We start from the raw sequence: 144,179 nt of genomic DNA on the forward strand, positions 1-144,179 counted from the left end.
AAACAAAAAGACTTTCCAGTACTCACTTCTTTAGTTTGATGCCACATTCCAAATTTTGTACAACGTAAATGTAACAAAAACATAGGATTTTAAAAGTAACCAAACACAAATTCAAACTTAAACTAAAATGCCAGCAAACTTTAATATTCTTATTAAAAAAAAAGCATGAACACAAAGATTACAATCATTCATTAGATGAATCAATGAAGTTCACCTCAATCTAGATTACCAGTGGCCCCTACTTTCCCTTCATGGACTGCATGGAGTGCATAATAATAATAATAATAATAATGGGTGGCTCCTCCACAGCTTTCCTGCATGTTCAGCACTGTGGCAAAGTGAAGGACTCTCGCAAAGTTAGTTTATTTGTTTCTACCTAAAAAAATGACCTTAGACTACATTAATAACATATGACTATGGTAGGAACATTAGATTGTGAGCTCCTTTGAGGGACAGTTAGTGACATGACTATGGAATTTCTACAGCGCTGTGTAATATGATGGTGCTATATAAATACTGTGTAATAATAATAATAATAATAATAATTGCTATTGGAGTTTCAGATATCAAATGAATACCTGAGGAAGCAGACATTGAGTCTGCGAAACGTGTCAAAAATGATTGGAGTTTGCTGGCATTTAGTATAAGCCTGAGATTTTGTTGAGTTATTTGATGCCTTTAATGTCCCATGTTTGGTATTTGCTACATTAGTGTTTATTGTGGTATAAATCATTACAAAGTTTTTTTATCAGTTGCATTTATCACATTTTATACAACACAAATGTAACAAATACCAAACACAGGACTGTAAAGCATTATGTAACCAAACACAATCTCAGGCTAAAACTAAAATGCCAGCAAACTTTAATATTCCTTTTTATAAAAAAAAAAAACAGAAACACAAAAATACAAACCATTCACATGAATCAGTTAGGTTTGTCTCAAACAGATGTCATCGATTCACCACTGGATTACCAATGGATTACCACTGATCACTACTTTCCCTTCCTGGAATCAGTACATATTGGGCGGCTCCTCCACAGCCTTCTCCCTCTTGCAGAGCTGAGCTCCCATTATCCAGATAAGTTATACTTTGAAAAAAAATTTTTAAACTGAAAGATATTTGAATATGGATTGCTTCTATTGTTTCTATTGCTATCAAAGTTTCAGATCTCAATTGGATTCCTGAGGAAGCAGACCTCAAGTCTGCGAAATGCGTCAAAAACAATTTGAGTTTACAAAAAACAATTGAAAAAATAATAAATTGAGACAAACTTCATTGATTCATCTAATGAATTATTTAAATCTTTGTCATTGTGGTTTCTAGAAAATAGGAATAATACAGTTTGCTGGCATTTAAGTATTTGTCTGAGATTTTTGTTTGGTTACTTGATGCCTTTAATCTCCAACGTTTGGTATGTGTTACATTGGTGGTAATTGTGGTATAAATCATTACAAAGGTATTTACAATTGAACTAAATCAATTGAATAAATCAATTTATCAGATTTTTAAATGTGGCACCAAAAAAGAGGGAAAATGTGAAAAAAATAAAAACAGTTTAAATATTAATGGCTAGGAAAATAGAAATAGGGGAAAATATTAGGGGGAGAAGGGATGGAGTTAATTAGTCCTGCGGTTCCACCTGATTGAATAAATCCCATCTCCTAATCTGAATGGTGTTTATATATACTTATGATTGTTACGTTATTACTTTTTTTTTTTTTTTTTTTAATTGAAGCAGCTTCCTTTTTGTTTTGTTTTTTTTTTGTTCTAGAAATTACACCTAAGTGGGAGGAGGAGTGTGCCTAATAGTTTAAAGTACAGAAAAAGAAAAGACTGGAAAGGATGAATGGGCTCGGGGGATTCGGTAAAGGAAAGCACAGGAAGGGAACACTGGTGACAGCCAGACAGAACTGAGGGGCGACACTGGGCACTGAGGGCATTGGGTGCAGATATGTGAAATTTATCGACAGCTACTGGATTTGTATTCACCCATTGCAAACTACGGGCTGATATTCACATCACTGAGGATTAAATGAATTTTCAAGGAGTGTGAAAAAAGAAACTGTTAAAGAACCTGCCCACGTTGCCCATGTGGGCCAATTTGACCATAGCCCTGGCCTAAACACAAACGTCATATACCCGATTAACCTACATAGCTCCTAACTCCTCTGCAAATGGAAAGATTATTCGACTTTTTTAACTATGAACGATTATTCACCCTGTGATGGTGCCTGGACCAGCAGCCAATCTACCAAAGAACCAAGAAGCAGCAAGGAACCACAGGTAGGGTGCGTATTAGTGGAGATAAGTAGAAGGTCCAACTCTAGGGTCTGTTTGATTGATTTGATTAAAGCTCTCCAAGACTAGAGAAGATAGATGAGAGAACTTGGGTAATCCAGCAAACCTGGAATACATCTGGTCTGGTATTGAAAAAACTTGCCAAATAGTTGCAAATGATTTTTAAAAAATAAATGTATCTATTTTGATCAATTTTCGGGCAACATTATTTTTTTGGCGATCAGTTATCCATCCAATGGATGCGTCCTGATCAAAAAATGTAATCACATATAATGCTGGAAACAATTGAATTGACCCTTTTGAATCACATGGATGCTACATTGATTACTTGTTGATCGGAATTATTGATTTGAATCAATTGTAATATCAATTAAATATATAACATTGGAAGAAAATCATGTGCCAAGCAATAGCCAATAGTGGTGCAAACTTTAGGTCTGATTTATTAAAGCTCCCCAAGACTGAGAATAGACATTAAAGGGGGTACCTGGGTGACCCAGCAAGCCTGGAATTTATTTCTTTAAAATAATTTGCTATTAGCTGGCAAAGGTTTTTAATCCTGGAGCAGATCCTTTCCAAGTTTGCTGGATCACTCAGGTTCTCCTATGATAATCTATCTTCTCCAGTCTTTGTGAGCTTTAATAAATCGGGCCTATTGTGTCTCTGGAACTGACAAAGGTGGGGGGGGGTACTTGGCATTCTAGGCATATGACCTTTGAGTTGACCTTTGATTTTGCCCCTTCTCCAACTCTGACAGCTCCACGCTTTTTTCAATTCTCGTATTTATTTTGGCAACTTAGTATCAACTTTAAATTCACCTAAAGGAAAAAACCCAACCGCTGACCTAACTAAGCATAAAATGTATATTTATTGGTGCCAAACTCATCGTGCACCAAGTCTTTACCGTGGTGCCGCCGAGATCTCGCAGAAAGCAGATTTTGGCACCGATCCGCCATGATTCACCAATACATACATCTCCATTCACAGAACCTCCAAAGCCTTTGTAAATCCCAAGTAGCCGCAGCGGGGTGGGTCCATAAAGCCGCAGTTAAATTATGAGGAACGTAATGTCAGTATTATTTGAAATTTCTATTACCGTCCTTACGATCCAAAATATTACAGATTATGTCATTCACATAATTGTAGAATCGTGCGCGGCCTAATTGTATCATTAAGCTGTTATATTAAGTCGACTGCGCTTGAATGAAGCGTCCTTGGCTCGGAGACACCCCGGGCTTTCCAGCGCAGCGACTAAAATAAGATTTTTCCGACCACAAAGCAATTTTGACTTACTCTGGCAGGCGAGATATAACTCCTGCAGAAAGGGACGTCAGTCCGTCATTAATTCGGAGGGGTCGACCTTTCCAAAAGGAGCTGATGAGCATCTCCAGTATAAGCATCACGATGAAATATGCTGTGGCCTGCAGGAAAATAAATGGAATGTGAGCACCATAAAATATGCGATTCCTCTGCCATAGAAGATGTGAACTTGTCTGGTTTGCTAAAGCAATGTGTAGCAGTAACGATTGCCATGTTATTTTTCTTTTATTACATATCGGGGCTGATGATGTTCTGCAGACTCTTTGCAGCCATTTGCTATCTACAGGGATGTCAGTGATGGCTGCATGGGGGTCAAATCAGTGATCCATGCCTGCATTTTGTATATCCCCATAGCATGTAGTCTCCAAAAAAATATATACTTTCATCAGTCAAGCTGGGCGATCCAGCAAATCTGGAATGGATTGCTATTTGTTAGCAATTTTTTTCAATCCTGGCCCAGAACCATTTCAGGTTTGCTGGATCACCCAGCTTCACCGGTGAAAGCATGTCCTCTCCAGCCTTGGAGAGCTTTAATAAATCAGGCCCAAAGTGTCAACGCAAGTGCACAGATAAGAGGTATACACGTTGTCACCCTATACCAGTAAAATATTTTAAAGCCCTGCAAGAATGGAGAAGATTATTATCATGGGAGAACCTGGGTGATCCAATTTCTATTGACTTAATTTTATCGGTGCACATTTCAGAGGCTGAATTTGCTTTGCATTGCATTTCTTCAGATGCAGCGGATCCTATTGAGGTGCATGTGAACTGATCCAGTAAACCTGGAATGGATTTCTTAAAAATAATTTGCTCCTATTTGGCAAATGTTTTTAATCCTGAACTAGATCCATTACAAGTTTGCTGGATCTCCCAGTGTTACCCAGTCTATCATCTCAAGTCTTGCAGAGCTTGAATAAATCCAACCATAAGTGTCTGAAGATAAACCGTCATGGGAAGATCATGAAGGATTATTTTCAAGAAAGCTGCAGATTCCTTAAAACATACAAAAAAGGACTTTTTAAATGACATTAAAATGATAAAGAATATGCAAGGCTTTAGTGATTGGGTTTACATGTCCTTATTTGTTAGATTGTAAGCTCTGTTGGCCTCTCCTCCTTCTGTGTCTATAATCCAGGTTTGTTATCTGCAGCCCCTACCTTTTGTACAGCGCTATGTAATATGTTGGTGCTTTATAAATAAAGGTTAATAGTAGTAATAATAATGTCATTCATGCTGGTCACCTTTAGGGTTCAGATCGATAGGCGTTCTTATCAAACACAAGCATTTCCATTTAAATTCTCTTTGATTCACTTTACCTGCAGTTCCCAGGCACCTTTGTAGGATTTTCACTAAAATGCCATGGCAATGCTGAACTGCCTTGTGAATGAATACATTGAAGCCAATAACGATTGGTTGACCTGTAGAGGGGGATTTGGCAATTGCTTTGGATGCTTTAGATAACTTGGGCAGAGGTGGATATTCTAGTGACAGGTGAGTCAAAAAGCACCTGTCCTTAAATAGATCTAAAAGGTGGAATTCTGCACAACCAGTCACTTTTTTTCCTGGCCAAGGCAGTATATGGGAGACCCAGGGCACTGTCCTGCAATGCTCCAGAGGTGAGCAGGCTATCCCCTACATACTTCCTGCTGCTCCTACATTATATCTGATGACAGCATAGAGCTGCAACTGACGGTGAGCTAAAAAGAAGCTTTGGGGTATCAGAAAGAGGAGGCTGCAAGGGCAAGGGGTAATTCCTATTTATTGTACAGCCCTGCATAATATGTTGGCGATATATAAATCCTGTTTATTAATAATAATAATAAAAATAATAATAATAAAAATATTATTAATAATAATGTACAGCGCTGCCTAATATGTTGGCGCTATATAAATACTGTTTATTATTATTATTAATAAAAAATAATAATAATAAAAATAATAAAACAAATAATAATAATGTATAGTGCTGCCTAATATGTTGGCGCTATATAAATCCTGTTTATTAATAATAATAATAATAATAAAAATAATAATAATAATAATGTATAGCGCTGCCTAATATGTTGGTGCTATATAAATCCTATTTATTAATAATAATAATAATAATAAAAATAATAATAATAATAATGTATAGTGCTGTCTAATATGTTGGTGTTATATAAATCCTGTTTATTAATAATAATAATAATAATAATACAAATAATAATAATGTATAGTGCTGCCTAATATGTTGAGGCTATATAAATCCTGTTTATTAATAATAATAATAATAATAATATTATTAATAATAAAAATAATAATATTAATAATGTATAGCGCTGCCTAATATGTTGGCGTTATATAAATACTGTTTAATAATAATATTAATAATAATAATAATAATAATAAAAAATGCTTTCCAATGATACCTTAGAGGAAAATCACTATACCCCTGCATTGCGGGGTACTCCCTAGTATCTGGGTAGTTTTGACAAGTTCAGCTATCAAGAACATATACAGATCTTGTCCCTTACCAGCCTATGACTGGACAGAGAAAGTAGAAGCAGCACACTGCTATACTAATCTCGCCGTCACTCTTCTCCATCCTCCTACCAGCATTGTAACACAGCTGGCTCCTTGCACAACTTTTCTCTTTGCCAGAAGAATCTGATATTGTATTCGGTCATTACATTGCTTGCAATAAAATATATAGGGACATTTGAATGCTTACTTTTAATATTTACAAAGTTATAATATCCACATGCTTCTCTGACGCATCATGTCACGTCATGTGTTACAATGACCATTGAATATAATAATGTAAATCCCAATTAGCCGCATATGATAACTGCGCCCAATTCCCTGCGGTGTGTCCCATTAGAACCATTTCAGGTATCTCACCTTGTCCACGTAATCTGGCACTTCATCTACAGTTTTAAAGGAGGTCTCATTGGGATACAAAACATAGAACATCATCCGGACTCCTTGGGAGAGGGTCAAGTTGGCCTGTCCTGTATACCCTCCCATGGCTGCTGGGGGTCACAGGGCACCAAAAATGCAATGCAGGCCCTGCAATGCCCCTGACTGCTGTGTGCAGAGTGTTTGCTGCAGATTGTAAATACCATACAAGCTCTGGGCGTCCTTGCTCACAGATCTTCCTGTAACATGCAGGCATGGAACAGATCATGTGATCAGCCTGGGAGGGAAAAGTTCACCGCAGATCACACAAAGTGAATACAAACACTGACAAGGGATCCAGATACTGACATTCACCCTGTGATCCCGATAAGATATTAGAGACATTTAGAGAGAACATTCACAATGTGTCACATTTGTACTTTATACTCTTGTGATAGCTGCAAGTTTTTATTTTCTGCTTCTTTATGTATTGGAGGTTACAATGTAATAACTTTCTTTTGTTTTTAAAGGGACCCAAACTCAAAATTTTTACTTTACATAAAAAGGTAGACAACGGTTTTAATCAAAGTAAAAATGTATTTATTTTTTTTAAGTATAACACCCTTTTAAAAAAAAAATGAAAATAAAAAAATTTGCAGCACCTCCCCTTTCTGTCCGGGGAAACCTACGTCACGCATGTGCAGAAGGAGCCCATTCATCAATGGGGTAAAAAAAATGGCTGATCTCACACATGCGCACTGATCGGCAATCTGTTTTCCTAATCTACGTCACCCGATCCCGCGCCTGCGAGGTGTAAGATCGGTGACGCAGAAAGAAGAACCTGGAAGAAGAGAGAAGAAGATATCGGCGACCGGCACTTCCACTGTGCAGGGTCAAAAACAGAAACTGGGACCATAGGGGACCCAAACAAAGAAACCTCCCAACAAATAGACGGATCTATAGGATTAAAGGTAAGTGTGATTTTTTTATTTTGGGTTTAATTAAAAAAGTCCATGGAGGAGGGGAGATCATATACACCATTTATAAAGCAGTGAATCTGACATTCATCAAACATTTTCTGCAATAGAAGCTTCCATATGCATGTGTTGAAAGTAATGGTGACCCCTTACTTCCTAGATTGTAAGCTCATTGGGGCAGGGTCCTCCTGTGTCATTGTCTGTATCTGTTATTTGCAACCCCTATTTAATGTACAGCATAATATGTTGGTACTATACAAATACTGATTATTATTATTATTATTATTATTATTAATAATAATAGTGACTGTTTCACCACAGGGGAATGTTAAGTGAAAGTCTTATTTAAGGTGGTAATGCATTGTTAGATGTTTGCACAATCAGATAAATGATCAATACCTTTTTCATATCAATCGCATATGTTTATCACAACTTTGATTGACTGGAACAGTGCCATTGTCATCACCACCCGGCACTCCCACTGGTCCTCCATCGACAACAGAATGGGCTGATTACTGATCAATAGTTAATTGATATTTCAGTTATATATTGATGAAGTGTATCCTAGTAATAGATTAGATCCAGATCCAATCAGTAGCGAATCAGACATCCAATCTATTCAAATTTCCTCTAATCTATATCCAACTTTACTGATTTATAAATGTGCACTTTTCACTACAATCCAATATAATATAAAGTTGTTTTCAATATTTTAAATCTGCAATGTAAATATTACCTGGTGATCCTTCTTTCAGGTTACTTTGGACAGGTCCTGTTATAGGGTGACAACGTTCCGCCCCCATCTCCCAACTGTGCTCCTGTGTTGTCACCCTATCACAAGGGCTCAACATGCAATAAACGAGTAGCCATACATGGAGCATTGTGAGCTCTGAGAAATGCCATTCAGCCATTGTTGCATGTGGAATGAAAGTGGCCACCAAGAAGCTGCAGAAAATCAGCGGCTCTAATATATATATATATTTTTTATGGCAATTATTATAATAATTATATAAATCCTTAGCAATTTAAACATTACTAATTCATTTTTATTTATCTGTTTTAGGCTGATTTTCTAGTATTAGATGGAGCTTGGAAGGTATTTTATTCCCTTATATTTATTAAAGCAATTTTATCTATTTTATTCCCTTCTCCCTTTCTGAGCTTCTTAGCCACAACGAAGAGGGATTTTCAGAAATAGACACTGCTGTGTCACAATTACATAAAGTGCCATGGAATCTTCTTAATGGAAACAGGGGAACCAATGGAAGCCTAACCGGAGCATTAAATCCTCATCCACTCAATGGATAGAGCTCCAGTGTCCTAGCTGACCTCCATATTATTATAATTATTATTATTAAACAGAATTTATATAGCGCCAACATATTACGCAGCGCTGTACATTAAATAAGGGCTGACAATGACAGACAGATACAGACAGTGACACAGGAGGAGGCGAGGACCCTGCCCCAAAGAGCTTACAATCAAAGAGCAATCTTCTTTTGAAAATGCTAATTTTCATGACTTTTTATTTTTCTTAGCTCTGCAGAGCACATGGCATGTGAGTTGTGCTGCACTGCTGGGTGCTGAGTTTCTCATTACTGGAATAATGCATAAGGATGTCGTTTAAAATGAAAAGCACTGCAATGAATTACCAAGAAGTTCATGGATTTGCTGCATGCCAGTGTAACATATGAGTGTGAATGGGGCCTCAGTGGGTGCCGGGGATGCACAGAACCACACTGGCAGAATGGGAATTGATCCCTTTAGATCTAATAGGCAAGATACTTTAAAGAACAAAGATAAATAGAGACCTGGACATGTACCTATAGAAAACAATATTGTTCAGCAACTAAAGGGTTTGCTTTTTCAGCTTCAGCATTGATGGGGACACATATCCTTATAGTTTATTTTTATTGTTAATAAGAATTTTAAAGAAATTATAACCTTAACATAAAACTAAACTCAGGCGATGACAGGCGATGTCCCTTCTGCAATACCTATTCTTACCTGCCTGATCACCTCCCAGCTGTTGAATTTGCATGGACAGCTCATCATTTGTTACCTATTTCTTCCCCTGCACATGCCAGGGACTGAATGAACCCCCGTGTGTCTGCACGGGAGTTATGTGACCCTGGCCTGGCCAATCAAGTTGTCCTAAGTAGGGATATGGAAGGAAAGAAGGAAGATGGTGGATCCCAAGTCAGAACAGGGACTGGTGAGTATCGATGGGTTATTTTCCGCTTAAAGTTTCAACCACCTCCTTATGTAAACATATTATTAATATTGTTATTATTATTATTATTATTAATAATAATAATAATAATAATAATAAACACGATTTTTTTATAGTGCCAACATATTAGGCAGCATTGTACATTAAATAGGGGTTAAATCACAGACAGATACAGACAGTGACACAGGAGGAGGAGAGGACGCTGCCCCAAAGAGCTTACAATCTAGGAGGTGAGGGAAGTTGGCCAAGAAATGGAAGGCAGTGAATTTGTGGCCCTACTTTCATTATCATACCGAGCAACATGCCTTCCCTTAACATTGGGGGTCCTAACTTTAAAAAATAGAGCTACTTCCCAAATCCAATCTTCTAAAAATGTAAGGGTTTGTTGGGGAAGGGGTCTTTCTGGTCAAATTCAGAAGTCCTGTTTTAAAAGGACCGGATGTCTGACCCCTCCGAGAAAAATGAGTAAAGGACTAGATTACTGGGGCTTATTGATTCCCACAACATACCAGAATAATTAAAGCTCTCCCAAGCTGTAGAAGATACACTTTCATCAGTGAAGCTGGGTGATCCAGCAAACCTAAAATGGATCTGGTCTACGATTCATAACATTTGCTAGCAAATGACTTTGAAGAAATCCATTCCAGGTTTGCTGGATCACTCAGTTTCACTGATGAAAGTGTATCTTCTCCAGCTTTGGAGAGCTTTAATAAATCAGGCCTATTGATTTACATGTAAATAACAAAGTATGCACAATATATAAAAGTCTACTATTGAATAAAAATATAAACCAGACCTACTAACTCACAATATGCATTTGTGTACCTAGAACCATACCCAGCATCAGTCACGTCAGTCAAAACATTTTAGCAGAATCATCATTTTTTATACAATGTTGCTAATTAATCCCTTGTATGCTCCATTTGTTCTATGTACTCTATCCTCGCCTTATCCTTTGCCAATCAAAATAGGAAAAAAGTTTCCAAAATTGCCAATTTATGGAAAATAATGAACATCTTGATTTCTTCCTCTTGCATCTCAATAAAATTTATATGACAATATATCATTAAATCGGACAGCAATGCGGAGGGCGTTTTGTTTTTGACGAGTCCAGTAGAAGATTTAGAATCCAAGTGTGGCTTATTATTTAATAAAATTTACAGTTTCTTCCCCAAAGGCTCGTTAGATTCTGTGCAAATCATCCAACAACAGTAGGGAACGGCAGTAAACACAGAGATCCGCTTAATTTAAACGTTCTACGAGCCATATATCAGCTCTCCTTGATTTCTCCAGGAATGATGCTTGATTAATCGTTACAAAAAATGTACACAGGTCGTTTTGCCTCCTTCCATGGTTATTGGAGGAAGCCAAAAGACCGGACCACACAGCAGCGGTAAATTAGGTAAAGACAGGAAATTCTGTTTACCTTGGACTCCATAAAACTTCACCCCGCCAGGCAATTTTTGGCTCGTATTTATTTGGTAATTTTCTACATAAGGGGCTTCTCCACCAAGGAGACTGAGCATTTAACAGTTCACGGATTTCAGTAAAACTTGTTAAAGTTTAACTCCAGCAAAAGCTTTTCTTGTTTTTAGCAGATAAAAGTCTTGTTAGAAGGTAAAGTCAAACTCAGAAGACAAAAATAATTGATTTTTTCGGTGAAAACGCCACTTTGTATGTAGTTTGGCAAACCCAAGATGTGACCATATAAAAGTATTGGTGATATCCTCATGTGGAAGGGGGCCACCCATTGCAGGCTGCCTGCAAAAAACTCAGGAGGGGGGTGGATACAAGACCAGTCACCCTGCACAAAGAGAGAGAACAGCAGTGACTGGTCTGTACTGCAGGAAGCTCAAACTGGAATATTGAACAGATCTAAAAACAACACACAAAGCACAAGTATTACTGTCTATGCAAGGGAATGGTCCAGCACAGCACTGGCACATGTATATACGGGTTCCGGGTCAACTGGTTCCTTCAACGTGAATTGCTCAGGTGTACAAAAGTACGGCTTTATCCAATACTTCCCCTCTGAAGCCACCACCTACAATGTAGTCACTGGTCAATGTTTTTCTTCCCCCTACTATGTGTTGGGTAGTTGGGGAGCAAAAGTAAGATCTATAGGAGGGGTCCACCCATTACAGTCTGCCTGCAGAATACTATAGGAGGGGCGGATACAAGACCAGACCATGCACATAAAGAGAAAACAGCAGTGCCTGGTCTGTACTGCAGGAAGATCACATTGGAATATTGCACAGATTTACCTTACAGCGAGGTTATATCTCCAAAATACTCACATTACCCTATGTATACAATATCTTTTTAATGAGTATAGGCTCATCCAGAAAACCATTAGCTAATAATCCTGAAAGGCTTGCAATTCTTCCCCAGTCATCACTTTACCATTCAGGCAGCAAACCCCCCAGAATGCTATGCTCAACCATCGGAGCTCTTGCTTTGTCGCCATAATAAAGAAGGGCCGTCAGGTATGGAGGAGTCCATCACACATGGAATGCAGTATCATGCACTTTGTGTTTTTATAAATGCAGCTTGCTTTAATGAATTTGTTTGCCAGGTGCTGGGTTTTGAACCCCCTATAATTAAAGCTGAGGATGAATCTGCGTATATTTTGCTCTCCTCGTTTGTTTTCTCATAAAAATGATAATAAAATCTTTCCTTTTTATTTATGGATATACCTTAATTTAGAAGCTCCAGGGATGTCATCAATGGGTCTCTGCGCTTCCATGATGGAAAAAGACAATAGGGTGCAATACATATCTTTCTATTATCACCGCACCCTGCAAACAGTGGCTTGGCCCTTGAGAGTTGGTATGTAAATGTGTTATTGGTTGGATATCGGTTTTAAGGAGAGGACATTTCTAAGCTGGCAGTTAATGGAGATCACGCTATGCAATGCCGACAGTTATTGGAGATCTTTTTTGATTTGCAAAGCTGAAATTCAAGAAATAAAAGGGACAGGGCCATGAAAAGTCAGGCTGGGGTGAGAGAAACTAGATGATTTTATTATTATTACACAGTATTTATATAGCACCATCATATATGCAGTGCTGTAAAGTCCATAGTCATGTCACTAACTGGGCCTCAAAGGAGCTCACAATCTAATGTCCCTACCATAGGCATATGTCATTACCACAGTCTAAGGTCAATTTTGGGAGGAAGCCAATTATCCTAACTGCATGTTTTTTGAATGTGGGAGAAAAGGAGTACCCAGAGGAAACCCACAGACACAAGGAGAACCTGCAAACTCCATGCAGATAGTGTCCTGGCTGAGATCCGAACCTGGGACCCAGCACTGCGAACGCTAGAGTGCTAACCACTGAGCCACCGTGCTGCCCATGATGCTAGATTTTATCCAGCCGGGAAATGAGCTGACCTATTAGGAGTCAGGCTGCACAGCTAACGGTAAGTAGGAAATGCATCTTTTTCTTTGTTCTCCTTGCTATTGCAAATGAGATCACTATACAGAATAAACAGAGTGATACTGTGGTGGCTGCCCAGTCAGATAAGCATCTCCTAACATGGACCGACATTGCAGCTTCCAATGCACAGTGTTAGGAGCTCACAGTGTGCAGAGTAAGCAATCAGTCGAAGACAGGCGCCTGTGCAAGTGTGGAAGAATAAAAGGAAGGCTGGAGGGTAAGACTTTCTACTAACCTCCCCGACAGGTCATTTAGTATTTCCCAATTGGCATCTTACAGCATACAAGAAAACCCAATGATCTTTCACAAGGAAATGCAAGAGCCTGTGCCAGTACATCAAACCTTCCATATTTTCCCTCCATACCTATATATCGGTCCCTTTCTACCCTTATTCTTCATAACTTATAAAAACTCAAACTTCAGATCATTTGCAATTTTTGACCATGACCACGTCAGAAACCCAGCATGGTACAAAAATATCCTGAAATTATCCAGCACCTTTTTTTTTTTTAGCATGTCATAAAATATTTCCAGTGCACACTGGAGGTTTTCCAAATTGTGGAATTTTATTTTTAGGATACCCCATTTTGAATGAAAAATGTTCCTCGGTTAGATAAATGTTCCTATAGATATCGTTCATTATTGCTGATTTTCACCCAAAAGTTCAGAATTTATCCCAACCTCACCAATGTTACCCTACCCTATTCTTGTCTCTAATCTACAAATTATTCTCGTGGTCAGGTCCCATAACCTTCTCTACAAACCCCTATTTCTTTCATTTCCAGACTTCCGCGGGCTTTCCTGGGATCAAGCTATTTTTCATTCTTGTTTTTATAATGTTCCGTTACAGTTTGCCTGAGCACTCGCATAAAATGAAACACTTCACTGGCACCCGTAACCACATTTCGAATGTGAACCACCGTTTTTTATTCTCTGTACAGGCAATAACCACATAATTCCCCCTCCATTAAACTGCTGCTGATGTGTACAAACTTTAATTTTCGGCAATTACTCTCGAATCCGATCCACAAATTTCCTATCTGTAAAAACCTTTCCATTATTTCCCAAGGTGTGAACAGGATGCAGAGACAGCCGTAAGACTGCACCTAACAAGCGGCCTGTCAGCAAGTTGTTTGGAGGAACTTTGAAACGTGGAGATTTTTACGCGACCCGATCGGTCCCGTCGCTGTGGAGTTTTATTTGACTCCGTTTTCAGAATGCATTTCCTTAGGAATTCTTCTTAATGTATACAGAGGAAAATTTATGCAGCTGCGCAGAAGGTTTTTTTTTTCTCCTGCTTTAACAATATGTTACCGTTTCAATTTTGCGGCGTTAAAAATTATTTCTGCAATAATAGAGGAATGTTATTACTGGACGCGCGCTTGAATGAAAATACCAAGGGAAATAGGCTGTCTGCAAATATTAAAAATGACCCAATCGTAATGGAATTTGTTCAAAGTATTCCTCGAACAGACTTCGCAATCGGAATTGTGAATTTGTTAAAATGTCTCGTGCTATTATATTAATTTGATTCTTTTCAAGAGCAGAAGCATAAAAAAAGGGATTCTATTTTTAAACAGTATTATATTTCATGAAACAATAAAGGTAAGGTTTCCCCCTATGAACCAATCAAATTTCAGCTTGCATTTTGTAATTAGAATTAGAGAATGAGAAATAAATATCTGATAGTTTGCTTTGGAGCTGTATTTTTTGATTGATAAACATAAAACCATCGAAGAGTGATGGAAGAAAATAAACAAGTGAGCCTTCTAATCTGACTTTCACAATGATAGGAAATGTCATAAACCAAGATAACCCTCACTGAAAATCATATACATATATACTCAAGTACAAGCCAAGATAATCTGAAAATTACAGTAAAAAGAAAAATGTGGTTTATACTTGGGTCACACCAATAGATGGTGCTGTGTCCTCATTTAAAGTGTGTAACAAACTACATTAAATGTAGTTTAATATTAAAGAGTTTGTTGCATGTGATATCACCTTTTACTGATGGCCAACGAAAATGCATAAAACATTTTTTAGCAGCAAGAAATCATCAAAACCAACAAAGTAGAATGTACTTTAAAAAAAGGAAGAAAAAAGATATACAGGCTGAGCCTATGTGATTTTAATGTTTCCCTTTAGATATATTTTTGAAAATAACACACCATAGATATATTTATTTTATAGGCATTATTGAATAATGTTTTAAATGACTGTTTTTGAATTGTAGCAGTGACAGCTGCATCTTGTGTCCCGGGTTCAGGTAGTTTGTGATGGGGTTTATATTCAAGCATATACATAATAAAACTATCAGTATATAGTACCATATCAGTATATTTTTGTGATAGTGGTTATATTTGATAAGATGCATAGTAAAATGCAAGTTTTTTACATTCCATTAAAAAGAATAATGAATTAACTTTTACCTAATGGAATACGATGTAAAACGTGTATGAATGCAGGAAAACATGCTTAAAATATTTTAAATGTGCTTTACCTATATAGATTTTGTAAAAACAAATGGGCTTGTGACATGGTATCTTTAACTGTAGTAGAGAACAAAAATGTGGCAGAGCTGTATAAATATCGGACCTGAATAGACATAAATACAATTTTTTTAGGCTGGTAGCACAGCTCCTTATATTACAGTTGTGTATTTGGACATTTGCTTAACATTTAGCTTCAAGAAAATTTGGATGACGGAATCTGCAGAGGATATTGCTTTGCATTGTAATTGTAAACCCATGAAATCTCATTATCACTTTTTTATTATTATAAATAAACATTGACAAAAAATAATAAACCCTTGTAGGAAAGACAGAATTTTTAAATTATTGGCACATGGAAAACCGTCGGAATTTGGAAGCCCTGAGACCCAAGATGTAGCTATTAATAGAGGGAAGATTTAAAATCCATTAATATAAACCTCCATTGATGGTGCCAAGATTATCCAATAGTCATAGTTAGGAGTAGCCGCAATATTCAGCTTTCTGCAGCTTCTCTTGCAGCTTCCCTCATCTGAATTTACTTAAAGCATCATGTCAGGCAAATAGCTCCATATGTAGGAGCTGTCAACCTGCCAAAGGATGTCCTTCCAGTTCCGATAAATACACAGCCCTGACATATAGCACAGACTTTTCTGTAATTAAAGAGAACCTGTCACCAGACCATTTAACTTAATAAATTCTCCCAATGTGATTTTATGTCTAATATGGTCCCAGGTAGAGCTTTGTAAGTTTCAGATGGATAGAAATGCAAATCTTGCTATTTGAGTTATGTATTAGGGATACGGTTTGGGTTTACTGTGTCCATGGGTTGCAGTGGATTCAGTAGGCTTGGCATTTGTAGTACCAACAAATATGGCGGCAACGTGATGTTTTGGCATTGCTTGGCCTTTGGACGGGAGTCAATTTGGGGGCCTAAAGATACCCATTACACTCAATCTAAAAGGATAAAGCTACAACAGAAATGTAGATAAGTCCATGATAAATTATGAAGCAGAGACAGATAAGAAAGGGTTAAATAAAAATGTTTAGGGTTATGGTCATTGATTTGATTTGTGGGGGGCAGGGAAAAAGGAATTCTGTTCAGGATAAGAGTAAGAAAAAGAAAACATTAAAAGATTTGCTGAAAAAGGGAAATCTTCCCAGCCTTCTGCCCTTTGAAGGGGTATTGGTGGTATGTAGGTTGATGTGCAAGTTGGTGGGTGGTTGAGGTATCCGAAGGTCTGGGAAATAATATTGGTGTTGCTGGAGAACAGTTTGGGGAGCCATCCTGGGTGCAGTGTCCCCTAAATGACAAGGAAAATGGTAATGTGTAGTTTGTGTGGCCAAGAGGAGCTGCCGGTAAGTGATATGGGCCTCCAAGGTGGTGCATAACCCATACTGTGCAGGCAGAAACAGGGCAAGTTTGTTTTGTGCTATAAAAATTACAATGTAGCATGCATACGATACACTTGTTAAAAAAAATTAAGCTGAAGCAGGGCAGTATGAGAGTCACTGGGTCAAGTCGTTCCCGACGGAGCCACTCTGCAGTAAAGTTCATCACTCTTTGTTGGGTGTGTAATGAATTTATAAGTAACCGCCATAAATAGCTCTTGGTAGTCCTTGGTGGGATCTGATTCATTTTAATAAAGGTCAGGTTCTTAGTCACAAATTCTCTTGCTGCATTGAGGGCCCCCTGACATGACACATGCAGGAGTGAAGGTCATCACCATTGGTTCTTCTGTCTCCAGTGGAACATCTTCTACACCCTGTGGTCCTTTTTCTTTTTGCCATTCCTTTTATCAGTGTTTCCCAACCTTTTTAACACGGGGGAACCCTTGAAATAACTTCCATGTCTTCCTCTTACATTGCTGGCCATTGGGAAGAATGTCACCCTTACAGATAGCTGAAAAGATCATTGGCGTCACTTATACTGACCTGAGAGGTGCAAACTGCTCATTGCTCAAGGAACCCCCAGCAACCTCTGGAGGAACCCTGATTGAGAAACACTGCCTTCTGCACTTATCTGTTCATTTTTCCGAGACAATCGCTTTTTGGTAAATAGTGGACCCCCTATGGCTGTGAAGTTTGTGATTAATTTTTGCTGCTTTTAGCTCTTTTCAATTGGCTATAGAACTCCCCCTAACCATACATTTGCTGCTGCCCTCTTTCCTGCATTTTAGATAGGCAGGGAGGTTATGGTAGTAGTTGTTAATAGATCAATGCAAAAAAAAAATGGTTGCTGAGCACCTAAGAGAAGAGAAATTATGCTGGCAAACCAGTAAATAGTTTTTTTTATATTCTTAGTATTCATGCAGTGGTTAGCAGAGTGGAGATACATCTGCAACTCTATCATTACCAAAAACATAAAAAAGAAATTATGCATACAAATTAAAGATAAAAAAGATTATTACATAAAAATGCATCTGGGAATTCTGGTATATAGGAGGGATGCAGCCCATGGATGAAGCGGGGCCAGATTTAGGGGTGGCTTTGTTTGGTTGCAGCTTTAGATGGCAGCTGATGGCCTCTGTATGCTGTGACTTCCTCCAGATCTCTCTTCCATTACTTCATTGCTCTCCCATTTCTGCCTCTTCTTTTGGGATGCCTCTTTCTCTTTACTGTGCCACCCAAATGCTGTCTGATTTATCATCTATATATTGCCCACTGGGGTCCAGTTGATGGCCCTTTGTAGGACAATGGTGCTGAATGGCTTCTATCCTTCACATGGAATGCTTCTTCCTTAAGAGCAATCCTAAGGATCACCCAGATTCACTGGAAATTGTATCCTCTCCATCCTTGGACAGCTTTATTAAATTAGGCCCCATTAATCTATTTCTGTGAGCCCAGGCTGTCATGGACCTACCCCCTTTCTGAGAATTATCACACCTGATCTGATAGTACAATGCTGCACATTGGAGCTTAGCCTAATATATAAGGTATACATAATATATAATATATAATACATAATATATAAGGTCAAGCTGCATTCACTGAAATCATCCAATACGTGCAAGAAAAATTCCATTCTCCTGTTTTATAACCACAAGAATGGTTGTTAAAACTTAGTACACTGTATTCACAAAGCTAAATAAATATTCACATTGCAATTTTGAAATAGTAAATCAATCCCACTCACTCAGCTTAAGCCGCTTTGGTTTGCAATCAGCAGCAAACTAGTAGAAAATTAAAATCCATGAAAACTCCACCCGTTGGCTCTATTACAATACAAAATAATTGTATGCAATATTTCATTTAGACCTCGAAAAAAATATAATTATTTCCAGATTTACAATAAATATATATACTGACAATAAAATCGCGCAGTCACTGTGTAGTTAAAAAGGATGAATTTTATTGAACATTTTTACAAAGTACAAACAATTTTTTTTGCTATGTCTTGTTTTGCTTTTGTTAAATGAGAAGGAATTTTTAATGCATACAAACTATTTACACAGCCAAAGTACACACTCGGCTAGTCCAAACTCATTTTAAAGCTGTCTGCTTTGTGTAAACCATTATTTCATTGCCTGAAATTAAGAGCGGTAAGTAAACTCTAAATGGAATCCCCAATTCAGCATAACCATAGTGGCCATTTCTCCATTCGTGTTATAATGTCATCTATAGAAAATGTTACATTGTTGCTATCATTGTAAATAAAAACAATACAGGAAACCCTAATAAATTGGAGCAGAAATTACTTTTCTTTGTAATTTAAAGCTAAAAACTTATCTTAAAGTGATTAAGGGTTTAAGGGTTTTCTTGTTATCCTTTATTTTCTAATTTTTAGAATATATTGACCAAAAAATGTAAAAGTTTAAACAATTAAAAAATTTAAGTACAATGGTTTTAATTTAAACTCTGCTGCTGTGGTATAGATTTGTTTCAGCAGAAAATTAAACTTTTTCTGCAAAAAATGATGTTTTTTTCATGTAAAAGTTGAATAATAATTTCAACAACTTGTAATTTTTTGTACTCTCAGATCATTGAATTTGCTTAAAATGTAATATATTTATTTTAACAATCAAATATATTCCATTTTATTATTCAATATGCTAATTAAATAATTTAATGTTGGTAGAAGGTCAGGTGATTATTTTAAATATTATTTAAATAATTAAAAATCATTTTCTGTAAAGCTCAGGTTTTTTTTTTAATGATAATTATTCTCCTCCAATTACTTAATCCTGGAGGAAACTGATTTTCACTGGAAAGTCGTGCAAATAGTTAAACATGAGAACTCCATTTTTGAAATAATAATACAAAAAATACTCAACATGCAACTTTGTCCTAAAATTTATAACCACAAGTTCGATCATCGTCCTTATCCACCTGGTTGAATGCAAAAGTGCAAGGGGAACATAAATGAGTGAAACCATTTTCCCGTCTAAAGAACACAAAACTAAGTGTAGTTAAAAAAAGTAAAGAATCTGTACAAAAGTATACTGCTGCAATGGGAACTGAAGTCACTAAGTGATGAGATATGTATTTACAATAAAAAATGTCATCTTTTTCATTCCTTCTTTTTACTTCATTTTATATTTGAATTTAAGACTGTTTTGGAATAACTCTTGAACAGCTTTAAAAGCTTTTACTTAGAAGCTTACATTTTATTTTGCTAGCATTTATAACAAAATTTCTTGGCACATTTTTCAGCGTTAATCACTGAAGTTATTGAAACTGTTTTAAAACCAGAAAAAATATCAAAAAATACAACTAAGACTTATTTATTATTTGGCTTTTATAGGTTGCTGTAGTCAGTTCTGTTTGCCATTTGGAAACAAACAGTCCAACCATTGAATGACCAAGTAAAATTATGTCGTTGAAATGGATCATCTTGTATGTCGAGATTTTTTATTGATCTAAATTATTGAAATAAATTGGCAAGAAATTACATTTCCATGAATGACTTGTATCCATTATTTTTTTTAATTTAGACTTATTTTTTACCTTTAAACATCATGGCCGGACTAAGTATTAGGTAAGTTAAATGTTACATTACAGGAAATACTGCTGCTGTGTAGGGAATCCACCAAGATAATGGCGGCTGTGCAATATTACATTGTATCCAAGCATTGGGACTGTGGTATCTGCTCAACATGGCAAGAGAAGAGGAGGGCACTGACTGGTCAAATGGGCAAGTAAAGTGCAGGAGGTGGAATAAAATGACTGGGAAATTACTGAGAGGGAAGAGATTCATTTGCCTTATAAGTTTCAGGGAGAGGGATTGGTATAGGGATCATAGATAGTTGTCCTGAAATAAGCGAGGGGAGTTTTAAAGGATCAATAAAAGACTGAATTTGGGTGAGGGATGGTTGGGGAGTTTTGGGGCTGTTTTGTTGTTCATATAAGGACCAGTGGACTAAAATGTGTTGATAAAGTTGAGAAGAATGTAACAAGGTCAATGAAATTTGGAGTGTATTGGAAAATGGAAAAGGCAAGGAATAGGGGGAAGAAGAGCTGAGATGAGATAGTATATGGGAGATTGTCTGGAGGATTATACCAATCCAATGAGGATGCATTTCCTGCAGTTTAAAGTGTTTGTAAAGACAATTATTTCTGAATAGAGTAGAAATGGCATTAAAGCACTATGTAAGAAGAAGTCATCCTATGGAGAACACCAATGACATCTCTCCAAGTTTGTAATTCTGTTCATTTTGAAAAGATTTCCTATGCATTCCCTAGTTGGGTACACACATAATTTGGTGAATGTTTTAATCCCTCCCTACTCTATTGGAATAAAAATGTTTGAGTTTATATAATCACAGTCATGGATCAGATAGTTTCAGAAATATCAGTAATCCGAAAGCAGGGCTTGGGTTAATAATAAAAGTTGTAAATAAAAAAATAAAAGTTAGTAGTTGGGCAAGTAGACTATGGGTTTGCCTTTGCATGTCATAGCTATATTATTATGTGTTTTAAATGACCAGAAATACCTAGGTAGTACTGGAGCTGCCCATTATAATGCATAGTTGGTACAGAGATGATCTTCTATCAGCATACCAAACAGTAGCAAACACCCTATATCCAATATTTCCTGGTTGAAACAGTTGCAGATCTAAAATATTCTTTTCTACATATAAAAGAATTGGTATAGATTTCTGTGTTTTACACCAATAAACTGCATATTTTGTGCCATTTCCTATAACTAGCACCATATCAGAAAATAAGACTTGTTGGAGGAGAACAGAATGTAATTGCATATTTTTCACAATTCAAAACTTTGAAAAACTTAGCTTTAACAATGTGATTTTTGTTTTCTTGTAAACGTCAGTGCAAGGTAAAAGCAAGGTCACCTGACCATATCATAGTCAGCATTTTTATAATGTATTGGAATGTTCCAAACCAATTCTATTCTTCGTCAGTGGCCCGGTCAAGGCTTTGGCTGTCAAAGCAAAAGATGTCCTGCTGTCCCCTGGACATACATACATTTTTCTACATTTTGAGATCAATTATAAATTATCACCAATTTAATTGTAAGATTGTTGACCTGGTACAATATTATGCTTTTTTTCTTAGGTACAGTGGCCATATCAACCGGAATTTACTGTACTGAAGCCAAACCAATAAAGATGGCTGTTATGGCCTACTGCACTAAAAAGTGCTCTTCAGGGATTGTCCACCACAAATGAATTTTAACTATTGGCTTTTGCAAGCTTTTACTAAACGAAGTGAAAATTTTTATAGCTTTGTTCTTAGTGATTTTTCTCTTTTCTAAAATTTTACATTCATCATTAAATGGTGTTTAATTTTTTTGCAGATGGTTGAAAATTAAACTAGCATTTCCTTTATCTCCTGAGGCTTCATTGATGAGTTTCTAGATCTACAAGAACCCATTGCAAGGGGCCTCCACTATCCCAGTTGGAATTATTTTTAGTTTGATATTATGGAAAATGTAAGTGGAGGAGCTAGAACACGGAGAGATGGACAGAAACCAGCATGGATAGTTCGCTGATGGAGTATATACATATAAGAAGATGAGCCCACCAACACCTCCGAGTTCACCCAACTAGAACATCACTTTTGGTGGAACTCACCCCTAGAAGCAGAAGTATTTCTTTCTTTGTTGATATTTTATAGTCACTTGATAATTATATGCCATTGAAATAGTTATTTTCCAGCAATGAGAGATGAGAAAAAATTGTCATACCTTAAGCCGTCCAAACCTTACATTATAAGATATGGCAGATGGAAACAGTTAAAGAAATAGAATATAAGAAGGAGGAGTGTGGGGGAATATGAAAGGTTAGTGGATGCTGTGGGGAAAGAATGTGCAAGCTAGCTCATGCATGGCATACCAGTGCAAAGGTGTGAACATACATGCACACACTGGTCAATCACACTGGCACCAAGTGGGCTATTTGAACTATTTAAAACATTTCTTACATGCTGAGTGGTTCAGCTGTTATTGCCTAACCCAACCTTGAACCCCTGGCCTATGCTTGTAGCCTGCCCTGTGGATTTTCTATTGGATTGCCATTTAGACATTCAATTTCTGCTTTGGATCTTGGCGTGTTCAGCTAATCTGCCTCTGCTCAACACTTTATGCCTGCAAGTTATCAACCCTGGCTACCCATATAACCACCCTGCACATGTGCTCCCTTGCTGACCACATGCTTCTGTCGCCACCATCCAGATCAATTGGGTGAACAAACATGAGAAGCTACCCTGGCCTCCACCAGCTATGCGATACATATGTAACAGTTACAGGATGAAAGCCAATAGAAAAACATTTGCTGGAGGTAGACAATCCCTTTAAGACACACATGAAATGTGCAGATAAGTGCAGCTAATGTTTCTTCTGCCTTAGGCATTTCCTGCCTTTTCTTGTCCTTGTCCCGGCCCTGTTCTTCATCATAGCATTTATAATTCAAGAGTAAGACCATAGTGAATCTTCTATGCAGAAAGAGTTCAGGTTAGATCCTGAAAATCTCGGAGCCAGTCTTTGCCTTTCATTACTTGTCTTTCCTGAGAACAAATCTGGTTTGAAAGTCATTTTGTATTAGAAAAAGAAAAATCACAAGTGAGCGTGTTCAGAGCTCTGATCGCTATCACGGCTATCGTCGTTGGCTAGTGAGTCAGCTGTGTGTTGTAGGCCCGCTGCTCCAATCCCGGAGAGCTCTGAAGGTAGTAGAGTTCCCTTTTTCACATTAACTAGTTCCTTCTCTCTGGCTGCAGCTCCCTGCTGTCCACCTTTCACTCTCTTCCATTTCATTCTGCGATTCTGAAACCAAACTTTTACCTGCAGAAAAAAAGTAACATGTTAGGACTAATACACAGGGGGGAAGGAGGATCTCAATTTTGTAAACATAAATTTGTTTCCAGTTCTAGGTTCTTGTTCTAGAATTTATAAATATATAATATACTTTTTTTTATGGCCAGACTAAAATGAATAGGTGAAATGTTCCCCATGTGAATCATGTGAGTGCAGAATGGTCACTAAGGGGCATACTGGTAACAGAGACAAGAGATCACTACCTCTTCTCCATTGCAGTGCATTTCCTTGGGTATATCACTGTCCAACCTTTATAAATGTGGTATTCATCCAATCAAAGATCAATGAAGTATTCTGTGCTTGATCGAGCACTACCGTGATGCCGCCATGATTGGAGGAGATCTGTTCATGTAAGCAGATCATTCACATGGCTCTCAGTGCTTAATGAAGCTGTTCTCCCCCAATCAGAAAGCTTTGTTTGCTCCTATGAGTCTGTAACTAGTTATTACTAGTTATATTAGTCATTACATTTTGTTTGAGTGTATATATAAAGCTAAAAATGTAGGTAGGCAATGGTTGAAACTCCTGTCCCATGTTCCATTTGCTTCCTTTATCTTCCTGTCCTAGTAATTCCTGCTCTCGAAATTCTTTAGAAATGCCTTCAGAATAACATTATGAAAACGATTTCCCCTATATTCCTTTTCTAGTGGCAATAGACTTTCTTAGCTGAGCACTAGGGATGAGTGAGTGAGTTTTTCAAACTCGATCTCGCTGTGAATTCAGACATTCTCGCTTCCCGAAATTCGCCAATCGAGCTTGAGTTTAAAAAAAAAAAAGATTGCGAGCTGCTTTCATTGATTAGCTTAGTGCCAGCACTAGAGGTTAAATGGGTTACAAGTTTTCCCATTCAAAACCTCTAGTTCTCTCTGATTGTCTGGGGAAAGCTTTCCCTTCTTTTTTCACTCATCCCTATCTTTTTATAATTGCAGGTTAAGTGTTTTTTGGGCTGCAATAGTACCAGGGTGCAAATAGCAAATCAGCCATGCCACAAAGAGGCGCATTTTTATGGCCAGTGCTTGTGTGAATCTTATATTAGAAGATCTGCCACAGGCCCCATAACCATGTATTTGTATTTTTTAATGGTTTTTTATTGAATATTTTAACATAAATACAATAATAACAGCAACAGAACAAAATTAGACTCAAACATTTTACTAAATACAACCAAAACCAACAAAATCAACACAGTTAAAATTACATGTAACATTTTAGTAAAAATTGCCACATTAACATAGTCATATTGTATACACTTCATATAGTGGAAAGTACTTTCAATGAAATAGTAAGTGTATCAATTTGGAATATTGGAGTAAAATTAGAAGATGCTTTGATTACTGTTTATTGAAATATATATTTACTGCATTAATCGTTCTCAACATCATTTTCTGAAGAAGCGGATGCATCCGCGAAACGAGTCGAAATTATATGAGCCTATGTTATTGTGGCAAATTTTTACTAATATGTTACATGTAATTTTAACTGGGTTGATTTTAAAATTACTGAATTAAAAGGTATGTTTTTTCATTTTATTTAAATGCCTTAAACTTCCCTTTATGAGTTTTGCTCTGGTTTTGATTATAAAAGTTTGGGATGTGGCACATGCTAAATTAGTTATCAAGGTTATCAATCATTTGCCTGACCAATATAAGAGAATTTGTGGCATTACTAGATAAAAAAACATATACATTGACACATCTAATACAGAAAGCCATTGTTGTCACAGAATATAATGATGATAAAAGTACAACCGTAAATGCTAAACCAATATTAAACATATATGAATACTTAAATCAGATTGCCTTTGATTTGGCAAAACACTTGGACTTGGGTGATGCCCACCAACTATTGGCTAGGACCTTAAACACTCTAGGACATGGCGTATTTATGGATCCATGGGTGCCAATGTGCGTAAAATGTATCAGTCTATCTATGTATTTGTATTTTAATATTTATTTAAAAGAGTGTATCAAGTCCTATCGATCTCCCTAGAGTCCTGTCTATCTAGGATTATTTTCCTAGTCCCCATGACAGCACAACAAATAACATTGTGCAAAATAAGACTATTAAGTTTAATGCAGTTGTGCGTATGTAACAACTGTTGTAACACAAGTCTACATGGTGCCTTGCCATGGGTTAAAGGCCACTCAGCTCTGACCTCCTCTAGGATGCCCTGTGTGTCATCTGGTTACATTATGTTCCCACTACAAGGGGACTGTAGCAATAGCAAAGGCGAAGTCACACACAACAAGCTACGTTGGCTGCTTCTGATACACGAGGCGCTGTTAATGCACGGTGCCTGTTACACTAACTTGTCTCCAGAGCCGCAGGATGGCTCCATGGACGTCACAGAGGAAAGAGATTCTGTTACAAGGTTTTACTTTAACTCTACAACTAATCGGAGAACTCCACTATCCCTCCAAGACGACATGCACTTGGAAATGTGCACTGGGTGCCAGGAACTTGCATCTATCCATCTATCTATCCCTCTATCTATCTATCTATCTCTCTATCTATCTATCATCTATCTATCTATCTATCTATCTATCTATCCCATATCTATCTATCTATCTATCTAAATGTTTGTAAAACAAAGATTAAAACTGGAATGAGACCTTCATGGTCGTCACATATACCAGGAGGCTTCAGGATGCTCCTTCTGCACCCGCCAGATTGCCGAAGAGACTTTTTCTGGTCAGTGAAAAAAAGTGCTGATCTTACGCATGAATGGTGATCGGCATTCTTTTTTTCATTTACAAAAGTATACATCACCCAGCCTCCTGCCTGCGCAGTGCATGATTGGGTGATGTAGGCAGAAGAAGGAAAAAGACCGAAGAAGATGGCGGCACCCGGTGATCCTCCAGCATGGATGGTTCGGGGGCTCTGATAGGTGTGATTTTGTTTTTTTTTTTATTTTAATTACAGATACACCTTAAATATTGTATTCCAAATAGCATAAAATGAGAATCAGTGAAAGTTAATTCCTCAGCACAGCTCCCTCACGGACTTCACTCTTTTGGGGAGTATCTAATTACTAACTGTGCTGGTGCAGATACTCCAACTCCTCCACCTCTCCCATCACCTCCCTAGATAACCTTTTATGTAGCTGCTGGAGAGGAGTGAAGAGGAATTCTATGGGGCTGATTCATGCTGTTTGCTTATAAAGGTGACTTATCACCAAAGACGGATTCACTTAGCTTTGTAAATGCGGTGCAAATTAACTTTGCAAAGAATACCATGTATAAGGAAATCTAAAAAAAAAAGCAGTTTTACTTTGGATTCGATAGTTGAAGTCAGCAGTTACATCTTAATTAGTAAACTAATTAAAATATCCCTTGCAAGTTCGCATTTACTTTGCTATGTGAACCGCCAATTAGTAAATTAGTAAATTAGTAAATGAAATTAGTAAATTAGTAAATTAAATGAAATTAGTAAATTAGTAAATGAAACAAATGTCAATAATTTATCAAAGCTTTCCAAGATTGGAGAAGATACACTATCATGGGTGAACTTGGGTGATCCAGCAAACCTAGATCTTGCCTAGGATTGAAAATATTTGCCAAATAATTTAACAAAGCCTTTCAAAGTTTGCTGGATCACCCAGGATTTTCCATGATGATTTGTCTTCTCCAGTCTTGGAGGCTTTCATAAATCAGACCCATTGCATCCAAGATGGCGGCACCCATCGACAGAATGAGGGATTTGGGATTTCTATACATGCCAGTGCTTACTTGTGAGCGCCTGCAGAATGCGTGGGCTCCACCATAGTTGGAAACTCTATCAGTTGAGACCTTTTTTAGCATGCTGCTGTATGCCGCTGTGGTTGTGACTGATCACGCTGCAGTTTGCAAACACGCCATGCCAAGTTAAATTGCACAATTACTACTTGAAGATCTGCAGCCTAGCCACAGCCATGAGTAAATCAGTGTGGTTTGCTTCTCCCGGTCACACAGCAGCAATTTGTTGTATGAAGCTGTCAGCCGTACAATTTCACGCCGTGGGTCTGAAAGGGCCCTTATGAAGCAATGTGCTCACTGTAGTTGATTTTTCCTGGTACAAGTGTTTAATTTACAGTGAAAAATTAACCACCTGTGAATGTTTTCTGTGTGTCACATTCACTGCTCCATGTGCCCCTTTTTATGCATCATGTATAGAAGCCCTAGAAAACAACTGCTTTCTTTTCACTTTTTTTTTTTCAAGCCTTTCACCCGCAAAGAGAAATAATTTTACAGTCTGGAGTGATGCTGACATTCCCGCTCTATTTGTATAATTTACAGTAGTGAGCTACTACATCTGTGGCATGATCATTTATACATGATATGCAAAAGCCTAATTGCACTAGAGATGGTATTAAAAACCTCCTCCGGATCAGCAATTGTAGCGTGATCTATTAGCTACATCTGTTCCTGGAATAGCGCTCTCTCTCAATCTCTCTTTCACTCTCGCTCTCCCTTACTCAGCATGTTGCCAGCCCCACTCGCTTACAGAATGATGAATACGCTGTCGCTGGAACAGGTTGCAGAATATCACTGTATTGCCCAGCAGGCATTAGTGTTTTTATTTATGGAACTCTATTTTTGTTCTTTCAATCACAAATCAGATTTCAGCCTTGCCTGAAAAGTCCTGGGGGCCGCAGAGGTAAATGAGAAGTCTTATTTTCAGTTTTAGTGTTCATTTCTCCTATATCAATAAAAATAATAAAAAAGACACACCGTGTGGGCCAATAAAAAAGAAAAATGAACTTATATCGGATCCAGGATTTAGACTAGATTGAACAAAATATGGGCAATTGGTGTATATGTAGCTGGTGTATAAAAGGGAATATTTGAAAAATGAAGTTAGCATTTAAGAGACCTTGTCAGGTTCATAAAAATATCCTAAAAGTGGAGAGAGGGAACAAGAAAGGACTCAATAAAAAGACTTTTTCAGTGGCCCCTGTCTACCCCCATCTCTCTATTCTGTTGGCCTTTATGGAGTGCTGTGATTTTATTCTCCAACCCTCACATTTTCAGAGATTGTTGCGGGTTTGTAGGGTTCTAAGGATGGAACCCCATCACGCACTGGGGCAAAGACATGTGACACTTGTGGCAGATATTTTGAATGGAGACAAAGTCTACAGATAGGGAAAGTGTTAGGCACGGGCCCCTAGACAGGTGAATATAGTACCTCTTCCCTTCTTTTAGGATTCGTTGCTGCCCTGACTTGGCTGCTTTCAAGTTGACCAATTTATTCTGATTTTAAAAATCTTATTCAAATCTTCTTTACCTTTATAACTAACTACACAGTGTAGGAACCTACCTATATTTGACCAGGTAGGTCCTTGCTCTAAATGAAAGTAGGTGAGTCTAAAGAAAATGGCACAATCAGATTGTAGTCTGTAAGGCCATCTGTAGGCCAAGGCTACATGACAGCTCTAGAACCACACTGTGATGTCTGCCAGGGGTACCTGGGTCACTAGACTTGATAAAGTAAAACAACCCATTGCAAAATCAAATAGTGCACATGTATGTCTTTCATAGCTTTCAACTGCCCCTCGTTTGGAAGAACTCTCCATCTTTTAGATCACTTAGCTTTCCTTAGTGACCCATTAGGGTTCTTCGATACTTTTGTAGCAGTGGTTGTGTCATCTGCCAATGTCACCATCCTTTACACCATACTCTTAAGCATCAAATGGAAATGTTTCATGATAGAGAGGTTTTGGAAATAAACAGGAGCTCATAGTAGATCCTAAAGGGGTTTTCATTGGACCCTCAAGCTGCTTCTTGCGGTATAGGGCGGTTGGCTATTGGCACCAACAATGAATGAAATCCTGGCTATCACTATGGACAAACACCAACGTGGTCGGAGTAGAGTTTCTTGCTGCAAGAGGATACTCTTTGCCTACACACTCCGTTCTAAAAAATCCTCTTTCCTATCAAAAATGTGGGAAGTAAGTAGTTTTGTAATACCAACCAAGTTCCTCTTATACCCCTTAATATAAACACATGGCACCTTTTAAGCAAAGGGGTATAAAAAGAAAGACAGAGATCAACCAATAAGCTTGGTCTCACTAAACTCTTTACCCCATAGTCAACCATACAGCTCATGGAGGTGTAATAGACTTGATTTACATAGCAAAGTGAATTATCCTATTGCAAGAGATATTTCACTTAGCTTAGTGAATGACATGATAATGACATGAAGCTCTGCTGACTGCAACATTCCAATCAAGTGCAAGATTGGACTATTTTTAGATGTTCATGCATATGATTGTGTGTTCTTTGCAAATTGCAATTTTACTTTGCATTCACTAAGCTAGGAGAATTATCCCTTGCAAGGTGATAATTAACCCTAATAAGTGAGCAGCCTAAATTCTTTTTGTAAATCAGCCCCTTTAAATCTTCGTCAAGCCTCCATACTGGTTAGTCAATAGAGTTCACCAAGAATCAGCAGGACTAAGAGAAAGATCTAGGAGAAACAAGACAGTGGGGCCAAGTTCAGCTTTTACACGACAAGTCAAAATTTGCATATTCTGCTACTGATATCCCTAGATCCTTGAGTTTTCAAGAGTTAGGAGTTATATTGCTCAAGTAGCCACACAATTTAGAATACAAGAACGTTAAATGTAATATTTTTAAAAATAATCCTCTGGATCTGCAAAAAATTAGGTTCTTTGTATATAATAGTGTAAACGTGCAGAGCTGTATGTATGCAGAGACAGATATGATGACATCCCTGTATGTATAAATTATATGTAGGAACATGCTCTAGATATAAATTAAAGGGAGGATTGAAAACACTCGCCTTCTTTACTTTTGATGGTTTGAGGAAACTCCCCATTTCCTTGGCACCTGGCGTGTACTTTTACTAATATATTGCTGTACATATGTTTAAAGGCCCCCGGTCATCTGCTATGTATTTGTTGGTAATAATTTGCACATTTTTTTCGTGTCTGTGTGCATGGTGCATTTGTGGTCATGCTGAGCAGTCTCGCCTTAAAGTGTCCATGTTACTTAAAGGGAAGCTGTGGAATATTTAATATCATTACTTGTTTAAAGTTTTGAAAATGATTTATTAATATTGTTTTTTGTTTTAGAGCCGGGCAATTTGTAAAGGCTATCTATTGATACATTTGATAAATTATATTCTTTTTTGTTTTGTTTTGCAGCATGATTATGAATGACACAATATCCACGGCCATGTTACGGTATTAAAATTGTGATGCATGTTGCCTTTCTCAATCTTTTTAACATGGGGGAACCCTTAAAATAATGTTCAGGTCTGCTGTAATTACTATATCCCCATCTCACAGTATATTAGTGTGGTGGTCAGTGGGAGGAATTCCTCTTAGATTGCCATTGGAAAGAATGTCACCATTACAGATAGCCAAAAAGATCATTGTGTCACTGTGTAGACAACCCTTTTATGTAACGTAAAAATTCTGTTTTTTTTTGTTTTTTTTTTAGTTGCAACACTCTTTTTTTTTTTTTTTTTAATAAAGGATTCTGCATCGCCCTCTAATTCTCGATCGCCCGGGCAATCGAGAATGAATAGGAGTGCAAAGCCTCCCAGGATACCTACATCAGGCATGCCCTAAGATGCCTTTTTGCACAAAGAGAAAAGTTTGCCGATCTCACACATGCCCAGTCAGATTGGCAATTTTTTTCCATACTATGTCACCCGATGTCGCGCCTGAGTCGGGTGACGTAGGATGAAGAACCAGGAAGAAGAAGAGAAGATGGTGGCGACCGGAGCGCCGGGTCGGGGAATGATGCGGGGACGACGCGGGACCCGATGCAAAACACCCCTAGGATGGATCGGACTCCTCTGCAGGATTAAAAGTAAATTTTTTTGGGGGTCAGTTTTTAGTGTAGTTCCTCTTTGAGAGGCACAAACTGCTCATTGCTCAATGAACCCCTATCATACTCTGGAGGAACCCTGGTTGAGAAAAATCATAGGTAGTGGTTCAGTGTAAGTCCTGTTTTAAACCTCTTGTTGCTTGCTTTTAGGAATCAGAGCAAATTTTTAATTACCTTGATTATTTATAAACATTTCTGTCCCTTCTGCACACAATTCAGGAATCCAGTAATTATTAATAATGAATTACAGCATATGGCCAGAAGTGGAATGTGGACACAGAACTATTAAAACACCCCATATGGCTAAATGTATTTGGAAACCCCAACACATGAGTCAGTTTCAACTGAAGGGTAGCATCAATTCAACAAAGACATTTTGGAAAATTGTAAATCTTGTGGCCACAGTTTGGGAAAGTTCCTTTTCTATTCCAGCATGATAGTACCCCTGTAAACAAAGCCAGCTCCCTAAAGACATGGTTGCATGAGCTTGGTGTGGAGGAACTTGAGTTTTCCGCACAGAGCCCTGACCTCAACCCTACCGAGAAATTGTGAAATGAATTGGAATGCTGAATCCTAGCCATTTCGTCTAATCCAAGATTAATACCTAGCCTAACACAACATTCCATTCTCATGGAAGATAGGAGTGGAAGCTGTTATAGATGCCATCTGAGGACCAACACCATAAAAATGCCAATGGTTTCAGAATGGGTTTCAGAATGGGTTGCATTGGCCAGGCTTCTACAAATGTTTAAAACCTTCTGTTGTCTATTGCCTTTTGCCCACCTTCATACCAAGAGAGTAAGCATACCGGTGAATTCAACAACTTGGTATGTACAGAATAGTTTAGTTGTATTGAAGAATTGATGTATATGATAGAGTTGTACTTGTTATATAATAGAGCTGTACTTATTGTGTTTTTTTGTACATGTTGTAGTGCTGATACACCTACTAGCTGTACCAATTACATCCCTGAGGAAGCGGACACAGTCTGCCAAACGCGTCGGATAATCTCATCATATGTAATGCGTACAATGTATCTAGCCCATGTATGCTAACAGTGTTGAATAACTCTTTCTGAAACTTTGTATAAGGGAAGAGGCATGTATATTTTAACTGTTGTTTCTAAATATAGGAAATAAAAAGTATATGATAACTTTTTATAAATCCACTGCCGTTAAAGTCCCGTATTTTTGTTGTTCTTGTATTCTTTATTGTCCCTATTTACTATTACATTGGTTCTTCTTGAGTTAATAGATTACATCTACACATTTCTTCAAACCGTAAACTAGTTATCTCCAATGCATACAAATGGCAGATTATCTCTAAAGAAGGTCTATGATATTTAGTGCTGTGTCCGAAAACCCCCAAAACACAATCCAATAATGAACCTCTTTGGTAGTACCTGTCTTTCTGTGAGATCCAAGTTCACTGCTATTTCATATCGTCTCAACCTCGTCAGGTAGTTGTGATGGGCAAACTCGGCCTCCAGTTCCCTTATCTGCTCCTTGGTAAAAGCCGTCCGCTCCTTCCGGGGTTTACTGTTGACATCAGATTTGTAGCTTCCTTCCTGGGAATCTGTCAAACAAGACAAATAAATTCATTTGTATGTGTGTATTTTCCTGCAAAAGATGTTTTCAAATCAAATACAGATGGCGGATGACTGGATGCTAGCAATTTTTTCCCAAGTTGGCGTTTGTATGGAATACCAGAATTTTTTTCTTTTTTTATTGAAAACACATGACTGTTGTCCAAAGTAAATAATAAAAACAAATGTAATAATAATCCTAGATTTTATGAGCTCTTAGATTGACGGTACCCATATATAAGCCTGGAAAATGATTCAGTATTGAGGATTTTTCTGTGGTTTCCAAGGTTTGGGTGTGTTTGTATTACATGCTTATTAGATCAGTTCTTCTCAACCAAAATTCCTCCTGATATTGCTGGGGGTTCTATAAGAAAAGAGCAGTTTGGACCTTTCAAGTGAGTTTATGTGACTCCAATGATCTTTTTGGTTATCTGTAGCGGTGACATTCATTAGCCACCAATGTAAGAGGAATTATTCCCACTGACCACCACACTCATGCACTGTGAGCTGTAAATATAATAATTATAGAATGGGGCAATAGTAATGAAAAGTGTGTGCCTCTTAAAGAAGAACTAAACTAAAAACACACTTACCTTCAATCCTGCAGGGTAGTCCGATCTGTCCGAGGGTGTTTTGCATCGGGTCCCGCGTCGTCCCGGCATTCATTCCCGAGCCAGCGCTCCGGTCGCCACCATCTTCTCTTCTTCTTCCTGGTTCTTCATCCTAAGTCACCCAACCCAGGCGCGAGATTGGGTGACGTAGGATGGAAAAAAAAATTGCCGATCTCACTGCACGTGTGAGATCGGCAAATTTTTTTCTTTGTGCAAAAAGGCAATTCGGGGCATGTGCAGAAGGAGCACTCAAGAGCGTCCCGGGATGCCTGATGTAGGTATCCTGGGAGACTTTGCACCTCCATTCATTCTCGATTGCCTGGGCGATCAAGAATTAGGGGGCGATGCTACACCCTTTTTTTTTTTAAGAAAAGGGTGTTGCAATAAAAAAAAAACAACAGAATTTTTACCTTACATAAAAGGGTTGTCTACACAGTGACACAATGATCTTTTTGGCTATCTGTAGGAGTGACATTCTTCCCAATGGCCAGCAATGTAAGAGGAATTCTTCCCACTGACCACCACACTAATATACTGTGAGCTGTAAACATAAAAATTATGGAAGGGGTTCTCTGAAGACATGGAAGTTATTTCAAGGGTTCCTCCATGGTAAAAGGTCAAGAAACACTGGGTTAGAGTATAATCAATGTACAATTAAATGAAACGCTGAAAGATTCTATTTATTTACCAAACCTACCTTGGTAAATATGGGGAGTCTCATTGTTGACCTACTTATCAAAATATGAGTTAAAGTCCAGATCCAATTTTATTGTTTTTATTAAAAGAAACCCTTATACATATTTTAAACCTTGTATATCACTGGTACTTTCTTGTAATGATGGTGGTGGATAGGTAATACTAATAGGCAATGTGGAGTAATTTGTAAATACAACTCTGTCCAAGGGAGCTCAGCCTTACATGGTGACAATAGATTAAAAGTTTAAAATTCCCAAACAACGTTAAAAAATAATTACAAAAATTGGACAATTTGGACAAACTGCAATGGAATCTATTGAAAAGCAACATAAAGGTATTTTAGGGGTGGATTGGCTTCAGTTAGCTCCTAAGGGTAATTAAAGCTTTGTCTATTCTGGACCTTTTTCTGTGCGAAGAAACGTCCTTCTGGATATCTGCCTTATACCCTTGAAATAACTTTCAGGTCGTCAGGGAACCCCTTCTATAATTATTATATCCACAGCTCACAGTATATTAGTGTGGTGGTCAGTGGGAAGAATTCCTCTTACATTGCTGGCCATCGGGGAGACTGTCACCCTTACAGATAGCCAAAAAGATCATTGGTGTCACTTATACTGACCTGAGAGGTGCAAACTGCTCATTGCTCAAAGAACCCCCAGCAACCTCTAGAGGAACCCTGGTTGGGAAACAGTGCAATATGAAAAAGAAGTGGAGTTCCCCATAAAGAATTAAAAAAAAAACAATCAGATCAAAAAACTTTTAACATTTTTAATCCAGGGAAGTGACAATTGTAATCTGATTTTGTTGGTTTTGTTGGCATTTTTAGCCCTGGTTTGTATAGAGCCGCTCTCATGTGAACTGTGGAGTGCAACAGCTGCTTCACAGATTTATTGAGTTGCAAGTTTTAAAGGTTTTATGTGATTTACTTTTTTAAACATTTCACAGCTTTGTGTCTCATAGAATGGAATATCGTGGTGCACACATGTGTCAGTTCATTATGCTGTAGCACATAGAACAATGAAACAATTATTTGTAGTTTCTGTATTGTAGCACAAACACAAAATGTAGCTAAAAATGTAGGAAATAGAAATAGTAAATGCGCCATGAATAGGTTAGAAGTATTTTTTTGCCTGCTGGAGGAATTAGGATCAAGGCTATAAGGCCATTTATATGATAAACTTTAGGAACCATGCAAGATCCACTTACATGGAATCACCATACTCAGTTCAATTAAAACAAATATCTTTAAAAAGGCAAATAAATTAATTATTAAAAGTAAAAATACGAGTACATATGCTTAGCTTGGCTCCAGACATCTGGTTGATTTCTCAATATAAAGGTGACATTGATGTACCTCAGTGCTGCCTCCTGTGAGTTCCTAAATGCCTAATTCTTTTTAATGCTTTATTTTTAATATCTTGGCCAAATTTAGCAGTGTCAATATGCTGAAGTAAACTTTAAAATACTTTTATGACTAATTTGTATATGCATATATATATATTAGGGGTTATAGCAGGGTTTCATGTTGTATATTGTTATATATTTTTTGTAATATGGCAAAAAGAATTTTAAAATAATGTATTATTATTTATTTATTTATTTTAATAATGTAACTGAATTTGACAATTACACAATTAAACAAATTGCACTGCAGATCTCACTACAGCCTGAAGGTGGCAGCTCTAATTTGTCGCCTTTATTTTATCAATGAGGCCTCCAGACCTAAAGGTGTAGTCTACTCAAAAGTTTAGCAGGTATCAAACACATATGAGTGAAAGGTAGAAGCATATCTAGGGTAAATCTAGAGATCATTGCCAACACTGTCAAGTCTCAAAAACAGAGTGAGGAGATAATGCTTTTTAATTAAGCAAGGTCAGCAGCAAAGGTCAGTCCTTTAAAACAGCCATAACATTCACCCACAGCCTACAACAAGGCAGACTACTACCATCGGCTGTTAGAAAGTCCCTAAACTGTCCATGTGCTGGCAACATCGTGCATGATGCACCCCTTAAAAATAGTTTTGTAACAGCATTAATTTTCTCACCATACACCAAAGTCATGCTTTAACCCTCACAATGTATATTCTTGCTCATATTCTCCTGCTGCTGCCCCCTAGAGCATTGTTAGAACAAAATGACAGCCAGGAATTGCTTGTAGAGCAGGAACAGCTGCCAAATTAAAGCCCCCCCCCCCACACACACACACACACATACCCCCACTGTATATAATGCCTACAAATGTAAAAGTCCTTTAGAAAATAAAATTAAACAATGTTTTGTAATATCGCGTTTACTATGCTATTTATATGATAATGAATGGTGTGACTTTTATTCTGCGGAATATGCAGAATAAATTTTCCTATTCAGCACCTTATTTATTTTTTATGAATTTTAATTTATAGAATACATGCCAAATAAAATACATTATTGCGGAAACCATAATAAAGAACAACTCCCAGATGAGGCAGGGAAGCTGCAGATGGACCACTGGAGATGGCCTGACCATGTTGGTCTATATGACAAAAAGGTTTGGTCAACAATAATGAAGAACAAGCCCCAAATGAGGCAGGATAGCTGCAGATTAACATGGCAGGTCACTGGAGATGGCTTGACCATGATGGTTTTCCATATAACAAATTTGTTTGGGCAACCATAATGAAGAACAACTCCGAAATGAGGCAGAGAGGTTGCAGATGGACATGGCAGGTCACTTGAGATGGTCTAGTCATGTTAGTCTTCTATATGAAATAAAGGCTTGGGCAACCATAGTGAGGAACAACCCTCAGATGAGGTGGGGAAGTTGCAGATAGTCTCTCCAAGGCTGGGGAGAATACACTTTTATCAGTGAAGCTGGGTGATCCAGCAAATCTGGAATGGATCCGGTCCAGGATTGAAAACATGGCTGGATCACCAAGCTTCACTGATGAAAATGTATCCTCTCCAGCCTTGGAGAGCTTTAACCTCCCTAGCGGTAACCCCGAGTGTGACTCGGGGTAGAAAAAAGTTGCTACAAGTGGTAACCCCGAGTCACTCTCGGGGTTGGAACACCTAGGGAAGGTTAGTAAATAGAGCGATTACCCGATCCGCCGGGGTCCCGCGCCGTCCAGTGCCGCGATCTTTGTCTTCTTTCTTCTTCCCGCTTCTGCATCCGATGAGTTCCCGGTGACGTTGGTGCGTGTGTACGTCGCGGCTGGGTGGGGCGGGAAATTCAAAATTCATTTGTATTGCATTCAATACAAAATAACTGTATTGAATGCAATACATTGGATTTTTATGTGTAAAAGCGGTACATTGTTTTCAAGAACATTTTTTTTACAGTATATATAATAGTATGAGTATAATGTGTATTTTTTTTTAATTATTTTTTTTTTTAATATATAGATTTTTTAATTTATTCAATTTATTGTTTTTAAATGATTTTGTGTTTCAAACTTTATCATACTCATACTATTATATTATTCTGTAAAATAAATTTTCATGAAAAACAATGTACCGCTTTTAGACATATAAAACTGGAAAGAAATGAACCGCTAGGAAGGTTAATAAATCAGGGCAAGTATCTCATTGTAAATGACCTGACCATGTCGGTCTCCTATATGACAAAATGGCTTGGGCAACCATAGTGAAGAAAATGGGAAAGTTGCAGATAGACATAGTCTCCCACTGTACATGACCTGACCATGTTGGTCTTATATATGAGAAATCTTCCGATTTATTTGCTTATGTTCAGTTGCTCAAAATTTGGGAAGTTTTTAAATAGTTATCACGACTCATCTGCCTTTTAGTTTTGTATTTATTGTGTGTTACATTTTATTATTGTTTTGCTACTTTTTTCACCTTTCTACCTAATCATAAAATACTGTTTTCCTTTCAACTGCAACTTGCTGTAAATCTCTTGTTTTTTGAAACTTATTTCTGGAAATATTCTGATTTTACAGCCCTCCTGGGACTGTGGGATGGGAGATACCAACCCACTCTGACCTTACGGTCTCTTTTCATATCCTACGAGGCTGGGCCCTTGTGCTTACTTGTCGGTGGAAAAAAGGGTTGGAGACCCAAAAAAAAATGTTGGCCGGTTTTCCAACAAGCTTCCATCTGTTGTGCAGATGTTGTTCCGTGCTTAACAATTGCGTCCTGCTTTATAAGGACTGCTTATTCCTGAATACCCTATGATAGATGTGGAAGTCAAAATTGTTTGGCCCTTGGGAATTCAAGGAGATGACCCGCTGTCCTCCCTTCATCTATACATCTGGTGTACAATATGCTAATACAAGACGTATATTAAATTCTGTGATCCACTGAACTCCAAAGCGGCACAGAAGAGAATTGACAGGATTTTATTACTTAAAGGAGAATTCCAGTCGAAACCCCAATTGCACAGTGACTTGTACATACGTCATGCCATCCTTTAGTATAACACATTGGGACGATTTATTAAAGCTCTCCAAGGCTGGAGAAGATACACTTTCATCAGTGGAGCTGGGTGATCAAGAAAACCTGGAATGGATTTCTTAAAGGTCATTTGCTATTTGTTAGCAAATCTTTTCAATCCTGAACCAGATCCATTTCATGTTTGCTGGATCACCCAGCTTCACTGATGAAAGTGTATCCTCTTTAGCCTTGGAGAGCTATAATAAATCAGGTCAATTATTTCCTGCTTAGTACATAAAGCTGTAAATACCTTTTGATAGCTTTTGATCCTGTCCAGGTTTGGGGCTGACAACTCGGTTTTGTTATTCAATTTTACTTGTAAACATTAGTGGCCCTCCACTCTTTTTTTAATACATCTCATATTGAATGTTCTTCTTTAATAGTGACTCAGGCTTCTTCCATCCCCCCTAGCTGTACTCTCATTATTTGTGCCAGCTTCTGCTTGGTTACATGTTAACTTATCGTTCCAATGGGCATAAGGAATGCTTTACTTAGCTTAGTGAATGTATGATAGTTCACTTTGCAAACTCATTTAATCTCAATCATGTCATCTAAGAAAAAAGAAGTAAAATATACTTTCAAGTTGACTTTCAAGACATAATTCACATTGCTATGTGAACAGCCTCTATTCCTTAAAATAAATAAAGTAAATCAACCCCAATGGGATGGCATATTCACATCCTCAGCATTACCAACCCAACCATCTGTCCAGCAGTACAGAAATAGAATTTGTGGTTATGACCCCTCCCAAAATAAGCAAAAAATAAAAAAACAGATATAAGTGTTTGTGAGTTGCATGGGAAGGTAGGGGTTGCTGAGCCTTTTTTAACTGTTTATACAATTACAACTATATATATACATACATACATACATATATACCTGTATATACATATACAACATATAGATGAGAGAGAGATTCTGTATGTGTGTGTGTGTATATATATATATCTTGATATATCATGAATTTTAAACAGGCAGCAAAGTAGACATAACACCATGCAACATACAATATTTCCAATTTTGTTTAGCTAGGGTGGCCATTTACCCATCTGCCAAATAATATGCTATGTTTCACTCCTAAACAATAACCATCTTTAATAGTTGCCCCTTATTCAGTGAGCAGGCAGGTGGCAAAGAAAGTTACAGAGCTGTAGAGTCTGCACAACTCTCCTGGCTCGTGTAGATGTAACAGATAACATTTAGGCATTTATGCTCAGCATTTGCTTGCTTTAAAGAAAAGCCAGACTTCAGCAAGCTAAGCCATTAAATTATAATGCTTGTGCAGGTTTAGGGAAAAGTGCACACTCATTTTTTGGCTTGAGGCCATCCAACATAATCTAGACCTTTCCTTCTCAGCCTGCCTGTCCTGCACACCCCCATTTTCCTCTTTCAATCATGGAGACTCAGCATCACATATGGATATTACCTAGAGTGGTCTGCATGGGAAATGCCATTCCTCCTGACTGGCATCCACCCACCAAGGCATTTTGATATTTGTATACCATTCCTAAGATATAGTACACTGCTTGCATTGGGGCTGAGGGTTCTTAAAGCAAGTACTGGGGCAATGTGCTGTAATGTTTTAGAAATAGACTCATCCTCGGGAGGCATGTGCACAGAGACCCAGTGATGATGATGGGGAGGTTACCAGAAAAGACATAATGTAAGATTCAACACAACTGGTTATACATGCTGTTGATTTTGTCATTGGATCCATTCTCTTTCCTCTTCCTATAACAGACCAAGCTGTCTAAATTGACACTTTTAGAAGGTGCCAGTTTATGCTGCCAAATGGTCAGAGCAGCTGCAAGAAAGAAAGAAAGAAAGAAAGAAAGAAAGAAAGAAAGAAAGAAAGAAAGAAAGAAAGAAAGAAAGAAAGAAAGAAAGAAAGAAAGAAAGAAAGGTCAGAGACTGCAGACATTGTACAGGAGATGGTCAGAAACTGCAGACATTGTACAGGAGACGGTCAGAGACTGCAATGTTACATAATAGTGCTAGAGATCACTGCTTTGACAATCCTTTTAAAAAATCAAGATTTCCAAATCTGTGTTACCTGTTGGCCCTGTTAAAAATCCTATAATGAACTCCTCAACATGCTACATTTGTTTCCTAAAGTCTAATGACAGAAAGCCCAACATTTGACCTTTTTGGCTAAATATAACAAAGAAAAAATTCCTCAGGAAAATTATTTTTCTTCCTATATGTACACAAGAACAACTCTTGAGAGCAGTTCCTCCTGGATCGCTCGTTACCACTTTCCTATGGGTAGGGTGGGTAACTGCATTAAAAGATTTCACATCATCTCATATTCCAATGATAACTGGTAAAATTGCCATTTTCAGGATTTGTCACCATCTAATTTCCAGGTGACAACTCTGTGCAATGCAATAATTAGAGAAAACACCATTAGGCATGAATAACTGGCTCCTTGTGCTGCTTCCACATCTCCCAGTTTGGAATCTGTTGGACTACAAAACGCTGATACCAACCCAAATTCATTCCTCTATCTGCCTGCAGCCTGGCTTTAGTCATACACCTGACAAGCTGTACCCCAGTGAATTTTGAACGCCTTATGCAGTCCTGAACGACCCCGACTGTAATTTGCTTATTCTCAGGAAATGGAAGCCAGTCTGTGGCGACAGATTTATTAGCTAAATAGTCATCTATTGCCTTTTTAACTTTTTTTTTTGTCTTTTCCTGCTTGGCTGTGTGAGTTATAACCACACCAAAAGTGTTCCTGTATGGATATGAGGAGGGCAAATGACACGAGATCGGCATAGGAATAACATCGCACATGAGCAATCAAAGACTTCCTCAATGTCGTATTACTACCAGCGCTATGAAAGCTTTACGACTCTGTCCAGCACTTTGGCGGTAATGCGATGCTAGGGTGTAATTCAGATGTCCATCAAATCCTAATGTGTTCAAATAACACGGGATTTGGGTAAAAAAAAGATACTTGGGAATATGGAACGATATTAGGCAATGATGGAGGAAAATTTAGGTGGAAATGCAAAAATAAAAAAATAATATAAAATAACTATTTTATAGATATATCATTTTATCTAAGTACATATGATCTGCCAGCAAAGCATTCAGTGAGAAGGATTTTTGTGGATTAAATCTACCTACACACGTCAGATAATAATCGCCCAAAGCAAATGGTTGTGCTGGTCTAATGTAAAAATTTGACATGTGCACAGTTGTCCCCCAATGTTGTTCTTTAATAGATAAGCAACCAATCAGGAATGAGAGAGAAGGGGGGAGAGCACAGCATGGTGCCCCTTACTCATCATCTGCCCTCTCCATAGAACAGAACAGTATAGGACCTGATTTATTAAAGCTCTCCAAGGCTGGAGACGATACACTTTCATCAGTAAAGCTGGGAGATCCAGCAAACCTACAATGTATTTCTTAAAAGTAATTTGCAATTTGATAGCAAATGTTTTCATTCATGGACCATTCCAGGTTTTCTGGACCTCCCAGGTTCACTAATTACAGTGTATATCCCCAAGCCTTGGAGAGCTTTAATAAATCTTGCCCAATGTGTGTACAACACTCATTGACCACTAAAGATTGTTTCAAGCAACAATCTTTCTCAGACATCTATACAAGGCGTTAGTGGTGTCAGGCCTGACTTTTCCTACCTATACACCACTCATCATTCCCACTCTAACATCATAAAATATAATCATTGTGTAGCCCTGAAAGGGCCAATTAGGATAAGATTTCAGTGCAGAGAAGGGACGGGGTAGTTCGGAATGTTTTCATCAGTTGATAAAAACATCAATATCATCAAATGTGTACTATGTGTATCAAAGAAATATAACCAGATGCTGAACATTGATTCCTAAAATATCACAGCACCCTGCCCCATGCAGAACAATATTGGTAACAGCCATGAATGATGCAGAAACTCCACACTTGAAAGAACTTGGATCTAATGAATAAAAGTGGTCGGTCGGAGGCAGTCAGGCAGCAGAGAAAGGCATTAGATGATGGTGGACATCCTCCATCCAAGAAATGAGATGGGCCCTATCTAATGTGCTCCAGTTTCTAATGGACAATGGGCCTAATTTATTAAAGCTCTTTAAAACTGGAGATAATGGACTAATATGAGAAAACCTGGGTGATCTAGCAATTCAAAAATGGATTTGGTCCAGGATTTAAAGCATTTACCAACCAAGGACAAATTATTTTTTAGGAAATCTATTCCAGGTTTTCTGGATCTCCAATGTTCACCACTCATATTTTGTCTTCTGGAGTCTTGGAGAGCTTTATTAATTCAGGTTTATTGGGAGAAGGTTGTGGTGTGCAATGAAATCAGAGCAAAGTAATAGGAGAGAAGCCAAAGCATTGCTTTGAACAAAGCGGACCCAGAAGACTTTGTGACCTTAGCATGACTGCCACACTTAATGTATAACAATCTCTTAGATTGTAAGCTCCATTGGTCAGGGTCCTATTCTCTTTATATGTCAATGTTATTAATGTATCAAGGTTTGCCATCTCTCGTTCCTATTAGTTGTACAGCACTACATAATATGTGCTCTTCATGAATAAAAGATATTACTTTTTTCTCAAGGATCTTTGACTCACTTTCACATTTTCAGTTTTCTCATAGTCGGAGCTGACCCAGCAAACAATAGAATTGATTCCTTACACAACCCAGAAGCTCATATAATGTAAGTCATATATTTCGCCTCTCCGAAGGTTTGACTTTACGTTTGCACCGCCGTCCCATATATGAAAGATAAACATCCTTGCGGAGTGCGGCAAGGGGCGCCGCCAGGGATTTGTGAGGTGTTACTACAGAAGTCGTGGCAAAAATTACCTGATCTGAACAATAAAAGGGAGTCTATCCCTCTCTGTCCATCTTTTTTTTTTTCCCTAGCAGTTTGGGGTTTTGCGGCGGCTGCCAAGGAGTTTATTTACGTTGCTCTGACTAATGGTCTGTTTTATGCATAAGACACTTTATTAACACATGTGTTAGGCTTGCACAGATGCATGCGCCGGTTTTAATGCTCCTCTGTACATACTGTTACTGGCACGGCGCACAGTAGCTATCCAGAGGTCTGCTCTAAAAATAACGTACAGATGTTTGTGTTTGTAAGTGCAAATCTGATTCATTTATTCGGTCGTTTTTCCTTTTAAACTGTTGTGGTCACATGCAAAAATAGTTCCATCTATTAAAAGTGAAAATCAGTAGAAATAGTTTTCAATTTTGGCACTGGGGCTACTTTTTTACGGGTCCTTGATGCAGCATTCCAAAGCCACAGCTCTCCATAATGGACCTGTTTAAATCTAACTTTTTCTTTAAATTATTTAGGCCAGCAATCCAGTTAAAAAAAAAGAAGGGCATTAAAAGAATTTAAAAGAAAATTAGTATTTGCTGCAATACAAACTTTCAATCTGGAACTGCCATCTACAGTACCTGTTTCTGCCACTAGATGCCCTCGGTCTTTGGAGGTAATTGACAGTCAGCGTTGTTCAACTTATTTCCTTTGAGCCTCGGCTGTCATGGACCCGTCTCCAGTTTGTACTTAAGCAACAAAGGAGATGCAGGTCTGTGTACTGTTTCCCCTTCAATCAGCAAGCTGTTTGTGTTGCTTCTCCTTATCTGAGCTCTGATGCACAGAGGGCTAATACCAAGTTTAGTTCAGGGATTTACCCTGCCCAAATTTTTTGATGCTTCAGTAGTGTTTTCTTTTGCTGCAACAACTTTTTTTAATGGATGTGTTACTTTTATAAAATGCTATTTGCTACTGTTTGTAATTTTTTTTCTGGTTGACCCAAATAAAAAATGTGAAAAAAAATAGTTTAATGATGTAATAATAATTGCATTGATCTGAGGTTCAATTTTAATACCCCCCACCCCCACTCCCTAGTGATAGTAGTATACTTGTCACCCTCCGTCCCACTGCAACAATTCCTGGTTTGTAAAAATCCTGGAACCCAATGTATAACCCAAAGTACTCCATGTGACATAACCAACCCCCCCCCCCCCTCAGATTGAGAAGCCAATCTATAGGCTCCATGACAGTCATATGGGTATTGACCCTCATTGGGTATTGGTGGTGGGTTATCGGGATGATGGCTGACATTTTTGTAGGACTGTTGTAGAATGGTGCCACTTAAAAGAGTAAATTAATGTCAGATACCCCCAAAAAAAACGTTGGTGTCTTCATTTGCGGCCCAAAACATTTGTAACGATGTTATATTGGTTTTATGAACAAACTTTTGAAGATAGATAAAAATAAACAATTATAAATATATTATAGTACCGGTAATTGTATATAAAATAAAGTTGTAAATTGAAATGTTGTTATATTTGTCCTTTTAGCTACCCATGGATTACAAGACAGAGATCTAGCCATAGAATGTGTGAGAATCCTACTTCTATAATTATATTTTCCTTATTTTTTTTTCCCGGAGACACTTATTGTGTGAACAGGAAGTGGAAATGAATTTTCCTCCCTTGAGAACCCAAATATCAAATAAAAACTCAACAGAATTTCAATATGGAAGCACGGATTTGGTACATTCTTGGCTATGGAACAATAACATCATTGCCTTTACTTTCCCAATTCTACCCACCGTCTTTAACTACTGCCTTGGATGACTTTATAAAGAATGAGGGAGGCTCAGCCTTTAGAGCAGTACTTTTCAACCAGGATTCAGTGGATCAATGGGCAATAACCAATTTGTGTTTCTCGGGTCAGTTTAGGTGACCCCAATGATCTTTTTGGCTATCTGTAAGGGTGACATTCTTCCCAATGGCCATCAATGTAAGAGGAATTCTTCCCACTGACTCCCACAGTAATATACTGTGAGCTGTGGATATAGGAATTATAGAAGGGGTTCCCTGAAGACCTGAGAGGTATTTTAAGGGGTTACCCTGTGTTAAAAAGGTTGAGAAACTCTGCTTTAGAGTGTTCAAGAGCTAAAGGTAACCAGTGATTGACAAACCCCACTTTCATTCATCCATAGCCAAATACCAACTTGGAGGAAGGGGGATTGGTCCTCTAAATGCTGAAAAACTATGAATTCAGCTTTAAAATCACAGTTTTGATTTGCTAAAGTATGAAATTTGCTTGAACACATGGATTTTAAGGATTCTTTAGGGCCATTCTCTTGTTACGCACATCGCCTTGAACTTTCCATAATGGGCGATGGGTTTTACTTTTCTCTATTACAAGAGCAATGGGAGCCAAAATGAAAACCGCCAGCTCCTCGTAAACAAACATCATTTGAGAGCTGACAGCTACCCATCAGCCTTCGCCTGAACGTAATAACAAGATAATGAAGTTGGGAACCAGGAAACTAATTTCTGTTATCCGCACTTTGTAGTCGGGTCATTAACACATTCTTGTCACTGCGGCTTCTGCCAAGTGGAAGGGATACAAGCCAAGGGGAGATGCACAATCAATTGTAAACACAAATCGGAAGGCTGAAGTAGGCTAAGACAAGCTCTTTATATTGAATAAAACCCATGGACACCATATAAACTTGTGATACAAAGCCAGCACTCATCTACTGCAGGAGCACAGCATGCATGATGGACACTCAACTTTTAACTCAACTAATGATAAGATAGACAGATTGCAGGAAAAGTGGATGGATCTATAAATGAATGGATGGATATAAATAGATACAAAATAGATAGAAAAAGGTAAAAGAGAGAGAGAGATAGACAGATAAAAAGGAAAAAATGAAAAATAGATGGATCAATGAATAGATAAAGAGAGAGGGATGGGTGAATGGATAGATCATGGAAAATGGGTTGATAGAGAAATTGATGGATGGATCTAGACCAGTTTTTCTCACCCAAGGTTCCATGAAACCCTTGGGTTTCTCCAAAGAATGCTTTGAGCAATGAGCAGTTTGTGCCTTCCTGGTCAGTTGATCTTTTTGTTATCTGTAAGGGTGATGTTCTTCCCAAAGGCCAGCAATTCAAGATACATTCTTTCTACTGACCACTATGCTAATATACTGTGATCTATGGATATAGTAATTATAGCAGGGGTTCCCCGAAGACCTTAAAGTTATCTTACACGTTCATTATGTTAAAAAGGTAGAGCTAGATAGATGGATTTGTGGATAGATAGATAGATAGATAGATAGATAGATAGATAGATAGACCTACCATGGCTTGCTGTATCCCTGAGTAGTGAACTTCTGAGTGAGGTGCTGGTTTTACTTCCAGCTCCAAGTCCCATAGACAACAATAGGAGCTGGGTCTATTTTCAAGCCAAATGTAGACCTGGCACATCACCAACTAGTGTTCTGTTCAGAGGATCAGAGCCAGGAACCCAACTGGCAATGGTAAGTACATCTATCTGATGGCACATCCCAGTTAGAAATCACAATTTACATGCACAACTACAGGTGTGGGGCAATAGATTGCAGTATTTTATGATTACAGTTCTCCTTTAGGAGTCAGACATTTGTGCACAATTTCACCTGAGCTATTTTCTTATAGCCTTCCAGCCAGTTGCTGCCATAGGCTGTAAAATAACATGGCAGGATAACGAATTGCATTGGCATCAGCAGTGATTTCAATTGTGGAATGCAATAATGTGTCATGCCTGGCAGCCATAAAAAGTAGGGCAGTGCCCACTCAGGTATTCATATAGGGGAGATGATTACACTGTTATTACATTGCTCTATCATAGCCAAATACCTTCAGATTGCGCCAAAGCCATAAAAACTGCATTGAATATATCAGCACCTAGGATTACAGGCGGGAAAGTAAACAGCCTGACCCTATCTGACTTTTGTATATGAATGCCCCTTCCTGAACTTGTGGTGGTAATTAGAGGGAGAGATGGGCTACAGATGTTTTGTATTATACAAATATTTGTAATATTACAGAACCAGATTTTCTGCAACATTCACCTGCAATCTAGATATTTCCACTGCAGTAATTGTTTCTGCCACTAGATGTTCTCAATCGTCAAGGCCTCAAGTCCATAAATCAACAGTTTAAGGAGACACAGCAGCATCTCTTCTTCTTCTAATAACATTTGTCTAAGCACCTGTACATTGTCATTATTTTTCTGCTCACTGTTCTCCTTGATGGAGAGGAGGCAGTCTCTGAGGATCTGCAGTGCAAGGATCTCCCTGCTCCTGCTTCATAATTTCAATGGATCTGTGGTTTCAATAAATCACCTGCTGACTCTTTAATACCACCCCACCAGTCATCTGATCATTACAGGGGGAACTCTAAAACTCAAAGCCATGTTCCTCTACTAGAATGGTTGCCCCTACACACTGCAGAACAAGGCATGATAAGTAAGCAATGGAAAGGGAAGGGAGGGAAGGGAGACCACAATCAGTAATAGTGCTTGTAGAATAACCGTTATAGTATAGTCACCGTGTCTGTGGGGACAGTGATATGGTCTAGGCTGCTGGTGGGGGTATTTTCTATGATCTGGGGTGGCTGTAGGTGCAGTCTTATATTCTGGGGTGCCGGTGGGGTCAGTGTTATGATCTGAGGAACCTGTGGGGTCATTGTTATGATTTGAGGGGCCTGTGGGGGCAGTTTTACGGTCTGGGGTGCCTGTGGGGGCAGTATTAAGATCTGAGGGGCCTTTGGGGCAGTAATATGATCTGCGTTGCCTATGGGGGCACTGTTATGATCTGGGGTGCCTGTGGAGGGCAGAGTTATTATATGAGGTGTCTGTGGGGGCAGTGCTTTAATCTGGGGTGTCTGTGGGTGCAATTTTATGGTCTGGGGTGCCAGTGGGGGGCAGTGTTATGGTCTAGGATTGCTCCAGTTGGTCAGGTCTAGGTTCAGTTATGTTCCCAAACATGAGGTCAGCTGACTCCCTGAATGACCAGGTATTTCCATCAATAGATTTTTTCTTCTCTGATGGCACGGAAATATTCCAAGATGTTGTGGGAGACATATTCAGGGAGACATATTTTTCACACATGGATTGGCCACCACACAGTCCAGACCTGAAGATGCTGGAGAAGACTTTACACAGGGCTCTTACTCTCCCATTATCAATACAAGATGTTGGGGGAAAATTAATGCATTTCTGGGTGTATATAAATGTTGTGATATTGCATAAGCATATGGAAACCATACCAGGGCAAATGTGTTTCCTAATGAAAGCTAAAGGTGTGCAGGTGTTTTGTACAGGCAGTAATTCTTTTAAAAATCAGAGCTAATCTAATTTCCTAGTTAACATTTCAGGATGAAACTTCTGAGCAAAATAAAATTCCGTACACACCTTTCATCTATTTTTAGAGAATACATTTGGGGCAGAAGTTGTTGCGTTTTTCCTACCATCGTCGGCTCTTTTTTTTACACGTGCTGGACTGAAGTGAACCGTGGAACAGTTTGTGCAATAAAAAAAGAAAAAAGAAAATAAGTTCATTAGTACTTTTTAAGCCTTTATAAATGATGGCTTCCCTTTGAAATATTTTCCAATAATGTCATACTCTAAAAACAGGATTAATAAGCTGAAAGTCAAACTCCGAAACTCAGACAGGGTTTTATAGTTTACAACCATATCCAGTTCAAGGTGAACTTGGCCAGAACAAGTCTGCTTTTTCACCAGCACAACCCAAACATTAGAAGAAATACACTAAAAAAAGGATTTCATTTATGGTTCCATTTTTAAATAGTTATAAGATTGCTTTTGAGTCAACAATAGGAAAAGTCTATCAGCTCTTGGTTTAACTCTACAATTTGGATGTTCTATCATTTTCTATTGTGGTGATAAAAGTCACCAGAGCAAGACAATTCTTAAAACTAATAGGGATTTAGACAGCAATCAAAAACATAGCAATAAAGTGTACACTACTATGTAGGTAAATGTGCTACATGTTTTGAGTGTATATATTTTTTTTTGGGGGGGCAGGGGGATATGGAGAGGATTAGGGTAGCTATGTTAATATAATTTAATATTTATATATAATATTTAATAATTGTTTTATGTGTTTATTTGTTTTTGTGATCATTAAGGGTGCATTATTGCTTTTTAATTTTGTTTTACTTTTTTTTTTTGTATGATAACAAAAAAAATAATTGTCCCTTTTCAAGACAAAAACAGGTCCGGAATAGTTAAAGCAGAACTGTACAAAAAATAAAAAAACACCACTTACCTTTACTTCCGCAGAGCCCTTGATCCATTCATACTTGGCCTTGATTAGCTCCTGTGCCGTCCTGGTTTACTCCTTTGTCCTGGCACAGAGGAAGTGCCACGTGCTACAATCGTCTTCCTTTTTCTTCCTAGTTTTAGCTACGTCACCCAATCTCACACTGCACATCAGGTGACAAAGCCTGCTGCAACTAAAAATAAAGAGTGCCAATCTCACTGCGCATGCGTTTTATTTCAGTGCATGAAAAGCTTCCCGAGATCGGGCATGCACAGAAGGAGCAGACCGAAGCCTCCTAAGATACGTGACATAGATATCCCAGGAGGCTCTGTGCTCCCATTTAATCTTTACTGCCACGGAAGTAAAGACAGCAGGGGAGGGGATTAGCCTTTAAAAAAAAAAATTGAGGGGGGTAAAAAAAAGAAGCAAATTTTTACTTTTTTTAAAAAAGGATTATCTACTTGGTGATATGTTCACTCCAAAAGGAGCTTCTGTAAACTTGTGCCCCCCTAAAAAATCATTGTGCACTTTATGCCTTATATTAAGACTCCTCGTTCCTTCTTATTAAATTCCCTTAAAATCAAAACTAAAGTTATAAAAATACTCACCTTACTCCCAACAATAGGAAAAAGTGATTGCTCCTTCTGATGAGATCATAGAAACACCAAGCACACTGGAGATAACATCCAGCACAGAGCAGATATTGGATCCCCTCTTGGAGGATTGTAAAAACACCTTTGCTTAGGAACTGTGGGCAGAAGGAAATTATACTAAATTCTTTTTTCAGTGCTTCTTTTATTGGCAGTTTTATATTGGAAGGGAGGATGATGCATTTAGCCTGATTTGTTAAAGCTTTCCAAGGCTGGAGAGGATGCATTTTCATCAGTGAAGCTGAGTGATCCAGCAAACATGGAATGGATTTGGTCCAGGAATCAAAACATTAGCTAGCAAATAGCAAATGACTTTGAAGAAATCTATTCCAGGTTTGCTGTATCACCCAGCTTCACAAATGAACATGTATCCTCACCAGCCATGGAGAGCGTTAATAAATTAGGCACATTGAAGGAACTTTGCCTTTTAGTTCAAGGTCCCCACTGGCTCCAATACATATAATCCAATTGCCAATTGAAAAAAAAAATTGATATAGGATCAATAGATGGATGAAAGAAAGTCCTTGTAATATTGATTCCTTCTTCCATAAAGTCAAATACAAATTTATTCCCCAGATTTTCATGAAATAAATTGGGGTACAATTTAGGGGTAAAATAAAAGCTTTTAGTTTTTCTCAACCTTACCCTTATCTCCATCTTCGAATTCTATTTCTATTACAGTATCATTGTTTCTCATGTACTTATTTTTATTTATACCAAACACCCTCGCGGGAACACCCGGAACATTGTGCGTATTTTGTTTCAGAAGCAAACTGTATGCCAAGCAAAGGCATTTTACGGAGCCACAACCTTCTAACAGCTAAGGTCATAGACTACCGTTCTAAAAATGTCAAACGCTATAGCAACTCTCCTCAACTTTTACCAACATCGATTATTACAAATTGTCTTCTAAGCTTTTTTCCAAAAACCACACTTTGGAGTCATTCTCACAGTAACTGCCGGCAAAAGAGTCTGTGTATCGTATTAAATCACTGACTTTAATCCCAGGAAGACATATATTACACGTATAACATTTCCATACATTTTCTGGCTCACCGCTTATTTCCTTTAATAAAAAAGTAAAAAATCTGGAGTGCTGTTTAATGTACATAATCTGTAAGGAATCCAGAGCTCGATGGGTTTTTTTAATGCATCTTTAGGCTGCAAGATGATCATCCATTCAATGTTTTAAGCCGTAGCAAGTAGGGGAATTTGAGTAAGTATATAAATCAGACAAGTTGGGCTAAACTTGCAGTTTGAACATTTGCACAAAATGATTATGACAATTTAACGCCCAAAAATATTTTTTTTTTAATTTGATCAAGTTGTAAAAACTTTTATTAAATCCTTTGTCAATATATTAATATATTTCCCCACCTCAGGTTTACTTTTTGGCTGGATCACTGGATGTGGCATCCCTGGAGTGCACATATAAGTTAGACATATCCTCGGCACACCATGGATCTTGTTGAACAGTCCAAACTTTATAAAAAGCCAACAAGGATCACATCAGAATCCATATTTTATAATAAAGATCTAAAATGGTGTATTTACAATGGTCCCTATTATATAAAATTATTCCTTCATTGATTCCTTCATCCCTGATATTGGTATTGTGTACTTTAGGAATATACTTAATAGTGTATGAGTTCGGATTCTTCACATGCAGTGGATGGCACTGTTTAAATTAGTTAAGGAGGCTCCGTTGGTATACTATACAAGAACATAACTTGTAGACCAGAATGGAAATCTATTGAGTAGGTGACAGCATTGTATTTGCAGGCATACCTAAAAAAAAGAATGTCGTCTTTGAAAAGTTATTTGGTTGATGGGTACAATGCACTGACAATTATAAACTCTCAACAATCCAATATTGTCCAAAAAGTAATAGGTTTAGAAAATTGTTTGCAGTTCTTCCCTTTTCTAATTGTAAAGGGCAAGTGACCTTATTTAGTTTTAACATTGCTCTGGCAGCAAAAACAAACCAACTTTGTCACACTCGAGCTTCCATTATTAAATATTTCCCATACGTCCTCAACCAACTACCTAATTATGAATCAACTGTTTTGAAGATGAAGCTTTGGCAAATGTTTGTCTCTGCCTATAGCTTGGCACAACACCAATAATCATTTCATTTAATATAGAATTTATCACCTGGGATCTAGCAGTAATATTAAAGCTCAGTCAAAAGGTTTTAAAAAATATGCAAACAAAAAACTAAAATTTGAGCTCAAAGTAAAAAAAAACATTATTCTTACTAAATCTGAATTTGGGTAAATTGCGTTAATAATATTTTCATTTAGTATTTCCATTATTTTTATCTAATTAATAGCCCAATATTATATCTGACAATATGTCCCACATTTATACGTTGCAGAAGCATACAATGAGAAAGAAGGGAAAAACATTTGCACCAATCTCTGAAGGTAAAAGTATAAATACAGTTTTTGAGGCAGTTTGGGTCAGACTATCTTCATGAATTGTGGAAAATGAGGGAACCTAGAGGAAGGGTAATGAAATGAATGTATAATATAGATATTTTAGGTGAGCATTTTGTACAAGAACCACAAACCCCCAGGCAATATCCCTGCCTTTATAATTGCCATAAGGGACTAATATGACCCCACACATGGAGCCCAAGTTGGCAAAATTGATCTCAAGGTTGTCCATCAATGGTCATCCATTGGTCACCAGAATGGGTGACTTTGTTTGACAAAATGCACTGCTGAAAAAAGTTTGGAGAAGATGGTGAGGAGTCTACAGTTCCAACAAACAACTGTTTCATGTTCTCTATACAAGGAAGATTGTAGTTCTTGCATTTAATGTAGTTCTTCTTCAAAAATAAGTTGCATTCAAGGGGTTATTCAGACCCCAATGTGGTGTAATAAATTTACCCAAAGTGAAGCAGTGCCATTGGAATTAAATATACCCCAATGTTCTTGCATTATAACTCCATGTATAGATGTTTCACATTGCCCTGAGCTGTAAAAGAAAAGAACATTTTTTCATGTATTAGGCTGTGTTGACAGCACATTCAAAATGAATGGGCTGCCTTATTCAACGAACCTTATTACAGGAAAGGTGTGCAATACAACACACTGCATTATGGCGTGAACGGGCCCTGAGTCATATTGGGAATGCAAAAACCAAATAAAGAATAAAGTATGAAGTATGTTCTTAATAAAAGTAAGATGCAATGCATGATTTATATATTCACTATATATATTTATATATTTATCCTACTTCAGTAAGCTACGGTAAGGACAAGCTATACTTAGCAACATGTAGAGCAAGCACTTCTGCAGATCATACCGGGTCCAAAAAATTAACCCTATCCAAGGCCGAAGGACCTAAATGTGAACAATGTAAAAAACACAATGGCCAATTTTGAAGAACACCAACATTACATTTAAAGGCGGAACTCAAAACATAAATAATCCTTTTGCTGTACTTTTATTTTTAAATATAGTAAAATCCCTATAGCATTGCAATTTTCAATGATAATGATTTATTAATTTTAGTTGTAACATCTTCAGACCCAGATTCATATAAATGTAGATTAGGAGAATGCGAGATATGTTTTAGTGTGCATTGCCTTGTTCATATATAGTCAGAATGTCATTTGGATATACGTCTTGTCTCTGAAATTTCAGGTACACAACAAAATCACTTTCATTAATAACATATGTTCATATAACAAAGCAATATTATTTGATTTTATTACAAGCAGGAAATTAAATAATAATAGTAATAACAATAATAATAGTAAATTTGGTCGATAATAATACTGACATTTGTGGTAACATATTATAGAAATGATACGTCTTTCCCAAATTTCTGCAATTATTTTATAATAGAAATGATGATAGCTCAGACAGGACTCCTAATAGTTTTAGGAGTCCTAAGATATTTTCCTAATAATTAGCTTTACCATTATATTCTATTTCAAAATTCAAAACCAACATTGATCAATTACTCCAAGGGGCCTAACCAATGAACTCTTTTCCCATCCCACAATACAAATAGTTTTGATATTACATTTTGTTCAATAATGTGAAGCTGTGAACTGGACAAATTAATGATAATCTGAAACAATTACCAATAACTAATTCTGGTTTTTACAAACTTTTGACGGAGTACTATTTCAGATATAGACGTCTGCTATGTATGTTATATATCGCATTGCTCCTTGGTTGAGTCTATATTATTTTTTTTACCATGATCATGCTGATCTTTGGTGTATTATGGTTTGCTCTTTCCTCTATGTCAGGGGTGCCAAACTCTGGCCCGGGGGCCAAATCTGACCCGCAACGTCCTATTCTTTGGCCCCAAAGAGTCTTTTTTTTGTCCCTTAAATATGAATTGCAGCTAGCCCGCCGCTGCATTGAAATAATGCCGCTACTACAATTCCCAGGGAATTGTAGTAGCGGTGCTATTTCTCTATTATAGGCTTGTTCCAGATTAAATGTTAAGCAAAACCTCTTTTTTTCCATATGAAAAGGTTTTATATCTAATGAGAAGGAAAAACTTCCTCAATTTTTTTTAATAAACTTCAGGTTTGGCCCACGACTTTGTTTAATTTTTTAATTTTGGCCCTCTGTGTATTTGAGTTTGACACCCCTGCTCAATGGCTTTTTTTTATTGTATGTTTTTAATCTGTGCTTTGTTTTTTGCATACAAAATCTCAATAAAAAAATAAAAAGTGAAACAATTGAATACAATGTTATTACAATGAAAGCTAAAATATTTCAAATTAAAGCAATGGGAGAAACTTGTAACCCAGGTGTAAAAAAATGCTCACACCTGGATCTGCAGGGTTTGAAGCATTAAAATGACCTTGTTTTTTTTGTGTTTTTTTGGGAAAGCTTTATATTACCAAAAAAGCTTAGTGGGTTCCTAAAAGAGACTTTCAATAGAGGTAGGATGGGAGTCAACAGTGTGTAGATTTTAATATGCTTGGGACATCATCAGACAAAAAGTTTAAATATATATAAAATAAAAATTAATATAAGAAATGCAAAGATAGGGACAGACATGCAATTGAACTTCCAGCCTTTTACTCTTCTATATTTCTATATTATTTATTTTACTAGAAACAATGTTGAGAATTTTTTTTACATACGTAGGATTATATATTTTCAAATGTAACTATGTTTTAATATTTTATTAAATCACAAAAATATTCATTGGAGTATTTAACTTACAAATGATATATTATCAATGATGTTACATTTTATACGAGTAGGAAAGCAAATCCAGATCCTTTACAGAATAAATTTGTTATACCAGATGCAAAATCATGATAGCAAAGTCATCATCATCATCATAAAGGGGTTTTTGTTATTCAAGTTTTAACCAAAAAAAAAAGTTACTACAAACAAAATCTGTAGCACGATATCTCAAACCAATGGCGGAAGCTTAAGTTTATAAACCGCATTACCTTTTATATTGACGTCCAGGACATAAAGATTTTGTATTAAAATGGTCTAAAAAAAGTGCTTTGTTTGTTAAAAAATTCTTTGTTTTGTCTTCCAGGACCACTTGAACCCACCCTGAAAACAAACACCACTGCCTGGAGACAGGAGAAAAAACCCCAAAATGTTTAAACCTTAATTAAAAATGTATTCCGAGATGTCAGAGCCTCATCATTTTTGTGGAGCCACAAAGTCCAGGCCCCTTCGGTGTAAAGCTAATGAGGATTTTTTTCCGATATTCTTATTCATTCAACAACGGCTCCAATCAAACCACAGTAAGAAGGACACGGTTGTTTGTCCAAAATTTGAGAGCAGCTATGGAGGAAAAGAGATCTCTGTGGGTACAGATATAGTTTCCCCAAGTGAATCTTCAGGAGGTTCAGGGAGGTTTTATGGTTTTTGACTCCAGATGTAAGAATAAACAACCAGCATACAATAACTTATTCCAAACTCAGCTCTCAAAATCATTTTGGGGGGGTTTCTCTACACACAATGCTTGTACCTCCTAAAAGTTTCCTCTTTGTACCTGGAATCCTCCGAAAATTCCAAGGTCCGCTCATAAAAAACTCAAATTTTGCTAAAGTATTTATTTATATTTCAAAACTCCAAAACTATTTAATTTTATTGGCCTTCATGTCGAGATTAGATCATTTTTACCATTACAAATTGGGTCATCTTCATTTCCCTATAATTCCCAGTAAAACAACAGGTATTCAGTATTGGCTGCAGAACAATGCACTCAATTGCACTGATCCAAATACAGATAATATGCTTGTTAAGCAAAAATATCCCTGGATAGTTCATTATAAATCTAAACCGATCCAGCTGAGGCAATCATCCTCTGTTATTATCTGTTGAGCCGTCTACAAGGACATTATTCTGGTGTAAATAAAGGAAACCACTACTGAGAGAAATATAAGGGCTGCCATTGAACTTTTTCCAAATGCGTGAGTCGCCTGGCTGTCTCTGGCTTCCGTAGTCACTGACCGGGCCCAGATATGTTTATATAAAACAAAATGATGTAAGAACTTCAGCTTTGCTTTCTTGTTTAGGGTCAGTGAATACGCTTTAATGGCAGGGAATCAATATGGCCAACAGGCGACTGGCATTTTCTAAAAGCTACGATAGATTATATCTATTTCTCAGAATTCACAGATGCAGGAAGCCAAATAAAAGTAGAAAGGAACGAAAGGCTGGTTCTGCCCCATAATCGCTTCTGTTGTTGCCTAAACACCCTTATTGGACCATTAGATCCCACCATTCCATCCTAAAATACCTGGTAGAATTTGTATAGATTGTAGCTTTTTCAGTCCCATCACCAGTATGGGCTAATATGGGTTCATTTTGCCCTTTTTTTTGTTTTGTTTGGATATATTTTTAAATAAATAGGACATTTGGTTTTTACATTTTATATGTTGAAGTTTGCAAAGTTTACCCAAAGCTACGATACATTACATTACAATAATAATGTTATGTATTGGTCAAATGATCCCTAGATATTGTTATATTGCTCATAGATTGGTCATCAGTTGTAATAAAATATCTGAAAATACCCAGCCACTGTGATGTTCCCATCCTAGTAAAAGATGAAAATCCCAGATCATAGCAAAAGAACTCAAACTCCGACATAGTTACAAGGATCCCTTATTAGCTTTTCCTAAAAACAGGTGAACCGTTGAGTTTGGTGGTAGTTCCATGTTTCTCAAGGTTTCCAAGAAATATCTCTCCTGAGGATTTTTTTCTCATGAATAGAAATATTTTACTATAGAGGTTTCCCAAGACTGACCACTGCTCATTATGCCTATTTTTGCAAATAAGATTTTCCTTGCTGGTCACAGGCATTGAACATGTGTGCAGCATACGGGGATCTCATGATCTCCATACTTGCTCCAGGCCATTCAAAAAGTCAAAGAATCAGAACGACAAATGAGCAACTGGCAAAAAGGTGAATTTTGTTTTTTTTATGACTGGTTTCCTTCAAAGTAGAATTGTAGGAAGTCAACAAAAATAGATAATGATAGCCCCATATCCCACCATATACTAAATATACTGCTCATGAAGTCTATGAGGACTGTAATGGAATGTATTACTTACTTTAAACCCTCCCCGGTGCCTTCATATACAATACAGGAGTCAGAACCGGCAGGGTTGGATTTTTTAAATCATTTATTCCTTATTTCATCAATCAAGTAGTTAGTCCAGTTGTTCTGTACTGTTGATGTCCTGAGTCTGCCCCCATTATTATCTGAATGACTTTTGTGGACTCTATTAATGTTTTGTGAGTTTCCTACAGGTGTTCCCATTACTTTCCACCAAACTCCCTAAACATATGACTATAATGGGGACACATAGGTTGTAAAAGTTCCTTCCCAAAAATGAGCTCAAAGTGAGGATACATTAATGGGTTCCAGCTTTGGATAGTGTGGAACTCGGACAGTCCCCGTTTGATTTTTACTGCTCTCTGGGGCTCTAATAGACAGAATAATTCTCACCTACTGTTCTGCTAATAATGTTTAACCAGACAGGAAGTGAAGGAAAGATTTCACCAACAACAACAGCGAGGAACCACAAATCCAACTTTGTACCAAGTCTTTGGACAGTCAGGTGTCAGATGGATCTTATTAAAACAGAAGAAAAGAGAAGACGTAGTACTAAAGATTCAAGTTACCATGGCCCTAGATGAGCAAAAGGGCATTTAGATGTGTTTTGATCAGTTGGAAGGTATCAGTTTTAGGCTGACTAGCAAGCAAGGAGCAGGAAACGTAACGGGAGGAAGAACATTGCCAGTATCATCATATCAAGGGCACTCCAGAATATCACTAAACAACATGACCGGCATCTCATATCTGGGACATTAGGATACCAAACTATATCAAGCCTCTGAAAAATACTGATTAACAGGAATCATCAAATGTTCTCTTCTGCTTTCCTCATTCCAATGAATTCTGTAAACTTGCAATGCATCATCTCAGAAAATCGAAACAGAACTCATCTTTTGATGTGATTTCAGCAATATAAAATCTGCAGATTGTTATTTTTTTCATTCTCTTTGCACTGGCCTAAAGGGCTTTAAACTCCTCAGCTTTTTCATGTACCTAAAGTGGGATTGCAAAAGTCGCCAATTCATGCATTTAATTCATTTAGTTTTATTCCATCCAGGATAAAAGTTTATCAGCAGAAACCATCTGCAATAGAAACCCTAATAGAACAAATCATGGAAATTTCAGGGTTGGCTGTAATTGATTATATTTATATATAAAAAGGGGATTGAGGTTTGCTAGAGCTTCCATAATTAAGTCCTCCTAAATTTCTGCAATCTCCACATTTGATATTTGCATTCTGAACATGTGGACTGATTATTAGGAACGGTAGGACATGTCCTCCTGTTTCATTGTTTGTATCTGTCATTTGCAACCCCTATTTATTTTACAGAACTGCAAAATATGTTGGTGCTATATAAATACTGTTTATTAATATTAATAATAATAATAATAATATTATTATTATTAATCATTCATTTGCTGTCAATAAGAGACTAAAGGTCTACAGTGGCCCCTCATATGTAAGCATTAAAACGAAGACAAGCAAGATAATGTAGCAAAATATATTCATCAAATCTTGATCTGTGAACTACAAAATATTTTTCTGCAAAACTATCCTATTTACTATTATTATTACACAGTATTTATATAGTGCCAATGTATTAAACAGCGCTGTACAAAGTCCATAGTCATGTCACTAGCTGTCCCTCGAAGGAGATCACAATCTAATATCCCTACCATAGTTATATGTCCTTAATACCGTCTAAGGACAATTTTGGGGGGAAGCCAATATACCTAACTGCATTTTTTTGGTGATGTGGGAGGAACCCAGAGTACCGGGAGGAAACCCACACAAGCGCGGGGAGAACCTGCAAACTTCATGCAGATAGTGTCCTGTCCGAGATTCAAACCTGGGACTCAGAGCTGCAAAGGCCGGAGTGCTAACCACTGAGCCACCTATTTATAATATTTATTCTAAAACTATCATTGTGTAGAATGCAACAGCCAATCCAAATATTACACACCCAAAAAATAAAATCACTTATCACACCAAAAACACTTAAGTCAATCTATTATCAACCTATCCGCTAATGGTAACTTTTATCCATAACCCACTAGTTAAATAAATGTACACATTGTATTATCATGATGAGATCCATTATCTACTATGCTTTAAACTGTGCTGAAAATCCGGTGCCAAAACTATGCACCAACAATTGATTTGACCTATAAAATTTTTTTTCCTGAATAAGAAATAGAAAGTGATGTAAAACCAGCAACCAACAAGTATAACGGGAACATAAATAAGTGAATGTTACCCAACCTAGAATCTTCATTGATAAAAGCCTTAATGAGCAAAGAAAATAAGCAGAACAGGTTGAACCTTTTCCAAGGGATTCCTTGTATTAGTTGGTTTTTTTTAGTCATCAGTTAATTCAGAAATTTTGGAGTTTTTGTAATTACATTTTATTGTAACTAAGCTATGAAAGATGAAAACTTTTGGAAATTATGTTCCCAGATGATAATTGTATAATACATAAGGAAGGGATCCAGCTTGTGAAATTTTTTCAATAGTTTAGGTTAGCCAATATAAGCAATCATTTAAACTCTGAAGGAATTCTTTTAATTTACCTTAAGCAGCTATAATAATTGTTTTTAGGAATGTGCAATTTGGGAGCGATTGACCTATGAAGTCATTGACGAACTCATAAATGTTCATGGCATTGAAATATGAATGCAATAATAGGAGTCTTTAAAATACAGAAGTGCAGAGTTTCTATATGCACAGTATAATAATCAGAAGGGTGAAGTTCATAAATAAACTTTCACCAGATGCCAATAATACACCAAATGCTGTTTATAGTAAAGACAGAACACACCGGATTGTGCCGAGTCATCAGTATCACATACATATCAGCTACTTAAGAATTCTTTGTATATTTTTATTTCTGGTCTTTACATGCTGCCGAGATATCTCTAAGGCTGATTTACCAAATGAGAATAAATTGTGTAAATATTCACTTCAGTCATGTGAAATTCCTGTTATTTATTTGCACATGAATACAGGAATTAGCTTTTCATGTGATTAGATTATTGAATCTGTGGACAATTTATTGTGTGATAAAAAAATATATGCATATAGAAGAGAAATACTGAGACGACCTAATATCAGCCACGGCATTTTAAATCTAAAATAGAAAATGAAAGCAAGCAAACGATGAGCGGGAACGTCCCAGCAAGGATGCCATGTGCATGGTGTCTGTTCTCCTTCTGTGCAAGTTCCCCCTTTGGGTGTTCAGATTTCCCTACAATCTAAAACATACCGACAGATTAATTGGGTTCCACTATGACGTATATCAGTGTCGGATCAACGAGTATAACAAATTGCTGTAAGCAACACTTCCACTTTTATTTCCAGCAGTGAAAAAGTTCTTTTTTATTCTGCATTCTCCCTTGTGTCTCCGAGACAACATTCAGCCAAAAACTGCCGCTCTTTGTGCAAAGTAAAACTCTATCAATCAGAACAGAGTTCCTTTCTTATTTACAGAAACTGCAAAATACCACCGGTCCCACCTAGGAATACAAAATATGATTTGTTGGAGGTTCATTTGCTGATTTTTTTTTTCCAGGAAAGACACGTACTTGTGATTGGAACAGAAACAGCATTCAAGTTTTTGATTTATTATATCTGTATCGCCTTTTCTTTGGACAGAAAACTAACCAACATTAGATGGCAGATATACGGACCTAATACAGAAGTAATGTACCAAAAAAGTAGATTTTGGAAGGATTTTAATCTGTTTACTAAGCAATTGTGAATTATCACCTTCCAAAGGAGTTTTACGTTGCCTTAGTGGACTCAGTGAAAATTTGCCATGGCAATGCAATGGAACCATTGGATGGTTGACGTCAGCAGAGCTTTATCTCATTTACTAAGCTAGGCAAGAAATCCCTTGCAGAGAGATAATTCATTTTCAAACTATATATATATAATATTCACCTAATTGACCTGATTTATTAAAGCTCTCCAAGGCTGAAGAGGATACACTTTCATCAGCGAAGCTGAATGATCCAGCAAACCTGGAATGGATGTGGTCCAGGCTTCAAAACATTTGCTAGCAAAATAGAAAATGACTTTGAAGAAGTCCAATCCAGGTTTGCTGGGTCACCCAGCTTCGCTGATGAAAGTGCATCCTCTCCAGCCTTGGGGAGCTTTATTTAATCAGGTCTAATATGTCTGATTTACTCATTAGAGTCAGTCCACATTCAAGACCAGGGGCTTTCAGGTGAGTAAAGGGAAGGTTGTCACAAAGCAACCATTTTCATGTCAATAGAGGGCCACTTTCAGGGCCCCTTTATTTTTATATTTAGTAGTAATGAGTGATCAGATAATATATTTAATTTGTAGTAATTTGTCCATGTGCATTTTTTTTGACCTACAAATGGCACCTGAATGCTTTGAACTGAGGGCAAGATCTTATTATCATTTTTGTGGTCTATGTTAAATTACTTAAAGGCACCTACATAAGGAAGCCCTACACTTGCAAGAATTACAGAAGGGACTTTTACCAATTTTTTATTTTTTGGTGGCTCAATTAGTTTTTTCCATTTATTGCCTTTTGCATTTTTTGTGTGTATTTGGTTGGTCTTTTTTGCACTATGTGTATTGTTTTTTTTTTTTTACTTTTTCACTCTGTGCATGTGTTTTCATTCTGTAAAGAAAGTAAATTAGGTCAATAAGGGTCAGTTTTCTAGCACTGTGTTTAGTATAATTAAAGAAAACTTCAGGAACCAATTTAAAACCCGTTAAACCAAGAAAGATTTTATTTTCCCTTTCAAATAAAGTTCAATGTAAATCCCTAGATTTACATTAAAATTCATGATAAATGAATATCTTAAGTTAGCTCATCCCTAAATTAATATTATTATTAATATTAATATTTTTAATATTAATATTACACAGCATTCATATAGCCCCATCATATTACGCAGCGCTGTACAAAGTCCATAGTCATGACATCCTTTTACTTAACTATATAGAAATAATAAAAGTTCATTGTAGGACTGTGCTTGGTATTTTAGATAATGACAAATAGAACATGCAGCAAAAAAACCTTTACCTTTACCCAAAATTCAGTTCTCTGTAATCAGCTCCCTATTCACGAAATGATGAAAATCTACTATCCTGTGACATTGCTTGTATTTGTGTGTCTTCTGCAAGCTCATTCAATGTACAGCTCTGCATAATATATTGGCGCTAAATAAATACAATTTATTTATAATAATAATACTATGTGACCTTAGAAAATTACAAATAAATTTCAATACAAAAGTATTAAAGAAAAGACCAATGGTAAAATTAGCCTATACATAAACATTTAAGGGTTTAAAGTTATGGTGAATAAAAGATCACATTGCATAATTGACTTCCATGTGTGTGTTTGATTTTATAAATAACGTTATATAGCAATCAATGGCTTCTTGCTAATCAAGCAGGGCCTGATAGGGGCAAATAATGGGGATTAGATGGAGATTGTTTAATACATTCTGGCTGTAGAGGGGTTAATATTCCAGTTGCCAGCTAGTCAGTAATTGTTGCCTGTTAGAAATAAGGATCGGCCACTGTGTCCTCCAAATTGGGTGCCAATATCAGGCTACAATGTTCCAACACTCTCCGGAACAATTTAAAGCCCGTTGCATTCCTAAAACCCTGCAAGAACTAGTTTATTTTTATTTCATAATGATGCATTTGTTATTAGGACTAACTGGTGCTGTTTTACTCTTTGCATGAATTATCCTTCTGGAAAGGAAGAGTTTAATAGGACACTCTATCTATGCAATCTATCTATGCAATCTTTTCATCACATACAAGCAAATATATGTATATATAAAGTACATACCATATATATATATATATATATATATATATATATATATATATATATATATTTCCTTTGCATGTAATTGGGCATTCAGAATAAACACAGCTCTACTTTATTCACTGAACAAGATGAACATTATCGGCATGACCCCCCCCCCCCCCCCATTCACCCTAAATTAAAATACATATAAAACATGTACATACAACGCAATACAATTCCAGCAATGCAAACTCCCAGATTTAACAATGTTTTTGCAGATGTTTCCAGTATCAAAATATTTGCATAACATCCCCAAACAGAAATAAGCGAGAGCAGCTCTCAGCTAATAAAAAAGACAATTTAGTGACATTTACAAGCGCCATCGCTTGCTGAGGTTCCGTTGCAAAGCACAAGTCAGTATTATCAATATTTTTATTGTTTTTTTAACTCTAATTACTGCACAAACTCCAGAAACCGCTAAATGCAAGTAGCAGATGGTGATGTCACTGCGTCTTGATTTATTAGAAACACTTGGTCATAGGAAATGAAGATGTGAGTGTAAATTTTAGGGATAGATGAAACTTCTATAAGTTATTTTATTCCCTGTATGAGGGTTTATGGAAATGAAGGTGCTCATCAACCGCAGTCTACTTCATTCTGAAGAAGCGCTACTGAAATGCATGCATTTAAATGCAAAATGCAGCAATATGTTGGAAATACTTTGCTTGCAATTTAAACCTCAATAAAACTTGCGGCATCGGAGGAAATCCAATGGAAATCAATCCAAGTCACAGCCATTTACACTTATATTTTTAAGCTATATTTATATAGCACCAACATATTACGCAGCGCTGTACATTAAATAGAGGTTGCAAATGACAGATACAGACAGTGACACAGGAGGAGGTAAGAACCTTTCCCGAAAGAACTACCCTATTGAAGTCAATAGGACTATAAATGCACGCTTCCAATGCACATTAAAGCAAGAAAGCATCCCCCATACACATGCACCCTAACAATAAATCTGCAGCTCGGTCGGAAAAGGAGACCACCTTGATATCCATGTTTTTCCTCCTAAGTATGTCCTCGTAATGAATTAATGTTGACATGGAAGTCATTGAACTAAGGCACATTCTTTCAGCCCATCACCATTGATCAGGAAGAATTGTTTCCCAGGCATTTGCAATATATGCATACATGTGTATAGGCATATCTGTGCCATTAATAGGTTGTAGGGCACCAGCTCTGAAATCATACCAATACAGACAGATCATTGAAAATGAATGGAAATTATAACCTCATCTAATTCACTAAGCCAAATTACTTTTCCCTGTGATATTGGTAATTTATTTTCCTAAATGAACCTTATTTTCTGATATCAGTATAGGTGGAGAGAGTTGTCTGGTTTTTCTATCAATTATCTTTAGGGTTGGCAACTAGGCCAAGTTACGGCCTATATATACAGACCTCCACCAGATAATACACTCCAATTCCTCAGTATGGAGAATGATTAGAATTGCTAGATATGGAATGTATTGAAATAAATTGATAATTTCTACAAGAATTATTATTCTCCCAGCATTTCTGCCAGTTACAGCCATAATCTATAAAATAATATGGCAGTGATATTAGGTTACATTGGCATCTGTTTCAGCTCTGGAATGTAATTATGTGTTAAGTTTGGCCGCCATTATAATTAAGGGCAGTGCCCGTTCCCAGTTGTTCCTATAGGTGAGATGATTACAATATTACTTGCAGGCAGATCAGAGTTGTGCCAGTGTTATATTACAACCAACTGCCATCGGACGATGCCAGAACCTTTTTAAAGCAAAGGGGTGCAAGGATACAAGTTTAGCTGGGCAAAAAGTGAAGAAAAAAATAGATAGGTATATAGAATGCAAGCCAAGGGGGAAATGTGCAATCAGTTGGAAAGATCATTCTGAGAAAGATATTGGAGAAGAGTCAGAAACGAGAGCACAATCTGATGCCTCTTTGGTCCAGCTTTTGCCCTAAGCACAAACACTTCCATATCCTATTTGTTACTGTGGTGATATCCAAAATGAAAAAACACAAAACAATCATGTCAAATTACAGACATAAAAAAATTTCCAATATGTTCTCTTTAACATGGCCGTCTCAAAGTCTTGTTTTTGCATGTTGCATGGTCTATGTAAAGGCCGATTGAAAGGGTCCTTTTGGAGCCTAATGGGTCAGCAAATAAAATCAAAAGCACAAATAAGGATAAAAAAAATTATTATAATTTTTTATCCCATTTGTTAAAAAAGTAATGCAGATTATTTTCTTTGGTCGGATGACAATATCAATAGGACATCTGCAATCATTGGTTGGGATTACTTAGATGCTGGATCTAATGTAACAAAGTTCAATTCTTGTTGATTCATTTGCAGTAGGTGAACTTTCTGTTCTTTGTATATAATCTTTCTTTTCTTTGTAGTAGGTTACCAAACTGTGTAGTTTGTTCAGATGAAATTTGTAATTATGTTGGAATATGTTTGAATTTTAATTAGTAATTTGGTGCATTTTTGTTTTTTTTCTGCTATAGTTGTTGACTATTTCTATTTTCTCATAGCAAAATGATGCCAGACGAGTGCCATTCCTATCCCCAGGCCCCTACAAATTTTTCATGAACTCGTATAACAGAACAAAGAATAAATTCAAACCAAGAATTCTCTGAGATCAGAATTTCACACCTCCCAACTTTATAAATCTGGAAAAAAAGGAAACTTTATTAAGACAATATTTTAAGCAACGGCCTCCCTGTAATCTCACATCACTATCATTATTACGTATTACGTACAAGGGTAGAGAGATGCCTATTAGAATCCAATGCATTAATACAGCCCCTAATGAAATTGAACATAAAATAAAATTACTAAAAATGATTGTTGGAAAAAATACATTTGATTGATTGCTATAGACATTATCCCAACTTTAAGCTACCTCCTTCATATTATTCCTGATGATTTGTAGAACAGTAATAAAAAAAAAAGGCTGTTGGGTAAGAAAGAGGGATAGTGGGACTCTGGTGCAATGGAAGGACTGTCCCGTTTAAAGTCCAGAAGTTGGAAGCTAGAGAGTTTCACTTTCACTAATCTGTCTTCAATAAATCCAAATTGGTCACTGTGGATTAATAAATTGTTTTTGTGATTATTGCTAATTGTGCTGGTTTATTGAAAACCCTTGTGTGTTTTAAAGAATTCCAAAAAAGTCATCTGAGAATCCTGTTTCTATTAAGCTGAAATCCTTCTCCATTTATCTCTCCTGCCCTTCCCTGTTTATTTCACCATCAAACTCTAGTTAACTTACCTTTATTTCCTATTGAACTCACTACGTGTTCATATTTAACTCACCATCCAACCCCATTTAACCCACTACATACCCCCATTAAACCCACCACTTACCCCCATTTAACCCACCACATACCCCTATTAAACCCACCACTTACCCCTATTTACCTAACCATCTACCCCCATTTAACTTTAACCTTCCTTTTCTGTTCAGCTCATCACTGAGACCTTATTTACTTATCACTGGTTCCCGTGCCACTCAACTTTTTTCCATAACTGGCTCACCAACCTTCCCCATTGAATTCACATTCCTTCTATATTTTAACTCACCAGCGATTCCAGTTTAACTCACCACTTGGCCCAATTTAACTCACCTTTATTCCTTATTTAGCTCACCACCCATCTCTGTTTATTTCATCTTCTTTATTTATTGAACATAACATCCATCCCCATTTAATTCATCAATTCAACTAACCCACCTTCCCCTTTTTAGCTAATCATCCAATTTTACTTATCTTCCATCTCTGTTAATCTCACCTCCATCCCCACACAACCCTACCTTCCTTTGATCACCACCTGTCCCTGTTTATTTCACTTCCTTCTTCATTTAACTTGTTCCTGTTTAACTCATTGAACAATTTGACCAATTTCAATGCACTTTCCTTTCCCTATTTAGCTACTCATCCAATTTTACTCCTCTTCCATCTCTTTTTAACTCACCACCTTCCCCATTCAACCTACCTTCCTTAGTTCACTACCCGTCCCTGTTTAACTAATCTTCTCCCCCAGTTTAAGTCACCTTCCTTCCCTTCTTAACTTACCACCCATCCTCATATAATTCCCCTTTCTCCTCATGATACTAAATATCTGAGCCCTACCCTGCTTTTTCCAAATGTTTGGCTTGGTCACTTTTCCAACTTCCTTTAACAATTATGCAATATGTAAACTGCTGCCAAATGCTAATTACTGAATAATCATTGCAACAAGAGATATATTAACATACCCATCGATCATACTAAAGGTATTTCATTGTTCACAGTGATAGAGACATCCCTAACATTAGAAAAATTTGTTTAACATTAAAGTAAGAAGAACAATAAAGATTAAATAACAGGTCAACCAATCAAAATACATTTTGCACCTGGTACTCGGAATAGATGATGATGATTGGCTAGTATTAGTAAATGCTTTTTGATCTTGTTCCTATTAAATGAACTATTTTAACATGTCTAATAAATCTTTATAGCTCTACTAGTTCCTTCCAATAAAAAAATATTAATTGTGTAACTGTTGTTAGAATGCTGGAAAACCTGAGAATATTATTGGCCTCCTGTGCTATCTATAGCACCCCAACCGGGAATGCTGGGACTTCTAGCTCCAAAGATCACACCTCGTCTATAGCAGGATTGTACTTTGCATACAAGTATAAGATTTGCAGTTTATTATCTCCTTACAGTATTTAAATATAAAGTGCTATCCTGATAAAACAAAAATCATTTTTTCATTGGTTGTCAGCAAAAAAGTTTGGAGATCAAATAGTGAATTTGTTTGGCAAAATTAGAAGTTGGTTAGTGTATGGTCTTTTAGATTGTAAGCTCTTTTTGGCTCCTCCTGTGTCATTGTTTGTATCTGTCATTTAACATAATATATGGCTCTATATAAAAACAGTTTATTAATATTTATTCATGTAATTTACCATTCTGTCCTTTTTTGTGATCATGAAAAGTCTCAAAAGCTGCACGGCATTTGGTGGATAATTACAATAAAATGTTCCCATATTTGAATTTCCACTCCGCTCAACAATAGGGATATGAACTTAAAATGAAATGTAAATTCTCCATCCGGCGCTATCGTATCCCACATCTGACGACTGTTTAAAAGCCTTGCATTGCAACAATTGCATATTCTATTAATGATAATGGTAAAGTAATTGTCATAATAAAAATAAAGGTTTTTCATTTTCCAACCATTCTCTATTGCAGCCCTCTATAGGTCCAAAAACAATTTACCAAGATGGTTTCTAGAAATTCCTGGCTTCCTAATAAAATAAGGCGGTAACTGCAATTCTGGTAAATCCATTTCAATGCGGTTATCGTTAAATGGAGCAAACGTTTGGGAAAGGCCTGCTAAGGCTCTGTGTTAACATTGCACGCAAATATCAGGAGCTCAAAGAGAGTTTTCTGATTGAAATCGTGTTTTACTACTCTACCAATCCACTTAGAAGTTGTTCAGTAAAAATATACAAAAACAAAGTTTATTTAAGACTTTCTCCTGGGGGACGGTAACTCAAAGGTATAGAAGTGTCCGGCGATTCAAGTCATTAGATTTTTGTGTAAATTTTAAACTTTGTAAAGCGTGTTTTTACAGAAACCAAAAAAATAATTATATCTGTATGTGCCCGCACACTGTATTATGTTTACTTTTATTTTTCTTTGTTTTTCATTATTTCATGAGTTTTACAAATATATTAAATATACTATATATAATATAATGTATCATAATATATTGTATTGCACGTATCTGATCCTTAAAGTGGAATACTGTGTATATATATATATTTATATATATATTTATATATATACATATATATATATGGGGAACAGCAAATGTATAATACACTTATAATGTTTGGCATATATATACACACACACACACATATATATATATATATATATATATATTTGTGTGTAGTTAAGAATTGGAATACATGTTGTTAATATCTAATAATGTATTGGCTCCCTCTCTCCCTCTGTGTATAAATATAAAAGAGAGAGAATACATTATTAGAGATTAACAACCTATATTCCGATTCTTAACTACATGTATATCTATAACATATATATCTATAATATATATATGATATATATATATGTGTGTGTGTATATATATATATATATGTGTATATGTGTGTATATCTATACCGAACATTTTAAGTGTATGATACATTTTCTGTTCCATATATTTATACATATATATATATATATATATTTATTGAACATTTTCATATACCTTACCTAATGTAATTCACAACCCAATATAATGATTTCAACCACTAAAAACAGAAATATGCAAGAAGGGGATCTTTTTCTAAAAGATGTTTACCCCAAATTCACCTAGCTTTTATTTAAAACATACATTGGCTTCAATTAGAAAATGTGTGAATCAGCACGTACTATGTTTTTCTGAATCAATTTTGGAAAAATGTTAGAGAATTTGGGGTAAAAAATGATAGATTACTTGATGTTTCACTAATACTAAAAGGAATGTAAGGGTAATTTTTTTTAATTATTTGGGATGATTTAGTTTTGCAATTAAAGGAAGCAAGGTGCACACAGGTATGCAAGGCAGCCATCAAAGCATCTTTTATTAAACCCAGGTATGTTTTGGCGTTCTTCTACATCTCAGGTATTAAAGCAAAGAAATGCAATGACACGGCCAGGCAAAACAATGCCGTCTTACTAAAAGGGAAGAAATGATATGTTGTCTATATTACACTGTTGTACACCTGTTCTTCATGTATTGATGGCTACTATAGCCAATTTCCTTACATAAGCTTATTATTTAATATTCTGTATTTCATTTTCACATATTTAATCTTGCCTACTTCACACAGGAAATATGAATTCACATTGATTCATGTAAATTATTGTTATAATCACCCCATTAAAAACATTAAATCTATTCACAAACTAAATATTTTATGCTTTTATGACAAATTTGTTCCTGGAAAAGCTAAAAAAAAATAGTGACTTTTGTTAAATCAGACTAAACAAAGAAAGAAAAAAAATCATTGTCGGATATTCAAGTTCCTGCTACTTTACCAACAAAGCAATACCCCTGAAAATATATTGTCACATCTTGGTATGGGATTCCAAAAAAAGGAAATAACTATTTCCCTTCTGTACATCCGAAACAGGAAAAAGTGCAAAATACAGGACGGACGACTAATGAGCCACTTATATCATTTTCTAGAGATGTGAGGCCGATTGGTATTTAAATGCAAGGTGCAAAGGAATTCATCTTTTTTATGAAATATAGAGCAACAAGTTACAAAGTTGTTTGTGCTGTGATTATTACGCTTTGTTTAATGAATCACTTTTGGAAAAATCTCATATTTTATATATCACCGGCTTATGTGATTAGTAGTTACCTTCATAAACTTCTCGTCTAATTGGTTGCCTGCTGCTAATTCTTACCAACACATCTGATTTTTAAAAAAAAATATTATGTTGCTTTCATATGAATATTTTTTACACTGTTTTGTCATTTTTGCCTATTTTGTCTCTATATTCAAGAAGTTTGCCTGGAAAATATTCTATTTCTTGGGGGGTTTCTATTTGAAGTGCGGAGGCTTATTTACAACAGGAATCAAAATTCAAAAAAATCAGTTAAAGATTTGCCTAAATTATTAATTCATTGCAGCAAATTCATCATAATTCACCTGTATATGATTCATAGAAATCAACTACAATTTGGTAGGTGGAAATTCCAAACTTCTTTAAAAAATTGGCTGCAATATGTTAATAGTATAATAATAATATTTTTTTTATGATAACAATAAACAGGATTTCTATAGCGCCAACATATTACACAGCACTGTACATTAAATAGGGTCAATATCATCTAAAATGTATTCTTTTAACCAACCTGAATGCTTTTATTGAAATTTAGGTTATTCACATAAGAAGGTGAATTATCGCTTTGCAAGGGATAATTTACTTTGCTTTGTGAAAGTGATGATAGTTCAAGAGTATCCAATCACATGCAGAGAACTGGAAAGAAAAATCCCTGCACATGATAGGCTGAGATCATCAGAGATTTATCTAATGTATTAACCTAGGTGAGGTATTCTTGCAAGGTGCCAATATATTCTGCTATGTGAGAAGCCCATTGCTTTAATGATAATAGCAAAAAAGAGTACCTGTCTAGGGCTTTAATAGCAGGACTGCTATAATTTTGGTATTTTGTTGATGATTATGTTTCTAAAATTGCTTCTGTGCTTGGAAGTGTTGAAAATCATGAAGTAGCATTGGCAAAAAATAAAGAAATAAACTCTATCACTGTTAATATCCTAATGAGTAACTATTTAAAAAATTGCAGAACAGTAGATGAGTATCAAGTATTTTTATACTATATATATATATATATATATATATATATATATTTCAAAAAGATTAAAAAAAGATCATTAAACCTTTAAAAAAAACCCTACCATTGCTAGACATCTTACAGACAGTTACTAACGACTTCAGTCGTTAGCCTAATTCTCGTCAAAATAATAAAAATGGCTAAAATAACGTTCTGCTAATTATCAGATAAATCACAAGCGCTCCAGGAGTTTACTATAATACTTAATAGAATAAACTCTAAGACGTAAATGAAAACACATCGCATGCATTATTTTAAAAAATGACCCTGTCCCTACTTATAACTTCCCAGAAAATAAATATGTAATGGCACATTAATGGTGGTCTACTCCAGCTATAATAGGATAATTAATGCAAAGATTAAGTATGTTTTAAAAAGTCCAGGGTCAATAGACTGCTATGTGCTTTCAATGCGTAAATCACTCAGTGGCAGCTAAAATGTAAGAAACTGCAAACAGGATTAGGGTCAGGATTATAATGGCTGGGTTATGAGACATCAGATATATGAAGGGGGATAATAAAAAAGTAAGTTTGCATTTGTGATTTATTAAACAGAATTAAGATTTTATAACAATCATAATCAACAAACTGCTGTATATATATATATATATATATATATATATATAGCTCAAATATCATTTAAAAAAAAAAAATATTTATATATATATATATATATATATATAGAATAATATTAATAAAATATATATAAAAATGGATAAAATAATGTAAATTTATCTATTTATATATAAATGCCTAATTCTTTAATGTGATAAAAACAATATCAATGGATTTCCTATAAACCACAATTTCTGATGTTTGTTCTGAAAACGCAGATAGAAGTATGAGAGTGCGCTAGCTGGAGAACGTAGCAATTTTTGAGAAAAGATATTCATAGCGTAAAAATGTGCTTTTTTTCTAGTTACATTTTTAATGTTGCTACACAAATGTATACTTTAGATTAAAAAATAAGTAAAGAATAAAAAAGAAAGTGCTTCACTAGCTTGCTATTGATAGGCAACCACATTTTTTGTGTATATGTTATTTTTTATCGATAATTAAGGTATCACTTTGCATCTAACGAACTATGAAATGTATATTGTTTTCTCTGCTGTGGTTTTAGCTTTGTTTTGACATCTGATACCTTGGCATTCATCATTTTCCAGGTGCTGTGGTTTAATTCATTTTCTATCAGATGGTACCTAAGTGGGTACATTACCGGTAGAATGCTTCCCTTCCCCATCTGTTAAGGTAAAAGTACCAATCCCTGAAAATGCAAAGTTTTAGCCCTAATGGTCTTTCCATTTCATCATCTTAACTGTGTGAAAGTCAATTTTTAATGATGTAGGATGTGCTTTTAAATTTGCAGCGCCTTGTTTTTTTGCTCATTTGCTGGGATAATGCAAAGATCTAATTTCTTGTTAATATAATATATTTATATTATTGTGCATAATTATATTCAAAGGATGTTTTAAAAAAAAATTGTATCTTTTTTTATTTTATAGGCTGAATTCTAACTAAAATGTTAACAACTCAACAGGTTGAAGCGCCTCCCATTATTAAGTATTCCTAGAGGTGCGTGAATCACATACAGGTCACAGCTCAATGCTAAATGACAGAATGATAAAACTCTGAATGTAGCTGCAAAATTATAATATTAGAATTTCTTAGTTTAAAAAGTACAATCAAGTTATTTATAATTCTTTAAAATTGGAATGAAGTTATATAGAAGAAGGGTAGAAGATATTGAATAATAATTAAGTAGAGCAACAGTGGAAGATTGTAGATGGGTAGATAAGATCTGGCCAGGTGTTACAAAAATGTAATACGTAATACAATGACGAAGCAAAAATCATATTAAAAAATTGATGACATTTTTGTGGATTTTTAGGTAAATTTACATTTTAAACCAACTTTTAAAGTGATCAGAGCTACAATTTTTGGACCAAGTTTATAGGAAGATCAGGATGCCCTGAGGGGACCATCCATCATCAGCTTTCTCTTACCTGAGCTGTCACTTTTCCTTTTGGCCGTCCTCTTGTCTAGGTCAGAAGGCGAGAGTGTCTGCCTCCCATAGTCCCCACTTGCACAAGCCGAACCAGAAGAGCTGTTACTGCCCAAGTTAGAGGCATTTGAACACAATATAGAGGGGCTGTTTCCTAATTCTGGGGGTCCTGAATCCTGCGGAAGGCAGATGCTATGCCTGGGGGAGGCCATAGAAGACATCTGAGGAATGTGCCAGTTGGACTGCAAGCTCTGGTGCTGTTGTTGCTGGTGGTGGTGATGGTGGTGGTGGTGATGATGGCCTCGGTGATGTTGGCTACCGAACATGCCCTCCTCGTTGGGGTAGCCGGCGATGATGCAAGATGAAGAAGACGTGGAAAGGTCAGGGTAGGACATGTGGTCGGAACGTCCGTGAAGGGCCAGAGATGACTGGGAAAAAGGGTGCAAGCCTTGCGATGCCGCATGCGGGCTGCGTAGGCAGCCGAACAACGTGTGTTCCATGGCATGCGAAGTTTCAACGGTGCGAGATGGGGAAAGTTAGCAAAAGGATTAAACTCCACACGGCTGTCACTTTTCGCTGTAAAATGATATATGTTTTTTTTTTCCCACCCACCCCCAAACAGTAACGGCAGCACCGATCAGATAATCCAGGTCTTCAGCTCAGTGGTGGCCGGTCTCCTAGGCTTAAACCTTCTACACTGACCCAGATGAGCTGCTCTCTGTGAGCTACTCAGATGTCAAGAGTAGGAGAGGTTAAAGGCAGCAGAAGGTGGTCCCATGAAGCTGCTTTAAGGGGGAAACAGCTTTGCAGAGGATATAAATAGTGTGTAATGTGAGCTGGGGGCTGGCTTAGCAACACAGCACTGACCACAAACTCTCTCCAAAACTTTAAGACAGCTCTGTGTACAATGCTACAGCATCACTCTCAGCAGCGCTCTCACCAAGGACAAAGCTGGATACAGAGTAACACCAAGCTCACCAACCACTGGTTCAATAATGACCCAGGACAAACCAAAGTCACCGGATACAAAGATATATAATCGGACCTGATGCAATCAACGGCTTCATTTTATAGATAAAACCTCGGTTGTGCATTTAGAAATATTATACTAAAAATTAAAAAAAGTTTAAAAGAAACTGCTACTCCCCCCAGTACACAGAGGGCATCCCTACACGTTGATACAAAGTGTTTTACACAATGATTGTAGTAAAACTATGTGTCAGAATCAAATGAAAAGTACTCCTGTTTTCTTTTTTATATTTCTATTATATTATATGTTTGTATAGTTTCTTATGTATAGTGCTATGGTATAGAAGCAGATATAAAAGGTTGGTTATCATGCATGCATCACTTGCTGCAAAAAGAATTTTATTAACTATATGATCAATATTTTAGAAAGCGATCATTGCTTGGAGAATGGACCCAATTTTTATGTGTTAGGTTACGTAAAGGAAACTGTTATCTATCTGTTATTTTCTCATTTATATAACGGATGTATGGCCTTTTTATGCAAGACTGAATAAGATCTATTTTTATTGATAGATAGATAGATAGATAGATAGATAGATAGATAGATAGATAGATAGATGGATAGATAGATAGATAGATAGATAGATAGATAGATAGATAGATAGATAGATAGATAGATAGATAGATGGAGGGGTAGATAGATAGATAGATAGATAGATAGATAGATAGATGGAGGGGTAGATAGATAGATAGATTACGCAGCATTGTACATTAAATAGGGGTTGCAAATAACATACAGATTCAGGCAATGACACAGGAGGAAGAGAAGACCCTGGTCAGAAGAGCTTTCAATCTAATATTATAAAGATTATTTGATTATGGATAGATTGGATATGGATAGGCATTTTGTATCCCCTTTTGGGAAGTAGTAAGGGGTGCTATGTACCACTGTACTCATTCCCCAGGGTGAGGGGGCAGATATTTGGGGCTTATTAAAGTGGGCTTCCAGATTCCAAATTAGTTACCCACTTGCAGGCTACTACAATACAGGGGTTTTATTGTGGGGAAGATCCCTTCTCCTTCAGCAATGGCCCTTTTAACATTTGGGGGAAGGTAGGGTTGTGTTTTTTGTTAATGTTGCTCCTTTACTTTTTGGGAAAACAGATTCTGAAGAATAGGAGAGGGGCCAACCCTCTATGTAACTTACCTAACCTAACTCTAGTCTCAATCTGTAATGTAACCCCTGTAAAACTGCTAAACCCTAACCCTGAACCTGACATCTAACCTCCAACCTAAGCCCCTACTTATATCCTAAACCCCAAACTTGACCTTTAATCTCTATTCCATGCCCCTACCTCTCTCTTAAACCCCAATCTTAACCCCTAACCTCCATTCAAAGCCCCTACTTATCACTTAAATCCTAAACATAACCTCTAACCTCCAACCTAAGTCCCTAATTAACCTCTAAACCCCTAACCTGTAACTAAACCTTCAGCCTGACTTTTATATCCTAACCCTGTAGCTGACCCCTAATCAGCAACCCAACCCTAACCCTCCATGTAACCCCTAATCTTGAAACTAAACTCTAAACCTAACCTGCAAAATAGCCCCTAACCCCGAACCTGACCCTTCAAACTAAGCCCCTACTTAACTTTTAAAGCCTTACCTGATCCCTAACCTCAGCATGCCACCTTACACCTTTCTAACACCTGAATCCTAACCCTGACACAAACCCCTGGAGGTTGTAGGGAAAGGGTAAAACTTCTTCACAATATTCTTCACTTCCTGTACTAGAGATACATCAGGCGATTAGAAGAATCTTCCCATTAGGGTAATTCCCATTTTGCATGTTCCTAAAATGGTTATATATGCTGAAAGATTTTGACTTAATTCTTAAACTGGGGTTCCAAAAATGTTGGAATTCCATCTTTTTCTTACTCATTGAAAATGGTCATCAGTACAAACAAAGAGGTTATTCTTCCCAATGGGAATGCACACAGCGCTAAAAACTTGGTCTATCCTTTACCTATGTCCCCAAGCACCTAAAACTTGCCAGGAGATACCCTTTACCTCCTGTAAAACTAACAAATCCCTAATTCCCATGTATGCAGGGCCAGGACCCTAAACCAAAACCCTACAACTACTAAAAAGTACCTGACCACCCCCCCCCCCCCACCCCCCGCCAGGCACTGAGATGCCATGCTGGCCCCCAGAGTCTATGATACTTCAGGATTGCTGTACTGATTATTACAGAGTGATCCTTTAATTTGCACTCTTTTAGCCTCTTTCTAGAGTTTTCGGAAATCTTCATAACATGAGAGTACAGAAACTGGAACACGGAAGTAACTTGCCAGTAAAAACTGTTGTGAATTTTTCCAAGCCCAATGCTGAATCTCTGGAGGTGCGACAAACAGTACTAAGTGCTGCGTCAGCGTGAGCGAGGTCACAGCCCAGAACCCAGGAAATCAGATACAGATGTTTGGGACAAATGATCCCACCATAAATTAATTTGTATTAAAACAAGTTTCCTACTGTGTTATTACATTTGGAAAAGGAAAATGAACTACAATCAGAATTTTGGTCTTGGATAAAAGGCCTCACCTGATTGGTTGATAGAGACAATCATCCTGATTTATTAAAGTTCTCCATAGCTGGAGAGGATACACTTTCATCAGTGAAGCTGGGTGATCCGGCAAACCTAGAATGGATCTGGTCCAGGAGTGAAAATCTTTGCTAGATTTTAGGAAATGCATTCCATATTTGCTGGATCACCCAGGTTTACTGATGAAAGTGTATCCTCTCCAGCCTTTGGGCTCAATGTCTGTAAATGAGGACAATGTCTGTAAATTGAAATACCAGCTGTCTAAAAAGTAAAAATGTATTATTAACAGTGTTCTCCCCAGCCCCATTTTGCCGGGCGCACCATCCGGCTGTTTTTGGGTGGCTACTAATAAGTTGGGTCACAGTACAAAGGCTGCTACCCACCTACAGCTTCTTCCCACCCAGCTTAAAAAAAAATATGGGATGAACGCTGATTTATGTGTTCAGTTCAGAACCAGAATCTCCATCCAATAGGAACACTGCCTGCTGTGTACTGAGTAGCTGGCCGGAAGCCTGGTTTATAAAGTAAATAGTGGCCAGAGTTCCCATTGGCTGGTGGATGATAGAGACAGTGACCCCAACAACTACCTGTCAATATAAGCACTGCTTGCTTTTTACATGAGAAAACTGTCTCCTTACATTAATTGGACTATTTATAATGAAAAAAACTTGTTATTGTAAATCTGACTCTTGGTTGGTTACTAGGTACTTGATGATAGTGTTCCAATTGGCCGTTAGGGGAAGTACCACCCCTGAAGATCATTATTCATAAAACATTTGGTCTAAAACTATTACCTAATGCAGATGAAAAAAAAAACTGTCTCCTATTTTTCAGACATTGCAGAGCTCTGTAAATCTCACAGCAGGATGGACAGAAATATGCTCTGTTTGGCAGGAAAAGCAGCTCCTGTATATGTATTGAATTTTTTTATTTAGCTGTTTGCATGGAGTTTAGTTAAATAGAGCTGCTCGTTTATCACACAGATAACAATCTGCATACATATGATAAAAATTATTCAGCCTCACCACAACTTTAATGTACAAGAAAACCTATGCTTTACTATTTGTGTAATGTTCTTATGGCCAGTATAAACATCAAAATACTGAAGGATTTAAAAAAACATTATTTATTAGTCGTCTATAACATTTCAAAGTATCATCACATACAGTGAGCATTATTACCCAACTCTCTTTCAATCTGCTGACCTCACTGACCTCTTTAGACTCAGGCACTGTGCTGCAATTCATCCCCAAAGTTCAGCTCACCCTGGTCCTCACTACTAGCAGTGATTTGACAGCTTAACCCCCCCCCCCCCCTCCCAACATTTCCCCCTTTCAACAGTGATTTATAAGTTCAGCCTAATATAAAAGCTTTTCAGCTCATCGCCCTAAGCTCTCCATCTCAGTGACTCAGCAGCTCAGCTCCCTTGCCCCCCCTCCCTCCCTTTTTCAGCAGTGACTCAGAAGCTTGGCTTCTTTTGGTGCCCTCAGTTTAGGCTAAAACAGCTTATCCCCACACCCTGCTTCCACTTCTCAGGAGTATTTTATTAGTTCAGCTTAATCTAAGCCCCTTTTTAACAGCTCCCCAGTTCATCTCCCTTAGCTCTACCTTGCAGCAGTAACTCAGCTCCCCCTGCTCCCACCACCCAACAATGACCCAGCAGCTCAGCTCCCCTTCCGCCACCACCCAACAATCACCCAGCAGCTCAGCTCCCCTGCTCCCACCCCCCACCAATGACCCAGCAACTCAGCTCCCCTTCTGCCACCACCCAACAGTGACTAAACAGCTCAGCACCCCCTGCTCCCCTGCTTTTGTGTCATTTAAAGCTCTCCAGTTCAACTCCTTTAGCTCAATCTTGCAGCAGTAACTTGGTAGCTCAGCATCCTTTTTTTGCTTTCTCAACAATGACTCAACTGAGCTGCCCTTGCTCCTACCACCCAGCAGTGACTCAGCAGCTCAGCTCCCCTTGCTGCCACCACTCAGCAGTGACACAGCAGCTTACTTCCCTTTGATCCCCCTATTTTGAGAAGTTACTAAAGAACTTCCCCAACTACCCCCTTCCCCAACTTTCCCTTCTCAGCAGCTCAAACTGATTCCCTTCCTAAATTAACAGTCCTTCAGCTCTACCTTCCAGTAGTGATTTTGGTTATTTAGTTATTTCTTTTTGCTCCTCCCTTCCAGTAATGACTCAGCAGCTCATCTTCTTCTGCTCCTACTTCCCAGAAGGGAATTGATCTCCCTCATAGCAGATAATCATCAGTTCAGATCCCTCTGCTCCTACTTCTCCCCAAATCACTCAGCAGCTCAGCTCACCCTGACCCCTTTTTTAACAGTGACACAGCAGGCCTCCGACCTTCTAATATATAAGCTGAACAGGAGCTCAGGGTGAGTAGAGTAGGGTAAGCTGAGATACTGAAATTACTTTTCAAATCACATCAATGCCTATTCTGTGAACTTTGAGGAATTTCTCTATAACACATGCAGCTACCAATATCAGTGAGGGCTGTATTACATCATTAACATCAAAGTATAAACTAAAAACTTAATAGACTTACTTAAAACTTAAAAAAGTAAGATTCAAAATTTCCTAAAAATACAGAAATGAACTAATCAGTCTGCACATGCACTGTGCATTCAAAAGCAGATTGCTATCATTTAAGATAAGCTATAAGTATTTTTATAGGAGCTATAAGAGATATCACCTGCCCCTCTGCAATAATAAACCTGTCAGCTTTTTCTTTTAATACTATTTAAGTAGAATTCATAAAGAGGCCAAAAATGGCACATAACTACATAATTACAATAAAACTTACACCTTTATTCATTTAGAGTTCAAATATGATAAAATAAATACCAGCACTATGTATATAATTGGCCAATTACAAAGGTAGCATTCAGTGGGTACCTATATGTAAATGTATCTCTTTCTACGCGTTTCGCAAATAACATGCTTCATCAGGAGAGTGTTGCCATATTATCAATACATTGCCAGCCAAGAAAGGAAAGTAAATCAAGCCATCCTGATGTCATATTATTACCTTTATAGAGATGTAATGGCAAGAGACTCCACCTAGCATATGATGGTATAAGGAATAGTGGAGCCTCTGTTATAATCACTTTGCTATGGAGTTTTTACATGCCTACAAATCCCTTTTTGTCCTCTTCCTGTTCTATTTTTCTGTTTGGGATTTGACACATTTAAGCAATCAGGCCAGACCACTATTGCTTCTTGGTAATGGGATGATACATATATGAGACAATGCAAGATATAATGAAAATGTTGCTTTTGGGGGTACAAGAAATGAGTGCACTGTTTGTGATAAAATTTGTAATTTTAGTCTGGAAAGCCCCAAAATAGTTGTATTCAATATAAGGATAATAACAGACAGAGCCAACACATTTCTGGGTCACAAAGAGACTTCCTTCATCAGGGCTTAATGCAGAATGGAAAAGTCTAAGTATACTTGGAATGGCGTATTAAACAATGAAGTTGCACATAATTTGTAGCTGGTTGGAGGCAGCCAAAAAAAATGGCAACATGCACACAAAAGGATTGCTTTTCTTTACTGCATGTAATCAATAAAGCTTGGTCAAAGACTACCCTATCAAAGACTACCCCAGACTGGGATTGGACAGTAAAGGAGCATCAGCTAACTGATGGGGTCATCCCTCTTCTCTCTCTCTTATTCTGTCAGAAAGCTCCCTATGTTAAACTGGTGACAATGTGATTGTTTCAATCCCCTGTGGATCTTCCAATTATAGCATAGTACTACTTACTTGAATATGAATAAGTTGCTTAGGTGGACCTTTACATTATAGAATTTTTGGTAAATTGAGGTGGTTGTAAAGAACCTATTTATACAGATTGCAGCCTGCCTGAAACACGTCTTGTCTTGGAATAATAATCAGGAATCTAGAATTTAGGCGTCATCTGAAAAACATTATGTATTCTTTCAAAAAATACAGAACTAGAATGAAGGTCTAGAAGTTCACTCAATCAAACTCTATACCCACAATGAACTAATTGCCCTGCACTGTGAGCTCCTCATGGGCAATTAGTTCATTGGCTGGTGCATAAAGTGGACTTGTTGACCCCAATGCTTTTCATTGCAACCCTTATAGGTAAGGCTTTATTATTATTATACAGTATTTATATAGCGCCATCATATTACGCAGTGCTGTACAAAGTCCATAGTCATGTCACTAACTGTCCCTCAAAGGAGCTCACAATATAATGTCCCTACTATAGTCATATGTTATTAATGTAGTCTAGGGTAAATTTTTTAGGGGGAAGCCAATGAACCTAACTGCACGTTTTTGGGATGTGGGAGGAAACCAGAGTACCCAGAGGAAACCCATGCAGACACGGGGAGAACTCCATGCACTTAGTGTCCTGCCTGGGAATCGAACCTAGGACCTAGCGCTGCAAAGGCCAGAGTACTAAGCCCTGAGCCACCGTGCTTCTTGGCCCGTCGGGCAACCTCAGGTAGAATCACTCTTCAGCTGATTGTATATTCGTATATGTGTTCCATTGTGAATGGGATCATCATATTGGCTTCGATAGGTTTACATTCACCACTGGTGGACTCCAAAATGAGATTGGTCTTGATGCCAACTCAAGAGCAATATCAATGAAGATGTGGAGCCAACGATCTCTGTTATATTAGAGTTCTGTGCGTTAGTTATCTTTGTATGGGTTGCTCAGACCTCTTTCATCTTTTTCTGTTTTATCAATCCTATATTGCTTATCATTTATAGCCAACTTTTTATATTCTTTTTCTAAAGTTGGGAAGATTAAACCCCTGTGGTTTATTTTCTTGGATGTCAGTGTGGACAAACATACTCATAGGGGACACAGACATCAATGGAATATTTTTCACACTCTCTCCAAAACATTTAAATACACTTTCAATACACAGTGCAAAAATGCACTTACCTTCAGAAAAGGTATTTTAAACAAAACGCAGTGCTCCACAAAGTTGATTTAAATGCTGTCCAATGTCCTAACTTTCTCAAATGACCTCCTAATCACTATTCACAAGGCAGTTTGGTCCCAGCAGCAGCTGTCAAGGACAAATACGTAGCCAATATGGTGTCGAAACAGAATTTTAATAGGAGAATAGAGTTCTCCTTAAAAATTATGTTCTTTAAATTTTGCTCCGGTGGTGAGTGGGGTAATTATAGCTATTGGCTGCATATCCGGACAATCATAATAGCGTTGACTCACTCTCGTCCTCTTACCTCTGGAATAATCTATAAACCATATGCTCGGAGAGGTCGTGCAGTAAATGTAAAATATGCAGAGCGAATTTCATAATTTTCACATTTTATGTCGTTTATATATATATTGTTTATCAGAGTAATATAAAGATAATAAATGTTTTTTATAGTAATGTATCTAATATTGATTTACGCCATTGATTTATTTAATGAAGAGTCAATGTTGGGTTAAATTTGCAATACGTTCTTTAATAACTGAACAAATATTTTTTCATGAGGATTGTTTTAAAAGAAATCTATAATAAAAAATCTTTATGTTTTCTTCTTAACTTTATTTTAAACATATTTACAAATAGCTGACGTATACATGAAAGTTAAAGAAAATGAAACCTTTTCTTAAATATGGAAATTTAATTTTCTCGGGAGGGAAATTACTTTAGCAGACTGAACTACATTCTGGTATGGCATCCGACCAACTTCCTATACGTTTAGAATATGGAGTTTCAAAACCTCCTTGAACTAGCGATGCAGCCTGCATGAGGACATAGAAATATAGAAACCCAACGTCTCGGAGCAAGCAAATATTTATGTGGCTGAATGTTTCATGGATTGTAGATGTTGCATTAGTTTACTAAAGAGGTTCCGTTCTATTTTTACTTATAATATTGATTGGGGTGGAATAAAGTTAGAATTCACTTTGCAAAGGAAACCCTATAATGAGCAATAATTGGATGGCTGCAATTAGCAAATTTTCTCCTTGCAAAGTGAATTTTTGCTTGATTGGGGATAAATTGCTCTGATTTAAATTATTCAAATGTGTGTGAGCTTAAACTTTTTTTTTTATATGATTGGGATATCACTTTCAGGTTTTGTAGATTTTAGTTAGAAGTAGAGATTTAGGTGAGTATATGTACGGTACTCTATACTGATGTATAGATAGTTATATAGATGTAGGATATATGGAAAGTGGATGAAAGTGGATAAAACAGAAAAATAACAGAAGGATAATACATAGGAGATAGATAGATAGATAGACAGATAGATAGATAGATAGATAGATATAGATAGATAGATAGATAGATAGATATAGATAGATAGATAGATAGATAAATAGATAGATAAAGAATATCCAATCAAGTCCAAGGAAAATTGAAAAAAAATTGGGGGATTGAAATAAAGTAAATTTTAAGCTTAATTAATGAGGTCAGGCAGATGGATTGTTTGGAGTATTTTCATGGACTGACCTCCAGCACAGTTACCTATGGATGAAAACTGACATTTGTCTCTGGTGAGCCTCTTCTGGCCCCATTCAGATGATAACATAAAGCAATAGGCCAGATAGTCATTTCTCAGCCCCTAAATTATTGGACAGCTATCAAACATCCCTGTATTGGGGGTAACAGTCCCTATTTTGTATTTAAATCCCTCTGTTCTACCTATCACAACAATCATTCTTTTAGATCAGATTGATAAATCTAAACATATAAATGAACTATTTAACATGTATCTACCATTAAGATTCTCATTTCAACAAAAAGTTATATTTTCATGTTTATCACAGGTATGAAATTATATATACACACATACAGGCAGATGGCTATCCTCTTTTTACACTGGGTCTGAAAATAGACTATCATGGGAGAACCTGGGTGATCCAATCTAATAATTGTCAAATGTTTTTAATACTGGACCTGATCCATTTCAGGTTTGCTGGATCAATCAGGTTCTCTCGTGATAGTCTATCTCAGGGGTGTCAAACTCTGGCCCGTAAACGTCCTTTTTTTTGGACCCTCAAAAGAATCCTAAATAGGAACTGCAGCTGGCCCACCGGTGCATTGAAATAGCAATGTTACTACAATTTCCGGCATCACTCGTGTCTATAGACCAGCTGACTCTCTGCCTATGTGTGGCCCCGCATTGGACTGTTTTATAGATGCAAGTAATACCAGGAATTGTAGTAGCGGTGCTATTTTAATGAAGAGGGAGTTTCAGTGGCGGGCCACTCATAAGATTTCGCCCCGCATTGGCCCCGGCATTTCCAGCACTCCCCCTTAGCTGCACGTGAAGGTGCCAGGAGGCTTTTGGAGTTACAGGGGCTTCTTGTTGAGGAGTTTAGCGCAGGCGGATTTTGTGAGCATCTTCCGCAGTCAGTCAAGACAGACATTATTAATATTATTATTAAACAGGATTTATATAGCGCCAACATATTACGCAGCGCTGTACATTAAATAGGGATTGCAAATGACAGACTAATACAGACACATAAACAGCGCATGCTAACATTCTCACCTAGGAGTGCCCAATATTTATCATATTTACCATCCACTAACTACTAAAGTAGCCTGTTATTGGTAACAGTCATCATCTTAGGTTTTTATTCTATTAAAAAAAGACTTGTTTTAAAGCTGACAGGCATTTGCATTTCACATCTAGTTAAGCTCTATTATAATGAGACAATTCTGTGGCTTTAGTGTAATTTTTTGTCACAAAGTTGCCCTAGCTACAGGGTTTTTACCCTTGCAGCACTCTATTTATATCCATATTGTAGACATTGACAAGCTTAGTTTCAGATTCAGCTTTTATTGTTCACTAAGCTGTGGTTATTACAGCGATTTGTAAACTGGATTTGTGTATTTAACCTTCCAGCACAAAGTACTGCTCTGTAGTTTATTGAGTAACCTTAAGCTAATAGACCTTGACACCAACTTCTCTCATGCAGAGCACACCATCAATATCATTTATCTTGATGTACTGTATTGCATGATCCATGATTCTTTCTCTTTCTCTCTTTCCATCTGTCTCCTTTATCTTTATTACTTCTATGGTATGAATGTATTGTGTAAAGCTAGAACTATTATAATAAATATAATACATTATATATAAATAATATACATTATATATTTAATATTATTATTATTAATAAACAGGATTTATATAGCGCCAACATATTACGCAGTGCTGTACATTAAATAGGGATTGCAAATGACAGACTAATACAGACAGTATTACAGGAGGAGAGAACCCTGCCCCGAAGAGCTTACAATCTAGTAGGTGAGGGAATTTCACACACAATAGGATGGGAGATATGTAGTGGTGGGAAGTAGTGATGGTTTCAAATGACATGGGCCCCCTCAATTTTCGTCAATTTTTTAAAAAAACTTCAGGGTTGGCCAATGACTTTTTTTTGACCCACTGTGTATTAGAGTTTGACACTAACTCTAATACACAGATAACTCTATCTTCTCCAGTTTTGGAAAGCTTTAATGAATCAGGTCCAATGCATGTGCATCAAATCTCCATTTTCATGAAAATACTACTAGTAATCCTGCCACAATCATCCTTCTACAGGTTATTCCTCTTAAGTGATGATACCTTTCTCCCAATTAGTTTGTAGCAAGGGTGCAACTGTCCCGACACCCTCTGCACAGACATGGTCCAATGTGGTCACCATCAGGAAGCTGTCCCTGAGCAATAATGTGCAGCCGGCATTGGTGCATATGCATGTAGACAGGAAGTGGCTGAAATCAGTTGGAATAGAGTAACGGCACTGAGATTAAGAAAAAGATGATGGCAAAGCGTTTTTAATGCTTTAGCAAAGCTGCCATCCGTTGTAGATCTACACTATACCTAACACAAATATTCTAAAGAAGACTAATATATTTTAGTATTTTAATGTTGACTGTATTCTTTACATTTCTGCATGTTGTGTATTTTGTAATTATTTTTGCATGTATTGAATACATTATTGCATGTTGACTGTATTGTATATTATTTTGTATCAGAATATTGAAGGTCGGCCTACGGCAATGAACATGGTTATGGTTATGCTGCGTGCTGTAGTATTTTGGCACTCAAGGCTATCCCAGGTTTCCATGTCACAAGGAATTTCTCTACATACATATATCGGAAAGGCATTAGTAGCTCTTTTACATACAAAACAATCTTTCGGATATACTGAAATTTCCTTTTATAAATTCAGCGTTCTCAGGAAATGAAAAAAGTAGGAGATGAATTCCAGTGAAACTGCTGCTTGGTGCATGGAAACAATATATCATCACTTCACCAGAGTCTGTAGCTTTCAGTTTTCTGCCTGAGGTTGTCCAGCCAGGAGCTGAGAGTGACAAGCCTCTCCGCACAGCAGCACGACTAGAATTTCCTGAACTGGCAGAATTTCATCTTGCATGTGGAGAGGTTGCATTTTCTTTCGCCGTGTCAGTCAGATGCTAACGACCTGCCCTGTAACCGCTCCGCAACCTGCTACCGTCAATCACTTTTTAGATGGAAGGAACTCCGGGTGCTTGGAAAAAAACATACGTGTGGAAAAGAATATGTACCTTATCATTGCTATCAATTGCAGCGTAGTTTCCGCATTGTGACGTGGTTTATTTTACATGGGGTAAACAATTTTTTTCTGGCTTATAAAAGCAATATATTGTGTGTTTGTACATATGTTCTTTTAGTGTTTATTAAAGAAAGAGCTGAAATAAATCTGCATTTTTCAATATTACATAAAGGTAATTTATGTTTATCTATTTAGCCAGCAGGTGGCGGTCTTGGTTCCTTTCACAGGTTTCCAGTTTCTTCATGCCTCCAGTTACCTTGACCTTTCCTTCCTCCATAGGACCCCATCTAAAGCTTCAGTCAGAGATAAGATGCATAAAAGGAGACAACTGATGCCCCTTATCAATTAAAAAAATTGTAATAATATTGATATTATGTGAATACCGTAACAAAGGAGCACCTTGTATTCAATAATGTAAGACTAAGATTGTATATAGCAGATATAAATATATTATAGCGCTGGCCGCCAACTCGTGGTCCGTGAGAAAAGTTTGGTGGCCTGCAGCTCTGTCCCACGTATGGACACAACCCGCCCGCTCTTCCATCACAGTCTCAGACCTGCTTGTTAAACATCCTGGGGACACAATAGCGCACGGCTGTGGTCACAAGTTTTGTTGCGTCCACAGCCCTGGGTGGGTTCTGGCATCATGACGGCAATCTGGGGTAAGTATCTTCTACCTATGAATGACAAACAGCTCCCCACTCATGTACCGTCCAAGTTGTCCAGTGAATTTAGTGGTCTGTGAGGTCAGAAAGGTTGATGACCACAGCATTATAGGAAAATAAAATTGGACCAAACAAATCATTGTTAGCCTTTAAAGCTAACTTTACACACAAAAACTGTAATTAAAATATATTCGTCAATATCCAGAAAGAATTTAAGTTCACATTGTGTGCTTTTCCAAACCCAGATATATTGTTATGTACATACAACAATATCATCACTGTGTTACTCTGTGCAGAAGCAGAGCTGTGGGAGGGATCAAGAAGCTCCACCCACTGCAGGCTGCCTGTAGACAACTACAAGGGGGCGGAGACAGGACCAGTCACCCCGCACGAGCAGGGAGAGCGGCAGTCACCAATTTGTATTGCAGGAGACTCCTGCATAAAGCAAAAGACTGGAGTTTTTTTTAAGCTGGAAAAATAAAAAATAATAAATGATAAAATTGAATATGGAAAGAGGTCAGATAGATAACATCCACACTGAGTTCCTGGAAGAAAGGTGTGAAAAGGCTAAAATATAGAAGCCTTTTAGGAACTGCATGTCATCTTGGTTCCTTTGGCCCACGTTTTACATTTATAAACTACTGACAAGAATAAAATTGCTTTAGCTATGGTTTTACCTAGAACGTGTCATATATTGTTTTTTCCAGTGCTTAGATGAGAAGGCTCCAATATGTTTTCTTTTTTATTTAAGGTTCTTCTATTTTCTCACTCCTCCCAGTAACCCATTTCCTGCCTTAGACAACACTCAGTGTGTACTGTGTCTATGGTGGATTTATATTGTTAGCCCCATGCTATGAAATGAAGTTATATACGGTTTGATCTCACAGCAGTAACTGGACAATGGTGGGAGTAAAATATTAAGGGGAATTTTCCACCTACAAAACCTCCCTATACATCACATTCATTACATAACCATCTTATAAAACATATTCTTCCATACAGAATGATCTACGTAAGAATGGTTCAATCAGTTACATTTTTATCAGGAAGGGGATTGTAGAATCTCTTGTGGCCTGTAATGTCTGACAATTGTGACAATTTTAATGTACACGCTTATACCCAATCACATTTCAGGAAATCTTAAAAAGCATTTGATGTTTGCCTATATTTGGATAGTTGGAAAAATTCGATATTGGACCATGATCCGATTCTATGATTGGAGCTTCATCTCATTAATTCATTAGGTTAAGGAAGAATTAACTTTGCCATAACAATTCACAACCTGTATTTCTTTAGTAAATGAATCTGAATGACTGGCCAAGTACTAAAGGATGATTAGAGTAGAAAAATTACACCAAAAAATTGTTAGCAGCTACATTCCTATTTTTCAATCTTGACAAAAACAATATTTAATAGACATGATCATCAGGTAAGCAATTTATTTTTCTGCCACCAGTCAAACATCTTAATAGATATTCCCAGAGTAAGGTCTGCTTGACCTTCTTCTTAAAAACACATAAAGTTCATTTTTTTGCAGTAAGAATATGATTTAATAGACAATAATATTATCTTTGAGTTATCTCCATCATGCCTGGCTGGGAGATTTCTGCTATAGAGCTCAGAATACAAACTTCACACCGGGTCAAACATATTTCATACCTTTGGCTCTCTCTTGCTTCAAGTCTGTTGTATGATTTACTAAAGAAGTAAGCTTGGTGCAGTTTTTTGTTTCAGAACCCAACAAACTTAGGTTGCTGTTAACTTGTGCTATAATAAATGGGTATCAGTATCAATACCCGTGCCCAATGAAGACAATTCTACACCACATCACCATGTCAGATTTAGGAAAATTGGTGAATATTATTTTGTGATTGGAGGTTTAAAGACAACACAATGAATGGCTGTTAAAAAAAATTACATTTGTTTATAACCCTAAAGTGTTTTTCATGACCAGTAAGTCCCTATTTCATGACAGTTGTGGATGTGGATGTTCTTTCAAGGCTCAGATTTTTTTTTCACTTTTTAACGATGCAATTTTTATTACTCAAACTATGTAAGTGTAATTTAATAAAGGAAAAGTTTTATTCTGACTCTCGTTGGCTGCTCTCAAGTCACTTTTTTGTCCTTTAAGTTGGGTGTTAGATGACCTTAATAAATCTAATCGTTAATAAAAACACATTAATTATATATAAAAAATGTATTTTTACAAAACAAAAAAAAACAATTAACTTCAAAGTCCCCTTTATTAAATGACAGACGTTATTCTATTTTTAGCAGAATGCATTCTGAATGATTACACATTTTTATGTAACAACACAAGGTTGTCATGAAAAGGATAACATGTGTGTGGTTTGTTTTTTTTCTAATGCTCTCCAAATGATTTATGTAGCATTAGTTGCAACAATATTTATATTGTAGTCTCTTTGTAAAGAGAAAAAAAATAGCTCAGCATTTAAGATTTCCTGTCAAAATCAGTACGCTTTTAGCCTTTGCCAGAAAAAATTCTCCCAAGATTATGAACATCCAGTGACACTTAATATAATATTTAATATACACAGATGAAGATCACATAGCCCTCTTCGCCAGAGGAACATTTACATCAACAATTTATCTATAAAAATAAAAAATAGCTCTATCTAGGACAAACGTTCCTGCCTTCAAAGGTGGAGCAGCAGCCGGTTATCATTGTTACGAAAATAACAGTTGAAAATTGTCTTCTGGTTTAGCCATTTGGAATTTTATACATGCTTCTGTTTATGCGTAGGATCCCTGCTGAGGAACTTTTGTATCTTGTGTTCATCCAGATAACCGAGACTGGACTGCTACAGTCACCCACACACATTGCAAATCCATGATGCTGATTGTGAATATATTGCACCCAAAATTTCCCAGAAATGTAGAAAGATGTGACCATGCAAAGTACAGCTGAAATATTGTAATCTGAAGATGATTCAGAAAACATTTTAGGTTTTGGAGTGGAGTGTGGACCAAGTGTTATCATAATAGTAATTATAAGAGAAAAAAATCATAAAAAGTTGAATTCAATGACTTTTATTCCAGCCTCTCTTCTTTTAAATAGCCAAACATATGTTATATTTTTCAAAATATAAAATATATATAATTATAACACATGTTATCATATTTTGAAATAGGGGCAACACCAATAATAAAATGAATAATAATAACTTTTTATAAATACATATAATTTTAATGTCCCAGAAGGACTACAAACAAGTCGTACCCTCTTCATCTCCATTAAGATATTATTATTATTATTATTATTATTATTATTATTAATAATAAACAGGATTTATATAGCGCCAACATATTACGCAGCGCTGTACATTAAGTAGGGGTTGCAAATGACAGACAGATACAGACAGTGACACAGGAGGTGGAGCAGGCCATGCACGAAGAGCTTACAATCAATATACATATATTTCCTATAAACATATTTGTGTATGACAAAACTGGCTAGTATAGTAATTAATGTTTGACCAAAGCGAACTTTGTTTCATTATATTTATTAAATAAATTCATTTAGCTGAGAAAAATTTAAAGTTGGTCTTTACTGTAATTGCAGGTTTTTTCTTGAACAACTTAGATATTTAATTTACATATATATATATATATATATATATATATATATATATATATATATATATATATATAATTACAGAGAGATACAAACAATGACATATATTACCATTGAGATATATATGTATTTATTACTATGTCCCCTTAGTACATTAGTAGCCTCTGTAGGCATTGCTAATATTAAATATTATTATTAAACAGTATTTTTATAGCACCAACATATTACGTGGCGTTGTACATTAAATAGGGGTTGGTAATGGCAGACCAATACAGACAGTGACACAGGAGGAGGAGAGGACCTTGCCCGAAGAGCTTACATGCTTTCATACACTGAACAGTAGCATGTTACCTGTGGCCTTTTAACATAAAAATCCTATGACTAATATTATGATGATTATAATATAAAATCATTGGAGTAGCAATTTAATAACTGAGCATTTTTGTCACTGGTGCAATCATTTCAAGCATCCAGGTAATTTAAAGAAAAAAAAAATGAACTTGTTTGAGCAATTAGTGATAAATACAAACCAGTTTAAAACCCACTCAGGTATTTTAATTCACATTGCTTTATGCTGTTACCAATAAAAAACTCATTTTGCTAAGTTTATACATTTTTTTAATAATAAACCAAGGTAATGACTATATAATTTAGAACTAATTTTACAAACTTCATTAAACTGGTATTGATGTTCTTTTAATAATTCAGCAAATTCATGATATTTTCTATCATTATAAACTAGCTAATCTTTAAAAAAAAAAGTCTTAGTAATATGTTTCTTTTTTTATTCAACACAGACACAAAAACAGTCATTTCAATATGATGTTTCACACCTGTCAGCCGCTCAATATTTCATTGCTTTGGAATTTGAAACCCAGCAACCCTCAGATTTTACACCGCAGGATATCTGGAATAATAGTCAGAATGTTGGTGCCTGTACAGCTTGTGAATTGTTCTCCGAAGGAGGATACTTGCGGGTATTATTCATCTGTACATTAAAGGAATGGCGTACAGATTGTATATACATGCAGCTGGATGTGGGATTGGCACGAAGAAGGAACGAGCTTCCAAAAATTGGTGCGCTCTATTTACAAAAGGGTTCTGCAGCTTAGAGAAAAAGCCACTTTTTTAGGTGTTGCCCCATTTTCCAGTTGTGGCACATTTCATTCACAGCCTCATCTGCTGGTAATATTCTGTTCATCAAAATGTATTATAACTTGAAAACAAAAATGTAATATATTGCAGTTTTCCAGCTCCTTGGGAGCTTGCATTGTCCTTGTCTTTCTTTCTTTCTCTTTCTTTCTTTCTTTCTTTCTTTCTTTCTTTCTTTCTTTCTTTCTTTTTCTTTCTTTCTCTTTCTTTCTTTCTTTCTTTCTTTCTTTCTTTCTTTCTTTCTTTCTTTCTTTCTTTCTTTCTTTCTTTCTTTCTTTCTTTCTTTCTTTCTTTCTCTTTCTTTCTTTCTTTCTTTCTTTCTTTCTTTCTTTCTTTCTTTCTTTCTTTCTTTCTTTCTTTCTTTCTTTCTTTCTTTTCTATACTTCTTCACTGTATATATGGTGGAAACCATGGTTTTCCCACAAAAACAGGACTATGAACATCTTCCTCTCTTTATCTCCATTATGTGGGTGGATTAGAAAATAGGAATAAAAAATAAAAAAAAGAAATAAGAAAAAAATAAGAATAAGAAGAAATATATCTGTTTTACCTTTCAATATTTGTTTCAAATGTTTAGCCTAAAAAAGCAAATAAATAACTACATATATGGACTTTAGGACCATGTGATGATTCTTCCAAGTTGAGCACCTAGGTGTGAAGTCAAGTCAAACCATGTAGTGGTAACCAAGCTAGAAGTTCAATGGACATCATTTAGAGGTTCAAGGCTGGTATTCTTCCTTTCATTGACCATATTCCTTTGGTTTTACTCAACCAGGTTGTGCCACATGCTATAATGAATATGTCGCGCCATCAAGACCATTGCTCAGGATCATTTCTCCACCTCTATCTATGCAACTACTGCCGTATATCACCAAGTTTTATGTATATAATATATATATATATATATATATATATATATATATATATATATCTCAAGTTTTTTTTTCTGTCTCCTTCTTAATCCTAAATACTTCTTCCTTTAACTTTTTGGCTTTCGGAACCTTCAACTACACAGCCAATGTCACGCAATAATGTGTCTATGGCCTTTTTTAACTGTTTTTAACATGGGGAACCTGTTGAAATAACATTCAGCTCTTCAGGGAACCCCATTCAATAATTATTATATCCACAGCTCACAGTATATTGGTGTGGTGGTCAGTGGGAAGAACTCCTCTTACATTGCTGGCCATTGGGAAGAATGTCACCCTTACAGATAGCCAAAAAGATCATTGGTGTCACTTATACTGACCTTAGAGGTACAAACTCAAGTAATCCCACTTTCTGGAGGAACCCTGGTTGTAAGACACTGATTTAAAGAGACTGAAATGATTTTGTGACTTTTGAACAAATTTTTAAATGAACCAAAAAGGAAATCTTTGGAAAGGAAATACATTGGTGATGCTGTATGTTGGTGTGTGCCGGGCACCAGTGGTGATGAATGTGTTAAATGTATCCAGAAAACTCACAGTGAGTTTACAGCAAAATGCGTTTCCCAGCTGTGGAATGTCCTGGCATACAGAAGATATTGTCGCCACGTCAGGTACACTGAGAACGGCCACATCCTCTCCAAAGAGATTGTTCCTATCCCCTCCATATTCTGAGTGTCCCCTCATTTTTTTTAATGGTATATATATTCAAACTGCCATTCATACGCCAACTACCTCACAAATATCCCTTTTTATTAAAAAATAAAATAATAGAAATCCAAGTTTGCACAATTTATGTTTTCTGTATTGTCTTTTTTGTGTATTCTTGATTTTTTATACATTTCTTAATTTTCTTTTGCATATTTCTTTTTCTTTTATATCCTTCAACTAGTTTTTAAATAAAAAGGAAGGTGGCATGGACAGAACTGTGCTGAAAAATCAATGAAAATGAAATGCACTCAACACTTATCTCTATTTCCCAAATTTTTAAACGCCATTTATTTGCAGATATTATTTTTTAAATGATTTATGGCTAAATAAATCAAAGCATCACTTCTTTTAGTATTTGTGCATCTGCTGTTCGGAGATTAAACCTAACATTGTTTTGAATCAGCGACAAAATCAGCAGTGACAACGTACTTAATTCTTTGAGTTTACCTACAAATTACTGGGGTTTCTGCAAATCAATTTTCTATTGTAGCCAACAATTCTAGCAATACAATTACTACCTGAAAATTGTGAATTGATAGCATTAGAAATTCTTAGAAGTGATTATTTGCTGCTACAAAATTGTGCATGTGACGGCCCTTAAAACCCTATTTTTAAGATAAACCTTTACGGATTAAGCAGTGTTCAACTACAAAAGGCACAATATAACAATCCCCCACTAACCTCTCTGTCTGCAAGTGCTTTGGAAAAAATCAACCTCAAACTTCACAAAAGAGGTGCTGAAATCTTTGTTCCTTTGATTTCCTTGGGCAGCAAGGACTTAAAAGCGTGCCAACCTTCTGCTATAAGCAAAATTTAGTAAACTTATGTTCACAGTCCGTCAATTGGGATCTTTGAGTAATAATTATTTTAGATTACATGGCATTACAGAGGTCAGGACTTTAATGTTCCTTTTCTACTTGTTAGGAATATGTGAATAGATATGTGAATGCTTTAGAGCTCATCAAACTTTCATGGTTCCAAATGACTTGTGGTATTGTGCATTCTAGTTAAAATCCTAAACATTATAAATTGCCTAATAATGCACATAAATAGACAAATAAATGGGCATGCTCCTTTTAATGGTCAATGTTCCACCTTCAGTGCACCATATTAAGGTATGTGCATTGTGGTGTACTTCTGCAAATTGTGTACTGGATGATACTAAACAGTCGATTGGAGTTTAATTTGCAATGAATCCCAGAGCAATGCAATGCACTTGGAGCCATGATGAGATGACAATCGCTGTGTCTTGATGAATCTCCAAAACACATTGCATACAAACACCTTTATGAAACTGTAAGTGAACTTCCTTTCTTGCATATAGAAAAATTAGTTCCAGGAATCCTCAGATCTTCTACTATATTATAGAGCAGCCTCCAAATTAGTCTGAAAAAACACAAGAGACTTGACCGAAACATCAAATTATACCTTGGAAGGCAGCACTCTGAAACCTATTATCTCTATCTATATATATATATATATTATACCCATAAATGAAAAAGCTTAAGGCAGCACGGTGGCTCAGTGGTTAGCACTCCAGCCTTTGCAGCGCTAGGTTCGATCCCCAGCCAGGACATTATCTGCATGGAGTTGCATGGATCTGCCAGGACATTATCTGCATGGAGTTTGCAGGTTCTCCCCGTGTCTGTGTGGGTTTTCTCCAGGTACTCCGGTTTCCTCCCACATCCCAAAAACATGCAGTTAGGTTAATTGGCTTCTCCCTAACAATTGACCTTAGACTACAATAATCACATATGACTATGGCAGGGACATTAGATTGTGTGCTCCTTTGAGGGACAGTTAGTGACATGACTATGTACAGCGCTGTGTAATATGATGGCACTATATAATAATAAAAAGCACTCTGCATCTGACATGTTTTATTTGGAATAAAAAATGACCATGGCACATTGGGCCTGATTTAATAAAGCTGGATAGCATACACTTTCATCAGTGAACCTGGGTAATCCAGCAAACCTGTAATGGATTTCTTCCTAGCAAATGTTTTGAATCCTAGACCAGATCCATTTCGGGTTTGCTGGATTACCCAGCTTCACTGATAAAAGTGTATGCTCTGGAGAGCTATAATAAATCAGGCCCATTGTGTCCTTGGCTTTAGTGCTGCTATGTGAACAATCTGTGGTACTGAGCATATATAAGGTGTAGTTTGGATTACATGCAAACACAGCTCCTAATATGGGGACCTGGAGCCAAAATGATTCCGGGCACATGCACAGTGGTGCAGTGTTCTTTTATTTACATTGGTGCCAAGAACTCAGCAAACTGTGGCAAGTTACTCTTCCAATTGGCATATCCCAGATAAGGAGTGCCATTTATGGATATCTGTACTTTGAAAGTCTTATTCCAGTATTTCTAAATCAGGGTTCCTCCAGAGGTTTTTTTGGGGTTCCTTGACTAATTTGTGAATCTCAGGTCAGTTACTACTGACACCAATGATCTTTTTGGTTGTAACGACAACAGCCTTCCCACTGGCCAGCAATGTAAGAGGAAATCTTCCCACTGACCACCATACTAATGTACTGTGATCTGTGGACATATAGAAGAGGTTCCCTGGAGACTTGAATGTAATTCTAAGAGGTTCCCCCATGTTAAGAAGGATACTCATACTACATAGTTAGGTTGCAAAAGACATAAGTCAATCAAGTTCAACCACTAGGGCAAAAAACATATCCCAATTAGAACCCTATAGACATAGTTGAACCAGAGGAAGGCAAAAAAACTCTATAAAGCCCGGCTCAAGATGTAATGAGATTGTAAGCTGAATAAAGATGCAAAGGAAACGCTTCCCGGATAAACAAATGATGAAAAAACGCCATGATATGTCCCCAGGAGCTATTTGTCATTTTTCAGTAATTTTTGCTCATTAACCCCCCCAGTGGTTACCCCAAGTGTGACAAAAGATGCTGAAAGCGGTAACCCCAAGTCACACTCAGGGTAGCTAAACCTAAGGAAAATGACAGTAAATTGAGTCTTACCCGATCCGCCGACACCCTCCTTCACGATCCTCGTCTTCTTTCTTCCTCCGGCTGGCGTTCTCTGCACCCGATGAGTCACCGGGGAGTTTGCATACGGACATTCTGTTTGGGTGGGGCGGGAAATTAAAATCTATTTGTATTGCATGTGTAAAAGCAGTACATTTTTTATGAACATTTATTTTACAGTATATTATATTAGTATGAGTATAATATATTTTTTTTAATGTAATTTTGGTTTTTAATTTAATATTTTGACATGATTTTGTGTTTCAAACTCTATTATACTCATACTAATATAATATACTGTATAATACATTTTCATGAAAAACAATGTACCACTTTTAGACATAAAACAGACAGAAATGAACCGCCCAGGAAGTTAATACCATTTGGATCTTTCAATATCTGTCTGTTTTAAACATTTTTGTTTTTCACTATATATTTAATAAAATGTTTATTTTGTATATATATATATATATATATGTATATATATATGTTTAATTTTTAAAGCTTTAAAAGTCCCTCTAAATTTTTCTCCTTGAACCTTTTCTTGGCTCTCTATGCTTTATCTGGGAGCACTCCTTATCTTGTAATTTCATATGTGACTCCTTGTAGCAATGTATCAACAATCCAGTTTGGTGACTTTTTTTATATCATTCAATTAAAAAAAATCCCATTAATAAAATCTGACCCATTTATCAACCTGTGGGAAGTGCTGCATAAATATTTATGCATTTTGCTAATAATTACTCTCTGTGGTTTCACATGTGTTTTTCGTTTAGTAATCGGTTCATGTTTTTTTCACTAATAAAAGCTGCAATGACATTTCTGATGATCAAACTCCCAGGAATTTAGATGGTCATGTCTCTGAGAAACAACAAAAAACATGACAAGGTACTTTTGTATGAGAGCATGAAGATGGTGCTCCTCTCTGTATATTGTATATGTCATCTTCAGACGTGTCAAGGGAAGAGAATTTAATGTCAACATGAGTACATGGAGCCGACCTCCGACCTGATGAATAAACATGAGGGGTGCCTTTAGCCCAACTTATTGTGAAACTCTTGTGAGTTCTCATAGAGTAAGGAAATAAAGGAATATGGAGTGTTCACATAGCAAAGTAAATTATTTCCTTGTAAGAGATATCTTGCTGAGCTTATTAAATGGGATGAAGCTTTGCTGCCTTCAAGCATCCAATCACATGCAAGATTTTTTTTTTTTAGCCTTCCTTGCATGTGATTGGATATTTTTTGCAAGGTGAATGTTTCTATTGGATATCATTTTATATATACTTATATATACAAGATGAATATTACACAAGTTTTGTTTATATGGTTTTTATATATTCACCCACAGTTGACCTACTAGATATGGAGATGACCCTGCACTTAGGGTGCTTAGTTTAATTTCCAATAGAAGACTATATGATCTCTATATCTTTCAGGTGATTATTTCCTCTAAAAGAGATCACAGTCCTCTTGCTTACAGTTAATGAATAAAGGATGTTCACTTAGCAGAGGTAATTATACCCTTGAAGTGGATACTTTACTAAGCTTTGTCAATTAGATAAAACTCTGCTGAGGTCCACCATCCAATCGTGTGCAAGGAAAAATCCTGTTTTTTAAGATTTTCTTAAATCGAACAGCCTATAAGGGTTATTCTGGGTCAGCATTTGCCATAGAAGGAAAAATGTTAGGATCATGTCTACTCAGTTGCAAACTGTGGGCCCTTGTGCCGGATTGATTTGGACCCCACCTACTGAACTGATTTGGGGCTGTTGTTGGGGATGGTCCGGGGCCATTTTGCAATGGAACACTTTGCACCTTTCTATAATGGCCCCTGTCTCTACTCATTATTTTATTTTTTATTGCAAGCTTGCCTATCGTAGTGAAAGGAGAAGCTGTTTTCATATCAAGTTTTTCAATTTCTTTGTATATCCATATTCATGTTGAAGAATCTAAATAATCAAATAGCAGAACAACCCTTGTGATATGACCAAGTTGAAGATAATTATTTGTCTACATTAATACCTTTCTGACAATATACAGTAACAGCATAATATTTTTTAAAAAGTCACCTTTTATCATTAAAAAGCGACCCTTGGGCTCCAGTCACATGACTTAGTTTAGCATATTGTTATTGGTCTGCTGCAGTCAGGAATAAGTATTTCCTCAGTCTTCTAGAACATAGGCATCAAAATTCACATGATTGTGTCCAGTCTGATTCTGTGAGTTCAGGTAGTGCATGTTGGGGCTGAATAAAGGTAATTCTGCCCTTTTAAAGAGAAAAAGTAAGGCATTGGGGACATTTACTAATGACATTTAGACTTTGCTCTGACTTTATAGGTCAGAATAATCAGAAATCTTCACAGTTGGCTTGGCCTCATGGAAAACAACTTACTCAAACAGCGGGGACAGGAACAGAAAGCTATGGGTAGTCACCGTGCTGTTTTTTCCTAGATTTATCATTTCAATCAATACGTCATTTTATTATGTAAAACTCTTTATAGGCTTCTTTAAATCCCTAACAGTGTAAAAAAATGTATTTCTTCCAATGGGCCGATGATGACTTAGTTTGTAAGCTGGACTGGTCAGTTATAGATGAACACCGGTGCAGCACTAAGCGACACGGCAGAAAGACGTTTTGCCATCAGTAGATCTGTGTCCTCTTTAGCCATCGGGGTGTTGTTGGAATTATTGCTAACAATATCTTGGCTTACACTGCTGACGTTTATTCAAAGCTTTTGAGTTTTTCGTATGTTTTAGCCCAAGTGAGCTTGATCATCACCTACCTGGTGGTTTAACCTGTTATGTTGCTATCTATCCCTTGAAGAAGCAGTTTCATCCGCGAAACGCGTTAGAAATACATTTTATTAGTTAATCATCAACCCAGTCATATGTAATGTTATGGTGATCACATTATGTTTATATGTTAGTATTCTTTTTATAAATTGTATGTTTTTAAAATATGTTTGTAACATGGTTGAAAAAAAATAGTTTTAAGAATATATCTGCCAGGGATTTCCTACTTTATAATTGTCCAGAGGGTCAAGAAAGGTATTTCTGTGTTGTATTATTTCAGGGATATATTTCAATCCAACAATCCATTATATAGGCTTTCAGGGGGTTTACGTTTTCTGTGCCATTGTACTTGGTAAATTTGTAGGTTTATTACCTGAATCCCCTATATATTGTACAGTGCTGTGCTCTATGTTGGAGCTTCATAAATAAAAGTTACAAAATAACAATAACATTTCATCTATGAAAAATAGAGGAAGGATTATAGGATCTACCATCAGCAGTGTTACTGTAACTTGAGCATCCATGGAAGTGACCTAAACAAACCCCTAACATGAGGTCTGTTGCCTTCAGCGGGCTTTACAGCTTGGAAAGCAAAAAAAAAAGGGCAAATCGATCTGTCTCGTTAAAAGTCCATTTCATTGTTCCCCTCTTCTTGGCAATGTCTGTCCAGGGCTGCTTAAGTTTTTGGTTTGTTATTTTAAATTTGTTTTAGCAAACCATGAAAGTGCTACTGACATGTTTGGACACCGATTCGAAGGCTTTGGAAATGTAATAACCTTGAGCTTGCAGCACTTGGAAAATAATTATGTGCAATAAATGTTTTAGGAAAAGAAAAATGGGTGATGCAATAATATTATCTTATTCTTCGTATTGCTCTGTATTTATAATTGTCAGAGGAGAAGCTTTTGACTTTTAAACGTTATTGGATCTGGAGAGGGAAAAGGATGAGCTTAAATTGAAAGAATAATTGAGTTTCATGGATGGCTTCTGTATACACTTCATTAATATATATTTTTATGATTTGCCTGATATCATCTGCCAAGCAAAATGACATCAAATTATAGTGTTAGGAGTACAATAGAAAAAAAAGAACCACATTGTTATTGAAAGTGCAATTAATGGTATTTCATTATTATATTCTGGCAAAAAAAGGCCAACACGCTTTGGGAAGTAAAGGGTCCTTCACCAGGGCTAGCAAACGTAAAATAGATTAAAATACATTGAATTGGTTGATTATCACATAATTTTAATGTCAGGAAGTATTAAATAGGCTTGATTAGCTTTTATTTTAGATTATCTGCATGGGCTTGTGGCACTAGTTTTCTACTATAATTCTGCATCCTATATGAGATTCCCTTAAGAGACCCCCTAAAGACCCATTTATGGAGCTTCCATCCACGTTGCCTAATTAGAACCCATGCACCATATACCACAGGATAAATTCTGCATTACAGAGATTTAATTGTTGCTCTAATCCAGTGTCTTCCACCTACAATAACATCATAATGGGACAACATAAATAACAAAAGCATAAAAAAAAGAAAGTAATAATTAAAGTTAATAAAAAGTAATGTAAAAACAGTAGGTATGCAAGTGTATGTACATCCATTTTTTTATTAGTGAAAACGAAGAGTTAGAACTTCTTTCAGGTTCCATTGCAATCCAATAATCCATTGAATGGATTTTACTATTTGTCTTGGTGATAACAGTTGTATTTTTTCTTTTCTTTGACTATTACATTTATAATCTAGAGAACTTTCCTCTGCGCATCTCTCTTGTAATAGTTTTACTTCTTATTCCCACAGTCATAAATTAGGCTTTGGTAACAATCTAAAACTTGTATGTAGTGACACATTGTTAGGAGACGCTTAACTGGCTGGTGATCCTACGCTGTGTGCCACTGCAGTACATCACCCCGTCTCTTCTGTCTAGCGGTGGGGTTTGCACCAGCAAAGAGAACAACAAATTAGTTGTTTGCCTTCTGCTGAGCAGCTTGCAGCCTCCCCTGCATCCCCTTAGACGTGCAGCCTGAGAAATACGTTCTCAGCATCCCCAGCACATACTCTGGGGCTGTGCACAGGTGATTCTAGGAGCAGATTATTCCCTGGCTCCATCCTGCCCTGCCATTGGCTGATGGAGCTTTATAACCTCTCTCCTGACAGCCCTCAATACCTGTGTATGCCCTGTGGCTCTGTATTCTGGACTTGCCTTTGCTGGAACCTTGGCACTGCATTATCTGTGGGCTCCTGGTCCTCTGTCAGCCTTTGGTCAGACGTCATGCTTTGCGCACAGAAATGTAGCATTAGATTGGGGGACTGGCATCTAATGAGCACTGGTACCAGACAAGGGCCCTACACACAGTAAAGGATGTTATATCAAAAAGGGGATTTGCCAGTATTAGGCTCTATTTATAAAACGGGTATCTGACATTCCCTCAAAGATTACCTTGTAGGATTCTTCCAGGTCCATGTGATTCCATCGTCAGGAAATGTCTGAGGGAATGTCAGATTCCATGTTTTCATAAATAGAGCCCATTGTGTGTCTGCTATTATCAAGGAATTTTAATTTGAAAAGTTTAGGATGGCTGACAGGTTCACTTTACAACAATTAGTGCTCAGCAACCTTAACTACTGACCCCTCAGTCCAACATATTCCTTGGTACCCTCAGAATAGGTCATAAATAATTGAATTAGAGTGATTCTTCAAACTACCTTTTTTTTAATTAGTATCATATGTGTCCAATCCGTCTATCAAGTCTAATTAAAGTCACCACTGAAAAGCTGTTTGGTATCAATGTGTGTCCAACACTGAACATCGGCCAGAGAAAGCAAAGGAGAAAGTTTTCTAAGGGAACTGGAAATAAAATTATAGACAAACATGTTAAATGCTAGAAGACTATCTCAACGCAGCTTAATGTTCATATGACAGCATTTGCAAATATTTTTTAGAAGTTTAACCACCCGAGCGATAACCCCGACCTTGGTTCGGGTTTAAAATAATTACAATTATCGATAACCCCGAACTTTTCTCACTGTATGAAAATACAGTGAGAAAAGTTCGGGTTTATCGATCACTTACCTGGTCCCGCTGCGATCCAGTGTCGTGTTCCAGCGTCGTGTTCCAGCGTCGTCCTCCAGCGTCGATCTCTAGTGTCGTCCTCCAGCGTCGGGTGCCCTCTCCGGGAAGAAGAAGCCGGTGGTTAAGGTCTTAAACTCCCTGGACATAACCTTTGAAAGGGAAATTGACCCCAGAATAAGCAGAAAGATATGATAGACAAAAGGCCAAGAACTACTTCCAAATGATACAAGATGAACTCCAAGGTCCAGGCCCATCAGTGTTTGATTGCACCATTCATTGCTTTTTGAGTAATAGTGGTCTTCAATGGAAGAAGACTCAGGTGGACTCCACTGTTGTAAGTAGGGTTGCTTTGTTGCCTCAGCTATAGGATAGCTTAGGTTTGTGGAAGGGACAATGAAGTCTTAAAACATAAATCCTGGAAATCCTGGTGTTGGATGGGTGCCCATTACTGTTGTCACAGTTTCAAGGTCTTTTAGAATCATTTTTTAACTCCTTTTTATGGATGGGTATGAACAAATTGGTCCAAAACCATGGCCATCAACATGGAATTGCCCCCCTTCACAGCTTTAACAGTCTTCACTCTTCTGCAATGGCTTTTTTTAGGATTTTGGAGGGTGACTCTCGGAATCTGTAGCCATTTGTGAGCTCAGGTATTGATGTTGGAAAAGTCTCGACTCGTAATTTGTTTTCTAATTTATTTCAAAGATGTTCAGAAGAGTGGTGGTCGGTTCTTTGTGAAGATCACTTCACATCAAACTATATCTTCATGTATCTTCATAATTACTATATCCACATCTCACAGTACATTAATGTTGTGGTCATTGGGAAGAATGCTTCTTACATTGCTGGCTATTGGGAAGAATGTCACCCTAAGTGATCATTGGGGGTCAATTAAACTGACCTGAGAGTCATGAATTGCTTTGGAGGAGTCCTAGGGTTCCACAGAACCCTGTTTGAGAAACACTGCACTAACTGAACATAATTAAATCTATTTGGGCATGAAGAACAGTACACATGTATGCTTGCTAGCTGCTTGGCTGGAGATCTTCTTTAAGCCACCCATATTACTATCACTGGTGTGTATCCAACAAGAATAACCATGTTTTTGCTCCTCACATTGCTGAGAACTCATCCGTCTTTTCCATCTGCATGCGATCTGCAAAGGCCGTGGGAGACAGCTCAGACACATAGAACTCCCTATACAGCGCCTATATCCAATTGTTTGCACCACATAGGTTATCTTGGGCCGACCCTGACACAAGAGCGGATTGAAGGCAGCACACCTATAAATTAATGCATAGAATGAGATATTAAAACAAGCCTTGGGAACGCTTCCAAAGACTCGTTAGATCTTTTTGACAGCAAACCCATCTGTTTATCGTTTCCATCTCATCCATAAGCCATTACATATTATGATATCACAATTGCATTATGTAGATATGCTGGGACCTGGATACGATCAAGAATGATCTGCTTAGGCTGGTCTCCTGAATATGACAGCAACGCAATCCGTGTTCCATCCATCTTAGATATCCAGAGTCCTGCTTAACATTCATCTCCCTTGTGTGGAAACCCAGGGTCCCTTTATCCACTTTTTTGAGTCTGATGAGAAAAATCTGCACCGTGGTTGGGTACCGGCTCTGTGTTTGGCTTTAATTGGTAAATAAAAATGTTTTAACTTCTTTTGTCCTTAGCAAAAGTCTGTTTATTCAGTTCTAGATTTCAGGCGAGTTCAAAGTCTAGAAACTCAGTGCAGGCGAATAAAGATTAAACAGATACTTGTCAGCAACTGTGTAAGGATTCAGAATCTGCAGAGAACATGCTGCATGCATTAGGCAGAATTGCTGCAACTACACTAACATTAGTACTAGGAATACACTACTACTGCTACCAGCTGCCTAAAGGGAATCTCCAACCTACACCCTCCAATGGAGATACTATACCTAACAAAGTCAAATGTTTTCCTAGAGCAGTTTTTCTCAACCAGGGTTCTTCCAGAGGTTGCTGGGGGTTCCTTGAGCAGTTTGTGCCACTCAGGTCAGTTTAAGTGACACCAATGATCTTTTTGGCTATCTGTAAGGGTGACATTCTTCCCAATGGCCAGCAATTCAAGAGAAATTCTTCCCACTGATCACCACACTAATGTACTGTGAGCTGTGACTATATAATTAATATAGAAGGGGATCCCCAAGGAGCTGAAAGTTATTTTAAGGGTTCCCTCATGTTAAAAATGTTGAGAAATTCTGTCCTAGAAAATAAGCATGTCATGTAAATAAACAAGTCCAGATATCCCAATTACTGCACAAATAAGTGCATCCTGAAATTATATCAGGAAACATCTTATTCTTGTCTACATATCTACTGCTGCAAAATACAGCTTAATTTACTGCTTTAAATATTGTTTGGCCAGCACTAGATAAAGCAGCTTTTCCCGTAAAACCCACCCTATCTCCAAAGATGTCCTTTGCAGTAAATCCTCTCCACCACTAGAGGGTGCTCATTCCTTGGGCTGAATGACACCTATAATTGCTCATGTTTTCTGGGTATCATGGGCATAGGGAAGGAGAATGCTGCAAAAGTGGTTTCTCTGCAGCATTTAGGACCTGACCACTATCAGAAGAAGAAGAATACATTAACTAACGAGCTTTCAATAATCCTAAACATTTACCAAATGTATTAAAAAAAGCTGCTGCTAGCTAGACAGGGCAGGTGAATGAGAGCAAAGAAGTGGGCGTGTTTGGGAACGCCTTCTTTATATTACATTCAGGTCAGCCAATGGCGTTCCCAAAACACCAAACTACAGGCAGATATGAATGGGATGGACTGGTGAACTACAGCAATACCTGAGCTCAACCTAAATCTGACCTCCAGGCAGAAGCAAAATGTAAAATACACAGAGAACATGGAAGCTGTTTTACCAAAAAGTTTGTCTATTCTGTCCACAGCTCCACCTCACAGCACAGCCCTGTCTATTGGAGCTGACCTGATCATTCTCTGCTGCTAGGTTAGGTAACGCATACAGGTCTTGGCCCTCCCCCAGCCTATGATTGGACAATGACAGTGTCTTTCTTTTGCACTGCAACACACCTGATTGGCCCCTTGTGCTGCTCCTCCCTCCCCCAGTCTTAGCTGTGCTATATGATGAACTGCAATAGGCCAATACAAACCCAAACTTTAGGTGCTTACACACCTAAAAGTATACATTTAAGAATGGATTTAATAATTCAGAGATGTAGAAATTCAAAATATGCAGAAAGAAAGGGGACTTATTTGGAACATGTATAAATTAAATAACAAAAATGTTTTATTTAGAAAATAATAAAACACCAATAAAAGATTATGCCATTTGACTTAACATTCAAGACGGCACAATCTGAACATCAATATTGCTCATAGATTGGACCATAGTGTATCAAATGGTTTAACCACTAACAGTATAGCATCTCACAACGTTAAAGGGTGTCTCTACGCGTTTCACGGTCAATGCCGCTTCATCAGGATAATAATGTTGAGAGGTCTAGAAATGAACAAATACAATATAATAAACAATAACTATTGTTCTATTATCCCTATAGTTATTGTATAATATAAATATACCTTTTTTATTGGTGTTTTAATATTTTCTAAAAAAAAAGTTTTTGTTATTTGATTTTATACATGTTCCAAATTCTACAATACTGTGGGGATATGGCAGGAAATTATTGAAATATTGAACTAAGCAGGTGATCAACTCATCATACCAATTTCAATAACTTTCATGGAATATTATGTCTTTTACATCTGGCTAGGTTTATGGAGATTCCATAGAGATGCGTTATCTTTGGTGTTATTATTATTATTATTATTATTATTATTAATAATAAACAGGATTTATATAGCGCCAACATATTACGCAGCGCTGTACATTAAATAGGCATTTGTGTTTTAATTAAACTTGGAGTTGCAGAACTAATAAAGTGAAATATTTTTTCGCAGCTCCTAAACCGGCCCGATAAAGCGGGGGTTGTGTTTTTGAACTGGGAGTTGTGTTAAGAAGTGCAGCTCTTGTTAACCTGTGAACATTTTACACCATGAGGTCATTGACTCTAGGGCATAATTATGCTTTCATTCATTAGGCTGATCGGAAAGTCGAGTTCCCCTTTTGCAGTGTGAAGACGGAACATTCACTCCCCCCCATCCCACAATGAAACGCCCGCGTGTGGAGATTTGGGAGTTCTCCGCAGCACAGCAATCTCTCGGTGACGCATATTTCCAACAATTGAAGGATATCAAGTCAAGCGAGTTCTTTTCTCAGTTGCCAGTCACTTGGGATTTCAAATAGGTGGAAGTCAGTGCATGAGCTTTGACTTTTTTTCTTCTTGGGGGGGGGGAGTTAGTTTTGGAATGCAGATTACTGGAATTGTAGAGGAAATACTCCTAATTCTTACATATTTCATAGACTGAACATCTTCACACGATCTCAGGCTGGCATGATATGTGAAGCCATAGCGTGACACAACGAAACAATCATCACAATGCTAAACAAATATTATTTTCTTACACACTTCAAAGGGCAGCTGATTCTCCCCGGAGATTTAAGGATTAATGATATTTGCAAATAATTATTTTTATAATTTTTATTATTATTATCACTTTCATTATTAATATTGTTATTATTATCATTTTTATTATTATTATTATTATAGTTATCACATTATTATTGATATACTTTTCATTATTATTATTATTATCATTTTCATAAATGTTAAAATCATTTTTATTAATATTATAGTTATCACAATAATATTATTATCATTTTTATTATTATTATTGGTTTTATTGGTATTTTTTATTATTTTTTCATAACACAATACAATCAAAGAATACATAGATTTGAAGCCTATGACAGGTGACTTATCACACAGTATTTATATAGCACTGACATATTACGTAGCGCTTTACATAGTCATGTCACTAGCTTTCCCTCAAAGGAGCTCATAATCTAATGTCCCTACCATAATCATATGTCATTAATACATTCTAAGGTCAATTTGGGGGGAAACCTAATAATCTAACTGCATGTTTTTGTAATGTTGGAGGAAACCCATGGAAACACAAGAAGAACCTGCAAACTCCATGCAGCTAGTGCCCTGGCTGAGATTGGAACCTGGGATCCAGCACTGCTAAGGCCAGAAAGTTAACCACTGAGCCACTGTGCTACAGAAAAGCAGAACTGTCATAAACATAAAAATGAACAATTATCTCTACTTCCAGAGAACCCCCCAATCCCTCCACACCTGTCCTCGTTTCCATCCTGCGCCGTCCTGGAATCCTCCAATGCTGCCATCTTCTTATGTCTTCTTCTGCCTACATCACCCGATCTCAAACTGCGAAGACACAAGATTGTGTTATGTATCCTCCTGCAAATGAAAAAAAGGAATCAAATCTTAGCTCCTGTGCTTTGATTTAAAATCCCTCTACAGCACTTGTCCCACTTACCTTTCTGATCCCCACCCTAGCCGCTCTCTTCTCCCCTCCAATGACCTACTAATGACTTCCTCACTCATAACCTCATCACACGCACGGCTCCAAGACTTCTCTAGAGCTGCCCCGACTCTCTGGAATGGTCTCCTCGTCCTATTCAGCTTGCTCCTACTTTCTGCACATTTAAAAGAGCCCTCAAAACCCAACGCTTCAACTTCACCTACCCGTCTTCTTCTGTCTCCTAATCCCTCACTACTCCCCACCATTCCATATCCCCCTCCTATTGTGTGATACCTCCCCCACCTCCTAGATTGTAAGCTCTTTGGGGCAGGGTCCTCTCCTTCTCCTGTATCACTGTCTGTATCTGTCGGTCATTTGTAGCCCCTATTTATTGTACAGCGCTGCATAATATGTTGGCGCTATATAAATCCCATTTAATAATATAAAGAGTAATAATAAAACAGAGACTATTAATCTCCTCTCACAGCTGTGCTCTCCGTACAGTGATAATGGGATAATACATTGATATCACTTCATGTGCAACACTTTATTGCAGCTAATGAGTAATAATGAATGAAAATATTTGCACCCGGAGCCTTTAAATGATTGCAATCCCTGAGCACAATATGCAGGATGGATATGAGCTCCACAACTCAATCACAAAACTAAAGATCCTCAAATATGGCAACGGCAACACTTCTCATGGCTCCCGGCGACCTTTCTCATCCTCCTGTGAACTTCGCCCGTTTCCCCTAATTGAGGTTAATCAGGAAGATTTTATTTTCTATTTCCCTCGTGGTCTGCGTCAATACGAGCAGCTTGGTAAGCGTCCAGCGCCGTGTCTGAAATTGTTAGCGCTCATCAAATATCGTCCAAATTCTGATTAGGATAAATAAATGAAGATTTTGGAGTTTACAATACGCGGGGTGGGGATGGCGAGCGAGAGAATTAAACTTCATTAAAACTTTGTAAGTTCATGTGATATGTTTATAAGGAAATGTTAAAGTGTTTGGGGGGGGTGTACATTATATAAGCACGCGGTGTGCGGATCATCGATTCACCGGGAGCCGGCAACTGTGCCGCCATTTAGCCAATTACAACCTGTAGATTATCAAACGTGCAACTTGAGTGCTTTGGACGCAGCTCGGGATGATGGCAGGGCGAAATAGGTATTTTTTAAAACATTTTCACAAATTTAACCTGACAATTTTACAAGTTAATTGCATAGCCCCTACACATGGTGGTGTCACTAGAGTCTGGGGGAGTAATAGGGACATAATAAACAGGCTTTTTAAAGCTTTTTCTTCACTTGGGACATGTTCCCTCGATTCCCTGACACCTCCCACAGTTTTGTTCGCTTTGTGGCTTTGTAATGCACCTAAAGTTTAACAGCAAGGTTGCCTAAAAATGTTTTAACAACCATATGATCACAATGATATCCAATCTTTTTTGTACCAGGGCCATTTTACCCCATGTCACTCACACTATGGGCCTGATTTATGAAAGCTCTCCAAGATTGGAGAATACAGAGTATCACTGGGGAACCTGGGGGGTCCAGCAAACCTAGAATGGATTTCCTAAAAATCAATTGCTATTAGCAGGAAAAAGTTTTCAATCCCAGACCAGATTTTTTCCAGGTTTGCTGGATCACCCAGGTTCTCCCATGATACTCTATCTTCTCCAGTCTTGAAGAGCTTTAAGAAATCAGACCCACTGGGTTCAATACTATGTTAGGAAGCTTTGCAGATAACTTCAAAATTTGACATGTAGCTTAAATATTAGTTTGATGACCATAATTTGACTTCATTGCAGGAACCCTCAACTACCGAGCCTTGGAATGGTACCGGGTCATGGGCTGTGCCAAACCGGGCCACAGCCATCTTCATCATCACAAAAAGGATACCTGTTCTCTCACCTGTCCTTTCATTCAGCCAATCATATAATCTAGTTTGCCTGATTGGCTCAATGAAAAGACAGAAGAGAGGAGCCGGCTTACACGATCGGCTGATCAAAATAACTCGAACAAAGAGAGAACACAGAACACGGCAACCAATGAAGATGGACACCATGTATAGTATGCACTTGAATCCCCTTTTCCCCCATGGTCCGTCTTTTATAAAAACAGTCCATGGTGTGAAAAAGGTTTTTTGTTTTTTTTCTGAGGTAGACAAATAGGATCCAACATCATAAACAGAGAGAGGAAACCGGAATCTGATGCGAACAGTTTTATGAAGGTAAAGGATTTCCATAAATCAATGAAGGGCAGAAGATTGTCAGGAACTATTGCTTTAGGGAAAAACTTTATTTCCTCTGTGACATGTTCCCATCCAATCACCGACTCCGTAATCACCTTTGGTTTGTTACATCTGCAAAATTTAAAAAACTAGTTTTATTTTCATGAACATTTCTCCAATGGTGAAAAAAGGATTTTACGGCAAAATTGCCTGGAAACAATTGTATGTACCAGCTACGAGAACACATTTAGACAGTTCAAAAATGAGTTAAAACCACACGTTTCCACGTTTTTCTGCCATTTCTATTAAACGAGTCTACAACGATCAAATCTGGTCTTGCACACGGCCGGGCGTGCTACACCTAAGCCAACCATTTTCTCTTGCTTCCTCTGGCCTCTAACTCACAATGTCGGTTTTGTTCTCATAAAGCGTCCGCAAAAGTCACGGAAATCTGTATTACGTCCTGACACTTGAAATGATATTTTTAAGGTTTTCCTGTTTCGTCGTTTATTCTTTTAAAGTGTCTTATTAAAGAGTGTAATAGAAACTTCCACCAGGTAGGAGCAGACTTTCCATGTTCACCGTTCTGCTTTTGGAAACGTTGCTTTATTTAATAGTCTGGGATAATGCGGACGCATTTCCTCTCCTCGCTGCAATCCCCCGTTATTAAAGATTTAGCTTTAAGGATACAATTAGGATGGGAAGGCGAGCGCTCCAAGGATTCTTATTTCTCCCTAAAAGTCGAATCGTATTTCTCCGGCCGACGCTTGACGTTGTGGAATGCGGGTCATTACGGCGGAAGGTTTTGCCAGGATAAGCGTACCTGCATGGTTCCAGCCTGCTGGCCGGGGATCCGGCCTTTGTTGGGACGTGAGATCATATACAACGCAAAATGTTTCTCATTTAAGTGGATTTGGTGGAACTTCCCCGGAATGGAAACCTGCGTTGTAAATCTGCCTTTGAAAAGCAAAAAAAAAGTACACATGGCCGGTTTTAAAAGGCTTTTGTAGTCCGTGTAATCTCTCGTATGGTACTACTTGTAAAGGGCTTTGGGTTCTTTTTTTTCCTTTATTTAACCTTTGCAGGTGCAAGAAGACGCCGATATTAAATTATGTTTTTAATGGTTTCTGGGTCAGAGGAACGTTTGTCAGTGTGTTACAGTATACGAGGGTGACGGCTCTGTGTCTTGTTACAACTCCGGCATGGTGTAAATAGAAAATTATTCTTTTTTTGAAAGCGGTACAAGAAAAAAAAAATCACTTACCTTATCCACAAACTGAGCCCAGCAAGTCCCACCCCAACTCAGCTTCTCTTCTTTCCAGCCCTGGATGGCCATCTCCTTTCTTCCGGGTTCTTCTTCATGTCACCCAAACTCACCCTGCACAGGCATGAGATCGGGTGCCATGTCCAAAAATATCTGGGCATACCTTAGATCGGCAATTCTTTTTTTACATTAAAAGAAAAGCCCCTGATGACGCATGCTCGACCTCAGGCATGCACAAAGGAGCAGCGCACAGCTTTCTGGGATATGTGGCATAAGTATTCTAAAAGGCTAACCTTCAGTATTTACTGCCCTTGAAATAAATTAAAACTAAATTCCATTATATAAAAGGGACAGCCACCCTTATAAAATGTTAAGAATCTCATAAGTCCGCTTTAAGGAGGCCCCATAAAAAAAGTGGCAAACAGGCTGAAAATAGAAACAGAAAATGTCATTACAAATAATATCCTGGCTTTATAAGATTGTTGGTGAAAGTTAGTAATGATCGTATTAATAAAGTGATGATGAACCTGATGGTCACATTATAGATCACCACTAAAGTGGACCTAAACTTTGAACAATGGGAGATTCAGGCAGGTGTATTTTATTATTAGAAAACAGGATTTATATAGCGCCAACATATTACGCAGCGCTGTACATTGGATAGGGGTTGCAAATAACAGACAGATACAGACAGTGACACAGAAGGGGGAGTGGACCCTGCCCCAAAGAGCTTACAATCTAAGAGGTTGGGGACGTATCACACCATAGCAGGAGGGATATGGAATGTTAGGAAGAATTGAGGGTTTTAGGAGACAGAAGAAGACGAGTAGGTGAGGTTGAAAAATGGGTTTTGAGTGCTATTTTAAATGAGAAAAAAAAAGTCATTTTTGCAGAAAAAGGCAGGTGATGTCCTTTCTTCTATGCTCAGCTCTTGCACATGCCAGGAATGAATGGGCTTCCACACGTCTGTGTCATCCCAGCCAATCAGTGGTCCAAGATCATACTCCCCCCCCCGTGTGGACAGGGGGTTCAGGTTAGTATTGCAGGTTTACTTCCGCTTTACTTTCTTCTTTCACCACTTGACACTGGCGAGTGCCATTGATTGCAATAGAGATCGGTGGTGTTTGATGGCAACTTTTGCCGTGATTCAGCTGCAATGTAAGTTACTCAATTCAAGTCAACTGAGCTTCCCTTTGCCACTCAGGGTTAATGATAGTACAGCGATCATTTACTGATCAACAAAAAAAAAATTGTAAGCTCTTCAGGACAGGGTCCTCTCCTCCTCCTGTGTCACTGTCTGTATCTGTCTGTCAGTTGCAACCCCTATATAATGTACAGCACTGCGTAATATGTTTTAATATTACTATATAATGACTGTTAATTAATATCAATATTGATAATAATAATGATAATAATAATAAAAGTGATTGCCCCTCTGGTGTTGTGATCAATAAAAAAAATAAAGAGGTGACCATAGAAATAGAGAGCTTTATAAATTAACCCCTTTAGCTTTGTTTAGATTGGGGAAAAGCAGGAACCGCTGCCAGGTTTATGGGTCTCATTATGTCACTTTCTGATGAGGACAGGAGGTACATCCATGCATGCATATTTGATTATTTCATCACTTTAAAACCATTGCAAATCCAATGCAGTGCTATTACAACTCCATACAAGAAATTATTATTATTATTATTATTTTTATTATTAAACAGGATTTTTATAGCGTCAACATATTACAAATTCAATGAGAGCTTCTAACTTCCTGTAATGTAGCCTTGCCCAGTTCTCCCACGCTGGACTACAGAACATCTTCCTGGTATATAATGGAAGGGACATGGCACTCTACACTTCAACACCCAAAATCAATCTTTGTGTGGTGTCTGCTGACCTGAGTTATATAGGTAAGTGATGGTTAGCTGTCTGTTTAATGTATATACAGGAATATTGTTCATTCTTCTTGATTGGTGTATATCATATCAATCATCCAATCCTGGCTCTTTTTTAATATTTCCTTGTACATGATTGGCTCCTGAAAGTGAACACAGCTTTGTCTTTATAAGTAAATTGTTTCCATGCAAGCAATAAATCAACCCCATTGTGTTGTTAAATGCTGATAATTTGTCTGGTTTTACATCTGAAAGAGAAAAATTATGATCAGGTTTTGTAAATCTGAGACCAGAATTATTGCAGGGTTCATTCAGGGACATTTTCTGTAATAAGGGCTCTCTATTCCCCCTTCGCAGTTTAAAAGTGAAAATGCAGCTATCTTCTAAGTCTTCTTCCATATTTTTGTAATACATACAGATATATATAGAATGCCCACTAGAGGGTGCTGTTATCTAGGTACTGCTGTTATTCTGTTTTTTTTTTTTCTCCATTGAGATGCACTATTAGCTACACAGGGAGAGAATTGTTTTATTATAGAAAGTGGTGGGGGAACAGCCTAACTTGCCAGGGGGATACCATATCTTTCATGTCCTAAATGCCAGGTTGCAATTTTTTGGGGAGCGGGGAACAATTGTTGTTGAGGACATTTTTGTAAAAATTAAAAGAAAAAATATAGAGATTCAGTATTCTTCTAAATCTTAAAGCCTTTTGCTGTTTCTATACAACGGGGCTAAAGTGTGAAAAGAAGAAGCCAAGGATCCATTTCATCCATGCAATGACTTGAAGCATGCTGATAGGTGGAGAAAGCTTTTTCTCTTTTTGATGATACAACCATACTGAGGACATCTAGTGGCAGAAAAAGTACTGCAGATGAAATCTCTAGATTCAAGGTGAGAAAAGCAGCCTATATATTTTTTTTAAAATTCATTTTATTAAACTATTTTTGGCAGGAGATCTGTCCTGGCCACAATAATGTTTTGAGAAAACTGAAATATATTCAAGTCTTGCTTTATAACGAGGGTTGTAGAAACAATGGAGCTCTGGGCAGATACAAAGTGGGATCCCAAATGTTCATTAAACCAGCTTCTGGCACTCTTACCATTTGGCCATTTGGTGTTGCAACTGGGAAATTGCCCTGTTTGCCCCCTTTGCCTTTCCAAGCCGTTTTATATGAAATACAATTTATACATTCATATTTCCATTTCTAAATACTAATGTGGCAGACATGATAGATTACAGCAGACGGGGGAATCATGTTGTCTCATGAAGCCTCCAGCTAGACGCAGGAAGGTAAAGCCGAGCCTTGGCTGCACACATGTTCCGCACTTTCATTAACACCAACTGGCAGCTTAAGGTTACCACATGTTTCCCCCTCTTTGTAGCGCAGCGTAAAGCACCAATGTATATTTTCCACTATAAAACTCACTTTAAAATTCAGACTTTGAAGTGCCGTTTGCAGGAAAAACCCCTCTGACACATTTTAATAGGCTTTGTTTTGGAATTGCACACACCTCCCGTCCCGTGTGGAGTAGTTTTTTTCTTTTTTGGGGGGAGTGGGGAGCATTTCAAGCTCGGGATAATATTAGTGAGATACAGGTGTTGTGTGGAGTATTATTCTGCAACAAATTCCAGAACTCCAGCTCGGGCTCAGGCATTGTGCTCAGGCCTTGTAGTGTAATTGCAGATTTTTAGGGGCCAGTTCATGTGTGCTAAAGGGGAACGCCATTTATTGGCTGTCTATCAATTGTAGGGATCGTGGTCCCTGTTTTTCAATCAAATACCTAGGTCCTTCTTTGACTATGAGCACACTAGAAATAACTGTCGGTAGAAACGATCATGAGTGAAGGTTTCCAGCAATGATAGAAATAAACCAGCACTGTAAAAAGGTGATTTTGCCCCACTGTGTCCTCCTCCATAGGAAACAGCAGGGGCTGTTACTTTTGGTACCAGTGCAGTGCTTTTGAGAGAAGCTGTGCCTTCTGATTTCCTGCTTTGAATACTCCTAGGGGAGCTTGATCTTGCGGCGAATCGGGCCTTTCTCCTTCTGATTCGCCAAGAACGGCCTTCTGATTCGTCGAGAGGTCGAGCTCTTACCGAACAGGAGAAATTCCAGGGCTGCATCAGGCACTACAGGTTAATTAACAAAGTATAATTTGTAAGAGATACTGATATTACAATGTCAGGAGGTTCTCCTCTGCCAGGCATCTTCTCAATGATCGCAGCTGGGGCCACATTCATTGAGAACAGTGTGCGATACCCGGGGCACTAGAGGTTAATTAACCTCTAGTGCCCTGGGGATCACAAACAGGAGGATTCCCAGGGAATCATGTGAATCCCCTGTGAGTCCTCCTGTTATAATTTCCTCAATCCTCTGATGGTTTCGCGAAATCGGTTCGCCACATTTCGCGGAACCATCAGAAGTTCAAGGAAATTTTTGCAAGATTGTCAGAGGCATTCCCACACATCCCTATTGCCCAATGATGAATGCTATAGTGAAGCATGGTGGTGGCAGTATCATGCTTTGGGGTTGCTTTGCTTCAGCTGGAACTGGGCTTTAGTCAAGGTGAAGGAAATCCAAACTCCTGTCACTTTTGGCTCAAGACCTTCAGATGTCTGCTAGAAAGCTGAAGATGAACTTCACCTTTCAACACGACAATGACCCCAAGCATACATCCAAAACAACAAAAAATTGGCTTCACCAGAAGAAAATGACAGCTTTGGAATGGCCCAGCCAGAACCCAGACCTAAATCCAATAGAAAATCAGTGGGGCTTCTGCAAAGAAGAGTGAGCAAATATTGCCAAGGCAAGGTGTACCATGCTGATAGAGTCTGACCCAAGAAGACTGAATTCTGGAATTAAATCTAAAGCTGCTTCAACAAGGTATCAGGGTCATGCACACTTATGCAACAAGCTTACCGTATGATTTTTATTTTTTATATTTCCCCCTAACAGATTTGTTTCTCAATTGAATTGTACAGGTTATGTCACATTAAAGGTTTGAAAAGTTTTGAAATGATTTATGTCGGTCTTTATGTTTTACATCACAAAAAACAAGCATTGTAATAGCGGGTGTGCACACTTTTTATATCCACTGTATCTGTGTAATGTTTGTCGGGTGAAGCAGCCTCAACGTGCATGCAGGATCTGCAGCAGAGCCACGCAGTGATTGCATCTTCCTGTTCCTCCTTCTTAAAGCAACAATACCAATCGGGCCTGACTGATTGAAAACACTGCATATGTCTCTATGTGGCTGCAACTGGACCACAGAGGAGGACATAAGGGCCAACATAGGAGCAAGGAGAGAGCACCTGCTGTACCCATTATTATTCCCTGGTCTGTGCACCTACTATGTCCATTATGATGGATTATTACAATCTCTGTGCTAAATTTCCAGGTCTGCACACCTGCTGTTCCCATTATGGGGCTCCCACTATCCTTACTTCCCACCACACATATGCTGTATTTTGCATCTTTTTAATGGCAAATATAACAGGAAGAAACTAGAATACACAAAATGGGGCAGAGACTGCAACAATTGCCATATGGGCAGGGACAGATCTGTGTCATATAGCATTGAGATCTTACAATTAGAGTTCCCTGGGGGTCCAAAAAAGCCATGGTCTGTCTTAGCCCACCAATTTCTTCCTCTAAGTCAGGGGTGTCAATCTCTGGCCCGCGGGCCAAATCTGGCCCTCAGTGTCCTTTTTTTTTTTTTTAGCCCCCCAAAGAATTATGAAAATAAACTACATCTGGCCCGTCCGCCCGCGTTACCACCTCACATCATCATTTTCAACACTTGCAATACAAAGACATTATTCCTGTACACCCATCATATGACATAAAGCCTAGGCAATGATCACATGGTGTCTGACTACCAGCGGCATTGTGCGTTTCAATCCATTAGAGACCGCATAGTGTAATATTTAGTGTCAGACAAACTTGTGATGTGAGAGGATGAACAACACACAGGATGCATAGATAGATAGAAATTAGTCTTTTCACCCCTAAAGTGTGTGTGGAGGGGTTTCTTTTTGTTAGTTATGGATGAAGTAGTAAACTTCCTCAATTTTTTCAATAAATAAGTTTGGCCCCCGACTTGGTCTAAGTTTTTAATTTCGGTAATCTGTGTATTTGAGTTTGACACCCTTGCTCTATGTCATAATTTAAGGTAAATTTAAAATGTCTTTATTTTGCTTTCTCTCCATTAAAACAGAACTATAGTTCCCCAATTAAAATTTGTGATCAGGCAGGATTTTTAATGTGGAAGGGACAGGCGACATCCCTCCTGCAATAAAACATATATACCTACCCCATCGCTTTCCTAAAAAACCCCAATCAGTGCATGATACCGGGATATGCATCATACAGAATACATGTGCAGGGTATACATCATTCCAGCCTGGCCAAGCAAAACAGCCAAAGATCAGCAACCCAGAAGAGGACAGGATGAACATGGCGGTGCCCATGATGAAAGGGTGACAGGTGAGTCTATTTAACATATTGGGGCAGGTAAGGTTAATATATTGCACATCTGTCATTGCTTGTTTCTTTTGCAATAAAGGGCCTTCTTAGTCACTTTTTTAATGTTAGGATTGTAAAACCATAGCACTGTGTCCATGCTGCAACTTCATCATGACAAATCTTCTGCATGTTTAACATTAGAGAACCATTTATGTATTGATGCAAGAAATCCTCTTTGCACCCTTATGGAAAATCTCCATAATATACATTTTTGGGTGAAAACAATTTCTATTTCCAGGGTCCGGCCTGTTTCCATTTATTGAACACAGTATGGGTAATAAATGTTAAGTTAAGCCAAATGGTGATTTAATAAGCTGGAGACCTTTTTCAGCGACATTACAAATAAGCTTGCAGCAATTTTCTAACCATTTACATTGGATGAAAATAAACAGTTAATTTCCTATTAAACAGAAAAAAGGACAGGGAGGGGGGTTGATGTGTCTTTGTAGGTTGCTGGAAATTAGAACAACGGGATTAAACAGGAGATTTGTAAGGAAAAGAGAACTTTGGTTCCAACATCCCTGGAATCCCCAGAGTTCCATTGAGGAAGTAGGAGTATTTCCTGCCCCAACAGCCAGATGCAGCAATCCGAGGGCCGCAGGAACCACAGAGCTTATGGAATGACAGATAATTCAGGGGAATGATCCGTCTGCAGCAAGGAACTATCATTAGCCTTCACTTGTCCTGCTTGTAAATATTAACATATTAAAACACAATACCGGTCAACAGTTGTCAAGGACGTGTTGCTTTTAGACAGGGGCAGAGCTTTTTTAAAGGGAAATTGTTGGATATTGGATGGGTATGAGCTATTGCTGTAAACCTTAAAGTCATTTTCAATGGGGTTATTGTGTGATGTTTTAGCAAGTGCTCATTGAAACAGCATGCCCAGAATCTTGGTGCTGTCATCTTCTGGGGGGTTAGTGTTTAGTGCAAAAGTTCCCAAATGAAGGTTTCAGTATGCACATGAAGGCTTTAGTGGTGGGGTAACAAGGAGGGTATTGTTAGGGTTACAAGGAAGGTTAGTTTTGGGATAACGAGGATGGTTGATGTTCTGGTTACACACAAGGTTAGATGTTTACAGGGAAGGTAGTTGTGAGTGTTAGGCAATGGCTTTAGGATTGCGGTGCGGTTACTGCTTTCTCATGCCAGTGGTCCGCTGCCTTGGGGGTGATGCTACATGGATCCCATGGCAGACCCATAGAGAATGAATGAGGGAGGCAGTGATTGGTACCATTATTGCTCACTGCTGCCAACTGTAAAATGTGCAGATGCTGGTTCTGTAAGAATCAATGCTGTAGTGCCAATGAGGAAGTAGCTGGCAAGGTGGCGGCCCCCAGAGAGCCATGCAGGATCACTTGAGAAGTTCTAAACCTGCCTTTAGGGGTACGGACAGGACCAGTTTTGGATTACAGAAAATGGTAGAGTTGAATTACCGGATAGATTGTGTTGTGTTGGGTTACAAAGAGATTAGGGTTAGATTTTCATGGAAAGTTAGTACTAGGGTCAAATGGTCTAAGGTCAAAGGGAGAATTAGTGATAGGGTTGCAAAGAGTGTAAGTGTTATAAATACAAGGAGGGATTGTTTAAGGAATACAAGGATAGATTGTGTGAGGGCTATAGGGAGGGTTAGGATTTAAAGGAGGTTTAGAGTTAGGGTTATGGGGAAGATAGAGCAATAGGAAGGGTTAGGGAGGGTAGGGAGGGTTAGCATTTGTATTACAGGAAAGGTCATGAGATTGGGTCAGATTGGTGACCAGGCTCTGTTGCTTAACTACAGTAGAGGAAAGCGTGTGACCAAGCTACCTATCCAGAGGTGACTGAATCACTACACTGGCCATAGTTAAAGTATATATTTCAATATTTAATAGCTGAATTTTAATTCTGAGCATAAAGTGAGCCACCAAAGACTTAGGGAGCTACCGTTAAACCCCATCTGCAGAAAAATAATCCTCCAGCCCCACTAACTTGAAAAAAATAACTTTTATGAAGCCATTTGTACTAACCGGTTACCCATATAATTTGCTGGTGGTTAGACTTTTGTGACCTGAGCAGACCTCACCAATGGACAGCCAACTGAAACCATCCATATCACCAAGGCAAAGATATGCACCCAAAAAAGAATTTCCCGCATAAGTAAGGAAGAAGGATAGCTAATGACCCTACCATAGTCATATGTCATTAACAGTCTAAGGTTATTTTTTTGTGGGAGGGAAGCCAAATAACCTAACTGCATGTTTTTGGAATGTGGGAGGAAACCCACACAAACCCAGGGGGAACCTGCAAACTCCATGCAGATTGAGTCCTGGCCAAGATTCGAACCTGGAATCTAGGGCGGCAAAAAGTGCTACCCACTGAGCCACCGTGCTGCCCTGATACTTCTGGGAGTGTTGATTTCCAGATCCCCCACCACCAACTGTCATTTTTTCCACCACTGTACCCAATTGTATGGTGACAAAGGGGCCAGAGGATCCAACCACTGAGAGTAGCAAGGGTCCAGCACCCTTCAATTCCCACCAGTGTTGGATTATGCAGAATCTTAATTCGCTGTCTTCTCTTCAGTTCTGTAGAGACCATTGGCATGGGCAGCAGAAAAGTTGAGTGTTCCATTTCCTTTTGGCAGGTGTAGATTTTTGGTGACAGAGTCTCTTTAAGCATACAGTTTGCTGAATATTTTAGCTAAATCGTTCATGTTATTAGGGCAATCCAACAACGGGAAGTAATTGATGGCTCCACCAATGTCTCTCTCCAAGTTTTTGACATTTATCTATATTTAGTGTCTAAATGGAGGAGTAAGGGAATTTAGCTAGAACAAACACATTTAAAATCAAGAAGAAGCCAAAAAAAGAAGAGCATTGAGGCCAATGCGTGTCAGGGATATAAATTTGTTGGCCAAAAGAATTTGTACACATCAGTGTCTGCTTGTGAAAACATCGTTCGAGGGGTGGGAAGATTACAGAGAATCCTAAACAATTGTTTCGGCTTTGTCTGAAAGGTCTTCTAAACTTTCACATTGGCTGTCCAAGAATTCTGAAGATGATTTATGAAAAAAATCTGGAGGAGAGAAAAAAAATGTAATATTAAATTCCAATGTGAAAAGTGGCAGGTAGGTGGAGCGGGGAAACTCCGGCCAAGAGAGCTGACTGTAGAATTTCGAGGGAGTATCTGGTTTCCCTAGGAGATCAGGAAAGAACTTTGTCTTTTTTGGAGCAAATTGGACCGTGATTTCTGAGGGCTTTTTGTCTTCCTTTGGAGTAACTGCAGATTTAGAGTTCTTTGGATGTATTATTTATTTGTTTGACTTTTGTTTCAACCTATTTAACCCTGCACACTTTGTGCCCAAACATCAACTGGCCATCACACCAATATGAGCCTATCAGGTTGATTCCATTTCAAAAACATTTTTTTTTATTTTGCTTAGCTTAAATTTTAGTAAAATGTTGGAATTATAATTAGAATTTCACCTCTTTTGGAATCCATTGGGGCCAAGGAAAATGGAGGTGCGTTTGGTGGTTTCTATAGGTGCAAAAGGCTTTGAATAGCAAAAGGTTAAATAACTTGCTTTTATCTCTTTTGGGTATTTTTGGACAGTTAATCCAAATGATAACCCAAAAGGTATCCTCAACCCTAAAGCTAACCTTAAAAATAAAAATAATCCAACAATTTACCCTATTTCATGCCTCTAACCTACCTCAACCCAAAACCTGAAAGTAACCCTAGCTCTACTGATACCCTAATCTTTATTCATAAATAAATGTGATCACATGGCTGTGTTGAAAGTAATCTATCTTTGGTTGATCAAAAAAAAAACACAATACACAGAAATGAAGCAATTTCTAAAAAGATTCACTACAAAACTAAGAGTGCCAAATGAATGAAAAGATCAATTTTATGAAAAACAACATTGTACAAAATCTCTATCCCTCTACATACTAAATCAAATAAAATATCATTGGAAAAATCTAAATCAAATCAATATTTGGTGTGACAAACCTTTTCCTTCAAAACAGGATCTGTTCTAGGTACACCTGCACACACTTTTTGGGTCCTGGGAAGGTGATCAGATGACAGGGTCTCTTTAATAAAGTAATGTCAATAGATTTCTTCCAAGTCAAGTCCCAAGTCAAGTCCCTTTATTTATTAAGTCATTTGCAAGTCGTACTTAGTCTGTTATAATGCCTTCCTCCCCACTTTCCTTGCATTCTAAGTCCACTAAGTTCGTCTTTCTCCGCTGACACCTGAAGGGGAAGGGGACAGGAAGGAAGGCAGCGAGTCTTCTGTAACACCACCTTCCTTCCCGCTCCCTTCAGCTGTCAGAGGAGAAAGCTGTGGACTTAGAATGCAAGGAAGGCGGGGAGGAAGGTGGTGTTACTGAAGACTCACCGCAAGTCAAGTCGCAAGTCGCTGACAAAACCCCCAAGTCGAGTTGCAAGTTGTTTATTAGGTGACTTAAGTTGGACTCAAGTCCAAGTCACGCCATTCAAGTTCCAACCTCTGCCAGGTAGTAGATGGGTGTAGCTGGCTCCAAAAAGTTTCTGCAAGTTCTGGGCTGATGTCCTGCTGGACGTCTTTAAAGAGAAGTAAACATGACGTGTTTTTCATCTGCTGTACTAAATTTCCTTGGTCGACCAATGCATCTACGATCCTCATTGTTGCCTTTTATCTTCAAATGAGTTTGAACAGCACATCCTGAAATCCTGGTCTGCTTTGAAATCTTTGGCTGGAAGACCCCTTGCTAATGTAGAACTCACCTTGTGTCTCATCGCTGTACCATGGTGTATGACCAGTGACGACCTCACCTTGGTATCAGAGTTTGGCTGTTCCTCACCCAGTTTTACCCTCCAATACAGTTGTTTTGGTTCAGTAATGACGATGTGACAACCTACATATGGCAATGATGATCATTAGCACCTGTTTAGTATAATCGGTAATCATACACCTAACTATAATCCTACAAAATCCCTGACTTTGTGCAAGTGTACCTTGAAGAACAGATGCTGGTTTAAAGCCAAAGGGCGTTCACACCAAATATTGACTTGATTTGGATTTTTCCTCTAATAGCTCACTTTGCATTTTGATAATTGAATTAAATATAAAGTAAGAATTTATATTTGTGAAAGCATTCTACTTTACATTAGCATTTTTTGCACACTATTATACACATGAATGCATTTTTTTCTGATTGCAATTATTTTGTAATTATTTTTGTAAATATTAGTAATGATTATTATTGGACTTCCAATATTATCTTGAAAAATAGATGGATCTAGATGGCCACTAGAAGAGGAATAGACAAATATTTATATTTTATTGGAAACGTAACTTTTGTTACAGTAAAAATACATTTTTAATTGCTTAATAAAGGATGGAGGATTCAAAGGATATCTGTCATGAGAAAAACAGAATAATGCCCTTTCTGGACTCTGAACATGTTAGTTTGTGATATTTTCCTGATCCTGATTATATTCCGTGTCCGGGGACAAAAAAAAATTACAAAAGTCACAGCAAACCTGGCATGCTTGTCCATGGTCTGTATATAAATGTATATAGACATGGGATAAGCATAACAGCCAAGCAGTTGGATAGAATGAGGGGTCAGCTATGAAACTTACTTTTTTTTCCTGCAAACCAAAGTTACCATATAGACACATTTTTAAAGTGTCTTCCATTATGTGTGAATAATAATAGGATGTGGATGAGGCTGTGTCACCATACTCACATATTAAAATGTGTGTTACCCCTTGTTGCCGCGTGTCGCACTGCAGTGCTATAGCTGGGTCCTGTGAAGGTGATCAGATGACAGGGTCTCTTTAATAAAGTAGTGTCAATATGTCACTCCAAAATTACTACTTAAGGTCCTTAACATTGCAAGAACAAGTCCAACTGAATACAACAGGCTGACTACTTCTAGATATGACTAACTAGTAAAAGGTCTATGAAAATGACTAACTAGGACTCAACATGGCTATGAATAAAACTAATCAGCTCTAAATATGACTAAGAATATGAAAAATTTGTATCAGATATAGCTGTGAATATGAACAAATAGTTCTAGATATGATTATGACCATAATTAACTAGTATTAGATATGACTATGAATAGGACTAACTAGTATCAAATATGTGTAGGAATAAGAATACTTAGTTCTAGATATGACTAGGAATAACTAGTATCAGATATAACTTTGAATATGACTAACTAGTTCTCGTTATAACTATAAATACAAATAATTAGTTTAGGATATGGCTATGAATTTACCAAACTAGTATCAGATATGACTATGAATATGACTAGTACTAGATATGACTATGACTAGGTCTAAGAAGCTCCAGAGATGACCATGAATTTTAACTAACTAGTATCAGATATGAATTTGAATGTGACTAGTACTAGATATGACTATGAACAAGACTAATTAAATCTAGATATAACAATGAATATGACTATCTAGTATCAGATATGACTATAAATGAAACTGGTTAGTTCTAGGTACAAATGACTATTATTAACTAGTTTTAGATATAAACATGGATATGAATGACTAGTATCAGTTATGGCTATGAATATGATTAACTAGTACCACATATAGCTAGATGTCAATAAAGTGGAACTAAACTCTAAAAATAAAAAATTGCAACCATGCACCTCCTTTATTACCAGCCTGATTGCAATTTTTAAATACACTTTCTGTCCCTGTTCTATCGGGGGCGCCACTATCTTCTTCTTCCTGGTTCCAATTTCTGGCCATCTTAATTGGAAAATCCTCACAATACTGACTTCAAATATTTGCTCTCTAAAAATACCTTTAAACATTTCCTGCTTTCCAATGAAGCTCGATTATAGGTTTCACTTTTAATAAAATCTGATGTTTGCATCGTATTAAAAAAAGTTTTGTAAAAGTTTTCATCCCGGTTAGAGACTCGTGTGACTGCGAAAGTTTTTTTTTCTTTTGTATTTGTCGTTTAATTCAAAGTAAAAAAAATAAAAGAACCAAATATAGCTGAATGTTATCTTTAAAGATGCCAACTTATGAATCATATATGCATAAGTAGAGGATAGTTTATTGCCTATACGCCGCATTCGTTTAAATGTTTCATTTCCTAAACGATTCCAGATTTGTCGAGCGTTAAGCCATGTTAGGGAATTTGATAAAATAAATCGGAGGGTTTTTAGCCGAATCCGCCACTCCTGGCTCTTTTCGGAATCTCACTGAAGCCAAAGTCCTGACTTCTGCTTAAGTCTATTTATTATTAAACATTCCCGAGTGTTTACTTCTGTCGCGTATGTGTTAGTTCAATCATAACAGTCCAAATTACACAAGCTAAACACATCAAATATGCATTGCTAATTTCGTTTGTAGATACAGGGAGTTCGCAAAAACAACCATTTGAATTTGAGATAAACTTAGTTTCAAGTTAAAAAAATAAACTTGGGCAGTCTTGCGAGCACATGACGGCAACGGCGAATCGATGGCTTTCAGCGGAGAGGCGATGATGCCGTTTGATGAGATGGATTATTAGAGAATCTGAATAGAGGGATGGTAAAGAGGGCTGTAGTGGCTTGGAGTGACATTTTGGTATATTTATGGTATATTGTTTATTGTACTGTTTTTGTATTGGTATTTTTATTTATATGGAACTGTTGTTCAAAGCATTGGCAGCGTTGAGAATTACTAAAGAAAAGTTACGCCCTGGGTAAAGTGTTTCCAAAAGGTCAATGGCACCCAATGGATTCTAACTTGGAGGAAACAAAGACAATGGAAGAAAATAAAGGCAAAAGGTGGGAAAATTTTACATTTTGCTTTATTGTATCTTAACTTAATGACAAATGAAACAGGAAGGCAGATTTATAAAGGGGCAATTTGTTGGATAGGGGTAAAAGTATTCCTTAGGTATGGTAAAAATCAGCACTATTGTGTTCCATTTATTTATTTAATTGGCGATTATTTTTGTGAAGCATTTTTATGAGGGATTGTCAGGGTATTCTCAGGCAGATGGCACAGGATCATTACCAGGGGACACCACAAGAGGTGATGAGCTGATCACCTTGAAAATGCTGGGCTGCTGAAAGGTGTCACCAGGTTGGGACACCTAAGGCAGGGGTGTCAAACTCAAAAAACAGTGGGCCAAAGTTAAAAACTTAGACAAAGTCGCGGGCCAACATTCAAATTTATTGAAAAAATTGAGGCGGGCTAAATCTTATGATTGGCTCGTCGCTGGAACTCCATCCTACGATTCCTGGCATTACTTGCGTCTATAAAACTGTCCAATGATAAAGGGCCACACATAGGCAGAGAGCCCACTGGTCTAAAGACGAGAGTGATGCCGGGAATTGTAGTAGTGGCGCTGTTTTAATGCAGTGGCGAGCCATCTGCAGTTAATATTTGGGATTACTTTGGGGGCCATATAAAAGGATGTTGCAGGCCAGATTTGACCCACGGGCCAGAGTCTGACACCCCTGACCTAAGGGGAAAAGACAGAGAGGCTTTGTGTGGAGACAAATGGTGTCTAACAGGCAGGAGAGAGCAACCCTAGCAAGGAGGAATCAGAACTAGGAGTAGGAAGATGTGGCCTGAGGTCTAGGAAAAGGTCAAAGCAGGCACCCAACAGGTGTAATCCAAACCCTAAAACAATAAAGGAAGAGTAAAGAGTAGTAAGGTTGCTGATGCACAGCAATACACTGTTACTGATGAGGCTCCTCACGGATATACAAGCCCATGCAATGCAGCTGCACGAGCCTCTGCAATCTCCAGGCAGTGATGGAAAGTGGCACCTAGCCTGACAGCTCAGTATGGAAGACCAGCGCAGGATGCCACGGGACGGTTCAGAAGAGAGAACCGCAGGAACCCACAGGTAGTCTAACAACAATGTTTGCTGTTTATTCCTCCCAACTATCTCTGATTTAGTGATACTGCCAGTCATTCAGATTCATATCCTCAGTTGTTCTGGGTTCACCTTTTAACAATGATTGTGCATGTTTAAAACTGTAATAAAACTCAAAAGCAAAAATTTTACATATAAATTCAAATATTAATCAAGCTGAAAACAAAAACAAGGTATTTATTTTTACCTGAGAATACAGGTAACTGCTCTGACTCGAGTATAAACCTAGGACATGAAATGTGTGACTGCTAACAATCAAAACAGTAATCAGTAGAAGTGCCAATAAAATACATGAACAAATACATCTATAGTGAGTTATTTTTAAAAAGTTTATTTAATTTGGCTAAAAAAAATGAAACCATATTGACTCAGTCTGTTCATTTTTTTTTCCTTTTTTTACAGGTTAGAAAAATTTGACTTTTAAGTTGGGTATTATGGGTCACTCACTCAAATGATCTCTTTGCATTATTGTTGGCTACTAATAGATGTGTTACTAAAGTTGAAAAAAGAAAGTGATTTAAAGTTGAGGAACACTTACCATATTCATCCTTCCCTTTGCTCCTCTCTCTCTGACACATGTTGTTGTTGAAGCCTCGGTATCCTCACTAGAGTGCAGGGGTAATGGTTCTACATGGTAGGGAATGAGGTCCGAGCCTGCAAACATAGCATGGAGCATCCTATAGAAGAGGTTGTGGGGCACCGGAGGGGCTTGTGGAACTGAATGGACAAATATCATTCTTTTTACTTCCCTTCTAAACAAAAGCAAGCACAGAGGTACCCAACATCCGAAAATATTGTATTGACTTTCACTTTCCCTCCTCTAAATTTAATAATTAGGCATACTTATTTTCCAAGCCTTGATAATGGGGGCCCTGGGATCCCCCAAAATGTGTTAGAGCTTTATTAAAAAATGTCTAAATACAGCATTTGATGCTTTCCTTTCCATGTATCAAAAAAAAGTCCAAATAATCCCCTGAAATACATCAATATCTGGGAACCCTGGGTTAACTACTTGACACCTAAGTAGCTTAATAATATTGGTTTCTTCCCTTATCGTTTACCTAACCTGGTATTCCATTGTATGCAATTGTTGTTTGGAAATGTTTTATTTCTTATTGTGTATTTTGCGTTGACTTTGTAACCTTCCCCTTTTTTTCCAAAACCTAAATAAAATGATTGAAATACAAAAAAGGGTCTAACCCTTCCCCTTTATCCAAAATGTTTGCATTGACAACACCTTGAGCAGATTTATTGATCTGAACAGTAAAAGCATACATTGTATTTATTGCATTTTATTTGTATTACATGTTTATTATGAAAAATCTCTGTTCTGATTGATTCTCCATCACTTTGCATGGAATAAACACACAAAAATGAATGCAGTAACACGAGGGGAACAAGCATGTTCATGTATGCACATAGATGAGGACGGGCCCTAGGGATGGTTGTTGTAAACGGCTGTATGGGCTGTGTTTATAGTGTGCAGGCCCACCTGCAGGGCCCTGTGAATAGGCGTTATTATGTTACCACAACTTACAAAAATAGTGTACAGTATTACCATGCAAAATTGACAGATTACCATCAAATTGCCATGAAATTTCGCCTGATGGAATTTATGTCAAAAAGATGTTTGTACTGATATCCATGTGACGTGTGAATTTAGGCTAATATATACCGCTTGAAGTAGAACCCCAACTATTTTAGTATTTAAAAAAAAAACTTGCCATTTCTACTTACCTTCCTCTATCCAGATTTTCCTGGTCTGTTGCTGCCATAACATCCCATTTCCCCCATGAAGCATACAATGATTCAGGCTGGGGTCATGAGATACCCCAAGATGGATATAGCAGTGTTTACATATCATTATGTGACTGCCACTCCTTGCTGGGTAAATTCCCTCCTGTTATTTTCTCCCGATGACAGTCCATCGGACAGAAAGTGATAACAAATCTAAAATGTTATAGTTGTCACTTGAAAAAGAAGTCAGGGCGAAATTTCCAACGAAGACACCTTTCCAAGTTTCCATCATGTTCAAGATTTCTTTTCCTCTTGTTGTATCCCCAACATGGAGAGAGTATAAAATATCCCTAACAGGGCACGGAAAGCAAGAAGAATAATTTTACCTGAGTTTAGGCCATTCCGTAATTCCTCTAAATCTAACAAATACAATTGGGCTTTTGATACTCTTTGGTGGAACTCCCAATAAAACAATGATTGGGGGGTTAGTAGAGCTGCTTTAATATAACACCATGGAACGGTGCAGGGTCATTGGTGTATGTGTTGTACTGTAAGGCCCATAACTAGTGTTGGTCGAATATCTCACTATTCCATTCGACAGCTATTCGATCGAATAGTGAGATATTGTTCAGGTGATCAAATTTCGAATTCAAACACCATTGAAGTCAATGGTGGGAGAATTCGGGTTTTTTTTAGGGACTATTAAGGGCTGCAAGAGCGATAAGATTTCTATTGCAGCCCTTTACTAGTTAGAGTTTCTAGAGTTTTTAGAGTTTCTCTATCCAAGAACACAGGGCACTAGATGTGATGAATGGGATAACTTGGCCCCATTCAACCTCTAGTGCCCGGGGATCACCTGCAGCCACAGCTGTGACCACAAAGTTCCCACGGTCATGTGACTGTGGGAACTGGACCGCAGATGAACTCTGCAGTTCTACTACGATTCCCGGGGCACTACAGGGTAATTAACCTGTAATGCCCTGGGGATCGCACACTCTTCTCAATGATGGCAGACTCGGCTGCAATCATTGAGAAGATGCCGCCCAGCAAGTATCTCTTACTCTGTAACACGCAATCACAAACACTCAATAAATCAATTTACCAATAATTTTTATTTATTTTTTAACACTTTTTTTACATTTTTTTAATCCAAATTTTTGCCGTCGAATCTCGTTTTTTTTCAGGTAGTGTCTATCCGAATTCGAATAGCCATACTCAGGTTGAATAAAAGGACAACCCGAATTCAAACATGAACACTACCCTTGACCGCTATGACTCTGCAGGAAGATTGTAAAAAGGCATGCACGTTTCTGTGTGCATTTCCAGCCGTTGGCACAGAGGCAAACATTGGGGTAAATATGTGTACCACCTGAGTGACGCTTTGATACAAGTCAATATTTATATAGCAGCACTTACATTATCATTTTACTTGGAATATGAATGTCACAGTGGATTTCAGCTTTTTGCTCTTTCTTGTGGTGTTTGGCAGCCCTTTCCATTGATTTGGCTGAATAAAACACAACTTCACACAGAAATGTAGTGTAAATATATGTACAACACATGTATATATGTAAATATGTGCACAACACATTAGGGTACCGTAAAGAGTGTCTTCATGGCACCCTAAATTCAATGCATTAACATGCATATCAGTAATTACATTAATGAGTACAAACCCAAAGACACTTGAAAGTCTATCTGAGAGCGCTTTCACACAATATTCACACAATACATTTTGATGTTTTTTAATCAGAGTGTAATAAAAATTAAATGGTTTTTGAGTCGTGTTGCTCAAATTGGTTTTAAGTCTGTCAAAATCAAAAAAGGCATAAATTTGGATGCAGAATATCCAAATTCAAAGTGAAGTCTACCTTGCTAAACATTTGCTGACCACAGTGGCTGTGAGAATATTGCTAAAGTACGCAGTGGCACAGATGATGTTAGCTTGAACAGCACTCACAGAACAGACCCAAAAGTTGGATGTTCTACCTAATTTTGCAATTGGCATGAATCAGGACAGCAACAATATTTCTGAGGGTGAGTGAAAAGATTTTTATCTCTCCTATAACTGTTCTTATGCCAAAAAAATGCCCTGCATATGTCTCATTATTTTACTTTTTCTGCAGAATTAAAAAAAAACAAAACATAAAAAAAAATGTAAGAACCTGTACAAAAAGCATAAAATACAACTACAAAGATGACAAACTGAAATAAACTAAACTCCCCAAAACACCAGTAAATGCTCAGAAGCTCATTGGGGTCTATTAGGAAGCATTCAATCTTAGATTTACTGAAACATTCACTAGTAGAGAATTAATATAATATTATTTACTAGCATTAAAATGTATGAATCTGGAAGATTGTCCATTATAAATCGACCCAGAATGAAATTGAGTTGCAAAATTTTCCAAACATAAATTTTTATAGTAAAATCAGCCTGCCTGTCCCTATACAATAATGACTCCAACTTTTCTGTAAATTAAACGACTTTCCAAAGCATTATTGTTGAAGAAACAGAAAGGCCTCGTAGCTAACTTGTGCGGTAATGAGTTTATTTTTTCTGTTGACACAACCGTCCTTCAGTCATCATTCTGGGTTTTGCTAAACTGGCTCTGCACTGGAATATTTTCTCAATCAAAATATACCAAATTCTTCCCTTTTCCTCCGAGACCTCTGCATGTAGAAAGACAATATTTCATTCCTCTCTATGGTCACATATATCTACCTCGGAGAAGAAATATATGTATGCCTGACGTCCATGAAAACATGGCTTCCCATCACCAGGTCCACACCATAAAACTGGCCGCAAAAAGTTTGATTTGTGTCTCTGGAGGCCATGAAAACTTTACATGTGTCAAAAATGTCTTCTCCACTTCTGACTCCTGAAATCTGTTGTTAGCCCATAATATAGAACTGACCTAGGTTTGGACATGCAGACACCCCCCAAGGAAAGATCAGCACGGGTAGATTGGGGCCTGACATATTTCAGTTTCTATTTTTTTTCCTTCATATTGTTAGCCTTTGGTTTGTTGCGAAGGGAGAATGAAGTGTTCCTGCTTTGTAACCCTAATTTGGACATATTCAAGTGGAAGGAAAACTAGTCAGAGTATACTTATAATGAGTTTTTTATGCCCCAAACCACCACTTAGGGCAAGGCAATCAAGCATCACCAAAGGCATTAAGTGGTTGTTACCGAATCACAATAATTTGTATTGGGGTCACTGTTGATAATGACCACTAACTTGCTCTTCACCGTTATCAGCTCCTGCTTCTAGGTCCTCTTTGCACCTTTTAGTACTTTTGGGTCATGTATAAGGGGAAACTGGGCACAAAATACTTTGAATATCTTTCTGATATCCAAAATCATAGAATAAGATCTTTTAGAACAAGGCAAACAAAAGTACCCAAATACATTAAATGGTTGTTGTGGAATTACAGCTATTTGTCTTGTGGTCACTGTTCATGGTGGTCACGACCATTATTAGCTATTGCTTTCACCTTTGTTTTGTGCCTGTCCTACTTAGTTGGATAATGTTCAAGGGGAAGGAAAGCTAGCCATCTAAAAGTGTCTCCTTGACATTTCAAAGACATTTCAAGTCTAATAGGGTCAACGCAAACAAAAGGTACTCAATGAGATTGAATGTTATTTGCTGAATCACAACCATTGGAATTGTGGTCACTGCTGACAATGACCACCTAAAGAAATGAAATTGCTTGATGATTGATAATGTCCACCAAGGTGCTCATCACCATTATCAGCTGGGTACTTTTTGTGCTTCTCATACTTTATTTAGTCATGTCCAATGTAAAAATAGATGTAGTGTACTTTCGAATGACTTCTTGACACCCCAAACCACAAAACTAGTCCACCTAGGGCAAGGCAACCAAAAGGTACCCAAAGACACTAAATGGTTTTTATTGAATCCCAAGTATTTGTGTTGTGGTGGCTGTTGATAATAACCACTTTTGCCATGTCCACAATGAATGAAAACTAGGCTTAGTAAACTTCTTAAAGTCTCCTTGACACCCCAAACCATTGAAGAGGTTGACTTAGGGCAAAGCATCCAAAAGGTACCTAAAGAAAATAAATTGCTTGATGATTGATAATGTCCACCAAGGTGCTCATCACCATTATCAGCTACCGCTTCTGGCTACATTTTGTGCTTCCCATACTTTGCTCAGGAAAACAAGCCACAGTATCCTTCTGAATGTTTCGTTTACACCCTAATTTGTACAAGAAGATCACTTAGGGAAAAGCAACCAAAGGTACCCAAATACATTACGTGGTTGTTGGTGAATCACAACAATTTGTGTTGTGGTTACTGTTGAAAATGACCATAAGGTACTCTCCACCATTACCAGCCACTGCTCATAGGTGCTTTCTGTGCTTTTCTTTTTTGAAGGATTTTCAAGTGGAAGAATAACTAGCCATAGTATACATCTAAATGTTGTTATAATCCTTGAAATTATAAAATAAGACGGCTTAGGGCAAAGCAACCAAAGATATCCCAAGACATTAAATGCTTATTGCTGCTGAATAATTTTTGTTGTCATGAATGTTGAGGATGACCAATAACACACTCTCCGCCATTATCAGCTACTGCTTCCATGCACTTTTGTGCTTCTCTTAGTTGGTCATGTTCAATGGAAAACTAATCGCAGTAATCATTTGAATGTTTTCTGGACACCCCAAACCATTGTCAGGTACTGGCTTTGGGTACTATTTGCGCTTCTCTTACTTGCTTGGGTGATGTTTAAGTGAAAGGAAAGCAAGCTACAATATATTTCCAAATGTCTCCTTGACACTCCAAACCATAGAACATGTCCATTCAGAAAAAGGCAACCAAAGGTACCCAAAGACCTTACATTCCAAAACATAACCATTTGTGTTTTGATCCTTACGGATAATGACCACTAAGGCATTCTCCGCCATTAGCAGCCTCTGCTTCTGGGTACTTTTTGTGCTTATCCTACATTACAACATAAACACTAGTACATGGCTCGATCTGCAAACACTTTTTGTGTTTGACTTTTTATTTCATCAAAATGAAAGAACAATTGCAATCAGAACCTTTACACTTTAATTTTCATTGCAATCCAATAAAACAGTTGCAGGCCAAGACGGATTAAACATTGATTAGAATATGAAGATTATATTGCACATAATATTCTATCTTTCAGAAAATGCCTCCAATATATAAAATGTTGGCACAGCACAACCTAAAGTCTAAGCCATGAAAAAGAAATGACCTGACCATTAAAGACAGAGATGAAAATCTAACAAAAATATAATACTAAACTAATAGGATCAAATGCACCCAGGGCTTGGAGTTTTGCTGTTGGCATGAACCCAAACTTCTGATAACAACTATGAGTTTTAACCCAATTAGGATCTTTTTTAACATCTGCACAGTTTGGACTTTAGGATCTGGCTGTTGCACCGGCTTTTCATGTCATTGTTGCATTTTGTAGTTGATAGACTGATTATCTTTGTTTGGTATACCCTTTTCAGATTTGGATATATAAAGAACAAACATTGGCTGGAGTCATTTTGTCGTATCCACCAATAGATGGAGGGAAAATACACCAGTATCAAATCTGCCCTTGCATGTACAGAGGGCTTTAGCTCATGGCATCCAATCAGACTGCGGATTCCTGGAATAATGTGTGTTGCTTTGTGCTACTGCCCATTGATAAATCATCTCCACCAGCTTTTTTTTCTGCATCAAGACATGGAAGTTCAGGAAGGAGAAGATAATTACTAGTGCAGTGACCACATCCCTATGGGCCTTGATACAGAATTAGGACATGGGCTCCCCTTCTATGGCAACTCTGCACCACTGCTGATGGTCTGCTAGTTAGAGATCTATCAGCTCCAATGCTAATTTTTGACAAAACCCCTAAAATTTAGTACAGACTTCTTCATATCAGTAGTGCTTCTCAATGGCAGAGTTATCCTCCATTGAAATTAGGAGCGCACCTTAAAATGTACCTAACCCCCTTTGCGTCAGAGCCAACTTTCACTTTTACATCAGAACTTCTCCATTTATATCCTCAACAACACATCAGAAACCCCCTTCACATGAGTGACCCTCCCTATTTGCACTAAAGACCCCCTTTTACATTGGAGTCCTACATTGTATTAGGAGGCCCCCAGACCTTTGTTAGCCAGGACCCTCTGCAGGTCACCCATGAACGTAAGATGACCGGCTGCTCGTAGAGAGATCCGGAAGAGAACCGTCCACTACTGGTGTCCTTTCTGGCAGAAAGATCTGACAGATGACAATATCAAATATATATCCAAAAAAAAAAATCGATGGTATAAGATCTCCTCTGCTGTCTCTGTTTGGTTCTGAGGGGGGTGCAACTACCAGCCCTTAAAGCAAGGAACCCAGTCTTCATGGAGACTTCTGCAACACCTGTTCCTATGCCACTGATTGTTGTAAAACTTTCCAAAATGAATGTTTTAAATATGTATGTAAAGAATCAGTATACATTTGCTTCAATGTGCCTGAGAGGATACACTTTCATCAGTGAAGCTGGGTGATCCAGCAAAACCTGGTCAGAGTAATTTGCTAGTAAATATTTTAAATCCTGGTATAGATCCATTCCAGATTTGCTGGATCACCCAGGTTTACTGATGAAGGTGTATTCTCTCCAGCCTTGGGAGCTTCAATAAATCAGGCCCAATGTGTCCATGAGTGCAATAATAGTTTGTAAGCTCCTCTGAGAACTATGGAGTTAAATAAATGAGATCTTAACAACTCAACCTGAAAACAATATAAAAAGGTTCCGTTCAAACCAGACTTCTATTTGAAAGTAAATTAATTTCTAAATTGCAAATTATTTTATTAGGTGCAGAGGGATAGTCTAATACCCTGGGTGCTTGGTGCAGTTTGTGGAACCATTTGATTAACTGCTGTACAGAAAGTGGGTCCGGTAGCAGATTTCGTTTTCTATAATTAAATAAAGGAATACATTTTATCATGTTATACCGGCAGGCACCGGGCTGTTCTCTGACATAGTGAAAAAGCCACATGAGACGTGAATGAGCTGATTGTGATTGGCAGGGAAAACCGCAGGATTGCTGTGGTTACAGGGACAGAAAATAAAGAATATTAGCAACTTGGCAACTGGTAGAATTCCACTTTCAACAGCTTGAGATCCAACGACTAATACACGCTACTGGACCAGTCACCTGCACCCTTATACCCCATAGACTGGTGGTGGAATATATTCTGTAGTTGCCCACAACGTATGAAGGAAATTTATTTTTTATTTCCCAGAAATTTTGCTACTTTAGAAAAATATTTGGAGAATCAATAGAAAAGGTCATGTCATGGTGGCTCTTATTGAAACATCAATCAACTACCCCAGACTTGTTCTTTTTCATAAAGTGCCCTCTCATTGCCTTCATTATTTTATATTATTTAACAAAAAGAAAAAAAACAGTCAATGAACAAAGTAAAAAAAATTGTAAACACTGAAATTGAAGCAATCAGCCAAATACACATGTAAATGCATATTAAGCGATTTGGCTCACTAAAGAATATTTCTACCCATCTATTCCTTATAAATAAACAGATTCTATTTTTTTTCTTTTGCACTTACACTTTCAGTCAAAACCCCATGCACACTGAAGAGTTGCAATGAAAAAGGATTACCAATCAAAAATATATATCAGTATCATATTGTGGAAAATCATTTCACCCTTAAGTTGTGAAATGATTGTAGTTGGATGTCTACAACCTTTTGGGTTGAATGGTGCCTGGAAAACTGAGAACATCTAGTGGTGGAAAGGTATTACTGCACCAGGCCGTGCTTGAGAGGAGGAGAGAATTGCAGCCAGAGAGCCTTAGGATTTATCCAGGACTACTGATAACCATTTATGACATTAACCTTTGTTATTATCATCATGTGAATATTTATTGCAAGCATATTACACAGCACTTTATAGAGTCCATAGTCATCTCACTGATTGAACCTCAAAGGATCTCATAATGTCCCTAAAATAGTCGAAGAAAGTGTTTCTCAACCAGGGTTCCTCCAGAGATCGCTAGGGGTTCCTTATGCAATAAACAATTTGTGCCTCTCAGTTCAGGCTATCTGGCACCAATATTCTTTTTGGCTATCTGTAAGGGTGACATTCCTCCCAATGGTCAGCAATGTAAAAGGAATTCTACCTACTGACCACCACACTAATGTACAGGGAACTGTGGATATAATAGTTATAGAAGGGGTTCCCTAAGACCTGAGAGTTATTTCAAGGGTTCCCCCAAATTCAAAAGGTCAAGAAAGGCCTATTTAAGAGTCAACTTTTGGGTAAGTTGATTGGTGCTCAGAACCAATAAAGTCGACTCCAGCTTGAGTCAGAGATTTTCAAGTTGGCGGTTGGATTGTCTGAACCTGGCTGAACCATGACATACCTGTCATTGACTTAGAATTTCCAGATCCAGTTGGATTTCTCCACTTAATTTGGAATTTTTGTACTCTGAGCACCTTTATTGTTTACCTTACCAGTGTGTATTTTGGGGGGAAAATGTGGAAGAAAGCCTTTTGCAAACAAGAGGGGAACATAAAAACTTCAAGCAGATACTCCAGGACTGTAGGGAGTTTTTGCCAAACCTAGGACCCTGGTGTTGTAAGGGAAGAATGCAAACTACTAAGCCATCCTCCTGCCCAATAGAAGCACCGATAATAACTGGCAGGGTCGTGCTTCTACAGTGGTAAAACACCAGATATAATTGTTTCAAGTACATCCTTGTATATATTATACAACCAGTAGGTGTGAATGACTCAGATCTCGTTTCATTGCATGTCATAGATCTTATCTTTCTATCTGTTTATTTTCTTAAATCAAAAGTGAATCATCCAGCAAAGTAGAAAAGGAAGAGCAGAATTCCGATGTATCGTTGCTATATTTGACACACAGAAAAAAAGCTTTTTCAGCCAAAGGATAAATCTGTGAATTAGCACAGATGAAAACCAAGCATCTAACTGAGAGAACATTTACATATACTGCTGTGATGTCCTGTTTATTTGGCAGGCATATGGGTTTATCAAAGTCTGCTGAACGTTTAGATCATGTTTAATGAAATCAAAGTTTCTAAAGTCCTTTTTTCTGTGTTATAAAATGAATATGAATGAATTTGTAATTTGGTTAATGAGAAACACATTGTACTGCGTTCAGTGATACAAAGGGATACCAGGTCAATCCAAAAGTGGATTCATTTGCCAAGTGCATTACATAACAATTATTTTTTTTACATGGTTTTTGCATGAAAATGTGAGGTTGGCTTATCTTGCAGACCCCACTCCCTGAACGAAAACACTCAGTGAAACTTGATAAAGAAATAAAACATTGGAAGAATAATGTAGAAAGGACTCACCTTACATCTCAGCTCCCAGTGCACTTGCCTAGGCCGGGTGGACCTTCATGTAGAAAATCAGGAAAGCTGAAGATCATAAAAACCATGAAAATGCACTGCTTTATTGTGCTGCAATATCTCCTTATGAAATTTTGGGTCCTTGTCTTTCCTAGGATCTTGTGGTGCGGTCCAAATACGTCAACCAAGACTAGCCCAACATTGGGGAGTAGGGTGAGATTTTTGTTTGTTCCAAAAGTATTGCCTTCATTAGGCAATAAGGAGATCAAGTTAATAAGACCCCAAATAGTGTTTCTTACATTTTTGTTTTTTTATTGTTTTCAGTAGCAATGTTGCAACACAAGTACTGTATATTCTATATTTAATGTCTGCTTTAACAATCAGGTTGTGTTGTAAGTCAAGAAGTTGACCAAAAAATGTTTGCAGGTTCGCCACCATAAAAAAGAAAGCCTTTGTCACAGTTCAGCTAAGCCAAAAAAGACAATAATTTAAGGAAATGGATAACCCAGCCCCATACCATATATAAATTGTCTTACAGCAACCATATTGTCATTTCTTTTATTCATTTTGGCATTGTCCTCCATGGCAGTCCCATGCATCCCGCCTATCAATGACTGCTTGTTAGACCAACAAATAGCCATAATAAAATATTAGGATTGGTTTTCCCACAGAGATTTCAATGGGCTTCATCACAAAATTTTCAAACTTTAAGCAGATTTGTAGACCTGTTCAAGAACTGAACCCAGGCAGGTTCTCTCATCCCTTTTTAATAATGATGAAGGCAGGGTCTTCCATGATCAACTGAAACTCAATTCTCCATAGATCCCCATCCACTTCATGCTTGCATCAAGACCTATAATACGAGATGTTGGCTGGTGTTGGATTGTAGAGGAAGCAATGCTTTGACCTGGCATTGGTCTCTAGACCCAAGGATTGACACATTCACCATTATTGCCTGTAATTATGATCCTATTATCAGGAACCAGGAAGTTGATTAACGTCCAGATTATTATGGTAGGCCAGCAGCTATCAAGGACACAAACAGTGGTGGATATATGGAAGTCCAAAGTGTGTTGCAGCTCCAGTCCCTGGACTGACCATTCTGGACCAACAGGGCACCCACCCAGCACCCCTGTCACTGAGTTGGAGAGGGGCAGTACAGTAATATATTTTACTTTAGGGGGTCAAACAACAATTGGGATTATGCATGCCATACAAAGTTTAATAGAGAAGTATGAACCCAGTGGTGGCATGGTTCATTTGAGTAGAAAGTCTCATCTATAAAATATCCTCTGAAATCTGGCTAGCTAAAGAAGGAAAATAGAGAAAAAAGTTATCTTCCATTTTAGCAAAACCCAAACCCCTGCCTGCTCCAAACAGGGACAAGGTCCAATGTTTGGGCAGATGGCCTTATCTCATGGGGCAGGGGGTCTACAGGGTGGAAAGTAAATTTAGAATCTGGAAGCTCCCTTTAATAAGGGGGCCCTATATATCCACCCCCTCATCCTGGGGGGTTAGTATTGGAGTACATAGTGCTCCCTACCCATTCCCAGAATAGGTCATCCCTAGAAATGATACCACCCACCAAAAATTTTAATTATCTTTTAAAAACTAATATAAATTATGTACAATGCCTGAGTTTTGATAAAGCTGTATTTCATGGCATGTGCAATGTGATAGGAATGACCCCAAGAAATCAGGTCTGCACAGACGCCCCCAGTGGGCCATGTCCACCACTGGAGTTATACCCTCCTACTTCAGCACAGTGAACATAATTCACTAAATGCAGACATCTAAGTGATCTAAAGTCATACTTTAGCCTACCAATTAAACATGCAACTAAAATCTACATTTATGAACAGTTTTACCTGACATGGTATAGAATCTATCCATCTATCTATCTATTACATTATAATATAGTTGCTATCAGAGTGAAACTCCCTTGCCTGTGTATCATTATTTGCAACCCAAGCACATTTTGGATCCAATAAAAATCAGCAGAGGTGTTTTCTTTGGCTTTCCTGGCTGGTATGAACGACGGGATGGCCCCAAGGAAGCTGGATTGTGTTATATCCACTTAGACACCTCGGAACATTCTGTACGTCTTGATTGGAGCGAGATCTCTGTGTGCATATTACACAGGGGAATAGAATCGACAGCATTGGGTCATCTAAATAAGAAGTGGAAAGCTTCCAGGTTTTAATTAGCTGCTCTGGTTTATTTTGAACTCCCAGGGAAGAGCATTTGTTGACGAGCAGAATACACATAAAATACTAATTATGCCAATAACTATTCTCACGAGATCAAGAATAGTAGCATTCGGACCAGCAAACAATAAAGATTATTTATGTGATTTATTATATCAGTTTATTGATTGGTTACAGAACACAGCCTACTATGCAAAGCAAAATTGTCTTTAAAAAGGAAATAGTAGATGTTTTTAATGAGTTCACTGAGCTCATGCTGCAGTTCACCATTGTCAGTGGGTCCTCAACTGCCCCAAAGCCCTGGTATTACTGAAAAGAACATCAAGCAGCATATCAAGGTGGTTTTCATTTGAACCAGCTCCAAAGACTTCCAAACTCCTCAACAAACGTCTGCAATCCCCTATAGAGGTGAAATAATTGCTCAGGAGTGGTTTAGGAAGTGACCAAGCAGCTGTGACCAAGATGTCCTTTCATGGCCTGCCTCCGACCTTGATCTTTGCTGTTTATTTCCATTATCCTGCATGTGTTAATGAAAAACCAACGCTTTTGTATAAAGGCCATTAAAAATTTCACCTGTGCAATGGTGTGTCCAGGACACAGAAACTTTGACCTCCTTTACGATGTTCTTACTGGCAGGAAAATGTTGCTCTGGAAAGGTCGACCTCAAGCCTTGCAGAATAGCCTGATTCTGTGGTATATTATATGGAAAAAAGAGGGGCTGGACATGATGGTGGTTGAACAAATGCAATATGGTGGCCATGGTTCTGACACTTTGAGACCTGCACATATGCCATATGGTAATGGGATAAAAGTGCCCTCAACTGTCTAAAAGTCCTTTTCAATGACTCTCCCAGAGCACCAGAAAAGTTCTAGATCTTTACTATGCAAATATTGATGTCAGCAAGCAAAGTCAAGACTTAGCACACTCCTATGAATCCCTTGTGGTTTAGTAATGGCCAACAATCTTATCCCTGGTTCTTATCCCAAGATAAGAACCAGGATAGGATGTGAGAAAGGTCCAATCAACACATTGACATTCTACCAGATATCACATATTTAAGCTCTCACTTAAAATGCTGTTGATAGTGCCGATGTTTCACACATAGTAAAGTTGTACTTCATTTATATATGATCACATTGCTAATAGAGCTATATTATTACTACAGCTCAGGCTTGTGTTCGGAGTTTAGTTCTGCTTTAACTTTCCGAGACCATGATTTAGAATTGCATGACTTAATCGTTTAAACAATAAATTCCAAATATCTTACATTTTCTATCATGCTGAAATGCATAACATACATCCCTCATATGCTCCTCGACGTTATTAAGCTGAACAGGTAATAAATAACACAATATCATTTCACTGGTAGCCGATGTAACTCTATACATAAGAGAGCCTACAGTTCTGGAAAACGTTCAAACCAGATTTTCTGCATTAAAACATAAAGCAGCCTCAGATCTTTTCTTTTTAAAGAAATATACCAATTGTTGTATACAGACTGTAAGTTATTATACTGCATATTATAGCTGTGCAGATCCAAACAAAGGGTTTCACACCTTCAATACTTAAGGGCTTAAATACATCCAATTAATCAGAAAAATATTGTATGAGGGGTTTGTGAAGCAGAAATCTAAAAACACTGAGGCTGTGATAATATTAATGTTGGGATGTAACCATTACTACATCCTTGCACTTAATTTTGTTTTAATACAAGCAATAAAATAGATTATTTTCTCAAATATAAACCTATACAATTAAAAACCAAAGTACCTGAAAAACAGGAAAACTACATAGACTCAAGTATTAACCTAGGACAGAAAATGTGGTCGTCGCCTTTAACATTCAAAATAGTAATCAGTAAAATAATGGTAAATGATTACATCCACAGTGTGTTATTTCTAAAACATTTACCTAACGGGAGAAAAATTAAAACCACATGGGCTCAATTTCTTTATCCTTTTCCCTTTTTTAATAGGTTAAAGTATTTTGAGCTTTTACAGGTGGTTTTAATAGATCACTTGTGTACTTGAATGATTTTTTAAGAATTATTGTTGGCCACCAGCACATGGCGCTGTGTCCTCCTATAAAGTGTGTAACAAACTCTATTACCAAGTCAGATGACGAGAGTTTGTTATACAATTTATATGATGACACAGCTTCATCTAATAGTGTGAACTAAGCATAAACCAAAGATCTTTCTCTAACGACATTTTCAGGTCTAAATTTCTTCATTTTTACTAAAGTATGTACAGTACATTTGATGGAAAACCCTTGCAATTCAGTATATTTCCAGCTGACTGAAAGCTGACTTTCCAGCTCATTTCCAGCTGACTGAAAGCTGACTTTCCAGCTCATTTTTGGGCACATTGCTGGACCTAGACCTGCACCCATAGGCAACCAAAATCATAATACTGTCCTCTTGGGCCCTACTTCACCTTTAGGTGTATATGCTCAGCTCAAGTTAATAAATTATGTTGACTGAGACTTAAAGTTACCCAAATATGATTTGATAAAAGGAAGCCATGTTCTGGATTATTAATATCTTGCTTTTTATTATTGGGCTAAAGTGATGTGTTACATTGCAACAGCACAGTGATTTAGGAACAGGGGTTGTCAAGGTCTCCATCAAGTGTGGAGCCCTTATTCCAGAGGACCTGTTGGGGCCCGCTTTATGGCTACCTACTGCTGTAGACATAGCTGGCAAAGGAGATCTCCTTTCTCCTTTTGGTTTCCCCTTTCCTGCTTGGCATGGGATGATCTAATGTGGCATAGCCTGGCAAAGGATGACAACAGTAGAAGATTTCCTTTCCCAGTTCCATTTACAAAAGTGAGTTCAAAGTGAAGTTAGTGAAGTGCAGGTAGTCTCCTGAAGGTTTAT

General features: G+C 37.5%; 2 protein-coding genes across 2 annotated transcripts in view; both read right to left on the bottom strand.

Moving 5' to 3' along the window:
• The window catches only part of AGMO (alkylglycerol monooxygenase), a 112,093-nt gene extending 105,310 nt beyond the window's left edge, over positions 1 to 6,783 (bottom strand). The window contains exons 1-2 of the mRNA XM_072412955.1: positions 6,503 to 6,783; positions 3,596 to 3,723 (exon numbers count right to left, since the gene is read on the bottom strand). Of these exons, the coding sequence (XP_072269056.1) occupies positions 3,596 to 3,723; positions 6,503 to 6,628 (254 nt within the window). The 5' untranslated portion in view covers positions 6,629 to 6,783. The remainder of the gene's footprint in view (positions 1 to 3,595; positions 3,724 to 6,502) is intronic.
• Positions 6,784 to 18,973: 12,190 nt separating this feature from the next.
• Positions 18,974 to 75,651, bottom strand: MEOX2 (mesenchyme homeobox 2). Its single transcript, XM_072412956.1, has 3 exons — positions 74,665 to 75,651; positions 33,151 to 33,323; positions 18,974 to 23,880 (listed from the first exon to the last, which is right to left on the bottom strand). The coding sequence occupies exons 1-3, from the start codon at positions 75,161 to 75,163 to the stop codon at positions 23,656 to 23,658; spliced, it is 897 nt and encodes a 298-aa protein (XP_072269057.1). The 5' UTR covers positions 75,164 to 75,651; the 3' UTR covers positions 18,974 to 23,655.
• Between the last annotated feature and the right edge of the window lie 68,528 nt (positions 75,652 to 144,179).

The sequence above is a fragment of the Pyxicephalus adspersus genome, chromosome 5 (genome assembly GCF_032062135.1).
Source record: "Pyxicephalus adspersus chromosome 5, UCB_Pads_2.0, whole genome shotgun sequence".
Taxonomy (NCBI): domain Eukaryota; kingdom Metazoa; phylum Chordata; class Amphibia; order Anura; family Pyxicephalidae; genus Pyxicephalus; species Pyxicephalus adspersus.

What these genes read in the sequence shown, in the direction of transcription:
- MEOX2 (XM_072412956.1), bottom strand. Translation starts at nt 75,163, where the DNA reads ATGGAACACACGTTGTTCGGCTGCCTACGCAGCCCGCATGCGGCATCG. An exon ending in AAGGAAAAGTGACAGCTCAG is followed by an intron (nt 33,324 to 74,664) that starts GTAAGAGAAAGC and finishes CTTGTTTGACAG; the next exon opens with ATTCCCAGGAAGGAAGCTAC. An exon ending in TGGATCTCACAGAAAGACAG is followed by an intron (nt 23,881 to 33,150) that starts GTACTACCAAAG and finishes TTTTTTCTGCAG; the next exon opens with GTAAAAGTTTGGTTTCAGAA.